At 40.1% G+C, this 122,391-nt stretch overlaps 1 protein-coding gene across 1 annotated transcript; it reads left to right on the forward strand.

The window, feature by feature from the left end:
• Positions 1–53,873: 53,873 nt before the first annotated feature.
• On the forward strand, positions 53,874–120,608 carry ARHGAP5 (Rho GTPase activating protein 5). Its single transcript, XM_075192563.1, has 7 exons — positions 53,874–54,180; positions 79,088–82,960; positions 99,089–99,233; positions 111,685–111,762; positions 113,224–113,355; positions 116,067–116,172; positions 119,649–120,608. The coding sequence occupies exons 2-7, from the start codon at positions 79,253–79,255 to the stop codon at positions 119,980–119,982; spliced, it is 4,503 nt and encodes a 1,500-aa protein (XP_075048664.1). The 5' UTR covers positions 53,874–54,180; positions 79,088–79,252; the 3' UTR covers positions 119,983–120,608.
• The last annotated feature ends 1,783 nt before the right edge of the window (positions 120,609–122,391 follow it).

A 122,391-nucleotide genomic window follows, 5' to 3' on the forward strand; every position in this document is an offset into this window, starting at 1 on the left:
CAATTTCTTTACACCAGGGTTCCTCCACCCTCTCCCTAGCCGCACTCCTTGACTCCGGAGCCACGAGTAATTTCATTTCTGCCAACCTGGTGAAACAACTCTCCATTCCCACGGAAACTTTGGCCTAACCTATTTCCCTCTTGGCCATCGACGGAGGGAGGATCCCTGAAAATTCTATCCGGGTTCGCACGATTCCTCTTCTGCTTCAAATAGGGGCACTCCATCAGGAGAACATCTCCTTCCTGGTCATCCAGAGATCCACTAATCCTGTCACCCTTGGACATCCCTGGCTCCGTTTCCATTCTCCCACATTTGACTGGCAGTCCGGTCATATCCTGTCGTGGGGGCAGTTCTGCTTCTCCCACTGTCTCCGAAAGGTGGTTCCTCAAAATGTTTTCAAACACTCCAAAATATTCCCCTTGACTCTTCTACCTGAGCCCTACCAAGCCTTCTCTGACGTCTTTTGCGAACAAGAGGCCACGAGACTCCCTCCACATAGGATCTGGGACTGCGGTATTGACCTTGGGCCTGGCAAACCCATTCCTCGAGGCCGTGTATACCCACTTTCTGTTCCTGAATCTAAGGCTGTGGAGGAGTATGTCCAAGAGAACTTAAAAAGGGGCTTCATCCATAAATCTACCTCCCCGGCTGGGGCTGGCTTCTTCTTCGTGAAAAAGAAGGATGGGGGCCTTCGTCCTTGCATAGATTACAGAGGTCTAAATGCTATCACCATTAATAATCGGTATCATCTGCCTTTGATTTCTGAGTTGTTCGACCGGATTAAAGGTGCCACCATCTTCTCTAAACTCGATCTCAGAGGATCGTACAATCTCATACGCATAAAGAAAGGGTATGAATGGAAAACAGCGTTTAATACCCGGGATGGCCACTTTGAATATTTAGTCATGCCCTTTGGGTTATGCAATGCCCCGGATATCTTCCAAGGCTTTATGAATGAGCTCTTTCAATACCTTTTGTATCATTCGGTAGTCATCTACTTGGACGACATTTTCATCTTTTCCCAAGATCTAGTATCCCATCGCAAACATGTACTGGAGGTTTTGTCCCGCATCAGAAAAAAATTCTCTATTCTGTAAATTAGAGAAGTGTACCATTGAGCAGAGACAAATTCCTTTCTTGGGATATATTATTTCTGGCACCAGGCTGCAAATGGATCCTACCAAATTGAAGGCCATACTTGTTCTCGTCCCTTTGTCTTGGTGGTGGATACGTCTTCAGTTAGCACAGGAGCTGTACTTTCACAACGGGACTCTTCTGGCAAACTTCGTCCTTGTGGATTCTTTTCCCGTCATCTGTTACCTGCCGAGAGGAATTATGGTACTGGTGATAAGGAGCTCCTGGCCATCAAGTTGGCTCTCTCCGAATGGAGGCATCTCCTAGAAGGGGCACAATTCTCTATTACCATCTATATGGATCACAAGAATATATTATACTTACATACTGCCCGTTGTCTGAATACCTGGCAAGCAAGATGGTCCTTATTCTTCTCGCGCTTTGATTTTAACATCACCTTTAATTCTGGATCAAAGAATACTAAAGTGGACGCTTTATCTCGCTCTTTTGATCCAGCTGATACAGAGCCTTTGGAGGAGAGTAAATTCATTCTGGACCCTTGTCGAGTGTTGGCAGCTACACACCTTAAAAAAGGTTGCCCCCCCAGGCAAGACATTCATCCATCCATCTCTACTTACTCAACTTCTAGGCTGGGCTCATCGTTCTCTTTTCTCTGAACATGCCGGCATTCACAAAACCTGGGACTTGTTGTCCCGAAGTTACTGGTGGCCTTCCTTACTGAGGGATGTAAGGAGATTTGTTTCTGCCTGTTCTGAATGTGCTCGACATAAGACCCCCAGGAGAAAACCTTATGGATGTTTGCTTCCACTACCCATTCCTGAATATCCCTGGTCGCAGATCTCCATTGACTTCATCACGGACCTTCCCCCTTCCAAATCCTGTACGGTGGTGCTAGTGGTCACGGACCGCTTCTCTAAAACAGCCCACTTTATTGCTCTTAAAGGCCTTGCTTCTTCTTCTTCCTTAGCCGATATCTTTGTTAAAGAGATATTTAGCATCCATGGTTGTCCTCAACATATTGTTTCTGATCGAGGATCCCAATTCATTTCCAAGTTTTGGAGGTCTTTTTGCAGAAAGTCCGGAATTAAACTTGATTTTTCCTCCGCATATCATCCCCAGTCCAATCGGTCGATGGAGAGAACTAACCAGGAGTTAGAAATTTTTTTAGGAATATTTATCTCAAGTAATCAAGATAACTGGGTGGATCTTCTCCCATGGGCTGAGTTTGCCCATAACAACCATTTCCATGAGGCTATCTCTAATTCCCCCTTTTTTGTCCTTTATGGCTGTCACCCGAAACTGCCCACCTTCTCGCAAATTGCACCTTCTGAAGTTCCGGCGGTGGACTCTTTGTTTCATGACTTCTCCTCCATCTGGGAACAGACCAAGATAAATCTGAAGAGAGCAACTATTCGTTCCAAGGAATCCTATGATAAAATAAGAAGACCTGGTCCAAAATTGTCGGTTGGTGACAGGGTATGGCTATCCACGCTAAACATTCATTTGAAGGTTCCCAGTAAGAAATTCGCTCCCAAGTTTATTGGTCCATTCACAATTTCTGAGGTCATCAATGCGGTAGCATATAGATTAAGTCTACCTCCCTCCCTACGCATACCAGATGTCTTTCATGTCTCATTGTTGAAACCTATGGTAACCAACGAATTCTCCACTCCGTCCAGAGTTTCTCCTCCTGTGGTACATCAAGGTGGAATATGAGATTAAGACTATTCTGGATTCTCGCAAGGTTCGAGGTGCTGTACAATTCTTGGTGGATTGGAGGGGTTACGGCCCAGAGGAGCGCTCTTGGGTAAGAGCTGTTGATCTGCACGCCCCCCGCCTACTCAGGCTGTTCCACAAGAAGTTTTCTCTGAAACCCTATTAGGTGTCCGGAGTCCACCCTTGGGGCAGAGGTTACTGTTATGAACTTACCTCTCACCGCCGCTGGTCCGGATGCTGCACTTCCGGGTTCGGCAGTCGCATGACCGCAACCCGGAGGCGGGGAATTCAAAGCCCTGTCTGTATAAAATCTTCACTCTGACACTCGCTGAGTGTCAGAGCAACTTCTGTTCCTGGCTCCTGTTTCCTGTGGATTTCTGCTTCCTAGACTCCTGCTGATTCCTGTGTATTGACCTCTGCCTGTTTGACCATTCTTCATCTTCAGTCCCAGTGTACCGACCCGGCTTACTGACTACTCTCCTGTTCTGGTGACCCGTGTACCGACCCGGCCTGATTGACTTCGAGCTTGCCTTCTGATTCTGTCTGCATTGCCTCTCTGTGTACCGACCCAGCCCGTCTTACTACGCTACTCCTGCTCCTACTACTCTGCACTACATCTAAGGGCGAGGCTGAGGACCACGACCTGCGACTCCTGGCAGCAAAGCCCATCCCGCCTGGAAGCGGTTCTTGGTGAACACCGGGGAGATCATTAGACTCCGCACCTCAGGTAAGCCAGCTATATTTAGATTGTAGTATATCCAGTAATCTGTTACATGTATACGTTGAAGAGCTGCCACTGGGAGGAGGAGTTTCTGACCAGAGAAGCTGAAGAAATATAGATCCGGGAGACAGATGGCAGGTCAGTCATTTTCTACAATGTCTTTGTCATAGAAACCGCTGGGGGGGCACTAACTCTACACTGCACACCACACTATTATTAGGGGGAGTACTAACACTACACAATATACTTTAATATTAAGTGGGGGGAGTACTCACACTGTATCACACACTATTATTAGGGGGTGGGGGAGTACTACACACTGCTTTATTATTAGGGCGAAGTACTAACACTACACTATACAATATTATGTGGGGGGGAGTACCAACCCTACATTCTTATTGGGGGGGAGTACTAATAATACAGTACACACTATTATTAGGGAGTTGTTACTAATGCTACACACAATTATTAGGGTGGGGGAGAACTATTGCTACACTATACAATTTTATTAGGGTGGGGGAGTACTAACACTACACACTATTATTAGGGTGAGGAGTACTAACCCTACACTCAGGGGAGGGCTGGCAGACTTTAGGCCGGGGGGCAAGCACACAGCAGTGGCCCATAAGTAGCGCGGCCCAGCCTTAAAGCTGTTTTTCTGTACAATATACAGGGTGATTCAAAAGTCGCAGTACACCCTTTTATTTCAAAAACTACAGGAATTGGGCCGATTTCAAGATGGCGCCCATGCTTGGTACATACCGTAAAAGATAGACCATGTCACCAATACCTTACTGGAGTATTCAGGTTTCCCAATTTTCTGTAGAGTTTTTGAAATAAAAGGGTGTACTGCGACTTTTGAATCACCCTGTATATTTCATAACATAAAAAGAGGCTATTTTAGTGTTACTTAATCAGCGGTACTTTATTATTATAAATTATAAATACTGAAAATAAATAATGTAACCAAAAACATATATATGCATAAACAAACTTTAAAAAAAATGTTGTGAGTGGCAGACCAGTATAAAAATATGGCTCCAAATAACAGATTGTAATAATAGGTTATGGAAATAAGAGTAAACAACATTATACGGCTTCATACTTGCAATCTTTGACAATACAATACACTGCATTGTACTTAAACACACACTCAGAATCAAGATCAGGCCCATATATATGGGGCAAACGCAGGATTTTTAAGGGGGCTTCCAAATGTTTGAAATCAGAACAAAGCCACAAAAAAAAAAATTCCACAATAAACCTTCAACATACATTTTTTAGTCTAGTCAAATTGTTTTTTAAAAAACCATTGATACCGCACATCAAAATAGCATTGATAACGCACATCAAAACTAGCAATGATACTACACATCAAAATAGCAATGATACCGCACATCAAAATAGCATTGATAAGCACATTACAAATACAATTGATACCCTACATTAAAAATAATTTTGATAACGCACATTTAAAATATAATCAATAAAAAAAATAAACAACCAAAAACATTGACACTATGACACCAGTTTTTGATTACATTACATACATGTTTACATGCTTTTGCCTGCTCCTCCGTGAAGGGGGGAGGGGGTTTAGCAATAAATTATATAATAATGTTCGATTACAGTACTGAACCCAGGGGCTGATTTATCAAAGTGCAAGAAGCCATTTTGCTTTAAAAAACTGATGTTTTCCCCAGCAAAATGACTTGGTTTTGCTCCGTAAAATACTAAAGGGGTTATCACTGGCGATAACCCCTGTTGGGGGAACCTATTTATCAAGCACTAGTAATAGATCATCATACAAATAGCACTACACTATTTGTATGATTATCTATTCGCCCACATACACAAAAAAATTGTATTTTTTTACAATAAATATTAAAAAGGTAATATTAAAAAAATGAGCATACACTTACCTGAATAAAAGTGATTGTAATTTATCTCTTTCTTTCTTTCTTTCTTTCTTCGTGCTGTGCCTTTGCTCTTGTCTTCAATAATGGCTGCAGGGGTAGGTGTTTTTCATGCTCTACCTAAATGGGAGCCTCCTACTGTATTGGAAGCTCCCATTGTATTGGTGGGCAAGCCACCAGGATATAAAATATACACATATATATATATATGTATATATATATATATATATATATTTATTATTTTTTAATTTTGATTACAGATTTATTTATTTAAATGTGTGTGTGTATATATATATATATATATATATATATATATATATACACATACACACACATTTATTAATAAATATTTATTTATATATTAACTAATTTTTACCTACTCCATGGGAGCCCCCTAGTGAGATTGAGGCTCCCATGTATTTGATTGATTGGGGCTGCCCCAATCATATTGAGAGTTGGCTGGTATTGGGGAGGAGGAGAGGCGGGGCACAGGGTGTCAATCTGACACCCTGGCCCTCAGTGATTGGCTGCTACAGGGCTCCTGTAGGCTATTGGAGGAGCCCTGTAGCACTTGGCTAATGTTTTTTTTCTGCTGTTTACATGGGTAGTATATACAGAATACTACCCATGTGTGATGCGGCTTTACCCCCCGACCCGTTGAAACCCCCCTCCCCCCCCCCGCCGTGGGTGAATGAGCCATCAGTCACCCTTGCGCTACATCCCCACCCCCTCCCCTCCCCCCGTCAATGGATGGATGGGGCGCCGTCTGCATACACTCAGTATTACCCAGCGCATTGAGTGTGATGTGATGCGAATAGCTGTCTGATCAAACGGCCTGGGGGACCGATGTTTCCCTGCCCCTCGGCCCAGCCCGCCCCTACCTACACTACACACTATTATTAAGGCGGGGGGTTACTGACACTACACACTATTATTAGGGTGGGAGAGAGAGTATTAACACTACACTACACGCTATTATTGGAGTGGGTTAGTACTAATGCTACTCTATACTCTATTATTAGGGTGGGGAGTACTAACACTACGCTATATACTACTGTTAAGGTGGCAGAGTACTAACACTATGCTACACACTATTGGGGGGGCATGGTTGGAAACTAACCCATGAGCCCAGTGCTGCGAGACATGAATGCTAACCACCATGCCAAATGTCAGTGGTAAAATTCTGTTACGATGATGAGAAGAATTGCCTAAATACTTACAGTGAAAGTATTTATAGTTGTGTCCTTTACACTTCATTGCAAGGGAAGGAACTAGAGATGTTCACTGACCCACGTGTTTTGGTTTTGTATCCTAATTAACTTCGTGTTTTGGCAAAAACCGCCCTCGCGTGTTTTGGTTTTGGATCTGTATTTTTTAGAAAAATAGCTGAAATATGATTAAAATCACATAATTTTGCTCTTTTTTTGTTCCTACATTATTATTAACCTCATTAACACTAATTTACAGTCATTTCCAGTCAACTTTGACCACCTCACAGGTCACAATATTATTTTCATACAATATCGGAAAAAGACTGCAGCGACCTGGCTGGATGCTAAGCCACAGAGCAACAACACAAACACACGGCAGTTCATAGCACATCTAGGAAACATCGCCACGCAGTAGTGGCAGAAAAGAAAAGTGGTGCAAGATAGAATTGTGCTTGGGCCCTTCCACCCACTCCTATGCAAGATATTGAAAAGGACTTGTACAGTTTGGTTTGTTTGGGCCCCCACAAAACAAGCTACCATTAGCTTAGCTGCTTTAAGCCTAATAGTGCTCTCAATGAACTCTGCATTATTAAACCATGTCTACTCATGCTACATCTATAATCTACCTCTGCTCTGTTGATACCTCCCTCTCATCCCTGAAGAACTGCCAAGCTTATGTAGACACAGGAATGGATAATACGACTGGAGTGGCATTAGATCTGTTTCAGAAAGACTGTGACACGGAACAAGTGGGCAGCATGGAATCTATCGTATTGGAATGCGATGCATTGAACAGAGATTTAAACCAATATATTGACGCAGTTGAGGAGACCGTACTTAGGTTAAAATGTGACCCACCAGATGAGATCCCGGATTTAAGAGCACTTGAGAGAGATACACGAGAGATACACTGCGCTTCAGAAGAATAATACAGAGGAGGCCCTGAGGCAGGACGTAAATATGTCCAGTTTAAAGAACAGCTAAGAGACCCGAGAAAATAAGTGGTTGTGTCATCGGCCCCTGCAGACGAAGCTTTGGAAGATGAAGACGAGGAGATCGCCGTCACCCAGATCACTCCTATAACCCAGTTGGAGATGGTGAACCCAGTGAAAAACAAAGTATGTGGTCACACATACTTGAGAGAGAAGCAACTGAAAGGCTGATTGAAAACAAACTTCAGAAAGGTAAATCCGCTAGGTGTCCAAAAATTGGCTGTGACCACTCTGACATGAGTATCTCGGATCTTGTTCCAGACAATACACTAAAAAGAGTCATTGAAATTCACAGCAAAAAGCAAGGTCATCACTGAGCTTCGAATCAGCCCCAATTCCCCAAAAAATTAAATACAGTTAGGTACCTTTGACGTAAAGTGCAGATTACAAACACTTTGTGCAATACCGATGAAACAGCAGCAAAGTGGAAGGTTTGAGTAATACATATACACGTCTATTTAGACATAAAGGCTTACATTACTTCTGCAAGAACCGTTGTTCTTTAATAAAACTGTTGTCTTTATGCCGTTCAAAAAAATTGATAATAATCCTTCACCATTCTTTGGATGTTGATAGTTGATAATTGATAGTAGAATCAGGTGGAGTTACAGCAGAGGTGTCATTAATTTTGGTCAATTCTTTTACAGTAGACCAGACCAGATGTCAAAATGTTGTGCTGACTCATCTGCATCATCAAAGGGTGTCTTTGAGTTTTGCAAAGCACACAACAGTATATAGCACATGTAGGTAACATTGGCACACAGTGGTAGCTGAAAGGAAAAGTGGTGCAAGATGGAATTGTCCTTGGGCCCTCCCACCCTTATGTTGTATCTTAAAAAGGACATGCACACTTAAACCAAGCACTTTAGCGACAAGGAGTGTCACTTTTGTGGCTGATGTGCTTGGTTTGTTTGAGCCTCCAAAAAACAAGCTAACAATCAGCTTAAGGCACCTAAGGTAACAGTGCTGTTAATGAACTCTAGTGTGGCAAGATATTGCTGTCATCATCCTCACCCTCATCAGTGTGTACATCATCCTCACACATTATTAATTCATCACAGCTGGAATCCGCCATTACAGAAGTATCTGTATTTTCATGTAATTGGTGGGAAAGGCCTTCCTCGCAGAAATTGTAGTTCATTTTTTTGAATATCATATTTTTCACATTTTGAGGAAGTAGATTTCTATCCCGATCGCTGACAAGGTTCCCAGCTGTGCTGAAAACTCTTTCCGAGTACACACTGGAGGGTGGGCAGCTTAGGCAGTGCAAAGCGAGTTGGTACATGGGTCTCCAAAATCCCTTTTTTTCCTCCCAGTATGTAAAGGAACTGTCTGATGTGTCTATTTCTATGCTGTCATTAAAATAATCCTCCACCATACTTTGGATGTTGATAGTAGGATCAGGTAGAGTTCCGGCAGAGGTGTCCCGCTTTTTGGTCAACTATTTTAGACCAGACCAGGGGGAAAATGTATTTTCTCCATATGTATGAAGCTGAGATTTCATGTAAAATCTCCAGAGTTTTGCTTCTGTCAAAATTGCTATTTGCAAAATCACTAGAGATCAACCTCCCGACTGTTTGCCACTACAGCTATAAAAGTCTCAAATGTATGAAGTCTCAAATGATTAAGCAAACTCAGGAGAGTTTGCTTTAAAACACGCCAGATACAACACGCTGCTTGTATCGACTACCGAGGGCTGAATCTCATTACAATTAAGAACACCTATCCCCTTCCTCTCATCTCCGTACTTTTTGATCAACTAAGAGGGGCAACTATCTTCACAAAAATTGATCTTCGATGTGCATATAACCTCATACGTATAAGAGCAGGTGATGAGTGGAAGACGGCATTCAATACACTCTAGGGCCACTACGAGTATCTGGTCATGCCGTTTGGTCTTAGTAATGCCCCTGCAGTATTCCAGGATCTGATTAATGAGGTGCTACGTGAGTTTCTGGGACATTTCGTTGTTGTCTACTTGGACGACATCCTCATATATTCGGAGTCGTTGTCAGTACACCAGGGTCATGTCAGACAAGTCCTACAAAAATTGTGAGAACACCATCTCTATGCTAAACTCGAAAAGTGCGAGTTTGAGGTTCAGAAGGTATCTAGGTTATATAATCTCCTCAGAAGGATTCTCCATGGACCCAACCAAGGTCTAAGCAATCCTGGACTGGGTACAACCGAATAACCTCAAGGCGGTCCAGAGATTCCTGGGATTCGCCAATTATTACAGAAGATTTATTGACGGCTTTGCTGATATCGTGGCTCCTATCGTCACCTTGACTCGCAAGGGAAGCGATCCAGCTAATTGGTCTCCACAGGCAATAACTGCATTTGAAACCCTGAAGAAAGCCTTCGTGTCTGCTCAGGTCCTTAGACACCCGGATCCTAAGGTACCATTTATTCTTGAAGTTGATGCCTCTGACGTCGGTGCCTGGGCCATCTTGTCACAAAAAGATCCCCATACTCACCGCTTACATCCATGTGCTTATTTTTCCCGTCAGTTCTCTTCAGCGGAAACCAACTATGATGTGGGAAATCGAGAACTGTTTGCAATTAAATGGGCCTTTGAGGAATGGCGACATTGGCTGGAAGGCGCTGCACACCAGATCTCCGTTATAACGGATCATAAGAATCTGCAGTATATACAGTCGGCCAAACGACTGAACCCCTGACAGGCTCGTGGGTCGCTGTTCTTCACCCGTTTTAACTTTATAATCACCTACCGTCCAGGTTTTAAAAATGTCCGGGCAGACGCTCTGTCCAGAAGTTTCCTGGCACACCATGCTCCGGTTACTAGTCCAGAGCCTATTGTTCCCGTGTCTATGATCCATGCTGGGTTAACCCAAGACCTGAGCTTTACCTTACAAAGGTTTCAGAGATTAGCTCCTGATAATACTCCAGTAGGATGCTTGTTTGTCCCAGTTCATCTAAGGAAGGCAGTCCTTGCTGAAGCACACAATATTCAGACTGCTGGACATGCTGGAGTCTTCAAAACGTTGGAAATCCTTTCCCGTACTGTATGGTGGCCATCTTTGTCTGCTGACGTCAAGAGTCACGTCCTGTCTTGTGAGATTTGTGCCAGAAACAAAATTCCCAAGACTCGCCCGGTAGGCCAGTTGGTTCCTTTGGCCATTCCTGCAAAACCATGGACACACTTGTCCATGGACTTTATAGTTGATCTGCCACCCTCTGCAGGACACAATACCATTTGGGTCGTGGTAGACCGGTTCAGCAAAATGTCACATTTCATTCCGTTAACCAGACTTCCTACTGCTCGAGATTTGGCCGTCTTATTCATTCAACATATTTTCCGTCTCCATGGACTCCCTACTGACATCGTCTCCGATCGGGGTTCTCAGTTCATAGCTGTCACTCACCGGACCGTGAGTGCCTCTACGCTGGTGCGTGGCTCCCTAGCCTTCCTGCTGGCACCTATCTTGAACCACGGCCGTCCGCCATCCTGATGGACTGCGCATGCGCAGCACCCAAGAACTCTTGTGACTGTTGCTTTTAATCTAATTGGTTGATCAGGCAACTCTCCCTATTTAAGGCACCTGTGCTCATTACCTCATTGCCTGATCTTGAGTCTCATTACCTGTGAGTCTCTGAAGGTGTCTCCTGTGTTCTACTAGTGTCTTCAGTTTCCTGCTGATTCCTGTTCTACTCATCGCTGGTCTCCATACCCGCTACTGTCTCTTGTGTACTACTAGTTTCTTCAGTTTCTGTGGATTCCCTGTGCTACTCATCGCTGGTTTCCATACCTGCTACAGTCTCCTGTTTCCTGCCTGTGTCCTCAGCTGGACTCTGATTACCGGATCTACTCACCTGTGGTTCCTACACTCGTCTCTGCCGTTCAGCGTCTCTGCAGTCCCTGTATCTTCCTGTGGACAGACTGTTCTACTGAATAGCGGTATGCCTATCTGTTATTGACTTTCTATGTTTACTCTGCATATCCGCTAGGACAAGTTTCCCCTCTCAGCAGCGGTATCCATACCCGCTATAGACTGTTATTGTTACGCTGCATATCTGTTTGGAACAAACCATACTACTCAGTCGTTATATGCACAATTGTGATTGACTATCCTTTATTGGCCTGCATATCTGTGCTGAGCAAGTCTCTACCAAGCAGCGCCACACATACCGTTATAGACTTTGCTGGATACGCTGCATATCTATTGGGATCAAATTCCTCTGTGCTCTCAGTGTCTGCATCCTATTATCCTTTGTATGCCTCCACTCATCGACACCTGTACTCATTCTCACCTATTAAACTTGCTGTACGCAGACCACTGACTTCCCCGCTACCTACCTGCACCTGGACAAGTCTTCTCACCATAAGCAGTGGTACAACTTGCTGTACGCAGACCACTGACTTCCCCGCTACCTACCTGCACCTGGACAAGTCTTCTCACCATAAGCAGTGGTACAACTTGCTGTACGCAGACCACTGACTTCCCTGCTACCTACCTACCTGCACCTGGACAAGTCTTCTCACCATAGCAGTGGTACAACTTGCTGTACGCAGACCACTGACTTCCCTACTACCTCCCCGCATCTGCTCACGTCCATCCTGATCTCCGTGTTCAAATCTGCCTTTCCACAATATCAGCTAGTCGCTGACTCATTGACCAAGATTGCTGCAAGTCACTGACTTTCCTATTATTTATTGGCATTCTCTCTCCATCTGCTGTGATATATGTTCCGCTAGTCACCCTGCTACCAGAGGACCGTTGTGTTAACTTCACCACTCTGGTAAGCCCAGTCATCTGGTGAATTCCTGGGCAAGACTCCTAGTGCCCGTGACAATAGCACAATTCTGGAAATCCTTATGTAACCTTCTCGGAATCAAGGTCAGTTTGTCATCCGCATACCACCCTCAATCAAATGGGCAAACCGAAAGGGTTAACCAGTCCTTAGAGAAGTTTTTACGATGCTACACATCGGAGTTCCATGACAACTGGTCCTCCTTGTTACCCTGGGCGGAATTTGCCTGTAATAATTCCTGTCACTCATCTACCAAAACCTCTCAGTTTTTTTGCAATTATGGTTTTCACCCCAGATCTAACTCTCTGTACTCACTCAAGTCAGTTGGTATCCAGGAGATCCGCTACACTGCCAGGGATCTCAGAGTTATCTGGAGGAAAGTCCAGTCATCATTGAGACAAGCCTCAATTGTTGCAAAAAAAAATTCGGACCGCCATCGTACCATCTGCTCCCTCAAGGTGGGCCAGAAAGTGTGGCTGTCTACGAAAAATATCAGGCTCAGACAGCCTTGCAAGAAGTTGGGCCCTAAGTTCATCGGGCCGTTTTCCATCATCAAGCAGGTTAATTCTGTCGCATTCAGGTTAAAAATTTCGGGCTCGTTGAGAATCCCCAACACATTTCATTGTTCGCTGTTGAAACCGGTACTATATCCTAGTCAAACCCAGTCTTCAAGTGTGCCTGGAAAAACTTCTAACAAACAACAAAGATACGTGATTCAGAGGATCCTTGATTCTAAAAAAGTGCAAGGGCAGGTGCACTTTCTGGTGCAGTGGAGGAACCGCGGGTTAGAAGAGAGGTCTTGGGTTTCGCGGAGACAACTTCATGCCCCTAAACAGTTGAAGGAGTTCTTCAGGAAGTTTCCAAGAAAACCTGGATGTCGGGGTCCCTCGACCCCTCCTCAAGGGGGGGTACTGTTACGAGCCGTGGTGGTGCTCAGCCACCGCGACTCCCCTACCTCCGTCCCGGCCATCGCTATGGCGACCGGGACATCACTTCCGGGGGCTCGTCGGCTGTTGCCGTAGCAACGGCAAGACGCTCTTCTCTCCAGCGCCGCGTCCCGGCATTACAGGGCAGCCGGGCACGTGCGCAACAGCGGGGCAAGCCTGCGGGCTAATTGGGACAGCCTGTGTGCATTTGGAGAGCTGGGCTCTCATTGGTCTGCTTCAGTACTTAAGGTAATGAGGTCTGCTGCCTCATTGCCGGTTATAGCTTCTGCTTCCCAGTCTGCTGACCTGCTCTGTGCCTGTTCCTGTCTATTGAACTTCTGCTGACCTCCCGTGTATGACCCTTGGCTTGGATTTGGACTTTGCTGGTGTATCTCGTGACCCTGACCTCTGGCCTGTTTACCGTTTTTTCCTGTCTGCTTGTGACCCTTGACCCCGGCTTGTTAATTGGAATTGCTATCTGCTGCCGGCCCTTGACCTCTGCGTGGACCTCACTTCGCTTGCATGGGTTCTCCCTAGCCGGAACACACTTCACGACCCTCTGTCAGTCTGTAGCCCAGTCTGTCCCCACCATCAGGGGCTCCAGTGAACACCTGATTGGCAGAGTAGACTCCGGGTTTTGTTGTGCCGGCTGGAGGGATTCCTAACACATAGTTGGGTAAATGCTGCTGCTTTTCCTGCTGGTGAAGGTGAATCACCAACCCAGTGCACTGTCACAGTCATATAATCTTTAGTTTGCCCAGTTCCGCTTATCCACATACCTGTGGTTAAGTGTCCAGTGGGTAGAATGACATTTTGTAGTCCAATAATTACATTTGTACAAACCTTCTGGTAGAGGTGAGGAATAGCTTTACTAGTAAAATGGTGTCCTGATGGAATTTGGTAACGGGGACACAAGACCTCAAGTAACTGACTAAAACCAGCTGCATTAATAGTGGATATTGGATGCAGATCTAATAATAGCATAGTTGCCATGGCGTCTGTGATCCGCTTTGCGACTGAGTGATAGCTTTCATACTTGCTTCCTCTTGCAAAGGATTGTTTAACTGTCAATTGTTGTAAACCACTAGTAGTCTTCTTCTTGATATGCTTCTGGGTTGAAGATCCACCCCCAGCAGCAGCAGCAGGACTAATGCTCAATAATTCTTCTGAGGAATCATGGATTGTGGAGGAGTCATTTAGCCTTAGGAACTTGGATGCAGGACTAACTCCGATAGCTACAGAGGATATTGATGAGGACGGTGTTGTGGTTGTAGATTGCAGGTGTCGTGATCTAGGTGAAAGAAGAGACCTAGCTGACGATGGACTGCTTGTTGTTATTTATTTAGCATAAGTTTCCAATTTTCCCAACAGCTTACTATGAACTCGCTTCAAATGGCGTAACATGGATGCAGTTCCTATATGGTTACGGTCCTTACCTCTACTAACTGTGGCTATACAAACGCTACAAATGGCTAGACAACTGTTGTCAGGATTTGGGTAAAAATAATTCCACACATAAGAGGTGGATTTTTTGGTTTTATGCCAAGTCATGACAATGGCCTTCTTCTTATCACGTGCAAGAACTGCTTTCACTGGTGCATGACTTACACAAACAACATCATCCGCATCAACATCCTCCTTAGCTCCCTCGTCAGCTACAAAAATATCCCCCTCATCCTGTTGCAATTCCAAAGTGGCATCCTCAATTTGTGTATCACAGACTACACTTAGGCTATTCATGCACACATCTGCAGAAATGCTGAAAGGGGCCTTCTTTATGGGTACACTATCAGAAAGGTCAGGATTACACATGGTACTCGTGGATAGACTCTCCTCAGGGATATGTGTCATTTCTGAATCTGAACATACATTTTCCTGTAATGCCTTACTGTTTTCTTCCAGCTCGGCTTTTACACGTAAAAGTATTTGAACACAACTTTTGGAGTCAGAATGACAAGGTCTTGCTTGGTCATGACTGGCCTTACAAGAAGATGCCTCAGTAACAGTTGCAGAACTAGCACTCATAGAGAAAGTCAAAGGCCTCATTCTTTCCTTGCCACTGTTGGCAATTTTATTTTTTTCTGCAGATAACTGTGCCTAGATTACAGGTGTGTTTTTCTTGATCAAGGTAAAAGGTGTTTTTTTCCCTATATTTTTGTTTCCTTGACTTAAAAACACTATGCACTTTAACATAAGCTTTAGCAGATGACGTAGAGGGATTACTATCATCATGACTGGTGCCAGTAGCTTCTTGGTGCACCTTTTCTTCTGTGTACTGCTGTGAATGAATTTTGATAACACAGTACAATATGACTGCAGATTAAGAAAAACACTGCCAGCCCTATTATATCTATTTCAGCAATGACAATTAGCTTTGGAGCAATGGAGCTCTCCTCTTTGTGTTTTACCTATATAACACAGTATCATCATCATCATTTATTTATATAGCACCAGCAAATTCCGTAGCGCTTTACAATTGGGAACAAACATTAATAAAACAATACTGGGTAATACATACAGACAGAGAGGTAAGAGAACCCTGCTCGCAAGCTTACAATCTATGGGACGTTGGGAGTTTGAAACACAAGGACATGTGCTACATCATATTGCACACTGGACCAGCTAGAATGCAAAGGTAAAAGTACTGAGTGGACTGTGTGTGTACCAATGTTGGTCAGAGGGTTGTTCTCTTGTGTTAGCTGTGTAGTACAATGTGACTGCAGAATTAGAAGAAGAACAAGCCTGCCAGCCCTATTATTTATATTTCATCAATGACAATTAGCAATGGAGCAATGGAGCTTTCTTCTTTGTGTGTTATCTATATAACAGTACAATGTGACTGCAGATTTAGAAGACCAAGCCTGCCAGATCTATTATTTCTATTTCAGCAAGTACAATTAGCAATACAGCAATAGAGCTCTCCTCTTTGTGTTTTACCTATATAACACGTGTGACTGCAGATTTAGACAACCAAGCCTCTCAGCCCTATTATTTCTATTTCAGCAATGACAATTAGCAATTGAGCAATGAAGCTCTCCTCTTTGTATGTTAACTATATAACACAGTACAATGTGACTGCAGATTTAGAAGAACAAGCCTGTTAGACCTATTATTTATATTTCAGCAATGACAATTAGCAATGGAGCTCTCCTCTTTGTGTGTTACCTATATAACACAGTACAATGTGACGGCAGATTTAGGAGACCAAGCCTGCCAGACTTATTATTTCTGTTTAAACAATGACAATTAGCAATGGAGCAATGAAGCTCTCCTCTTTGTATGTTACCTATATAACACAGTACAATGTGACTGCAGATTTAGAAGACCAAGCCTGCCAGCCCTTTTATTTCTATTTCAGCAATGACAATTAGCAATGGAGCAATGAAGCTCTCCTCTTTGTATGTTAACTATATAACACAGTACAATGTGACTGCAGATTTAGAAGAACAAGCCTGTTAGACCTATTATTTATATTTCAGCTATGACAATTAGCAATGGAGCTCTCCTCTTTGTGTGTTACCTATATAACACAGTACAATGTGACTGCAGATTTAGAAGACCAAGCCTGCCAGCCCTTTTATTTCTATTTCAGCACTGACAATTAGCAATGGAGCTCTCCTTTGTGTTTTACCTATATAACACAGTACAATGTGACTGCAGATTTAGAAGACCAAGCCTTCCAGACCTATTATATTTATTTCAGCAATGACAATTAGCAATGGAGCAATGGAGCTCTCCTGAATGTCACTGGAGACTTTGAAGAACACTGCTACCCCTCCTCTTTCTTTTCTACCTATGACGCTGCCCAACTGCACTAAAGACTGCCAAGAACTGTGCTACCCTTCCGTGTCCCTCTGTAAAATGGCACTGGATTGCCGTGGAGGGCGGCACTTATAGGGGCATATTCATTTAGGGTTCCGGTTCACAGGATCGCGCCGGAACGGGCCGCGAACTTAATCCACGTTACCGCAATAACGTGGATTTTCGTTCGCAGCCCATAGGGTTGCGTACGAAAATCCGCATTATTGCGGTACCGTAATACCGGCAAGAATGCGCACTTTTCAAGGTAACGCGCGTTACTGCGAACCAGAACCCTAATTGAATATGCCCCATAGAATCCAAAGCTCGCGAGATCCGACAATGTAACAATAACGTTTTGCCTCATTTTCAATTCCGAGGGCGCTCGAAAGGCTCGGTACTTGGATCTCCTAAGTTCGGGTGTGTTCGGTTCTCAATGAACCGAGCCTGAGCATCTCTACAGAAAACAGGGTGTGACAGGATGTTACAGAAAACGGAGGGGAGGGATGTTATAGAAAACGAGGGGAGACCGGATGTTACAAAAACAGGGGGGGGAGGATGCTACAGAAAACGGGGGGGGGGAAGAGAAGGGGGATGCTACAGAGAATGGGTGGGAGGGAGGAGGGGATGCTACAGAAAAGGCGGAGAGTCAGATGCTACAGATAACGGGGGAAGAAGGGGATGCTACAGAGAATGGGGGGGATATGCTACAGAAAACATGGGAGGGAGAAGGGGATGCTACTGAGAATGAGGGGAGAGAAAGGGGATGCTACAGAAAACAAGATACTACAGAGAATGGCGGTCAGAGAATTGGATGCTACAGAGAACAGGGATCAAAGAGGGAATGCTACAGAGAACAAGGGGGGAGAGATGGGTATGCTACAGATAACAGGGGGGGTGCTACAGTGAACAGAGGGGGGAGAGAAGGGGATGCTACAGAAAATGGGGGGAGGAGAAAGGATGCTACAGAAACAGGAGGTGAAGCGAGCTGGAAAAACTGGGGGAGATGTGGCTGGAGCAAATGGTGAGGAGAAATGGGGAGGTGGGGAGATTCCACTCAGAAATCCCCATGAGTTACAGACTATGGGGTCTATGTATTAAAATAGTGCGGTGACAAACCTTATGCATCACTGGAAGTTGCAGCGATGCATAATGAAGCCATGCCAGTACAGCTCTAGGAGAGTTGAGGAACCATTTATGTTTTTTAATATTTGCCCCCTATTTATCTCTCCTCAATTACTTTCTATATGTATAATTAATTTTACATCTACAGAATACAATAACAAATGCAAATAAATATAGAATGGTCTGGATTATCTATGTCATTTAGATTACCTTTCTCTATTTATTTGCATGTGTTAATAAATTTATAATATATATTCCGAATACATTAACAGACAGCAACAGAGGAGAGCCATGTAGTAGGCAAATACTAAAAAAAAATGGTTGCTCAACCATTAAGCATTAGGCTGTTTATTTGTTAAAAGTTTGTGGGCAAGAGGGTATGTGATAAAAAAAAATTGGTTGTCAAGAGGGCATGCGAGAGGAAAGCAGTTTGGTAGGGGAGCATGTTTGGGAAAAGCAGGTGAATGGGGGGGCATTTTAAAGAAAAGCTGGCGGGCAAAAAGCTGGTTAGAGCGCTTAGGGCAATGGTGTATGTGAGAGATAAGCTGGTGGGCAGAGGGGCATGTGAATAAAGCTGGTGTTATGTGGCTAGCATATGTGACAAAAGCTGATGGGCAAGGGGTGACACGTGAAGATATAGATGGGCATATATGAGAAAAGTTGTTGGGCAGCCAGGGACATGTCAGTGTGTAAGACGTGAGTGATGTCAAGGTTTTTTTAGTTTGTTCTGAAATCTAACATTTGGAGCCTTCCTTCTAGATATCCTGTGTTTGGCCCTGGGCAGCAGTGAAGCCTGGACAGCGTTCTGCGTCAGACATCAGTACATCTGGACTGCAGCCTTGCCCTCCAGTCAGCCAGGAGGTGGAAAGAGTTATTATTTTTATATTAGAAATGTCAAGTGTGTTAGGATCTGGGAAGTGAGATATTTGGTTGGAGGAGGGGCAGTAAGCCTAAACTTTGCCTAGGACAAGCCATCCTACAATGGACTACGGTGTCAAAGGGGTTAAAGCATTGGTGCTAGGCACCCCGTGCATCAGTGAATGTTTTAATGTTTTAATTAAAATAAAAAAAAAATTCTTTAAGTGTATGCTGCCTAGGTAGTACCCAGCACCGCAGCATATAAGGGGATAAAATCCGGCGCTAGGCACCGGGGAGTGTAATGAAATTTTTTAAAGTGGTTTAAAGTTTTTTTTAACTACATTAAATAGGTATTTAATGTGAAGGCGCTGCAGCGCCGAGAGGGTTAATTCCCAGTGCTAGTCGCCAGGAGTGTAAGTATATTAAGTGTAAAAATGTGTGTAAAATAAGTATCTAAATGTAAGATGTATATAAAATGTATGTGTATGTGTGTATAATAAATAAAATTACTTACTCGGTCCCTGGTGGTCCATCGGGGGCTGCAGAGGCAGCCCTGGATCTCTTACCCCCCGGCAGCCATCTTCAGTGGCTGCCGGAAGGACTTCCACCCTAGCCTCCTGGATGCAAGTAGGTCCAGGAGGTGCAGCGTCTCCTGGGTGACCCAGAAGGTTAAGTTGCTTGCTGGAGCTCAAATAGCTTCAGCTAGCAACAGGGCAGGGACTGCTGCCCTGGGATCTGGCTGCTCTCCATTGGTACTCTTTTCAGCTAGGGGGGAGAGCCAGACCTCGGTACAGAATCCCTGGAAGTAGTTTTAGATGGAAGATTTAAAAGATAAATCTCCAGTCTCAGACAGTCTGGCACCAGGGAGGAGAGTGGGCTAATCCCCCTCTCCCTGGCCGCTCGTGGACAGAGGGGCAGCACTCTCCCCCCTGCCACTAGGTTCAATGATTAAAGGTGTTAAGGTGTTAACCCTTCTGGGCTGATTCACACTCAGGATGCATCAATCAGTCCATATTGATTAAAAGGGCAGGAGGGTGCCTAAAATAATTAAATCCTTCGCTATATATGCCACACAAGCTTTGTATTACCAATTATGCCACCACCAAGGTTTTTTGTAAAAAGCTGACACTTACTTTGGAAGCTCTCAGTTCTCCCTTAAAACTAATTTATCACAATTTAGTTTAATCAGCGTTACCATAAACCGCAACGTTCTCCCGTTTCAGCTATGCAGCATTTGGACCAAACTGAAGCATGAAGTCGTAAGAACACAGTGACCTGAACTTATTAAGTGTAATTTAATATGGAAAATACATCCACAATGATTAAGATAACACAATTAACAAAATGACATACAAAGGTATAGTGCAGTGGTTTCTTGCAAAATAAAATGGATAAAACACAGAATTGATAAAACTCACGTATGATCAAGGTTCTGATGCTGGGAGAAGCAGACAAAGGGACACTCTTCAATATCAGATTGACTCCCCAAAAGTGAACAATGTCTTAGTTATACTACAGTTTTTAAAACCCTAATTTGTGTAAATGCTAACTAGGGTTTTATGACTCCTGTTGAAAACACCTGCTAAGTCAAGTTTTATTTATCATGGCCTAACTTCTCACCAGAATGGCAAACAAATATGATTTTACCTCCACAGCTTATCAGTTTCTCTTATCTGCATATTATACACAAGTTAACCCGTGCATGATACTCATGCATTCTAGTCAAATCAAGCTACTTAAGGTCTTAAAAAGGTTCTTGTCATGTATTTGGGCCATAGCCCAGGCCTCCTCAGGGGAAGAGCGTTACTTCCCGATGTAAGCGCCCTTTTTTAACGTGGTTTTGTCCACATGTCACCACCTCATCATTCTTCTCCATCACCTCATCCTTCATTTTCATCGACACATCTATCCAGATGTCTATCCAGACACAGGGATCTCTCTCAGCGGTCCTGAGTATCACACTCCTCTCACTCTGTCACCCCCGGCAACCACCAACCACTACGCACTGTCACCCCCGGCAACCACCAACCACTCCCCACTGTCACCCCCAGCAACCACCAACCGCTCCCAACTGTCACTTCTCCTTCAAGAAATAAATATATATTTTTTTAAAATCTTTATAAACACTTTTAACAATTAACTAATTAAAAACATCTTAGTATACCAAATTTCAGCCCTTTCTGATTTTTTTCTTCCACACACACTAAGAATTTAGTAGGTCAGTGTATAACTCCGCCCAGCAGGTGGCGCTGCAGCTTGGTTTCATTTTTTCCACACACACACACACACACAGACAGACTAACACACGCCACTAAGCATTTATATTATATTATACATCCCTCCTGTAAGTATGGTATAGGAGAAAATATGATATGGTAATTTTATATGTCCCTAGTTCACCAGCTTGAACTTGTCATTAACATTTAACCCAGCTGTCTGTCTCAGCAGTCCAAATGTCTGAGACATCCCAGATATGTGTTGCATATTAATGTCCTGAAAGAGATATTTTCAAAGACTTCAACTTTTGCGACCAGTGCCATAAATTGATACAAGGTGTCTGGGAAGAACAGAGGAGTTTAACATAATCAAAAGGACACATTAATTTAGAGACAGTTTTAAGGTAATTAATCTCTGGCTGTACACAGCTCCTCTGAGCCACACCAAGCTATTACTAGGAATTAATTTGCAAACACATATTTGCAGTTTTATACAACTAAAAATTAGATTGCACATGACACTGATCCTCTTTGCTGCCTGGATCAAATTATTGACTGTGACCCAACTATCCTATTTGCTGCCTGGACAAATCATAGGCTGTGACACTGATTATCGGTTTGCTGTCTGGACCAGATTTTGCCTACTGAGCATCTATGCATATGTATCTATGCTCTGCTAGTTATTTCCATTTTCCACACCACATTACTCTGCACACCTTGTGTATTGAATGCTGCTTATCTATCTCAGTGGTTGCTATTTCATGTAGCTGAAAAGCTCACTTCTGCTCTGCCTGAACATTCCTTTACTGATGCTACTGGTTGTCACTCACCGGACTGTTGGTGCCTCTGGGTTGGGACATGGGTCTCTCTCGCTCCTGCCGGTGCCTCTCCTGGCCCGCGGCCGTCCGCCATCTTGACTAAGATTGCGCATGTGCAGAAACCCTGAACTGTTAATACCTCGCCTCTAGTCTCATTGGTTAATTAATCACCTCTCAGTACTTAAGGCACCTGTTGCCCTATTACCTTTGCCTGTTCTTGGTTCTCATTCATTGAGACTCTGAGGTGTTTCCTGTTTCTGCTCGTGTTATCCGTTTGCTCTGGACAAGTCTCCTTTCCACATCGGTAGTAGAACTTACCTGCTGCAGACTACTCTCGCTACCTCCGTTACCTGCCTGCTTCTGGACAAGTCTTCTCTCCACATAGGTAGTAGAACTTACCCGCTGCAGACTACACTCGCTACCTCCGTTACCTGCCTGCTTCTGGACAAGTCTCCTCTCCACATCGGTAGTAGAACTTACCCGCTGCAGACTACTCTCGCTACCTCCGTTACCTGCCTGCTCCTGGACAAGTCTTCTCTACATATCCATGGTGAAACTTACCAGCTGTAGACCATTCATGTTTCCTTGTGATATAGCTACTACTCTATATGGTACCTATTAGCTGGACTAAAGTCTACAAGTGCCTCTGTATTGCAGCTGCAAGTCGCTGACTCTTCTACTATATTGTTGATTGGTCTTTGCCTAACGTTATCCAGTTATCAAGTACTGGCTTGCTATATGCTACCTGCGCGCTAAGGCACTTGGACTCTTTCCTCATTTTATCTTGTTTACTAAACTGCTGTACCATCACAGTTCCACGGTGCCAAGACTCAGCATTTATACTATTGACATTCCTTTCCTCTATTCTACTGTATGGTTTCACTGATTCACCACACTACCCAGAGGTCCGCACTTCTGGTAAGTGTAGCTACACCTGATGAAGATCTGGGTAAAACTCTTAGTGCCCGTGACAGTAAGAACAGGCCATGACAGACCCAGAATCGGAACCAACAGCTAAGGATATGCTGCAGTACCTGGTTACTCGGGTTGAACAACAAGATGCTCGTCAGCAACAATTATTTCAATGTTTGCAGTCTCTAGTCTCTTGGGGAGATCCTGTGCAAAATGAATCTTCTACTAATAATCCCCCGGAGTCTTCTTCTCTTCCAGTGCCATCCCAGGTGTCTGTTGCTTCTACTCTACACCTGCCTACTCCCTCAAAATTTGATGGAGATCCAAAAGCTTGTAGGGGCTTTCTCAATCAGTGCTCTATTCATTTTGAGCTCCAACCTCAAAATTTCCCTACTCATTGCTCTAAAGTGGCCTATTTAATCTCTCTGTTTTCTGGACAGGCTCTGGCATGGGCCTCTCCTTTGTGGGAAAGAAATGACCCCCTGCTGGAGGATAGTGCCATGTTCATTTCAACTTTCCGAAGAATTTTTGATGAACCTGGTCGTGTTATTTCTGCTGCCTCTAGTATTCTTTGATTACGCCAAGGATCCCGTTCAGTAGCACAGTACGTAATTCAATTTCGCACACTTGCCTCTGAACTCCAATGGAATAGTGAGGCATTGATAGCTGCCTTCTGGCAAGGTCTTGCTGACAAGATTAAAGACGTGCTGGCTTCCCAAGAGTTGCCATCTTCTTTGGATGCTTTGATATCTTTGTGCAACAGAGTGGACATGAGATTCCGAGAAAGAAATCCGAAGAGGAGTCTTCACCTAAAGTATTGGGTCGACTGCCTTCTCGATTTCGTCATCCCTCACCTTCAGTGGAACCCATGGAGGTAGGACGTTCTAGATTGACTTCAGAAGAGAGGGGACGACGGTTGAAGAATAAGCTCTGTATTTATTGTGCTGATCCTAATCACTTGCTGAACTCATGTCCTAGAAAGTCGGGAAACGCGAGGCCCTAACCTGTTCTGGAGAGGTAAGGTTGGGGTCCCTGGAATCCTCTCCACACCTTTTGAATTCTAAAGTTTGCTCGTTTGCTGTTACTGTTTCCACTTCTACTAAGTCTTTTACATCGCAAGCACTTCTGGACTCTGGAGCTGCTGGGAGTTTTATTTCAAGTTTCTTAGTGTGTCAGTGGTCGTTACCTGTGACTCCTTTAAAAACAGCTATTGCTGTTACGGCCATAGATGGTTCACGAATTAACAATGGAACTATTACTCAACGTACCATTCCTGTAAACCTTCAAATCGGGGCTTTACATCAAGAGCAAATTTCGTTTTTAGTTCTTCCGGTTACTACGAGTCCTATTGTACTTGGCTTTCCGTGGCTTCAACTCCATTCTCCACAGATTGACTGGAATGTTCCAGAAGTTATTTCCTGGGGTTCGGATTGTCATCACAGATGTTTGACTCAAGTGGTTCCAGTGAAAATAAATAAATCATCTATAACACCTTGTCCACCTGGTCTTCCTCCACAGTACAACTCCTTTGCTGATGTATTTGATAAAGCCCAGTCAGAACGTCTTCCGCCTCATCGGGCTTGGGATTGTCCAATAGATTTACAACCTGGCAAAAATCCTCCTAGGGGTCGTGTTTACCCCCTTGCGTTACCAGAGACCCAGGCGATGTCTGACTATGTTAAGGAAAATCTCCATCGTGGGTTTATTTGACCGTCCATTTCTCCCGCTGGAGCGGGTTTCTTTTTTGTTAAGAAGAAGGACGGGTCTTTGAGACCGTGTATAGATTATCGAGGTCTTAATGCCATAACCATCAAAAATCGTTACCCCATTCCGTTAATTACTGAACTTTTTGATCGCATTAAGGGAGCTCGGATATTCACTAAACTGGATCTTCGTGGTGCTTATAATTTAATTCGGATCAAGGCCGGAGACGAATGGAAGACAGCTTTTAACACCAGGGATGGACATTATGAATATCTTGTCATGCCCTTTGGGTTGTGTAACGCCCCAGCTGTCTTCCAGGGGTTTGTGAATGAGATTTTCCGGGACTTGTTGTATGTTTGTGTCATTGTCTATCTAGACGACATATTGATATTTTCTCAAGATATTTCATCCCATCGATTACATGTGGAAGAGGTCCTTTCTAGACTCCGGGAAAATTCGTTATTCTGTAAACTGGAGAAATGTTCCTTTGAATTATCTCAGATTCCCTTCCTGGGATATATTGTGTCTGGAGTAGGTCTGGAGATGGATCCGGAGAAAGTGAATGCAGTGTTACATTGGCCCCAGCCAACTACTCTCAGAGCTATTCAACGCTTTTTAGGATTTGCTAACTATTATCGACGTTTTATTCAAGGTTTCTCCTCCATTGTCTCTTCTATTGTGGCGCTTACCCGTAAGGGTGCTAATACCAAGCAATGGTCTCCTGAGGCTCTTCAAGCATTTCAGTTCCTCAAGAGGGCCTTTTCAACTGCTCCTATTCTTCGACAACCTGATGTTACCCTTCCTTTTTTCCTTGAGGTAGATGCCTCTAAGGTTGGACTAGGAGCCATTCTATCTCAGAAATCTGAACAAAATAAATTCTATCCTTGTGCTTTCTACTCACGAAGTTTATTATCTGCTGAGTAGAATTATACTATCGGAGATAAGGAGCTATTAGCCATAAAGGGGGCTTTGGAGGAGTGGAGATACCTACTAGAGGGTGCTCGTCACCCTGTGACTATTTTTACTGACCATAAAAATCTTCTCTATCTACAGTCAGCTCAATGTATGAACCCTCGACAAGCAAGATGGTCACTTTTTTTCTCTTGCTTTGACTTAATTATAACCTTCAAACCGGCTTCTAAGAATAAAAAAGCGGATGCATTGTCTCGGGCGGTGGCCTCTTCCTCTGATATTGAAGATTGTTTTGATCGTCCCATACTGGATCCTAAATGTGTCAGTTTAGCTGCTTCTTCCACCAATGTTCTACCGTTTTGGAAAACCATTGTTCCACCACTTCTTCGTAAAAAGATTTTGTCATGGTATAATTCCTCTCGTTTTGCTGGGCATTCTGGAGAACGAAAAACATTAGAGATTCTCTCTTGACGTTACTGGTGGCCCTCTATTAGGAAAGATATCAAGGAGTTTGTGGCAGCTTGTGATGTTTGTTCCCAATTTAAAGTTTCCCGTAGAACACCGGCGGGTCTACTTCAACCACTACCCATTCCTTCTAAACCATGGACCCATATAAGTATGGATTTTGTTACTGATCTTCCTCTCAGCAAGAAATGCAATATCATTTGGGTAGTGGTAGATAGGTTCTCTAAGATGGCTCATTTCGTCCCTTTGATAGGATTACCTTCTTCTTCTACATTGGCTGATCATTTCATCAAGGAAATATTTCAAATTCATGGATGTCCATCTGAAATCGTTTCGGACAGAGGAGTGTAGTTTGTCTCCAGATTTTGGCGAGCCCTTTGCAAAACCTTGGGTATCCAACTGTCACTATCATCGTCATACCATCCTCAATCAGATGGACAGACCGAGAGAGTCAATCAAGATCTAGAGACTTTCATAAGAATTTTTTCTTCAGCCAACCAGGACAATTGGGTAGATTTGCTTCCATGGGCCGAATTCGCCCATAATAATATGTATCATGAGTCATCTTCTAAAACACCATTTTTCGTTGTATACGGTCACCATCCGTCTCTCCCAGAATTTCCTGCCCTCCCTACCACCCAAGTTCCTGCTGTGGAGGGTTTATGTCAAAAGTTTAAATCCATTTGGGCTCAGGTTAAATTCTCTTTGAAAAAGGCATCTTCAAGATATAAATTTTTTGCTGATAAAAAGAGGCGAGCAATTCCAGCACTTAAAATTGGAGATCGTGTATGGCTTTCTACCAAGAATATTCGCCTGAAGGTTCCTTCCATGAAGTTTGCTCCACGTTTTATTGGTCCTTATAAAATCGTTCAAGTGAAAAATCCTGTTTGTTTTAAGCTGTCTTTACCGAAGAACCTTCGTATCTCCAATTCCTTCCACGTTTCATTACTCAAACCTCTCATCATCAACCGATTTTCTGTTCCTTCTTCAGTATCTCGCCCAGTTCAAGCTCAACAAGAGGAGGAGTTTGAGATTACTCATATACTTGATGCTAAAATCTCTAGGGGAGTCCTTTACTTCCTAGTGCATTGGAAAGGTTTTGGTCCAGAGGAGCTCTCTTGGATCCGTGCAGATGATCTTAATGCTCCAGCTCTTCTGAAAAAGTTTTATTCCAAATATCCGGGCAAACCTGGTTCTAAGTGTTCTGAGCCCACCTTTAAAAGGGGGGGTACTGTCACTCACCGGACTGTTGGTGCCTCTGGGTTGGGACATGGGTCTCTCTCGCTCCTGCCGGCGCCTCTCCTGTGCCGCGGCCGTCCGCCATCTTGACTAAGATTGCGCATGTGCAGAAACCCTGAACTGTTAATACCTCGCCTCTAGTCTCATTGGTTAATTAATCACCTCTCAGTACTTACGGCACCTGTTGCCCTATTACCTTTGCCTGTTCTTGGTTCTCATTCATTGAGACTCTGAGGTGTTTCCTGTTTCTGCTCGTGTTATCCGTTTGCTCTGAACAAGTTTTCTCTCCTCATCGGTAGTAGAACTTACCCGCTGCAGACTACTCTCGCTACCTCCGTTACCTGCCTGCTTCTGGACAAGTCTCCTCTCCACATCGGTCGTAGAACTTACCCGCTGCAGACTACTCTCGCTACCTCCGTTACCTGCCTGCTTCTGGACAAATCTCCTCTCCACATCGGTAGTAGAACTTACCCGCTGCAGACTACTCTCGCTACCTCCGTTACCTGCCTGCTCCTGGACAAGTCTCCTCTATACATCAGTGGTACAACTTGCCTATTGCAGACCACTCATGTTGCTCCTTTAAATGCCTGCACCTGGACAAGTCTTCCCTTCACATCAGTGGTACAACTTGCCTATTGCAGACCACTCACGTTACGTCGTTTCACGCCTGCACCTGGACAAGTCTTCCCTTCACATCAGTGGTACAACTTGCCTATTGCAGACCACTCACGTTACTCCGTTCCACGCCTGCACCTGGACAAGTCTTCCCTTCACATCAGTGGTACAACTTGCCTATTGCAGACCACTCACGTTACTCCGTTCCACGCCTGCACCTGGACAAGTCTTCTCTACACATCAGTGGTAAAACTTGCCTATTGCAGACCACTCACGTTACTCCGTTCCACGCCTGCACCTGGACAAGTCTTCTCTACACATCAGTGGTACAACTTGCCAATTGCAGACCACTCACGCTATTCTGTTACACACCTGCGCTGGACAAGTCTTCTCTACATATCCGTGGTGAAACTTACCAGCTGTAGACCATTCATGTTTCCTTGTGATATAGCTACTACTCTGTATGGTACCTATTAGCTGGACTAAAGTCTACAAGTGCCTCTGTATTGCAGCTGCAAGTCGCTGACTCTTCTACTATATTGTTGATTGGTCTTTGCCTAACGTTATCCAGTTATCAAGTACTGGCCTGCTATATGCTACCTGCGTGCTAAGGCACTTGGACTCTTTCCTCATTTTATCCTGTTTACTAAACTGCTGTACCATCACAGTTCCACGGTGCCAAGACTCAGCATTTATACTATTGACATTCCTTTCCTCTATTCTACTGTATGGTTCCACTGATTCACCACACTACCCAGAGGTCCGCACTTCTGGTAAGTGTAGCTACACCTGGTGAATTCTGGGTAAAACTCCTAGTGCCCGTGACACTGGTTTTCCTACAGAACAAAAATAAAGCATACACAGAACATTTTTCCTTTTGGTCGAAGTAAAAACATATTACTCATTTCTCTAAGCTACCTGAAAAGACTACAGAAAGAAACATAATGATTATAAATTATTGCAACAAGTAATAAGAGCGGCGCCTTGAGCCGTCAATCCAGCAAACATTTTAAAAGATTGGGAGCTACCTCCAAAGGATGCCACACGTACCAGTAGTCTGGAGCTACCTATTACGTCCAGGACAGCGATAAACACATGCTACTTCTCATCTCCAGTTTCAGCTTGTGGAAGATGGGATCCATGTCATGTCCATGTCACTTAGAGCAAAGAAGATGACAGTCAGCATTATTCGGACTGCGGTTGGGGCAGTTTTCTGCCTCCAGATACTTACACAGTCTTCTTGGCTGAAAGCTGTTGCATCCCTGCATAGGTTGTTCCAGATGTGCCGATGGTGGTGCCAAGTGGCTAACAGTCCTGCACTGTGACAGTGTGTGTCTGTGGGTCTCTGCTGGGTCACACCCAACAAGAAAGTTCCAGTCACCCAAAATCCAGAAAAAGGTACAAAAGATTGTAGAGATGCTGATACAAAAGAGGTTTCCTCTGGCACAAATGATGTTGTCTTACTGTGCTACTGTGAAGCTGCCAATAACCACTTTCTTATAACACCTGGCAGCCATACAGGATAATCAAATTTCCGGTCACACGGTCACTCAAGAACAGTTTTTACAGGTCAGCATTGCCTCTTGACTTCATCAGGAAGAGAGGTTAAGTGGCATAACTGAGGCCATGCGGACAAGAAAAATTAGAGGAAAGAAGGAAGGGTAAATTTGCCAGTATATCTTTCAAAAGCTTTCTAGAAAAATTACCCAAATATCTGGAAAGTCTTTACACCCCTTCATCCTGTAGCCAGCTAATGGTTCTTAAATGCAATAAGGAATATGGCTGCTCTGCTTTCTCTGCCAAGGTCCTCATTTCTACAACCTACTTGAGTTATTTAAGACTGACACCTATCAAAATCTTAAAAGAAAACTGTCATACATCTGTCAAAGTATTCTTGTGATTTTAATGCTTAATGTATTCTGTCTATAACCAGGTCACAATTGTATATGAAGTATTCAGGAGATACTTGAAAATGAGAAGTGACTCTCAATTTATTGCTTCCTGGTAAAATATAAATACATAAACAATATTTAACTGGGGAGTAATTAATATTTTGTGTTCTCGTGCAGAGAGTAAGTGGTGTGAGGCATCGGAAACCTAAAATACAAGTTGCCTTATATATATAATAGCTATTAATAACATTCACAAATAAATATGAAAAACTTTCCATCATACTTGCCAACTCTCCCGAAAAGTCCGGGAGACTCCCGAAATTCGGGTCAGTCTCCCGGGCTCCCGTGAGAGCTGGCATTTCTCCCACATCCCGGAATTCATGACACATTTGGCCGTGCCCCACCCCCCTCCCGCCCTCCAGTCACGCCCCTCTCCCGGAAACAAGTTTCCGAGAGTAGGCAGGTATGCTTTCCATACTGTGACGGAACTTGAGATGTTTGAAATTCTATTTACATTTTATGTGCAGCTGAGTGCAAACTATTCTTCACTGATTTCCATCCTCCACAACCTTTGCAATTTTGAACTACAAGTTGCAAGAGTAGTACTTAATATTGTTTATTTATACAGTGCCACCAACTTATACAACTCTGCACCCAGAATATTTATCATTCACATCAGTCCCTGCCCCTTTTGAGTTTACAGTCTAAATAACCACTAACACAAAAACATACACACTAGTGTCCATTTTAGGCAGCAACAGATTAACTTGTCAGTATGTTTTTGGACTGTGGGAGGAAACCAGAGCAACCAGAGGAAGCCCATGTAAACAGTGTGGTGAACATAAAAACTCCATAAATATAGGGCCCTGGCCGGAATCAAACAGGTGACCCCAGAATAACACTGTTAGTGTAAGACATTTTTGTGCTTTTTTTTCTAACTTTTTTTCATCAAGACTAATGAGATGAAGGTATTTTTCATTCTGAACTTTAATGAGTTTACCATCAAGAAATATCGCCACAATTACTAGTCAAGTTATAGTAAATATCTTCTGTTTTCTTAAGATTCAGAAACATAATCTTAAGTTTATTATAAAATAAACTCTGGCAACAGTATGTATGTAGATATAGATATACAGTATATATATGTATATATGTATATATATATATATATAGAGAGAGAGAGAGAGAGAGAGAGACGTATACCTATCAGCCACAACATTAAAACCACTAGCAAATTAATAACATTGATTTTCTCATTACAATGGCACTTGTCAAGAGATATATTAGACAGCAGCTCAACAGTAAGATCTTGAAGTTGTTGTGTTGGAAGCAAGAAAAATGGGTAAGAGTAAGGGTCTAAACGACTTTGACAAGCTAAAAAACTTGTTCAGAGCATCATCAAAACGACAGGTCTTGTAGGGTTCCCAGCAGGCAGTGGTTAGTACCTACCAAATGTAGTCCAAGAAAGGACAACTGGTGAACTGACCTCAGGGTCATGGGCACCAAAGGCTCTCTGATGTGAGTAGGGAGCGAAGGCTAGTCCACCTGGTCCATTCCCATGGAAAAACTAATGTAGCACAAATTGTTGAAAAAGTTACTGCTGGCTATGATAGCAAGGTGTCAGAACACACTGTGCATCGCAGCGTGCTGCATGGCAGCTATCCGGCCAGAGTGTCTATGCTGACCCCTTTCCACTGCAGAAAGCACCTACAATGGTCACGTGAGCGCCAGAACTGGACAATGGAGCAATGGCCTGTTTCAGCAGGATAATGTGCCCTGCCACACTGAAAAAAAAATCAGGAATGTTTCAAGGTGTTGACTAAGCCTCCAAATTCCCCAGATCTTAATTCAATAAAGCATCTGTGAGATGTGCTGGAAAAACAGGCCGGAGCCATTTAGGCCACACCTTACAACTTACAGGACTTAAAGGATCTGAAGCTAATATCTTGGTGACAAAAACCACAGGACACCTTCAGAGGTCTTGTGGAGTCCATGCCTTGATGAGTCAGAACTGTTTTAGCGGCACCTACACAATGTTAGGCAGGTGGTTTTAATGTGTGAATGATCAGGGTGTGCGTCTGTGTCTATATATATGTTTTGATTTTGGATCTGGATTAGCTTTGTGTTTTGGTTTTGGATTTTTTGAAAAATTGCTAAAATATGCTAAAATCACATAATTTTGCATTTGTGTTGTTCCTACATTATTATTATCCTCAATAACACTAATTTCCAGTCAATTATGACCAACTCACAGGTCACAATATTATTTTCATACACTTTCGGCCAAAGACTGCAGCGAGCTGGCTGGATGCTAAGCGACAGAGCAATGACACAAACACATGGTAGTTCATAGCACATCTAGGAAACATTTCCACACAGCAGTGGCAGAAAAAAAAGAAAAGTGGTGCAAGATGGAATTTTCCTTGGGCCCTCCCACCTACCCTTATGTAAGATATTGAAAAGGACATGTACAGTTTAACAAACCAAGCACTCCAGTGACAAGGAGTGCCACTTTTTTATTGTTTTGGCCACCACAAAACAAGCTACCAATAGTTTAGCTGCCTTAAGCAAAACAGTGCTGTCAGTGAACTCTACATTATTAAACCAAGTCTGCTTGTGCAGCATCTTTAATCTCCTTTTCCTTTGTGGATACCTCCCTCTTATCCCTGAAGAAATGCCAAACGTATGTAGACACAGGAGTGGATATTGCAACTGGAGTGGCATTAGATCTGCTTCAGACAGACTGTGACACGGAACATGTGGACAGCATGGAATCTGTAATATTGGAATACGCTGCATTGGACAGAGATTTTAAACCAATATATAGATGCAGTTGAGGAGGCCGTGCTTAAATTAAAATGTGACCCAGAGCTTGTATACGAGAAATACAATGCGCTTCAGAAGAATAATACAGAGGAGGCCCTGAGGCAGGACAATAAATATGTCCAGTTTAAAGAACAGCTAAGAGACCTGAGAAAACAAATGGGCATGTCACCGGCCCCTTCAGACTAAGCTTTGGAAGATGAAGACGAGAAGATCGCAGTCACTCAGAGCAGTCCTATAACACAGTTGGAGATGGTGAACCCAGTGAAAAACAAAGAATGTGGTCACACGTATGAGAGAATAGCAATTGAACTGATGACTGAAAACTAACTTCAGAAGGGTAAATCCGCTAGGTGTCCAAAAATTGGCTGTGATCACTCTCACATGAGTATATTGGATCTTGTTTGAGACAATGCACTAAAAAGAGCCATTCCTTGACATTCACAGAAAAAAGTAAGGTCATCACTGAGCTTCGAATCAGCCCCAATCCCCCAAAAATTTAAATATAGCTAGGTACCTTTGACATACAGTGCAGATTACAAACACTTTGTGCAATACTGATGAAACAGCAGCAAAGTGGAAGGTTTGAGTAATACATATACACGTCTAGTTAGACATCCATGCTGCTTACATTACTTCTGCAAGCAACGTTGTTCTTTGTTAATAAAACTGTTGTCTTTATAACGTTAAAAAAAAATAATAATAATCCTCCACCATTCATGGGATGTTGACAGTAGGATTAGATGGAGTTACGGCAGCAGTGTCACGAATTTTGGTCAATTCTTCTAGAGTAGACCAGACAAGATGTCAAAATGTTGTGCTGAGTCATCTGCATCATCAATGGGTGTCTTGGGAAAGCTAAGTTTTGAAAAGCACACAACAGTTTATAGCACATTTATGTAACACTGGCACACAGCGGTAGCTGAAAAGAGAAGTGGTGCAAGATGAAATTGCCCATCTTTCCGAGTACACACTAGAGGGTGGGCAGCTTAGATATTGCAAAGCGAGTTGTTACATGGGGCTCCAATTTCCCTTTTTACCTCCCAGTATGTAAAGGGACTGTCTGACCTGTCTATTTCTATGCTGTCATTAAAACAACCCTTCACCATTCTTTGGATGTTGATAGTAGAATCAGGTGGAGTTACGGCAGAGGTGCCACAGTTTTTGGTCAATTTTTTTAGACCAGATCAGATGTCAAAATGTTGTGCTGAGTCATCTCCATCATCCCTGGATCTTTTGGCAAAGCTGAGTTTTTCCTAGCAACAGTTGACTGAAAAACTGAAGGAGGATACGCCGTCCTGTCACGTAACACTTGAGCTGTCATCTTGCTCACCAGGAGCTCCTTGCATCTCTCTGGGTCAGTTGGAAACAAAGAGAAGACATAGCTCTTAAACCTAGGATCAAGCACAGTCACCAAAATGTCATCCGATTTCAAGATTTTGATAACTTTTGGATCCTGGCGAAGCGAATAAAGCACTTGATCTACAAGTCCGACATACTTAACGGAATGACTTTGTTTCATCTCCACCTTCAGTTTCTCAAGCTGCTTTTCCAAAAGTCTAATTAAGGGAATCACTTGGCTAAAGCTAGCAGTGTCTGAACTCACTTCACAGGTGACTACTTTGAATGTTTTCAGCACCTTGCACAACACGGAAAGTATTCTTCACTGCGCTTCAGTAGAATACATTCCCCCTCCTTTCCCAATGTTATGGCTTGTGGAGTAAGCGTGGATAGCTTTCGCTGTTCCTCCATCCTCAGAAGCATATACAGGGTGGAATTCCATCTTGTTACTACCTCTTGCTTCAGTTGGTGGCAGGGCAAATTAAATCGACACAACATCTGCTTTTTTGAGGTTTGTGGACACCCTACTTGCAGTATCCCATGAAACCTATGATTATACAACAAGAATCTGTAGAAACTCTCAAGGAACATTTTTATATCAAGCTTCCATTGAGACATTTCATCACCATTGACCTCAAGATCAAGTCAGCAGTTTTGATGCATTCAATTCCCCTACTTCAGACTGTTTATTATTAATTTTTGAATTGATTTTTTGACCAGTCAAACACTATTTTATCATTGTGTCCTCATTTTTGTGGATCAAATATAGTATATTGACCATACTTGCCAACTTATGGCAAGTATGATCCGGGAGCCTGCAGGGGAAGGTTTGCGTGCAGGGGGCGGGGCTCCAAAATTAGCGGAATTTTGGCCCCGCACCCATGATGTAATGACGCAAAACGCGTCATTTTACAGCAGGGGCGGGGCCAAACACCGCGATTCACAGTGAATCGCTGCGTTTTGGACCCAATTCTGCACTTCACCCGGGAGTCCGTGAGACTCACGCGAAATGCGGGAGTCTCCCGGACACTCCGGGAGAGTTGGCAAGCATGATATTGACACATTATATGTTAGAGGACCAATTTTGAACCATGTGTTTGTATTAGATCATCGATCCAAGAGGTGTTTCACATACGTTGTTATGACCCACTATTGGATTCATCCTATTTTATTGTCTAAAGATTATTATGAGCGCGGATGGGACATTTCGCATTTGATCAATCAAGGAAGAGATACCTTGGTCCCTTTACTGCTGTAATAAATTTGTGTTGTCTGATCTTAGAGTGCAGTGCAATTATATATTAACGCTTCATCTTATCTCGTGCAAGAGCTGCTTCCACTGGTGCAGGACTTACACAAACAACATCATCCTCATCAACATCCTCATTAGCGCCGTCGTCAGCTACACAAATATCCCCCTCATCCTGTTGCAGTAGCATCCTCAATTTGTGTATCACCAGCTACATTTCAGCTGATCATCCACACACCTGCAGAAATGCTGAAAGGAGGCTTCTTTATGAGTATAGTATCAGAAAGGTCAGGCTTACACCTAGCACTCATGGATAGACTCTCCTCAGCGATTTGTGTCATTTCTGAATGTGAACATAATGTTTCATCTAATGCCTTACTGTTTTCTTCCAGCTCGGCTTTTACATGTAAACTTATTTGGGTACCACTTTTTGAGTCAGAATGACAAGGTCTTGTATCGTCATGACTGACCTTCCAAGAAGATGGCTCACTGACAGATGCAAAAGTAGCAGTCATAGAGAAAGGTGAAGGCCTGATTCTTTCCTTGCCACTGCGTGTGTAGAATGGCATGTTGGCAATTTTAATTTTTCAGCACTAAACTTTGCCTGGATTACAGGTGTTATTTTCTTTACCAAGGTAAAAGGTGCTTTTTTACATTTTTGTTTCCGACTTAAAAATGTGTGTGCAGGGCCGGTCCCTTCCTCTCCACTGAAAGATGCGTCCTTCAAGGATTGTCTTTTGATGAAATCAGCCAGAAGATAAGGAGCATAAAGATCTTCCTTAAACACCCATGACCGCTCTTCATCAATCAACAATTCATCAATCAATTTTCCACACTGATTGCCCCATCACAGCCCTCACCTGAAAATTAGCGAACCCTAGGGTGTGGTCCACCGAGGCCATCTCAGCATTTTCCTCCTTGAAAAAAGCTTTCTCATCTGCCCGTGTCCTGACTCAACCTGACCAAGGGAAACCATTTTTTTCTGGAAGTGGAAGCCTCTTCGGTTGGGGTCGGAGCTGTCCTTTCACAAGAATCTTCTTCTGGTATCCTCCGTCCTTGTGGATACTTTTCTAAAAAATTCTCCACCTCAGAACGCCACTACAGAATCGGTGACAAAGTATTACTTGCCATCAAGTCAGCTTTAGAAGAATGGCGCCACCTTCTTGAAGGAGCCCTTCACCCAGATACGGTCTTCACTGATCACAAAAGTTGAAACTACCTCCAAGACGCTCGCTGCCTGAATCCCCGTCAAACGAGGTGGTTTCTTTTTTTGCTCGGTCATTTGACGAATCTGATGTAGCTCCCTCCTCTGAACCTTCTCACATTCTTGAACCCTCCAGTACTTTTGATCTAACCAGGGCTTCTTCCAGGACACCTCCAGTTGGATGTTCTTATCTGGAACCTCACCTTCGCATCAAAGCCCTCCGCTGGGTCCATGCTACTAAATTTGCTAGTCACGTTTGGTTTAAAAAGACATTCTCTATGTTGTCCTGACGTATTGGTGGTCCACTCTCCGGAATGATCTTAAAGAGTTCATAGCTTCTTATGAAATATGTGCCCAAAACAAAATTCCTAGGCTCCCTCCATCAGGTTTGCTTTTACCTCTACCAGTTCCTGAACGTCCATGGGTGAGTCTTTCCATGGACTTCATCACCGACTTACCTCCTAGTGGTGGTTTCAATAATATTTGGGTAATAGTAGAAAGATTCTCGAAAATGGCCCATTTCTTTCCCTTGAAAGGGCTTCCATCTGCTTCCAAGCCCACTCAAGTCTTTATAAAGGAGGTGTTCTGGCTTCATGGCTGTCCACAGGAGATTATCTCTGAGCGTGGCGTACAATTCATATCACAATTCTGGAGAGCCTTCTGTAAAGATCTAGGAGTTGACCTAAGTTCTCCTTGGGTTATCATCCGCAGACAAATGGCCAGACGGAACGCATAAACCAAGATCTTGAACTATTTCTCCGCTGTTTCTCCTCCGGTAATGAAGATGATTGGTACAACTTACTTCCATGGGCTAAAGTCACCCATAATAATCATATACATGATTCCTCTGGATCCTCCCCCTTCTTTACGGTTTATGGCTCCTACCCCATCATACTTGATTTCTCTCCTCCTTTAGCATGTACCGTTTCTGCCGCCCACTCTCTGGGTCGAGACTTTGCTCATATCTGGACCTCAACTAAAGAAAATTTATTAAAAGCTTCACAACGGTATAAACTGGTTGCTGAACTTTATCGCAAGTTGATCCCCACTCTTCAACTGGGAGATAAAGTGTGGCTCTCCACACGGAATCTTAGCCTCCGGGTACCATCCATGAAATTGGCTCCATGCTTCATAGAACCGTATCCGGTTATACAGATTGTCAAATAGGACTGCAATATTGGGTCTGGGGGGATTTTCACAATTGAAACAGATTGGCGGTTGCTTACTCTGGATCAATTTGAAATATAAGTGAGGGATCGCAAGAGATCCAAAATAGGTTGAACTTGATGGACTGGTGTCTTTTTTCAACCTTATCATCCTCTATGAAAGGGATATGGACCCGAAGAGCGGTCATGGGTGTATAAGGAAGATCTTCATGCTCCTCATCTTCTGGCTGATTTCATTAAAAGATAATCCTTGAAGGACGCATCTTTCAGTGGAGAGGAAGGGGTACTGTCAGGCACCGTCCCTGCACACACATTAGATGCCAGGGACAGCTGCCTTCTCTGCCCCTCACGCGTCCTGTTGCTACTTCGGGTTCTTGGACGGAAGTTCGGGCGCATGGACCCGAACACTGCATCTTCGTTGCTAGGCAACGGAGATGCCATCAGATCTTCCTGTCAGCGGGCAGCTGCTCTGACCGCCGATCCCACATCTACCAACGACAGACAACTATTATCTATTTAAACCTGGCTCTGGCGCAAGTAGGGTGCCAGTGTTTCTAGGTCTCTAATCTCCAGCACCTCGTTTGTCTCCTGCATATACCTGTCTTCTTGGATTCTGACCCGCTTCTGCCTGACTACTTTTTTGGATCTCCCTCTGGACTTACACTGATTTCCTGGTATTGACCTTTGGCATTCTGACTCCTGCTCCTTCAGTACCTGTACTGCCACACGGTTTGACCTTGGACTTCACGGCTACTCTTGTTCACCTGCACTTCGCTGGTAGCTATCTGGGAGGGCCGCGACCTGCACTTCACTGCAGTGAGCCCCAAACTCCCTTGCTGGATTCCCTGGCAAAGACCTGTGGCGTGTTTAGACTCCGCGCCTCCTAGCTTAGCACCGCCAATACCGGCAGGTAAGACCTTCAGAGCAAGCCTGTTCGTGACAGTTTCTTTTTTATGTAATTTTTGCGATTTAAATGTGGTTTGTTCGCAAAGGATACGCCTATATTTCCCTGTATATTTGTCACATGTTTAAACGGTTGTATTAATAGATATTGCTGTTGTATTTTATAGTGAAAATAATTGTTAAAACCTCTAATAAGTTATTATGAACATTTGGGAAAGTATTTTTCTGTACAGAAAACAAAGGTGTATGTGAAATTGTGAATTGTGTGATTGTGAACATATAACTGTGGAGGATAAAGGTTATATAAAGGTAGTATACGGTGAAAACATGTAGTCCCAATTATAATCGTAGAGTGTGCAGATAATTATTACCTATACACACTGTGATCGGACCCCACGTGTTGCATACGCAACTGTGATTGTGCATATTGTGGACAGTGACAGGAAATTCACTGGAAAGGCTGATACTCTTCAATATTCAGTTCTCCCAGTTCTAAAGTACTTGTCAGGCGCTGTCCCCGCACATTCAGGAAGTGCCGGGGACGGGCGCTTTCCTACGCTGAGCAATTGCATCCCGTTGCCTAGCAACGGGATGCTTCTGGATCACTGTCCGGTGGGCTAGGCAACGGGACACTTGTTTCGGCTCCCTGTCGGCAGTCAGTTGACTCTGACCGCCGATCTCCAAGCCAGCAATGAGGAAGCCTCTATATCTATTTAAAGCAGAGGCCCCATTCTGCTGCCAGAGTATCAAGGTTTATTTTTGCTCCAGCACCTTAGTTCTATATCCTGCATCCAGACTTACGTTTGGCTATTGACCCAGATTGTCTGACTCTGCTCCTGGAATTCCCTTTAGTTTGTATTGGATCCCCTGGCTCGACTCCTGCATTCCTGACTCTGCCTCTGTCTGCTCCTTCCTCCTGCATGGTTCTTCTAACCTGGATTGCCAGACCTGTCCATAGCTACCTCTCTGGTGGCTACCTGGGAGGGCCTCGACCTGCGTGTCTCTGCCGCAAAGCCCAAACCTCCTTGCGGGGCTCCCTGACGAAGATCTGGGGCACATTAGATTCCACGCCTCCAAGATTAGCTGTACTAATACCAGTAGGTGGGTCTGTTTCTAGCTTAACAGTACTCAGCAGGAACTTTACTAGTGACTGTGTTAGGGTCCTCTATGTGTACGCTTGGAGTGTGAAATATGGTGCATATGCAACGGCGTACTGTGATAAATGGGTTAAGATGACCGATAAATGTGTGAAACCCTTTCCTAAGGTTGGTAGCTTTGATCCAGAGATATTAAGTACTGCTAGAGATAAAATCTGTTTGATAAAGTCACTATAACGGAGAATTAAACACACTGATTGTTTAAAACTGCGGCAACAGGAAAGGAGTGTGTGACACGAGAGTGCATGAGCAGCGGAAGGTAACGTTGCGAAACAAAAAGAATTGAGCGCAAGAGTGCCCCCTCCGCCATATGCAGATGGGGGGGGGAGTACAACCAATACAAAAAATGATAAAAATAACATGTCATTTATATCCCATATTGAGTGGTATGCAAGGTAATGTTTCTGAAGAAGATGACAAACCCACTGCCACGCAGGCAAGGCAAGGGAGCGGTCCCACCAGCAGGGGCAGTAGCTGAAACCGGTGAGATTGGGGAGAAATCAATATTAGGGGAAACATCCATTGTGCTGAAACAGTGCTTCCAGCAATTAGTCCTGAATGTAGTCATTCAGTGGGGTTACATCCTGTCCGTACAATAGCAGTTCCTAATGGGAAAGCAGACAAAGATGGTGTAGTCCCCATAAAACAGGTAGCAATTCACTGTCCATAGACTAGGTCTAAACTGCATTCAATTATGTCTGATTTCCCAGACATACAATAAAAGAAAAAAAGTTATGACCAAATATGCACTCCAGGTAAATCCAGGTCATAACTTTTTTCTTTTATTGTATAACTATGAACTTTGACCTTAGCACCCCCTCACGATACATATAATATAATTGGGTTATTAGTGAGGAAGGTAATACCTTGTGCGGAGCTCTTTTCCTTTCCCCATTACCCCCTTTTTTTCCCCATCTATATGACTGATTTCCCAGACCCAAGGAAAGATTTGGCCAAATGTCCTAAATTTGTTAAAGATTTAGGTAATGCTCATGTGCCAAATAAGAAAGATTGGTGAGTGGTGCTAAGGACTTGTCTTCCTTCCTTCTTTCTATATTGGAAGAGGATAAGTCCTTAACTGATGAAGATAATCAAACCAATATAAAACACATATGGCTAGATTTACTAAGCTGCGGGTTTGAAAAAGTGGAGATGTTGCCTATAGCAACCAATCAGATTTGAGCTGTCATTTTGTAGAAGGTACTAAATAAATGAAAGCTAGAATCTGATTGGTTGCTATAGGCAACATCCCCACTTTTTCAAACCCGCAGCTTAGTAAATCTAGCCCTAAGTCTTCCAATTGGGTGTATATTTTACAGTAGTAGTGGACTGGACCAAAATTTTTACTATCAAACAAAAGGATAGTGAAATTGCAGCAGACTATTTTACTAGAGCCCTGACAGCAATGACCAAAGTCTGACTCATCTGGGTAAAGAAGGCATGTATAAGCTCATTAAAGCATAGTGGTGTGCACCAGACTTTTCCTCCCAAGCTAGTAAGAAGGCAATGTCTTGTCTTACTTGTTTGAGGAAAAAATTGTCGGAAAGACAATACCAATGGAGCCATCCCATATCCCTCCTACAGATGGACCTTACCAGGTAATACAAAATGATTTTGTACAATTACCACCTTGCAGGAATCTCAAGTATGTATTAGAATGTACCAATGTATTTTCTAATTGGGTAGAGGCATTTCTGGCTGCCACCAATACTGCTGTTTTTACTGCTAAAAAAATTGTTCGGGAATTTGTATGCAGAAATGGTATCCCTAGAATTATAGAAAGTGATAGAGGTACTCGTTTTACTGGTAATATCTTTCAGATCATGTGTAAACTTATGGGAATTGATAGTAAGCTTCATACTCCTTTCCGACCACAGTCAGTGGGAAGGTGGAAAGGGTAAACCGTACTATTAAAAACAAGTGGAGTAAGGTAATAGCTGAAACTGGATTGGTGTGGCCAGAAACTTTGCCACTAGTCCTCCATAGCACCAGAACCATTCCCAGAGCTCCTCTTAATTTGTCTTCCTTTGAGATACTATTTGGCCGATAACTTCTTTTGATCATAAGTCCTCAGGATGATTTAAAATGCAACAATGAAGTGACTGTTCAATACATCATAAAGATGAGCAAGCAGCTAAGACAGCAGCAACAGAAACTCAAAATACTGTCACCTGGTATGCCAGACACTAACTGTCACAATGTTGAACCTGTGGAATATGTCATCATCCACAATTTATTCCACTCAGGTTGTTTAACAGACTGGTGCGAAGGTCCTTACCAAGTGTTGATGGCCAGCACCATATCTCTGAAAGTAGCAGAAAGAGTCAACAATTCGAGAAGGTACAAGATAAAGCTGAAATTTATAATCCAGATCTGTCACTAGCGAATCTGTTTCAGGAGACCTAAAGACTGCAGTTGCTAACACCCGAGCCAAGGCCATTGCAAAGACTATTATCCCAGCATGGAGTGGCAGTTTTTCTATTCTTCCTTTTCCTAGGTTTTTCTTATCTTTATTTTTTCCAGGATATTCTATTCTTGCGATGGTGGTCAGATGATAGACTGGGTCTGATAGAGATACTGATGAGGTAGAGATGGAGGAGAATTTGTTAGAACAATCAGTACAGCCTGTTGCCAAATTCAATTCAGGGCTAATGAAAAGGTCTGCTAAGTCGGGAGCTCGGAGACAGTGTGAGGGGCTATTGTCTAAAGAATATTGTATCTGTAAGGACTGTGACTCCCTAGTTGAAGAGCAGTGCATCCAGCGGTGTCAGTCCAATAGCAGTTTGGATTTGGGCGGGCATCCCTTAGATGATTATCATTCCTTAGTGGGTAAGGTCTTAAACCAAACCGAATGCTGGGTGTGCTCCCATGTGCCTCAGGGACAAAATAATGTAGGATTAGTACCATTCCCACTAAACATCTCTGAGGTCCTTGAATTACGGGGAAGGCGACCCCTAAAAGGGTGATATAATACCACTAGGTCCCCTAGTCTGAAGCTTCGCCAATACTCTGTAAATCAGTCATTGTTATGGTTAAATTTTTCACATATAACGAAACTGGAGAATTGGGAAGCTGAACTAACTGATCAGACAATAGCTCGCCACACCAGTATTGATGGGAGATTTCCTAGAATACCAATAACCAGAAATACTGAAAGACATCATAGGCGAGGGCATGTCAACAAACATAAGAGGGTAATAATTTGGGAAAGTTCCTTTGGGTTATTGCCAGAATGTCATACATGCCGAAACTTACCTTGAACAAATGGAGACACTAGGCATGGGAAGTTTAGTGAAGACTTTATGCAATGTAATTATTAATGGTACTATACCTTATACCCTCCCAGATTATGTGTTTTATGTTTGTGGGAGAAGGGCTTACACATGGTTAATTCTGAGTTCCAAAGGTATATGTTTCCTAAGTAGATTGGTTCCTGAGGTTATGTCTCTAACACATGATGAAATGACGGATATCCATTGAACGACATCACCACCATACGTACACACACAATATGAACACCATGGCAAAATAAATATGATTCCAGGTGAAGAACCTGTAGCTACAAAGTTAATTACTGAAACTACAGGATTCAAAATCATGGTCACATTAGACCCCACCAGGATCGCTCGGGGAACACTAAATTTTAAGTATATGCAAGACCTGGCCAAATTAATTGACAATATCACCGAGATGTATGATGACACCTTCAGATATACGGATAAGGAACTACAGGCTTATAAGAAGGAGTTAGTACAACAAAGGTTGGTATTAAATTACCTTACTTCTATTACTATGGATACTGTGTGACATTAGGTACCCAATTTGGTGTTAAGTGTTGCACTTACATCACCAATAATACAGATGACACTAAAGAAGTAATTCACCGGAAGATGGACGAAATCCTACAGTTAAAATGGAAATTCCGGAAGAACCATAATTCTTCATTGTATGAAATAGGAGAAAAGGTAGCAGGATGGTTCTCGTGGTTGAACCCTGCAAAAATGGTTCTCAGGTCTAGGGGAATGGGTACAAGAAATGATTACTAGTGTAGGTAAGCTACTTATCCTTATATTTGGCATCATTATAGTAATTGGCTTATGTGTCAGGTGTGTTCCTACTGTCACTCACCGGACCGTGAGTGTCTCTGCGCTGGTGCATGGTTCTCTATCCTTCCTGCCGGCGCCTGTCCTGAGCCGCGGCCGTCCGCCATCTTGATGGACTGCGCATGCGCAGCATCCATGAACTCTTATGACCTTGCTTTTAACCTAATTGGTGGATCAATCACCTCTCCCTATTTAAGGCACCTGTGGCCATTGTATCGTGGCCTGATCTTGAGTCTTATTCCCTGTGAGTCTCTGAAGGTGTCTCCTGTGTCCTGCTCGTATCTTCAGTTTCCTGCTGGATTACCTGCTCTGCTCATCGGCGGTTCCCATACTCGCTACTGACTCCTGTGTCCTGCTCGTGTCTTCAGCTGTCTGCTGGATTACCTGCTCTGCTCATCAGCGGTTCCCATACCCGCTACTGACTCCTGTGTCCTGCTCGTATCTTCAGCTGTCTGCTGGATTACCTGCTCTGCTCACCTGCGGTTCCCATACCCACTACAGTCTCTCAGCTCTCCTGCTGTGCCTGCATATCCTCGTTGGACTAGCTTCTCTACTCAGCAGCGGTATGCATACTTGTTATTGACTATCAGCTGTTATCCTGCATATCCGCTTTGGACAAGCTTCTCTACTCAGCAGTGGTATCCATACCCGCTATAGACTATTAGCCGTTATGCTGCATATCTGTTTGAACAAGCTTCTCTACTCAGCAGCGATATGCATACCGCTATAGACTATTAGCTGTGACGCTGCATATCTGTTTGGGACTAGCTCCTCAGCTCTCCAATTTTATTTATACAGTTATAGACTCTTATCACTTCTCCACTTATCCGCACCTGGACAAGTCCTCACCTCATCACAGCAGTGGTACAACTTGCTATACGCAGACCACTGACTCTCCCGCTACCTACCTACACATGGACAAGTCTTCCCTTCACAGCAGTGGTACAACTTGCTATACGCAGACCACTGACTCTCCCGCTACCTACCTGCACCTGGAAAAGTCTTCCCTTCACAGCAGTGGTACAACTTGCTATACGCAGACCACTGACTCTCCCGCTACCTACCTGCACCTGGACAAGTCTTCTCATAACAGCAGTGGTACGACTTGCTATACGCAGACCACTGACTCTCCCGCTACCTACCTGCACCTGGACAAGTCTTCCCTTCACAGCAGTTGTACAACTTGCTATCCGCAGACCACTGACTCTCCCGTTTCCTCCCTTCACCTGTTCACGTCCACTCTACTCTCCTACCAGTACAGCTGCAAGTCGCTGACTCTCCTACCAGTATAGCTGCAAGTCACTGACTCTCATCTATTCCATTGGCATTCTCTCTCCATCTGCTGTTATATACGTTCCTACTATTCACCCTACTGCCAGAGGACCGCTGTGTAAACCCCGCCCCTCTGGTAAGCATTATCAACTGGTGAATCCGGGGCAGAACTCCTAGTGCCCGTGACACCTACTATGTTGAAGTGTGGAATACGTTCTAGCGAGGTGAATACCGAAAATGAGAATGTGAAGATAATGAGATGTACAGGTACCACGGTTAATGAAGAACTGCATTACAATCCTGATAGAAAGTATAATTAGCTGATAGTTTTGTGCACTATCAAAGGGTGGCCTATGGAAGTCAAATAATTGGATGAAGTTGGCTAAAATAATTAATTTTGGTTTCCCTTGCGATTGCGATCAGTACGCCACATGTAATGACGCAATCGCACGGATTAATAAAAAACACACTTACTCTCACATTTTCTAAAAATTCCAATTCACACTCGATCATTTAATAAATTAATTAAATTTTATTTATACAGATAATATTATAGTAAAGGTACTTATGGTTCAGGTCCTCTAAAATGTAAAGCGTTTGATCTCATGTTAAAGCATATTTCACCAACATTAATCCAGTTTTGACAGAGTAGCAATCGCATCTAGCGGTCGCAAGTTATGAACAGTAGGAGATTAATACTCAAAAGCACTCTTCTTATGGGTCACTCTTCTTACTGGTTCTTCAGTGGGAAGACACGTAGGCAACAGTTGTAGTGAGCGGCCCCCTTCTTTGGGAGAAGATCAAATGAACTGACCTATGACCAGCAGTCTACTGGAACATTCTTAACCCTGGATCAGTGAAGACCTCTATTAGTGTTGTCTGTGTATATTTTGTGACATCATCAGTATTTTTCTAAACAACATAAAATCAGGCTCTGATTTAAGAACAGCCTCACTTTTTCCCAACAGATATCAGGATTGACGGACTGTTTCTGGATCCAACGGCTGCGCAGCGAATGTATCGGTTGTACTTTGTATTATCATTGTGTTCTGCTTAATTTTGCTATTAAATCTCGCTTTGGAACCACATTAATTGCATTGGACAATATTTATTGATAGCGACAATACGAGCATTACAGTTGCTAAAGGTGAAACTGTCATCAAATCAGATCCTACACTTTTGCCAATATTTTCTCTAAACAAGCTGCAGATACTCTACCACCACATCGCCCATATGATTGAACTATTGATATTCAGGCTGGTTGTAAATTTCCTAAGACTCGTTTAGATTCTCTTTCTGTGGAAGAGACCAAAGCCATGGAAATAGGCTATGGAAAACTATATTTCAGAGAACCTAAAGAAAGGGTTGTTGATGTATTTTTGTCTAAAAGAAAGATGGAGATTTACGTCCTTGCATTTATTACAGAGGTCTGAATCAGATCAGCATTAAAAACAAAATCCTCTGTCATTGATTTCCCAGTTGTCTGACCAGTTAAGAGGTGCTTCTGTATTTTCTTTATCTAAGATAGATTTACGTGGAGCATATAATATGATATGCATTCAGAAGGGTGATGAATGGAAGACCGCTTTTAATTCTTTTTCCGGACATTACGAGTATTGTGTTATGCCGTTCTGTCTTTCTAAAACAGCAGCCATTCCAGAACTTGATCATTGATGTACTACGTGATTAGCTGAGCAAATTTGTCATGGTGTATCTGGATGACATCTTGATCTACTCTACATCTTTGTCTCAACACCATGAACAAGTATATGCCAAATTGGAGAAGTGTGAGTTTGAAGTCTCCACAGTGGCATTTTTGGGGTAATTAATTTCTGCCAAAGGGTCTTTGATGAATCCAGCTAAAGTCCTAGCAATCACTAATTGGAGTTGTCTCAGTAAACTAAAAGCCATTCAAATGTTCTTGGGTTTGCCAATTATTATTGAAGAGTCATTCGCAATTTTTCAGTTATAGTGCCACCCATTACTCTATTAACTAAGAAAGGAGCTGATCAAGAATCTACTGAAGCATTCGAGACTCTCAAAAATTCCTTTGTTTCTGCTCCCATCCTTAAGCATCCAGATACAGAGCTGCTTTCCATGATTGAAGTGGATGCTTCTGCTGTTGATGTAGAGGCAGTTCTGTCAAAAGTATCTTGGTCTGATGGGAAGTTACACCCCTGTGCATTCTTTCCAAGAAATTCTCAGTGACAGAGATTAATTATGATGCAGGAAATCCTGAGTTGTTGGCATTAAATGGGCATTCGAAGATTAGAGACATTGGTTGGAATGTGCTAAGCATACCATTACAGAATACACAAATCACGAAAATCTCCAATACATTGAGACAGCCAAGAGGTTGAATGCCAGACAGGTGCGCTGGGCTATTTTCTTTTCTCAATTTAGTTTTGTGATCACACTTCGCCCGGGTTCTAAGAATTTGAATACAGATGCTTTATCCAGAAGTTTCTTATGGAAACATGAGGATTCCCTTTATAACAGTTCTATCATTCCTTCTAAAAACATTGTCTCATGACTGACTTAAGATTTTGCATCCTATTTACCCGAAGTTTAGGATCAGGCTCCAGCTTCCATACCCTCCAGTGTCTTGCTTGTGCCAGTTGTACTGAGACAGTCCGTGTTGTCTGCGGTCCATGCCAGCAAAATATCTGGATATCCAAGTATCACTAAGACTATTAAATTGCTCTCTCATTCTGTTTGGTGGCCTTCTGTGAAGAAAGACGTAAGAGACTTTGTTCAGTCCTGTGAAATTTGTTCCAGGTTGAAAATACCCAGAGATTTACCTATGGGACAGATGATTCCTTTACACGTGTCCAGTGTTCCATGGACCCACATTTCAATGGACTTTATCACAGATTTGCCTTTGTCTAAAGGGTGTAATTGCATCTGGGTGATAGTTGATCGCTTTAGTAAGATGGCTCACTTTATTCCAATGCCAAAGCTACCTTCTGCTTAGTCTTTGGCTCCACTGTTCAGTCAACACATTTTCAGAATACATAGCATACCCACTAATATTGTCTCACACAGAGGTACTCAATTTGTGGCCCAGTTCCAGAAATCATTGTGTGCCTGGCTGGACATTCAACTGAGTTTTTCATCAGCCTATCACCAGCAAACTAATGGACAGACGGAAAGAATAAACCAGTCTTTGGAACAACATTTAACATGCTACATCTCTGAATTACATGACAACTGGGTAGAATACCTGCCATGGGCGGAATTTTCTTACAATAATTCACCACACTCTTTCTGTGGTTATGTCCCCTTTTTCTGCATTTATACTAGATATCCCAAGTCAGTTTTATTTTCTATTATCATCAAGAAGTCAGACACATTGCCCGTTCTCTGGAGAGAATATGAAAAAAAAAAAAACTTTTCATTGAAGCAAGCTGAGTCTCAAGCCAAATTGTTTAAGGATCGCTTCAGACGTCCATGTAAGGTCAAGGAAGGGGACAGGGTATAGCTTTCCACTAAGAACATCCAGCTTCGTCAGCCTTCTTTTAAGTTCGGACCCAGATACATTGATCCATTTAAAATCATCAAAAAATTAAACGTGCAACTTTTCAGTTGGAAGTACCCAACCCATTAAGGATACCTCGTACGTTCCATGCATCCTAATTGAAGCCGGCTCATATATCCCTGAGATTTCCGAAGAAGCAGCCTGGTAAACCTGCTCTATTGATAGTGGATGGTCACACGGAATATGTGGTTGAAAAAAATTATTGATTCAAAGGGGTACAATGCCATCTTCACTACTTGGTCCACTGGAAGGGATAGAAAATGGGGAGTGAGGGGGGGGGGGGGGCACCAGAAAATGTGAAGAGAAAGAGGAGGCACCAGAAAATGTGGAGCGAGAGAGGGGGCACCAGCAAATGTGGTGAGAGAGAGGGAGCAACAGAACATGTGGTGAGAGAGAGGAGCACCAGAAATGGGGGGAGAAGGGGCTACAGAAAATGTGTGGAGAGAGGGCTACAGAAAATGGGGGGGTTTACATTCAGAAATCCCCACAAGTTTCATACTATTAATTTAAAGGATATTAGTATTTGCCCACTATTTGGCTCTCCCCTGTTGCTTTCTACTAGTATAATTAATTTACATCCGCAGAATACATTAACACAAAACAAAGGTAATCTAAATTACATACATTATTATTACAATTTATTACTCACTCACATCAGTCCCTGCCCCATTGGGGCTTACAGTCTAAATTCCCTAACATACACAGACAAAGACTGAGACAGACACACAGACTAGGGTCAATTTTATTAGCAGCCAATTAACCTACCAGTATGTTTTTTGGAGTGTGGGAGGAAACCACAATGAGCTGTTTATTCAAGTTTTGTGGCAAGAGGGTATATGTGTCACGGCACTTACCTGTTTCAGCGCCGATCCCCTGCTCCGTACCGCCGCACTTCCGGGTAGGTCCCGGCGTAGGTCAGCTGATCTCTGGGCGAAGAATTCAAATCCTACTTCAGCCCTGCTCTGACACACTGTCTGTGTCAGAGCAACGTGTTACCTGCATCTGGCTGCATTCCCTGTGCTCCTATCTCCCTTGTGCTTTCTCCTTGATACTCCAGACTCCTGTGTACCGACCCGGCTGTATTCCTGACTACTCTTCTGCTTCAACCCTGGTACTGCATATTGGGCAGACTTCTGTGTACCGAACCGGCTGTATCCCAGACTACTCTCCTGCTTCAACCCTGGTACTGCATGTTGGACAGACTTCTGTGTACCGGACCGGCTGTTTCCCAGACTACTCTCCTGCCTCACCCTTGGTACCGCATATTGGACTGACTCCTATGTACCGATCCGGCTGTGTCCCTGGCTACACTTCTGCCTAAATCCTGGTACCGCATATTGGACTGATTCCTGTGTACCGAACCGGCTGTATTCCTGACTACTCTTCTGCCTCACCCCTGGTGCTACACCGTGGATTGATTCCTGCGTACCAACCAGCTTCCACTCCAGGCTGTTACCTTCCAGATATACGGTTAGTGAACCTGGTTATCAGTTCCCTGTAGATCTGTCCGTGCCTCTGCCTGTTCATCTCATAGAACTCTCTTCTTACGTCAGTAGGCTAACCTGGGGGCTGCGACCTGCGGTTCTCCGGCAGCAAAACCCACCCTGCCTTGCGGCGGTTCTTGGAGAAGACCGGGAGGGCCGTTAGACTCCGCGCCCTAGGGAGGCCGGCGTAAATACTGACTAAGGTAAACTAGAAACCTAACAATATGAGTGAAAACACTGGTGGGAAGGGGAGCATGTTTGAGAAAAGCTGGTGGGCAGCGGGACATGAGTGAAAAAAGATGGCCAGGGCACCTAGTGCAGGGGTGGATATGAAAGAAAAGCTAGTGGGCAGGGGTCATGTGAGAAAAGGTGGTGGAATGGAGGTGATATGTGTGACAAGAGCTGATGGGTATGGGTTGCATGTGTGAGAAAAGCTGGTAGGCAGCGGGAAACATGTCAGTGTGCAAAAGGTGAGTCATTTTTTTTTTTGTACTGAAATTTAACATTTGGAGCCTCCTGTCACGACTAGCCTCCTGTAGCTACCTATTGATTAAATATTTTATCATATACTCACACTGTAAAACAATATATCACCTCTAATTTGTTAGGAAACCTCTAACTTCCTTTACCAGTCACAAACCGCACTTTGCGTACTTGTGACTTTGAAGTGTTTACTGTATGGGGTTACACACGATTCCAGCCCTCAATCTTCCTCTCACCTATCGCAGAGGTTACAGATTTAGCTGAATCGCCCCCAAACAGCACTTACACAACCACACCCACTTCGGATTGCCACCACCTTTTGAATAAGGCCAATAAGACCCCAATATACTGTCTCACACTGGCACACAATGAGCATTCCTTGTTATGCACAGTTAGCAAGGCACACACCAGCAACCAAAGGGTTAACTCTTAACCCCTCAATATTCTATGACACAAAATTATAGGCAGGCACACACTTGTCTTATTATACAAATATATTCACAATTCACACCTCAGGTTTAGCATGGTCAAGCAATCTATCTCTTCTAGACAGGCTGTGAACTTGTTTAGAGCCGGCCTGGCCAACCAGTGGCTTTTCAGGTGTTGTGAAAACTACAAGCCTCAGCATACCTTTCCTGGCATTGACTAGTTGTGTACAAGCAAAGAATGTTGGGGCTTGTAGATTCACAACACCTGAAGAGCCACAGGTTGTCCAGGCCTAGTTTAGAGCAATAAGAACATCACTTATTAAGGTTTTGAATTAATATAGAAAAAATACAATGCTTACAGGTTATATAAACAAAAATAAATTAATAAACAATTGACATACAAATAAAAAGTTGCAAAACAGGTAAAATAAAGAGGTAAAATTCAGAGTATAACTTATAGATAAGTGGTATATTGCGAGCCAAGGGAAATTGGCTTGAAGATGAACAGTTTATCAATGATGATTGATTTCCCAAAAGACTGACAATTTCTTGTAACTGGTCTCAGCTTTTTAAAAACACCTTTACACCTTGCTCCACCTCCAGGGGTTGTGGTCTGTGACACTGTTTACAATCACCCTTTGCATGTTGCCTGATTTAGTACCCAATTTAACTGTGACCCAACTTTCCTGTGGAGTGACACACAAACCCAATTTTATTATAAATAGATCCACTATGAATTTGCCAAATTATTAATACCAAACAGGCCTATGTCCAGCATATTCATTGAGCTTATACTCATTTCTTCAACTTCTCTGTAGCAGACTGCTTTATTTGACACATGGGCTGCACTTCATCATGATATTGAGGAGTACATGGTTGATCAATACTGTTATTAATTTTAAGTTGCATTTTGGAAACTGAATTATATTTGTCTATATAAGATTCAGCAGGCCATCATTCTTGTGTAAGGCTTCAAGCTGTGAATGGCTCCCTGCCGGCTGTCCAAAGTTTCATTAGGTGTCAACAAACTCTCCTATGTCAGATGCAGATCACCCCCAGGAGCTTTTGAAGTCACTCAGTTTTCTCTAAAAGTGTTGCTGTTACCTTTTTTACCTTTTAACATAGAGGTGAGCAGAAGCCCCAGGTAAACACACACCAGACCCTCTGACTTCACATTTTACACCTTAGTAGCTCAATTTATCAATGGATTCATTTGATGAAACATAATTACACTGCAGTTATGATTATGCCTTATTCCCCACAATTATGTTATTGGTTAATCCTTATAACTGTACTTCCTCTGTTCACTACACCTTCCCTTTAAATATCCTGTGTTTGCTTCTCAGCAGCAATGAAGTGTGGACAGTATTGTGCATCAGACATCTGTGCACCTGGATTGCAACCTTACCAGCCAGGCGTTAAGAGTTACTATTTTTCTTTTACAAATGTCAAGTGTGTGAGGGGCTAGAGAGTGAGAATTGGGGCAGGAGCAGTAGGCTGAAGCTTTGCCTAGGGCACCAAGAAACCTTGCAGTGGCCCTGAAGACCTATTTATATAGCCCTATACCATAGAAAAACTGATTTTTTTTTCACATGGTTAAAGCATTTTAAGTGGACATTTATGAAAAGCCTAATGCAGGAGATATCAAAGATATCTCCTGCATTAGGCAAATTACCGCATTAAAACAAAGTCCCAATAATACTCAATGGGAACTGCGGTCCGAGCAATTTTATCAAGCTCCAAAAAGCTTTGATTTTCGGAGCTTGACCCTGATGACGTTAGCCATTTAATCCTGGGGAAAGCACAGAATCCCTTTCCAGCAGTGTTGCTGCTCTCCCCTGAGCTCTTTACTGCAAATGGCAACAGCACCAACCCTAGGTCGCATATACAATTAAGACTCCATGGGGTAAATGTATCAAGCTGAGTTTTTTGGCGGGTTTGAAAAGTGGAGATGTTGCCTATAGCAACCAATCAGCTTCTGGCTATCATTTTGTAGAATGTAGTAAATAAATGATAGCTAGAATCTAATTGGCTTTTCAAAACCACAGGAAAACTCTCAGCTAGATATATTTGCCCCCGTGTCAGCCTCCTATGGTATGAGTTGTCCTGACATCACTTGTATAGGAAATTAAGTTGAAAAGTCGTGATAACGAACAAGGCAAATAACCATTATTAAGTAGGCCGATATTTATATATAAAGTATTTCACTTGTTCTTTACATTACAGGAAGTGTGTACGTTTAAGACAGCTCTTAACTATCTATTTGAACCCGAATACCCTTGCCCGGTTTTTTTTTCCGTAACGAGCCCACTATGGGGTAATTTGTTACACTAGTCTGCATAAGCTACTCCACCGGCTCCTATGTTGCATATAACAGAATATTTTATAGCATATAAACAATGTCTTCCTGTGTTCGGCAGCTACGTCTAGATAGCTGTGTCTTACTGTATGCACCAAACGTTTTCCAATATGTGTTTTTGTAACTACAAGAAAAAGCGATTCTTCTACATCGTCATTTTTCTCACAATGACATGACACTGGGAAGTACGTGGTTTAATCCCGGACAATGACATTCCATGAAGACAACCTTCTGTTTTGCGCTAATGACCGCAAGACTACACATCCCAGAACGCTCTGAGCCATGCATAGTGATATGGAGAGATGGGCAGGCGGAGTCGGAAGAGGGATGTGGAATGAAGAGTGGCGGGGTGAGGCCGGGAGAAGGATGTGGAGAGGTGTGACAGGAATAAGGGAGAGGTCGTGGTCCGAGGGAGATAGGGATGCGGAGGGGCGTGGTATGACAGAAGGGCGGGAAGCTGCATGCGATGACGGTAAAGGTTGGGGTGACGTCCACGGACTGGAGGCTTGGCGGAGAGTGCGCGTGAACATGCCCGGGTGCCCGGCTCTTGCATCGGTCTAATGGGTGTCGCGCGCTTGTGCGCGTGTCCTAAGCCGCCGCCATTACTGAATTGAAGAGAAGCTGTGAGTGGAGAGCGGCGGCGGCCGGAGAATAGAAGGAAGGAAGATAGAAAGATAGATTGCCGACCCCCTAGAGCACAAACTGACAGTGAGCAAAAAGGTCGGATGTACGTGTAGAGCTCTGATGAGATGTGGCCGGTAGACAGGTGAGGATAAAGCGGGGCCCCGGGGGAGGGAGGGGGGACGGAAGGAGGCAGGCCGAGGCTGTCAGGACCCTGCCGGGGGGGTGGCGGACATCAGAGGAGTGGGGGTCGCTGGTTACTGGCTGCTCGGCGTCTTTCATTTTACAAGAGCTATATTGAATCTAATAAAGTTAGTGTCGCCCGATCGCTTGTGTGCAATGTGGGGAGATCACCTCTAGAAACCTGCATGTTGGAGCGCTAGACCCTGTTCATCAATATGACTGCTCTGTAATCTCTATAATCCAGGCTGCCCATAATCCTCCACCTAATGTCCTGTGCTGATGCTGGTACCCTTTTAAACGTTACACTGGGGATCCTTCTGTGATTGTTTAATCTTGTATTTGGAGAAGACTATTGATAGTGGAAGTGTGTCCAGAATAGAAACCTAAAGGTGAACATTAAACCGGTTTTGGTGACCAAGCACCTATCTTCTAAAAGCAGGAAAAAAAGGTGTGCACGATGACTGTATAGAAAGTGTATGAGCTCAATACGCCTGCTCAGTACATCTTATATTCGTGTTCCTCAAGGAGGAAATGAGTGCACCTCTATGGTTAAGTGGATACAGCTACTTGATACACTGAAGTATGCGAGAAGATTTGCTCTTCTATGAACCGCTGATACATTGACATCATTACATGTTTTCCGCTGTTAGCTGTAAAATGCATAAAATAGCTGCAGGAAGGACAGAAATAACATGCACCTTGGAGGGCATCAGTTTTAGGGATGAGGCAATGAAAGATTTGCTAATCCCCTTTGCTACCAGATGGCTTCGCAACTCATTGTACTGCAGTTCATTGTGAGGATTTCTGACGGTAAAGGAATTAAGCAGAATTTACCCTTTGTGGGACAGTAATCATTTCATAGCTGTACTTTTGTTAATGTGTACGCTCCTAGGTTTTGAAGTTAGAATGTCTAATATTGTTTTAACCAAAACCGCATTCACATATAATATTGCTAAGTGTCTGTCAGCTCTTTCTGATTTTGTTGTGCTTTGGTCCATAATGCATAGTATATAAATAACCAAACATTCTTTGTGTTTGTGGTTAGAACTACTAATCTGATACTTTATCGAATTTTAAGATGAAAGTAGTGGTGGTACAGACAATGGTACTTTACTGGGTCTTTGTCATGAGCTAATTGTACATAGGTTTAGTATTTTTGTATGTGTGTGTAATTTTTTTCACCTTTTTGACAATGTGAAATGTAAGACCCTTTCAAACATTTTGTAAACTGAATTTATGAGTTGGTCACCAGTGATGTGGCCAGGTGCCTGTCTCGATATCAAATTTAAAAGATGAGATTTTTTTCCCCTTATATTTAAAGATTATATTCAAATATTTTTTTAGACCTGTCATACCTATTTTTTGAAACTTGTCTCTAGGGCTAATGAACTAATTTAGTATGCTTTTGGTGCAGTTATTGACTGTTTTCTTTAACTTCCTTAGTGCAGACAGTAGTCAAAGAGCTGTTTATAATGTAAACTGATTAGCAAATTTGATTTACAAAAATAATTTGCTTTTGCAGCTATGGTTAAATTTTAACAAGTCAAATTGAGGAATTGAAAGAGACTGCATGTGTCACTTTTATTGATGTTCGTGTGCATTTGTAAAGTTCCTACTTTACATTTTAGTGCATGGTTAAATTATAGGTTGCAGATGGAATTTAAAAATACTAAAATAATTAACAGGTGAAAAACTGTCATTGCTACTTGAAATACTCAAAGCATTCACTGTGTTAAAATCATAGCAGAAACGAAAGTAAAGGTGAATACCAGATGCAGGGAAATTTCAGTACAGTATGTCTGATTTATTGTACAGGTAAACTGGTAATTGGGTGGGATGGAGGGGGGGGGGGGGGTAATTCTACAGCAATGGTTCTTAAACTTTAGGTAAGAATTATTTTCTTTTGTAGCACCTTTGTGTGCTATAAGTTAGTAAATTTATTAATATTATATTTTGTAAAATACTGAATATCCATACAATATTTTACTAAAATAATATTTTTTACTTGTCAAGGGTAATCTAAGTGACATTATAATTAAAAAAAATATATATTATGGAATCAGTGCTTGACTCCTATATTTAATTTTGGCATTAAACGTTTAATACATTTTCTAGAGTAAAAATTACTTGTAACTGAAATGCAATTATACAAAATAAGTATTTGAGTAATTAAAATAGCGCTGGTATTGAACTACATAGTAAACAGTGTTCTGTATTTTTTTTTTTCATGATGTTTTAATTTATAAGTTACTGTTGACTCAAACGTGTATACGTGAAAATGGTGTGTGTGTGTTTCTATTAAGAGTTGTCACTTGCTGAAGAAAAAAAATTGCCTGTTGCACTATATAAAGAAGTTCTTCACCTGAAAGTTTTTACCAATCCCAACCTGCTTTTTCTAGACTATCCTATTTTATTATTCGACAGTACTCACATTTATTTTATATCCACCATGCAGTAGTTGTCCTGCTACTGCTCTCAGGTTCTGGATGTAAACTGTTATGTTTGTAGTCTGTGATGAAGTTCCCACTACTTGACTTTCCACTGTTCACTTGTTATCTTTAACCGGGGGTTGAGCAAAAAAATGTGAAAATTAAAAGCCAGCAGCAACTTCTTAAGATGCTAATGTATCCTCTGACATCGGTGAAAATGAGAAAAGTTGGTATATTATAGGTGCATTAGTTACCTGGCTCATAGGATTTGCCTAGCCTTATGTTTTGTGCCGGATAGTTTTTGAGAAATAATTGAGTAACATCTAATATTACAATATGATAGTATAGAAAGGAGCATGTGGCAAGAGGTAGAAAAACAAAGTACCATTTTAAGAGCATGCTAAATAAAAGTAAAGTCATAAAGTATTTTGGTTAGGGTGTTTAAGATGGGCCTGTATCTAGGCAGCATCTGACGTGTGTCTGTAAAAGTAATGTTTGGGGTTTTTTTGGGGAAAAAAATTCTAAAGCTTCTGTCGCATAGCCACATGAGACCTGAAAATGGCAGTTCCCATTGTATGTAATGTACAAAAAAAAGGATTTTGAATGATTTTTTTTGGTTGGAAAAATGTTACATTCTGAATTGCCCATGTAGTACCAGCTTAAGAAAGATCTAGAGCAGGCCTGCCCAACCTGCGGCCCTCCAGATGTTTGTGAAACTACAAGTCCCAGCATGCCCTTTCAGCCATCAACAGGTTGTCTACTGGCAAAGCATGCTGGGGCTTGTAGTTTCACAACACCTGGAGGGCTGCAGGTTGGACAGGCCTGATCTAGAGGATCTCCCAGTAATACATTGGCACCTACTTTCCACCAGATAAAATACTAAAAATGGGTTTTGTAGAGCATCCGGTTGCAGCTGCTGTGAAGAATATAGCACAATTATGTATCAAAAGATGGTACATATTCCTCCATGTTTCTGTGACTGAGATGGAGGGTTTTGCACCCCTGTGTGTTTTGTTTTAAGTCCATTATAATGGAGATGTATCTTTCTGTCCCTTTGAAAAAGTCCCATGCAAATTAATTATTGTGGCTTGTACTTGTGTATTTTAATCTGTGTCTGAAAGGAGGGTAAATGCATCTTGGACAGAAGTTAAAATATGTACTTTATCTTTATGCTAAACATGTCCACCTTTTCTGCTGTAATTTTTGCAAATGGTTAAATCTAAAATCTAATGTCTGTCGTCATCTTTAAATGGTAACGGGTGGAATAACAGTTTGATCTGTCGAGGAGTTGGATCAACACCTGTTCTTCAAAGTGCATCACAATAATTTAACACAATCAAAAGTTACTGAGCAGTGGAATTTTGGGCCAGAGAGTGTGACATGTGTTTGGCTGACAACCACACTAGATGAACACACCGCAGAGTGCTGAACTGTAGATGCAGGTTTGAACATCTGACTACAAGCCCTGAAGCACTTGCAAGCATATTCATGAGTTCAGATGTGCTCTTACGAGAAAATACCAGGTAAAACAATCAAAACTAAGGGGTAGATTTACTAAGCTGCGGGTTTGAAAAAGAGGAGATGTTGCCTGTAGCAACCAATAAGATTCTAGCTGTCATTTTGTAGAATGTACTAAATACATGACAGCTAGAATCTGATTGGTTGTTATAGGCAACATCCCCACTTTTTCAAACCCGCAGCTTAGTAAATCTAGCCCTAAGTGTCCTTCAAAGGCAGTATGCCAAAACTGTAATTTGCTATCTTTGTGTGTTATACTAAATTTAATTGAATATCATGGCAACCAAAGGGAATGTCACTGATGGTGTCAATATTCTGGGTTTTAATACTTTGGACCAGGGTAGTGTATAAGTCCCATTGACATACCAGTGGTACATGCTTTGTTGTTACAATTATCTCAAGCATTATGTAAACCTTTTCAGTGCAGCTAACAGCAACAATGGTATTCATAGTATATTGCTGTTACTTTTTGATGAACTATGATAGATTATATGCTAATTCCATGTAATACTGAAAAAAGAAAGTTATGCATTGTATTACATTACTTAAAATTAAATGCAGGGTGTTATTTAATGGTACTTGGGTCCCCTGATCCATGTAATAGTATTAGTAGAAGATTTTTCTGTATTCTCAGATAGGCATTTTTTGGCATTACCAACACTTGGGCAGCCGGAAAAAGGATCGTCTGAGCAAGAGAGGGAATTTTCTGTTTGGACTGTTGGATGCTTACGTTTTTAGTTAGTTTAGTGTAGTTAAATATATGGCCTGCTAAATATTATTTGTTAAGTTTGGTGGGTGACTTTGCCACCTTATTCCCCTAGTTGTAATCAAGACCTCATTTATTTTTAATAAATGTTTATATGTGAAATGCCATACAGCAAATGCATTGTAGAGATTTATGTGATTTTAGTTTTTTAAAATGTCTCTGTCCCCTGATGTTGCTATACTGATGCAGTGCTTCCTCTATTGCTGAAGGGCCTAGAAAAAGTGTGATATACATACCAAGTGTAAATCAGTAAGACTGAGACAAAAGTAGTGACTGTAGCCTTTAGACCTTAACAAGTTGGCCATGGGGGCCATTAATACCATTTTTTTTGTTTGTTTTGGTTTATAAATCTATGTATAATGGAGTTTGTACAGATGGAAATGTGATTAGAAAGTGATTAAACATTAATGAAAATGAAAGACAAATGGGCTGTTCCAACCTGTGCTGTCTAATGCAGGAGGATTTCCATAGTACAGATTAGAAGTCTTCATGCAATCCATATGACTATGCATTTGTTTTTTGTATAGCATGTGTCATGCATGGAAAAAACTGCAAGCTGAACAAGTTCTTGGTTGTTAGAAATTAATCTAGGTAAGTAATACTTTGTTTTCCAAAAATTTAAAATCTGCCTGCATTAATCTGTAAACATTTGATGCTACTAGTGTTACTACTACTACTCCCCCTACTTAATATTAGATGTGACCTATACAATAGTATGTTTTTTTGTTTTTTTTTGTTTTTTTTTTTGTTAAAGCCTCGTTTACATTACTCATTTTTACTGACCTGTGTGGGTGTTTAGACTCTCTTTCCTTTGGGATCTTGCAGTGATTTACAGCTGCAAAAGTAAAGTAGATCTTAGACCACAGAAAGGGAAGTGGTTGATTTTAACCCATTGTTGCTATGATGATATGATATACTTGAAAAATGTGTATGCATAGCTACAGATGCTTAGGGGGGAGTTCAGTTGTCCGTAGAGTGCCTCTAGAATGGTTGTGGGGGCACTTTGCTGCAATGTAACATTGCGGTTTTCTCTTTGCACCCAATAGTAGTGTGTGTTTTTTTTATTGTTGCCGTAGTATCCGGAAATGTGTGCAGCTGTCATGTTTGTCAGCATATTGTTCACAATTGAATGCATCCCAATACTATGACACCAAATTCTTGTGATATGCCGGCCTTTTTCGGGAAACTGTGTATTCCAACACATTGGGTTAAAGTCAGAGGTAGAGAAAGGGGGAAATATATTTCGCAGTGTTGCATTTTTTTGCTTTAAATCAAAGACTGAATGTGTGTTTGTGTATATGTCTGTGTATATACAGTCATGACCAAAGGTTTTGAGAATGACACAAGTAATGGTTTTCACAAAGTTTGCTGCTTCAGTGTTTTTAGACCTTTTTGTCAGAAGTTGCTATGGTATACTGAAGTAAAATTACAAGCATTTCATAAGTGTCAAAGGCTTTTACATTAAATTTAAGCAAAAATTCAATATTTGCAGTGTTGACCCTTCTTTTTGAAGACCTCTGCAGTTCGCCCTGGCATGCTGTCAATCAACTTCTGGGCCACATAATGACTGATGGCCGCCCATTCTTGCCTAATCAATGCTCGGAGTTTGTCAGAATTTGTGGGTTTTTGTTTGTCCACCCACCTCCTGAGGATTGCCCACTCGTTCTAAATGGGATTAAGGTCTGGGGAGTTTCCTGGCTATGGACCCAGAATTTCGAAGTTTTGTTCCTTAAGCCCCTTAGTTATCCCTTTTGCCTTATGGCAAGGTGCTCCATCATGCTGGAAAAGGCATTGTTCCTCACCAAACTGTTCTTGGATGGTTGGGAGAAGTTGCTCTTGGAGGATGTTTTGCTACCATTCTTTATTCATGGCTGTGTTTTTAGGCAAAATTGTGAGTGAGCCCACTCCCTTGGCTGAGAAGCAACCCTGCACATGAATGGTCTCAGGATGCTTTACTGTTGGCATGTGTCTAAGTTGTATAATTGGATGAACGAAAGTATATTGGTTAATATTGTTTTACCGTGCGATTGCGATCAGTACGCCATATATATATATATGTGTGTATCTATATGTACACTTTAGTGATATTTAAGATTCAGGTTACAGGAAATATGTCATGTTTAGTATCATTTTAATCCCCTATTCGTCAGCAGTTGCCCGGTTCATTCACCAAAGAGATCGCACATTGCATACTCTAGTTAGCGACGTTGGGGAATAAATGTTTAAAGTGATACTGACCGTATAATGCAAATAGACTAGTTGAAACTGGATCCTTGGCTGGAAAATCGGAGTGCATGCCCTGGAGAGCTGACCTTTGGATATTTTGGTTTCAACTGGCCTATGACCTGCAGTACACTGGACCTTCCTGAAGCCTGGACCAATAGAAGCAAGCCACATCATCTGCATTGTTTTCTCTGTAACACTGAGTGTATATAATACAGCTTTGCTGGTACTAGCCCAGTCATATCTGACCACAGTCTTCTGGAGTGAAGTACTGTAGCTGGTACCAGCGGAGCGCTGGAGGGCGCGGCGGTCTGTATGTATTTTTGGTATTGGCTGTACTGTATTATAATTATGTATTGAACTGCTAAATCTCTTGCATCTGCTAAATAAATTGTTTGTGCTCTGGAAGCACAAGAAATCGCTTAGACAATGGTTATTGGAAAACGATAAAATTACTTTAATACATGACACAGGACTGATGGTAGCGCTCAACTTTCCTTCTCCGGACAAGCGTTTTTCCAGATGCGCTAATCAATCTGAAAGGGGATTCATCAGAGAAAATGACTTTAACCCAGTCCTCAGCAGTCCAATTCCTGTACATTTTGCACAATTTCAGTCAGTCCCTGATGTTTTTTTTTGTTTGGAGAGAAGTGGCTGGCCGCCTTGACACCAGGCCATCCTCCAAAAGTCTTCGCCTCGCTGTGCGTGCAGATGCACTCCCACCTGCCTGCTGATGCACTCCCACCTGCCTGCTGATGCACTCCCACCTGCCTGCTGATGCACTCCCACCTGCCTGCTGATGCACTCCCACCTGCCTGCTGATGCACTCCCACCTGCCTGCTGATGCACTCCCACCTGCCTGCTGCCATTCCTGTGCAAGCTCTGCACTGGTGGTGCCCCGATTCCGCAGCTGAATCAACTTTAGGAGACTGTCCTGGCGCTTGTTGGATGTTTTTGGGCACCCTGAAGCCGCCTTCACAACTATTGAACCTCTGTCCTTGAAGTTCTTGATGAGCCGATAAATGGTTGATTTAGGTGCAATCTTACTAGCAGCAATATTCTTGCCTGTGAAGCCATTTTTGTGTCCTTTTCCATCTCCGGAGAAGTATTTTTCCATATGCCCCAAACAATCTGAAAGGGGATTCATCAGAGAAAATGACTCCAGTCCTCAGTAGTCCAGTCCCTGTAACTTTTGCAGAATATCAGTCTGTCCCTGATATTTTTCTTAGAGCAAAGGGGCTTCTTTGCTGACCTTCTTGACACCAGGCCATCCTCCAAAAGTCTTCGCCTCACTGTGCATGCAGATGCACTCACACCTGCCTGCTGCCATTCTTAAGCAAGATCTGCATTGGTGGTGCCCCGATCCCGCAGCTGAATCAACTTTAGGAGACTGTCCTGGCGCTTATTGGACGTTCTTAGGAGCCCTGAAGCTTTCTTCACAACTACTGAACCTCTCTCCTTGATAAATGACCCGATGAATGGTTGATTTGAGTGCAATCTTACTAGCAGCAATACCCTTGCCTATGAAGCCCTCTTTGTGCAAAACAATGATGACTGCACGTGTTTCCTTGCAGGTAACCATGGTTAACAGAGGAAGAACAATGATTTCAATTACCACCCTCCTTTTAAAGCTTCCAGTCTGTTGTTCTAACTCAATCAGCATGACCGAGTGATCTCCAGCCTTGTATTCGTCAACACACTCACCTGTGTTAATGAGACAATCACTGATCTGATGTCAGCTGGTCCTTTTATGGCAGCGCTGAGACGCAGTGGAAATGTTTTTGGGATAAAGTTAATTGTCATGGCAAAAATGGACTTCGAAAGTAATTGCAATTCATCTGATCACTCTTAATGACATTCTGGAATATATGCAAATTGCCATCATAAAAACAGAGGCAACAAACTTAGTGAAAATTAGTGTGTCCTCCTCAAACCTTTTGGCCTTGACTGTATATATGTATATATGTATGTATGTATATATATATATATATATATATATATATATATATATATATATATATATATATTATTAGTGTGTAAATGTATGTTGTTTTTTTTTCTAAATACATACTGTTTTGAGATATTTTAACAAATATTGTCCACAGTAAATTAGAAGCTATGTTGGCTCCATTTAAGTAGCATTTAAGTCTTCGCTGATTTATCTGCTTTAGGGATATATAGGAAGAAATTCCAAAAAATCTTTCTAATCCATTAGATTATGTATTTTTGTTTCTTCTGGTGAAAAAGTTAGATTTGCAGAAACATTACAGCATGCTATCTACTAGTGAGTTTGCACAGTTTGATTTCTCCCTCTCTTCTCACTTCCTTATTGACTACAATAGAACATTGCAGGCTGCCAGAACCATTGCTATTTTGTAGTTGTGCTGCAAAGTAGTTAACCCTTGATATTCAACACATCATTTTCTTGTGGTATCCGTGTCGCAATAATTTCTGTCTATATGTATGAGTGTCATGGCATAAAGAGCCATAGAGTTTTATGTGGAGCCATTTTCTTAACTATTTGCAGTGTTAAGAGAGAAATTGTGTAGATAAGCTGTTTTTGTTTGTTTTTTGTTATTTGTATCCATAATGCAGCAGAAAAATGTGTTTAAAATAAAAAGTTTGCTGACAATTGGGGACCATACTTTTGTTTAGTATACATCTCCTATAAGATATTATGCATTCTGCATTGGATTGGTGTTACGTCTTATTGCAAGTTACTAAAGTATTTGCTTTTGTCTTAGCAAGTTCAATGTCTTGTAGTATAATGTAGAATTGCCAGGTAAACTATGCAGCGCAACTGAAACAGATTAGAAGTGCTTTTGTAAATAAAATGAAATATCTGAAATTTTACTTTAATGTAGTTCTTGTGACATGTGTCATTTTAAAGTACTAGATAACTTATATGTGTCTTTAGCACAATCTTGATAAAATCACATACATCTTATCTGCGTGACCTTTTAGAAGATGTGAAGTTGCTATGATCAACAAATGTATGTATTTTATTATGGTCTTTATAAAAGCACCTATGTTATGTAGCACTTTACAGATATGTAAAAATTCACATCAGTGCCTATCCCAGTGGAGCTTACAATCTATATACAGTACCACACATACCAGTGATGGGCAACAGTGGCACTTAGGCCTGCATGTGGCCTACCGAGCTTCCGCCACGGGCCTAGCTTCTTCCTAATTTATTGTCCGATTTAATAATGCCTGCTGATATGTTATTACAGATAGGTGTATCTTTACTTGAAAACATTTGTTTAAAATGATTAGTGAAACTTGGGGTAATGTGCGGCCCTTTTGAAGGTTAAAGGGCTGCCAATATGACCACTGAAATGTTTCCGGTTGTGTATCTGACATAGATACACACTAGGGTTCGTTTTTGTCACATACCTATCAGTATGTATTTGGAGTGTGTAAACCAGATCACCCAGAGAAAACCCGAGCAAACTATAATGGAGTGTGGGGTCTAGGTTCATATGAAGTAAGGAAAATGATGGTCTGAGCTCTGATCGATCAATACTGCTGCTACAACATCTGATATATACTAACATTGACTTGTCAGTTGCAGGTAATTGTACATCTGTATAGCAATACAGACGGCCACCCCAACAGGAGAGCATACAAACTACACAAATACAGATATAGTGGGCATCAAACCCATGACCCCAGTGCTGTGAGGCAGCAATGCAAACAGCTGTACCAGTGTTTATAATCTTTACAATCCCGCGAGCCATGCCTCAACACATTATTTTCTTATCTTCCAACTACTCCTTTTTGTTTAAAATATGTAGACATTTTTTGTGATTGTTTCAATAAAAAATGCTATGTTGCTTCAAAGAACTTTCAATTGCACAGTGGCTAAGTGGTTAGCACTTCTGCCTCACAGCGCTGGGGTCATAAGTTCAATTCCTGACCGTGGCCTTATCTGTGTGGAGTTTGTATGTTCTCCTCGTGTTTGCGTGGGTTTCCTCCCACACTCCAAAAAACTACTGGTAGGTTAATTGGCTGCTATCAAAATTGACCCTAGTGTGTGTGTGTGTGTGTGTGTGTGTGTGTGTGTGTGTGTTAAGGAATTTAGACTGTAAGCTTCAATGGAGCAGGGACTGATGTGAATAAGTTCTCTATACAGCGCTGCGTAATCAGTGGCGCTAAATAAATGGTGATGATGATGATAACCTAGAAAAGATATGTACAGGAGAGACACTACATCTCAATAAGGTATGTAGAAGAATAAATCATTCCTAGTAAGTATTTTAGAGGTTTAACCTGATCATGTTCTATATGCAGTGTCCACAAATTCAGAGTAGCAGGAAAGACTTCATTTATATCAGTGATTCTATGAATATTACTTAAATCTTCAATAACCTTGACAGACAGAATGTTGTAATAGCTAGGACACTTGCAGCTTGTCTTCTGTACACGATTGTTGTAAACAGTAATACCAAACTTAATATAATATGTTGACCTTAATTTAATGATGCTGCTGGGTAGACAGCTTTAATATCCAGTTTCTTTCAGTTTGCTGACAATTGGTATTACTAGCTGTTAGTAATTAGAACACCTAATCGTAAATTGTCCAACTACAGTAGTCTACGTAGACCTGGTTCTACCAAAATTCATAAGGTGGGATAAAATTCTTATTTTTGGACTTTAATGCTCCAACTGACACCATCCAGGTTTTATGATTGCATTGACAAAACAAGGCTCCCCTTTTGCTTCTAGATTTTCAAGTAATTCCAGAAATTTCAATAGGTGCTGGTTTTAATTACTTGGTTCTCCTTTAAAATGTTTATAATGGGAAGTTTCATTTTGAAGTACCTGAACTTGTAATTCTCATACCATACCCCACCTCGGCCATCCTCTTTTGCATTCAACTTATCCCTAATGAATATATTTTGTTTGGGCAAAAATTAAACCCTTCCAAAATCACTTAAATTTCCAGTTTGCATTTTATCTTATGTCAATTTTGTACATATATTTGTAATCTCTTGTTGTCCTGGTACTTGTTTTTTTACCCACTGATGCTTACTTTCTATGCATGCGTCCTAATGTACCCAAGTGTTTTTTCTAATTGCAATTGTAATCCTATACATATCTGTGAATTATTCAGATGCTAGAATGCCCATGCACATATTTAAAATATACCAGACAGTGGGTGACTGTGACATAAGTGCTCACTAAATTTAGTAACAATATGCACATGATATAACTAACCAGCCCAGCAACCATATCGCCAATATTGCATAGTTCATTTAATCTTGGAGTATATGAAGAAGCAAATATGTATTTAATATTGCATAATTGCATGGCTAGTAACGTTGACTAACATGCCAGTGTTCAATATTTTTTTTTTTATTCATCTAGAGGTGCAAAATACATATCAAGTAAAGTTGCTGCCAATGTGACTTCATTTGGAGGAAAATAATATTTCCTACCTACAGTCTACCATGTATTGTTGATAAAAACTATTTTTCCCAACAATCCTTTTACATTCAAACATTTGATTTATCATTCATAACTATCTCTATACGACCTACAGAGTCCTAGGTTCGTAAGACAAGACAAATATTTGTTTTGCTATTGGATGTATTTATCCATGTTATAATTGGGTTACATCCCTCCTCCTCCTGCCCCTTTATAAATGCAAATTCGCCTCCTTATAGACTGGTGCCTAAAACTGTACTCAGTCCTATTAGTAACTTATACAGTGGCATTGTTATGTTTGCATATTTATGTTTATGCAATTATGGATTTTTCTTTGTAGCAGATGCCTGGCATTGTGCTTACATTAAGGGGCATATTCAATTCTCGGCGGAAACGCCGAAAATATCGGGGCATGCGCACAATTACTGTTACGGTAATCGTGCGTGGGAAAAACAGTTAATACGGTAATTTACTCGCTGGATTTCAGCTCGCAGCTCCCACAGCCTCGAGCTGAAATCCAGCTACATATTACCATATTAACTGTACTAGTTTTTTCGCGGCGCGGAAAACTAACAATTGAATATGCCCCTAAGTGTCTGTATTTTATGTGTAAATGGCATATTTGGTACCACTCCCTAGGTTCATACCCATATCTATGTTGCATCTCTTCTACTGCTTTTTTTTTTTTGCCCAACTTGGGGGTAAATGTATCATACCCCGGTTTTGTCAACTCCCGCGAGTTTGGCGTCTTCGCAGCTTAAATTTAAAGCGGCGCTGCCTTGTAAAGGGAAGTTTACAAGGCAGCGCCGCTTTAAATTTAAGCTGCGAAAACGCCAAACTCGCGAGAGTTGACAAAACCGGGGTATGATACATTTACCCCCTGGTGTTATAATTAGCTAACACTTCTCTAGACTATCTAGTCTAACCTGTGACACTCCAGGGGGTAAATGTATGAATGTCCGATTTCTGCAAGTCGCCGGAAATCAGCGACTTTGCAGTGAAAGTTTAAGGGGCGATGGCTTGTAAAGGCAAACTTGCCTTTGCCGCTTTAAATTTTACCTGCAAAGTCGCTGATTTCCATCGACTTGCAGAAATCGGACATTCATACATTTACCCCAGGTGTTTGTGAAACTACAAGTCCCAGCATGCTTTGCCAATATATAGCAGCTTATTGCTGGAAGGGTATGCTGGGACTTGTAGTTTCACAACACTTGCAGTGTCACAGGTTAGCCAACACTGGTCTAGTGTCATCTACAGATAATTGATGTTTTACTTCATAGGCCATGTACTTATCTTGAAGTTTTAATTTCACACTTCAGTTTATTAACTTCTTTAGGATTTTATAGAATAGATTTACTTGAGCCCCAAATCAAAAGCTATAGAAGGCTGCGAAAGAGGACATGGCACAGAGATTAAACTAGTTCATTATCGGTTAACAAAAAATCATATTGACCTCTAAAGAGACTTTCATGTGCAAAACAATTCTCGGTTCTATAAAATAATTATATAAACCTTTTACAGGTTATAAATTTTTATAAATTATAAATTTTTGTGACTGACAAAAAACATTATGACCTTATATTGGTAGTCAGATAGCTTATAGTGATGTGTTTATAAGCCTTTGGTACTGACTTTGACACTGAATGCCTGTTTTTACATGTCTCTTAAGCATTACACTGTAGAAAACACTGATTTTGGACGTTTTTCTTTAACCTTGCGTTGAGTCGGATAAATAATAAATACTAGAGCATTAATTCAAGGCATTGGCTCATTCTTCTATATTAACTTAACCATCAACAAACTTTAATAAAGCATGTGCTGCAGTTTTTAAAACTACTTAAAAACTTTTCTGCACTGTGTGCCCCATCTTATTTGGTGCTCGAATTAGACTGTAAACACTGTTTAGCCCTGTGTGGAAACAGGACTTACCCATTGTGATTGCTACATAAATTTCCTTCAGGCTGATGGTGCCCATGTCAGAACAGTGTAGAGCCAATCCAGCTCTTAGATCTCTACATAAATAGATAACTGGCTGATTTATTGCTAGCTGACGGAACAGCAATCTAAGGTTAGCTAATATAAGTAATTGCTGCATAGATGTGGGTGTGCATGGATCAGCCACCTTCCCCAGTTCTGACATGTTTTTCCTTCACCCCAATTTTAAAGCTTAAAATACAAAAAATGCTTAAAAATGACAGAGCTTACATGGCCCCTGCTGGCTTTTGTTTTCGTAAGCACCCCTGCCCAGTAAGAAGCATTACCCATTCTGCATACAGTGCACTCTTAATTTCACCCCCCTGCAACTTTTGCTTCCCTCTAGGTATTTTTCCAGAGCAAAAGTGTATTAAAATGCATTTTATCATATGTGATGGTGTACCTTTGTTTCTGGCTACGAGGGAGCATTGTATTAGCATTATATTTCAAAGTGACTTATATTTAAATGATTACAACGTCTTAACAGAAGCTAGCAGTTGCCAAAAGCAATACATGACTTGGCACAAATTATGTGGACCCAAAACTGGTTATCCCAATTACCATCTAATTGGCATCAAGTAGATTTTGATCAAAATATGAAATTCAAGTCCTTTAATGAGATTTATAGATTCTTAATCCAGCAGACTTTTACCTGGAGACTGATATGAAACCAACAATAATTTTGTTTGTCACACACCTTCTAGAGGGTGAATATTAGATCAGTAATAGAAAATGCAAATGTTAAAGAAAAATATTAGTCTGACAGTGTGGTAGTCTGCACACATATTCTTTGGTCAATGATGTTGGTGGCCAAATCTTGTCAAGTTACCAGGCAGCTTAATACACAAGTAGATCCTGCTGTTTGACTTGAATTTTTATATCTTCTTTTATTGACAATTATATACAACCATTTCTTTTCTTTAGCTAAAGATAGCCACTCTGCTCCACCTTCTCCAACTCCTTTTCGTGTCTATAGATACTGCTATTTTCTCCTTTGTGCATACTTTATTATTTTTATTTGCTTATCTAACCTTTTTTCTGATATTGACTGTTCTAAAAGAAAATTGTGTTCAAGCATTACTAAAGATGGAAGTGTCTGCTAATTACATGTTTGTGTATACCTTACTTACCCTGGTTTGCTGCAGCATACATGTGGTTTTCCTGTGGTGTTGAAATGATTTTGATTGTTTTTTAATTGGGTGTGTGTTGGCATAATTTATTATCTGCAAAATCTGGTAATATATTAGTGGAAGTGACTAGGGGCTAGATTTACTAAGCTGCGGGTTTGAAAAAGTGGGGATGTTGCCTATAGCAACCAATCAGATTCTAGCTTTCTTTTATTTAGTACCTTCTACAAAATGACAGCTAGAATCTGATTGGTTGCTATAGGCAACATCCCCACTTTTTCAAACCCGCGGCTTAGTAAATCTAGCCCTTAGTGTAATTTTAATATATTTGTATAGTGGATTGTCTATAGAACGGGAGGTTTCTTTTTATTTCATTAGTGACCAGTGAAAATATTAGAGTTGCTACATGTAACTGAACTTGCTTTGAACAGTAGTGCTACTTTCCCATTTGTATAAAAATATCTTGTGTGATCATAGTACGTCCCTCTTTTTTCTGTCCTCAAACTCTGCCTTCTCATGTTCTTGGCTTTGGAAGATGTATTACTGTGTTGGGCACTTTTATGTATACTCTTTTATACAGTTTCCTTTAACTTTATACTGTTTATTTGGGGTTCCCACACAGTCTCTAAGCTGCTGTTACTGCATACTCCTACTGGTGTTCTTGGACACCAGACACTCACCAACTGTACATAAGTTGTAGGGGAATAGTCGCTGCCACGACCAGGTGCCTTCACCTGCACCTTGAACAATTTTATTTTTGGGTGTAGTATGTAGCTGCTGCAACACCTCTTTTCTGGTGATTGGCAGATTCTTCCTGGCCACTTACTTTGGATTAGGAATGCGGGTAGCACAGGTTCAACAAAGTACAGCTGGGGGAATGGATACAAAATATAAAAAAAAGCTCTTGTGCGTAGGTCACCAGATACAGCAGCAATAAACTACGTGCAGGATTTTGATGCTCTTAAACAGTCAAGGATGTATAAGGACTGTTATATGCCAGTTAGAGGTACTGGTAAGTAATCAGAAGTACAGATGGAATGTACCTTACATGGACATTATCTGATATTTAGTATGGAGTTACTTGCACACATGCTGCAGGAAGTAATTCAGACTCCTGTCCCTTTAACCAATACAGCCTGACTTATGCAGCTACAACATGAATCGGCCTAGATGGTTTTCACACATTTAACACGTTTGCTATGGCAATCTTTAAATACTTCCAGGAGACTTGCTCCGGTGTCTGGCTTTCCCCCTCAATTCGAAATCTACTCCACAGGATAGGTACCCAAATCTCAGGCCATTAGCTGCTGCTGCCACCTAAACTCCAGTGTCTCGTCACCTCCTGGGTCTCTAAGGAAAGGCACTATGTATTCTGGATTTATTTGCATCCAGGAGGTACTATTACAAATCTCTCAGGCAGCCACTGTACCCATTGGACCACCAGGGAAAGCAAGTAACTGTTTCTTTACTATATACATTTTTAAATACACATTTTAAAACTCACCGTATATACTCGAGTATAAGCCGACCCAAATATAAGCCGGGCACCACAGAAAACTGGGGAAACTTATTCACTCGAGTATAAGCCAAGGGGAGGGGCTTTTTCAGCGTAAAAAATGTGCTGAAAAACTCATCTTATACACAAATATATACGGTAATTAGAATTCTTGTATAACACAATTCGACGCACAATGCATGGGATTTAACCCTTTCAGCCCTGCAGTGTCGTGTCTAACTTTCCTGGCACCGCAGTGCCATAACTAACTTTGCAGATTTAGTTTACAAAATATACAAAGTTTTGCACCCTCTGCATATTGCATCTGGTTATAACCCGTTCAGCGCCACATTGCTACACATTATCTATTATGGTGCTGCAACAGCCATCTTAAGCACATGAAAAATCTGGGGGTGGCTGAGCCACACACCTCTAGTGTAATGTACAAGTCATTGAGGAGTACTATGGCTATATAAACATTTAATTTTGTACAGATCATATACCTTGCGAATGTCGTCTTGTGGTACTCTGTATAGGTTATAGTAATGAGCCTCCAAAAGCCATTGAAGAAAGTACTTGGTATCAAGATATCATGTGGTATTATCTTCAGGGAAAAAACAAAAAAGAGTTGATAAGTAGGCCAGGGTTTGTGTAAACAAAAAAATGGGTATTAGTCCTTTTTTATTTAATACTGTCTACAAAGGCAGTGAACTCTATTCAAGCCAGCCAAATATAACTTGACGGTAGACCAAATTGGCACATCTCTCCGAAACTTTTGCTCTTGAAGAATCAAAAATTAAGTTTGATCAAAACGTAGTAAAAATTTCTGTCCGTTGCAGACTATATCAGGATGTGTGTGCAGTCATCATCACACAGGATTACATAGAACTTCATGCAGTCTGTTTGTTTGGCATGTCTATAGGCTGACCGCATATACCCGGTTAGTCATTAATCTATTCATTTGGCAATTGTGCTAAAAGAATATATGGCAACATGTTAGAGGCGTCATCCTGGACATATGTGTCTGCTCCTGAACTTAGCACTGCATTTGTCTGGAGCTAAACTATGTACTGACATTTTCTGAATTAAGCTAGGCAAAGTTAAGGAGCTCACAACTATCTCCTTGATGGAATTAGTCTGGTTGATGGACACATTGGTTCATTGACATGCCTATCTCTTATGTAGCTTGAATAACTTTGAAACACATTGGCCTGATCAGTTTAAATATACACCATATTGAAATAGAAAAAATAGACCTGTTCCAGAAAGATAAAGCAGTAACAGGAGTCAGAATGATAACAGATGGTAATACCTGACTGGTTCTTGATAAAAATGTTGTTAATCATACCTGCATTATTATTTCTTTTCAGTCTTATTTTTCATAGCTCTCCATGTGGACAATGCAAATGGAACAGACTAAGAGGGGGTCTATGCATTAAATTACAATGACCCTTTAAAACTGAGAAAACCGCAGTTTTCTCTGTTAAATGGCTATCGCAAAATGCATGAAGAGCTTATGGCAAGAGAAATCAAAAAGCCCTAACAGGTTAAAAGTTTGTTTTGCCATTTGATGTTTGATAGATTGATGTATTTCTTTAACATATGGAAAGGCATTATGTCACATTACACTGATTATAGCAACAAACAGCTTGTGAAATGTAGTCTGTATGGTCATTGAGTAGTCTGAACTGCCAAGTGGAAAGAATAGTGCCTTTTGTAGTTGCTGTGCAGATTTCTGCTGACTTATGAAGACCAACAGCAGCAAGTGCATTGTTTAAATCTAAGAATGTAGAATTGAAGCCTTAAAGGCACCTTGCAGGCTGGTATGAAAAGTGAACTCCTCGAGCTTTTATTTAAAAAAAACACCAAAAAAACAAACCCATTGGTACTAAAAAAGTTAAAATGCTTAATGACTGCAGCTGGTATGCAAATAAACAGGCTTTTGTTTTTAAGTTATTGAAATGGCGAACTCCCTCAAACAAGAAGTTGGATCTATAAATGAAGATATCTGTCTCCCTAACTTTCTGTGTCTTGGGGAGGAAGAGCGAAACCTGCATTCGTAAATACATTGTAGGAATTCTAAGAACTGGATAAAGAAATGGATGTAGTGTGTGTGTGTAATATATATATATATATATATATATATATATATATATATATATATATATATATATATATATATATATATATATATATATAGTGTTAATTAAAGAGAGAGGGAGTGCAATATATTGAAGTAACTCAATGTAAAATAATGCAAAATGTGTGAATCTGCAGTTTGATAAATATAGGGGTTCTTTGGGCGCATTGCACCGTTTAGTTCTAGAATAAAAATAGAGGAAGTCGAAAGCCACAGATATTGAAGTATGTAAAATTTAATTATGCCTATTGGCATTTTTTTGTTTATATTTTAATGAAAGCCCGGGATGGTGCTCTTGAAAACCCAAAAGTAGTAGTAATAAAATTGACACTTGAAAATAATTGCATTTTATGCTAGTTTGAATGAAGTGCATAATATCCGTACTAAATAATATGGATAGCACAACAAGACATGCTATTTTGAAAACTACACAACCTATGCATAAAGTAAGGGTACCACATTTTTTTGTATTTAAAACAGGATGGAGGAGATCCTACCCCGTACCCCTGGACATAATGATTTCTGTAATGTAGGGTATTGACAGGTGATCACATTGTCTTGGCTAAAAATAAAGGGGATGACTAACCGCATTAACAATTTTTATATGTAATTTCCAATGTATTAAATACAGCTGTAAATGGTACATATATTTCAATAATTAATGTATATAGTCTTGGGTAATGCTAACAATGTAATTATAAATACAATTCAATCAATACTTGTGGCGAGGAGAGATAAAGTAGGGTCATTCCACATCAGATCAACACAATTTTAGAAAACAAATTCTACCTTACATTGTCTAATTTCAATTAAATTTGGTATAATAAATGCTGTCATGGGTTAAAGAAAACCCCCACTGGTTTTGAAGTTATATTCCTTTTAAAGCTCCAATTTTTTAGCAAAAATTTTGATTTTCTCAAGGCCATATTTTTTGATTTTTGAAAAACATCTCAAAAATTGCTCATCCTGTGGTTAATCCCCAAAATTATTTTGAGATTATCTGCTATAACAGCTTTCATTTTGGATTTAGTTCTCATTTTCATTATTTTAACAATTTAGGCCTGTTCATTACTTTTAATTTATCTCAAACAATTCTTTTGATGTATATTCTGTACAAGGACACATTGTTAATATTGAAATATTTGAACTATTTGTGATAATTTTATGTTTTCCAAATATTTTAAAAAAAGCTTACTACATAGCATTACCATTTGGTGCTCTTGATGGATGATGCTACTTGATGGGTTGAAACTGCTTGAAGGCTTCATTTATTTTTAGTATTTCCATTTCCAATACGGTGTACATTCAACCTGTTGGAGTTAACAGATTCACCTTACACTATATCTATCATAGTAATCCTTTATCTGCTGCGAATGTCTTTGTGCCAGATACTACAGGACACCTTCAGAGGTCTTGTGGAGTCCATGCCAAGACGAATCAAAACAATATGAGAACTGCCTGACTGAAGCACTGAAAAGACACATGGTTACAAGTTTAAATGTTATTTTAACCTTTTTTTGGTACGCTTGACCTCCAACAAGGGTTTCTACACTTAACAGTTCATTGTTTAAAATGTATTATATAAGTGTTGAAATGTTCTGGCAACAACATTATTACGACTTGATTGGAGAAAATTCAGCAACAATGATTACACCTCCCATACTCTTTTAAACCTTTAACTAACATAGTGCACATAAGTAACAACACGAAAAATGTGTGCTGTGCTTATCCCCTGCCCTCAGTTATTCATTCTCTCCGTTCTTGAACATCGCCCTAATCTTCATTGGTCAACACTCAGTTACTCCTCCAGTACCTCCTAAATCTCTGGGATTGAATCGCTTCCCTTCCTCTAGGATTTGTCCTTCTCCTGTCACAATCCTCCCTCCTCTCCTCATGTTATCATCTGATTTGAATTTCAAATGATTCATCTGTCTAAAAACGCACCATGAGTTAATAAAAAAAAATAAAATGCAGATATGTTGATGCTCCCACCCAAGTCCAACAAGTAAAACCTACTGTGAAAGGATGTACCGCCTATGCCACCCTGTCTGTTGTTGCTGGGAACCGGCTGGGCTTACTTTGCCACCGTTCCCTTTCGTTATCACGCATACGCCCCTCCTGCCGCAGTGGGAGGGGCCTGCTACCACCACTGAGCTCCTTCTATGGCACTCAGAACCACGTTCCTTCTGGGTCACTGACGCTGCTAGTGTACCTCGTTGCTGATGTACCTGGGCCGGTAACTCCGGACCTCTTACTATGGATCCGGGTTGCTGTGAATGGATCCACCCCTGGCCTATGACATGGTCCAGGGCTGCATGGGTAGCAGGCAGAGCGTTGGTACTGGGAAAGCTTGGGTCCAAACAGCAGTGTCAGCCGGAGAACGGATTAGATTCTAGGGTCTAATCTGTAGATCACAGGAATACAACGATATTGAAGATGTTCCAAGCAGGTCTTTTGAAGCAAGATGGTTTATTTGCTCACACACACTGGTGGAAGATACCAGTGTGATCAGGTCAGATGAAAAATCAGAACGATTACATGCTCACACAGCTTATCTTTTATAAAGTTCAGAATTAGTCTATTTTTAGAAACAGGATATACTCTATTCACACAAACATTGATTTACATGCATTGCAAAACCACTAGTATTAATACTTAGCTACAAAATTCTTACAAACCTTGCTGTGATTTCCTGCATATTTGTTTGAGATGCAGGAAATTTAGCAGCACGTTTTAAAATAAACCTTTCTGTCTCCAAGTTAAACCTCACACATCAAAAGATCTAATTAACACTTGGCCTTTCATCAGACCGTTCGGAATTCATATTCACACCGAACAACAAAAGGACCCACAACAAGCCAATTTCCCAAACCACAATACACCAAAGGCTTGGTAAACACAGGCTCATTGTATCAGATATATGCATCAGAAATAGGCATATCCTATAGCAAGGTTAAACAGAAAAAAACAATATTTTTTTTTTTTCTACCCTGGTCTCAGAGATAACGACTTCCTATCTTACACTAAACAAAAATAGGTGCAAATGCAACTCCATAAATAAGTGCCCTGCGCTATTTGCTTTAAATAAATTTTTACCAAAAGTAATTTTAATAGTGGTCCAGTTACACCTACCCTAAATCTTTCTTTCTCTGGAGCTTGTGATTAATAAAAACAACTGCCAATGTGGTGCTTCACTAGGTATGCAGCCAAATAAATATCCCTGAAGACCCACTAGTGCTTCAAAATTCAACGTATAATAAACAGATGGATACCTACATACGGCGCTGCCTTCACACACAAAAGGTTTATACTGGAGGATGGATATGTGAAACGACAGTTTTCAAACGATTCTGTGTAGCGCTACTTGGATGACAGCGGGACCCAACAGAGCGTGAGAGACGGATGATATTCGTGGCAGTGAGAGGATTCTGATGTAACATACTTACCTTGTTGTACTCGAACTCATTTTCTTTCCCTGGTACGGGTTCAATTTTATGTTTTTACCCTCATTGTTTTAATAAAGGGTAATATGCTAGATTTGCGTCTTTCATTTTTGAGTGAGGAAGATCGTCAGTGTGGAATCTGATGACGAGAGGAGATCAATTCATTGTTTGAAAGCGAGATTACAGCTGTGTTCGAGTAAGCACATACCCGGAGGGGAGGTGTCACGAGTGAAAATCGGGGTTTTGTGTAACACTATTGCACATGGGATTACATATGGACATTTAAGTTATGTCTTTTTGATGTTTTTTGTCAGACAGATTGCACTATCATTTCTTTCTGTTTTTGTGTATGCAAATACCATATATTTCAGAGAATTGCTAAGGACAGTCATTGTGCAAGTTCGTTTATAACCTAGAAGTGTGCGTGAAGGTAGCGCTACACAGAATCGTTTGAAAACTGTCGGTTCACATATCCATCCTCCCGTATAAACCTTTTGTGCGTGAAGGCAGCGCCGTATGTAGGTATCCATCTGTTTATTATAGCTCGTGATTAATGATTCCAAAAATATATGATTAGAACAATTCATCTTTTGTTAAAATACTCATAAAAGTTTTCTCACTCAAAATATGATCACAGAGATGGACTTAAAAATTGATGCTATACTGTCTCAAAAAAATGTTATCTTAAACTTGGTACAAGCATGATAAATTCAATGTCTGTGTTGGTTGCTCCCAGGAGAGAACCACTTGTCTAGGGCAGCTATTGGATACCCACGATCTGCCAAGTTGGTTAGTCCGAATTGACTTGACCTGCTGATTTCAGTAAATGAAAAAGAATCACACAAAAATGGACTACCTCCACCAACCTGTCTCTGTGCCATTAGACAACTTTGTGAGAGTAATTGTGATCCCAAATTATGAATCATGATGTCACTGAGTATATAATTAGACCAATGATGAAATAATTCCTGTCAAAGTTCTGTTAATTAATTTTTTTTTTTATGATTCATGAATTCTCTTCCCAATGAAGATTAAAAACAAAATGCAATACATGCAGTTATCGTTAATAAAGCCATCCCATAGTTAATTGAGCCATTATATGAAGAAATGGATACTTGATCTTTTTTTTTTTTTTTTTTTGTAACTTTTGTCTGAGGCCTTTATCTAATAAGAGCTGCTCACAGAATTCAAGAGTAGTTTCTCCAGTGGTATTGTATAAATATCTTTATCATTTAAGGGTATAAAGCGGTGGTTTCCAAACTGTGCGCCTATGCTCCCTGGGGTGCCTCGGAGACCTCACAGGGGTGCCAGGCCAGTGGTAAGCAAGGCGTGGGACTACTTGGCAGTTATTTTGGCTTAAGGGTGCCTTGAACTGAAAGTTTGGGATCCACGGGTATAAAGTATTAATGCTTATGAATGCTGCACGCAATGTTAAAATTGATGCAAAGCGAGCACTTTCAGAAAGTATGTGTGCGTTCTTGTCCGTTTGATACAGAGTCCACAAAACAATGGAAGCAGAGCATTAAACAGGTTTTACGGAGAGTGTAAAAAGTACACATCTTTGTACGAAGCCCTAAGACCAGTTTAGACATCCTTGATTGCAAATTACTTAGTATATGGAAACGCATACATGATGTAGAGTTAGACATACATCCATTTGCGTAGGGTAAAGTCTGCAAACTTATACTACACATGCCCACAAAAAAAAGCTGTAAGCAAATGTGTGTATGCATTCACATCTGACACGTGTGCCTGATTGTAGCTAAAGAAGCAAAAAAGGGGAGGGAAGCTTCTAACATAATCAGAGTACAGTAACGGTGTATTTGTGTAATTACCAGGTTTACATTTAAACTTGCATATTTTTTCAGGTTTAAATGCAATTCAGACGTGCTTTACGTTTTGGTTTTTTTCCAGTAGACAATTGTGGTTTAAGCATTCATTCAGTAAACCCACCTTACTATGAAAATACTTCTCGCCATGTTGTTGAAACTTGTGAATACTGTGCCACAGCTCGCCTTCCTTTATTGTGTGGTGGTGTTGTGCTGTAGACCTATTTGCAACTTTTCAATGTAAAGAGCTTGAAAGAATGCAAACTCTATATCTCTTATAGCGTGTAACACTGATCTAGTTTTCTAGTTGGACTATGACTCTATTACATTAATTGTGGCATTAAACTCTAGGGACTTATCCTCTGCTGACACAGTTTACTTGTGCTGCAAAATGTGTATATGATGATCTGATATTGTACTATGTATAAATAGTTGATGTGAATCTTGGAATAGTCCCAAAATTTAATCTGTATGTTTGCTTTAATTCTACAGAAACGCAAAGTGATGTCATGTTTGAGGATACAGTGTCGATGGAACGTGTAAAAGCAGAAACACCTTACCTCTGTTTTTAACAAGATCTAAAGACATCACGTGGAGCTTAAGAATGAGAATTATGCCCAGCTCTCTAGATGTGCTCAAAAGGAAGAGAGGGGAGTGATGATGGCAAAAAATAAAGAACTGCGTCCCCCATCATATACCATTAGCGTGGTAGGATTGTCTGGAACTGAGAAGGATAAAGGGAATTGTGGAGTTGGAAAATCGTGCTTATGTAACAGATATGTCCGCCCAAAGGCTGATGAATATTATCAAGAACACACCTCTGTCCTTAGCACAATTGACTTTGGAGGACGTGTTGTCAACAATGACCACTTTTTGTACTGGGGTGACGTAATACAGATAGGGGAAGATGGGGTTGATTGCAAGCATCACATTATTGAACAGACAGAGTTCATAGATGATCAGACTTTCCTTCCACATCGGAGTACAAACCTTCAGCCCTACATAAAAAGAGCAGCAGCTTCAAAAATTCAGTCCGCTGAGAAGTTAATGTATATTTGCACCGACCAGCTTGGCCTGGAGCAGGACTTTGAGCAAAAGCAAATGCCCGAAGGAAAGCTGACCATAGATGGCTTTGTTCTATGCATTGATGTTAGTCAAGGATGTAATCGAAAGTTTGATGATCAGTTAAAGTTTGTTAATAACCTTTATGTGCAAGTAGCAAAAGCAAAGAAGCCCATTATTATCGCAGCAACAAAGTGTGATGAGTGTGTTGACCACTATTTGAGAGAAGTTCAGAGCTTTGCCTCTAATAAGAAAAACTTACTTGTTGTAGAGACCTCAGCCAGAAACAATGTCAACGTTGAGACCTGTTTCACAGCACTAGTTCAAATGTTGGACAAAACTCGAAGTAAACCCAAGATAATCCCTTACCTTGATGCGTTCAAAACACACAGGCAGATTGTTGCATCTGCTACTGATAAATTTGAAAAGCTTATTGTACAAACTGTGCGCGATTACCACGCGACATGGAAAACGATCAGTAATAAATTGAAAAACCATTCCGATTATGAAAATTATATTAACTTAGAGGGAACCATGAAGGCTAGAAATACATTCAATAAGCACATAGAACAGCTCAAACAGGAACACATTAGGAAAAGAAAGGAAGAGTACATTAAAACACTACCAAGGACACTGAATTCATTACTGCCAAAGCTTGAGGAGATAGTAAATCTAAGCTGGGCAGAAGCTCTTCAGCTTCTAGAAAAACGGCCTGACTTCAACCTGTGGTTTGTAGTGCTGGACAAATCTCCATGGGACCAGTCGGATCATATTGACAAAGTGAATGATCGGAGGGTCCCATTTGATCTTCTTTGCACATCAGAAATTGAGAAGATCTATCAAAGCCATGTCCAGCACTTGGTTTCTGAAAAGAGGAGAGTAGAAATGAAAGAAAAGTTTAAAAAGACTCTAGAAAAGATACAGTTCATTTCCCCTGGTCAGCCCTGGGAAGAGGTAACGTGTTTTGTTCTGGAAGACGAAGCCTACAAGTTTATCAATGAGACAGACCGTGTAGAGGTATATCGCAAACATCAGCGGGAAATTATTGAAAAAGCCAAAGAAGAATTTCAAGAGATGCTTTTTGAGCACTCTGAGCTGTTCTATGACCTGGATCTCAATGCCACGCCCAGCACTGATAAAATGACTGAGATTAATGCAGTCCTTGGGGAAGAACCAAGGTACAAAGCTTTACAGAAGCTTGCCACTGACAGAGAATCTCTCCTCCTCAAACACATAGGATTTGTTTATCATCCTACTAAGGAAACCTGTCTTAGTGTCCAAAGTTGCATGGACATTAAAGTGGAACAAATAATTGCCAACAGTCTCCTGCAATCTAACACTGGTCGTCTCACTTTATACCACGATGGTACTAACCTTGAGAAAGTGAACCTCCTCATTCTTGGGAAAGATAGTCTATCTCAAGAGATGACCAATGAAATAAGGACCCAGTCCACAGATGATGAATTTGCATTGGATGGAAAAATATATGAACTAGACTTGAGAGCAGTGGATGCCAACTCCCCATATTTTTTAAGCCAGTTATGGACCTCTGGATTTAAACCACATGGTTGTTTCTGTGTGTTTAGCTCAATTGAATCACTTAATTTTATAGGAGACTGCATTGGCAAGATTAGATGTGAAGCTCAGGCAAGGAGAGAGAAAGATATTGCAAGCCTTCCTTTCACATTAATTTTGGCCAACCAGAGAGAGAGTGCCAGCAAAAACATGCCAATTTTGAGACATCAAGGTCAGCAATTGGCAAATAAGCTCCAGTGTCCCTTTGTTGATATACCTGCTGGCACATACCCACGTAAATTTAGCGAGACTCAAATAAAACAAGCTCTTAGAGGAGTGCTAGAATCTGTCAAACACAACTCTGATATTGCTAGTCCTGTTCCTGCTATTAAAGACCTTTCAGAAGCAGATCTAAGAATTGTGATGTGTGCCATGTGTGGTGATCCTTTCAGTGTGGATCTAATTCTTTCCCCCTTTCTGGAATCCCGCACCTGCAGTGCTGCTCAACCAGGCCAAAATAACTCTCTAATGCTTGATAAAATAATTGGTGAAAAACGAAGAAGGATACAGATAACCATTTTGTCATACCACTCCTCTATTGGAATTAGAAAAGATGAACTGGTTCATGGGTACATTCTTATTTATTCAGCCAGACGAAAAGCGTCTATGGGAATGCTACGTGCTTTTCTTTCTGAAATTCAGGACACTATTCCTGTGCAGTTAGTAGCAGTCACAGACAGCCAAGCAGACTTTTTTGAGAATGATGCAATCAAAGAATTGATGACTGAAGGGGAGCACATTGCTACTGAAATTTTTGCAAAATTCACGGCTTTATACTCCCTATCTCAATACCACCGCCAGACAGAGGTCTTTACACCATTTTTCAGTGATGTTTTGGAGAAGAAAACCTCCATTGAAAACTCCTATTTAACAGAAAGCAGTAGGGAAGCAAGTCAGCCATGTGAAGATGTATTTATTCATTCGCCACGCGGAAACTCGCCAGCGTACAGCTGCTACCCTGATTCAGAGGATGACACAGAAGCGCCACCTCCTTATAGTCCCATTGGAGATGATGTGCAACTGTTGCCAAAGTGTAATTTGGATAATGAAGGGAATGAGTATCCCACACACAGCACTCCATTAAATTGCCATGACCATGAGCGCAACCATAAAGTGCCTCCCCCAATAAGACCTAAGCCAGCTGGACCCAAGTCTAAAGTGAACAGACTAGACCCAAACCTTGTCAGAACCATTGAAGCTGGCATTAGCAAAAATCCAAGGAAGCAAAATACGCGTTTCCCATTGGTACACCCAGAAGATGCAGATTCATCAGATAACTATGCAGAGCCACTTGATATAATATTCAAATCCAAAGAATGTATTAATGACATCTACGCTGTACCAGATGACAGCCAGAACCATAAAATGCGTCACTTGTTCCCCAATGCACAAGCTGATGAAGAGAATGGTATCGCAGATAGAGCTTCAAGGGGACAGGGAGAGAGAAGGCCATCAAAATATAAGTATAGGTCAAAGACTCTATTCAGCAAGGCAAAATCCTACACAATTCGACCAAACCATTCTGATGCCAGTGACGAGGAGGCACTTACTATCAGTGGAAAAGACAGAAAGAGGAAACCCAAGCATAGGCCAAGTGAAGAAGACCCACTTCTTTCGCCAGTTGAAACTTGGAAGGGTGGTATAGACAACCCAGCTATCACTTCTGACCAGGAACAGGAAGAAAGAAAAACAAAGAAAAAGACACCAAAAGTGAAAGAAGAAAAGAAGGTAACTTTCTTTTTAATAGAACTGTGAATCCTGGTAATTATTTCATGCATGGATTTGTTTGCTTGGATTGTAATGCTTTTTGTAAAGGTATGCATTGTTTTCGTACTAAAGAGTACTTTGAATCTGCCAAATAATGTAAAGTTTTGACTGTAATAGTATAGATTAAGTTTACGTACTAGTACTAAGTTTGGGCTGGCTTGTATAAAATATCGTATTTAATTCTCTGACTGGCCAATCGAGAAAAAAAGTAGCAAAAATAAAACCACTTTGTAAGTAAAATGCCCTTCACAAAACACATTTTCTTTTAGGTACACTGAGCATTAAAGAGGACAGTCCTTCTGTGGTTTATTACATGCTACTTGAAGCCTATACAAGTGAAAATTCCTAAGACGTGCCCCCCCCACCTTCCTCCAACAGCCCCCATCCTGGAAGATGCTATGTTTAGCCTGACTATTAATATACTAATCATGCTGTTTGGCATGCTACACAGCTCTTCTGTCTCATTTAACACACCCTCTGCGCCTACCTTCTTTGTCAGCAGTTTAGACCAGTGACTAGCTCTGGTGTAGAGGAGGGGGCTGCTGTAGGAGGGACAGAGCGCGGCTTGATGTGTGCAATTATCCTACTGAGCGCTTGTTTTTCTATCCCTCTGATAGGTGAACGGGAGGAGGGGACATTTTTTCTACAGGCTTTGAATGGCTTGCATTTAACAATTTAGGACAGGTCTTGGAATTTTTAAGTGTTTTTCAAAGTAATTCTTAAATCTATCTATCTCTATGGCTTGTAATTCTAAGTATGTAGATTTATTTATTTTTTAAGATAAATTGTTCTGTCGGGCAACTTAAATTGACATGATTCTGACACAAGCAGTAAGTGTAAATTTATATACAGCTTTAAAATATTCGGTGATCTGTTTTTCAGGTTTCCATTCATAATTGAACACTTAGTTTTTTGGTAAGTGTAACAGATTTACACTTTGGTATTGAATACTTACCTAGAGTCTGGCTTCCTTCAATCACCAACCCACATAACCTAATTGGTGGCTCTTCAATACCTGTAATGGTTCCACTATTTTGTGACTGTTTTGTTCATGCAGCAATGGAATAGCTGTTCATGAACTTGCCATTCATGTAAATAGGAAGTTCACAGGGTAGCAGGGAAGCAGACAACAGAAAACTTATTGTGCTGGACCGTTACAGGCATCTGCAGACATCCATAAAATGCTGGACCCTCCATAGGCTGAATCTGGTGTTGTAATTTGTTCCCATTTATTCCCCAGGTATGGACCACTTCCAGTATAATTGGGATATTTTTATGAGATCTGAAATAACTGCACGCATGCTGATAATCAAACTTTTTGTAAATTGCCTAGAAATTTGAAAATATCTCCGGTTGTTACATGTACCTTTTTAGTACGAAAACCTTTTAAAATGTATCTTCTAAAAGTTTAACAGGTGGGGGATGTCAATTAAAAATATTTTGTTAGGCTAGTGATGGTATTCTATAAAAATGGTTATATAAAAGTAGTCTTTGGTTACATTCAAGTATCGCTACTATAGCATTTAATACATTCAGGATGCTTGTTTTCTGTTTACATTATTATAGTGTCGATATGGACAGAATTCCTGTGTTTTATTTGGACCACTATACATATATTCTGCGTGACACTTATTCATTGTTGCTTGGCTGTGGGACACATCAGTGTCGCACAGAATGGGCTGTTAACAGTGATGCAATTTGTTTTTGTCTTTTCTACTACTGTTCATAAAATAGAGATGGATTTCATTGTTGCCTCACGAAGGTCCTATCTCTCCGGGGGGAAAAAAATGCTTAGGTAGAATGGGGAGAATCTATCACAAGTCTCAATCACTGCCATTTTGGTGATGTACTGCATCTATTTGCCAGCTATATTCCAGAAACGACAGAGACTCTGAAGAAATGGCTGCATAAAGCAGACCCCAGGCCTCGGGGGATGGAAGCATGTTAGTAATTTATTTAGTGCAGCTTTAAGGTGCTTACTACAGAGTTCTTCCTAGAAAATTTTGACAGCCAGGTGGCATTAAGAAGTAGCTGGGTGGGGAAAGTCATAATACTGTGTAATAATTAGGGATGAGCGGGCTCGGATTCCGCTAATCCGAGCCCACCCGAACAGTGCGGATCCGAGCACTGTTCGGATATTTCCGGCGGGCAAAAAAATGAAAACGAGGCTCTGTCGTCCAAGTCTCGTGTCGAATCTCGCGAGGGGTGGGAGGGAGGGCCCAGAACATTTCCATCTTGTACCTCTTTTTTTGGCATTATGTGCTCAAGCTACCTCGGTGCAACCTTTTGGCCTAAAAACAATAGTGTGAGGTGTTCAGAATAGACTGGAAATTAGTGGAAATAATTGTTATTGAATGTTATTGAGGTTAATAATAGCGTAGGAGTGGAAAAAAAAAACCACAACTGGTTTTTAGCACTTTTTATGCTTTTTTTTCAAAATAAATCCGAACCAAAACCTTTCATCAGGTGTTTTGCGAAACAAATCCGAACCTAAAACCTCAAGCAAATCCGAATACAAAACATGAGACACCAAAAGTGGCCGGTGCACATCCCTAGTAATAATATTGAAAAATGTTGGAGGTTATTGCTCACACCTGCTCGGAATGGTGGTCTAACGCAAACTGTAGTGCTCGCATAGTCCCTGTTCTAATAGGAGAAACAATGGTTTAGTCCGGCGGTTCCCAAAGTGCGCGCCGCAGCGCAGTCACAGGGGTGCCACGGGCCAGCCATAGAAAAAGCAAACCACACAAAAACTTACCAATCCGCACGGCGCCGGGACCCAGCATCCTCCTCTCTCACGCAGCTTGTCACTGAATATCGACATTCAGTGACAAGCTGCGTGAGAGAGGTGGATGCTCGCGGCAGAGGAGGGGGGACAGCGGGACTGGGGCAGAGTGTCTGGGACATTTTTGCATACAACTAAAGTATTTCTGTCCTGACCTAAATACTTATTAAAATTTTTGACACTACTTCTAAAGCAGGACCGCTTAGTAATTATTTTGGAGGGGTGCCTTTAAAAAATTATGGAGACTCTAAGGGTGCAAAAGTTTGGGAACCACTGGTTTAGTCTATTTTAACAGGACTCGGCTGGGCTCCAAGAACTGGGTTGCAAGGAAAAACAGCCGGGTGGAGCACTCGGGAAATAGGTGCTGGGGAGAACACTAATACATTCCATTCACGAAGGGGTTAGTCAGATATCTCCGAAACAGAACTGGTAAACATGCAATACAATGAAATCCCTGGCGCAATTTGAATATATGGACCTCGTTTGTGACAAATGTTGGAGTTTGGTGTAGTCACAAATGACAGGGTGCACAGCAAATAATAATAAATAGCAATTATTAATAAATAGCAAATGTCTGTTTGCAAATAACAAAGTCCAAGTGCACTGGATACAATTAAAATACATACAAGATAATGGCTTGAATGGTCTCAATAAGTTCAGACAAGCAGATAATTACATATGATAACACCTTGCTACAAATACTGACCTAGCAGTGTGTTACAAGATGCAACATAGTGAGCAGTCCAGCCGTATAATCTCAAACCTTGTACTGGGTAAAAAAAAAGTCTCAGTTTGTAATGGAGAATGAATGTCCTGAAGCACAGATGTTCTCTCCGGACCATGCAGAAATATCCGGACCATTAATTGTCCCATTCAGGTCATGTGGCATAAAAGACTACATAATTCAATCCTGCTAGGTGGTTGATGCATGAAGCAATGAGAATAAGAGAAAATCCCACTAGTAGGTGATTGGAGTTAAAAGGTATATTAATAAACGAAAGTCCACAGTCAGATCGCCAAATGTAAACTGACATAGATTGTAGGTAGGAGAGAATAGTTCCACTTCTAGGTAGTAGCAGTAATGGCAGGTGGGTAGCAGGACGGGGGTTGTGTTCAAGACTCACCCTTGACATTGGATGATTCCCCGGAGCATCTGGTCCGTTTCCTCGTCCCTCCTTTCCACCGCTGGTTCTCGCAAGTTGTGGCAGCTGCGCGCCTCTATTCTGTGCCTGGTTCTTTGCGCATGAGCCGAAGTCCTGATCCTCCATTGTAACGCAGTGGAAGCGTACATAATGTTTATGAGCTCATGAGTTGAAAAGGGGTTATGTAGATATATAACCTACACATTTCGCCCTTGCAGGCTTCGTCAGGGATTGTTAGAGCACAATTGAGTGTGGAGTGTAGTTTCTTCAATATAAGTAAAAACCTTATTATCATATGGGAGCGAGAATTGGTCCTTGCAGTCGATTCACATAGCAGTGGAACCAATTTAGGCAGTCCTTAGTCTTTCCATCTCGTCTCGGTGTGGGGGACAGAAATACAAAGATGAATTTGTAAGAGTCCATGGTATACATGGTCAAAAGTGGCAGTTCCAATGGGTATTTTAGCAAGCCTTACCATGCACGTGTCAGGCTGGCCATTTTCCACAAAGATTTCCAGATCCAGAAACTCTACCTTATAGTTGCTGATGCTGCTAGTGAATACAATATTTAGATTGTTGTCATTGATGTATTTAATAAACTGTGTAGGCTGTTCTCTCGCCTGTCCAGAAAACACTCTGTCAATCCTTATATGTATACTTTTTAAGGCACTTTATGTATATATTTAGCAATGAATCTCTATATGTATAACTTTAAGGCACTTCATGAACATATTTACAAATAACTTATTCTTTCACCTTCTACATTTAACTGCCAGCTTTTTCCAGTTCAGCATAGTGTGTGTGTGTGTATGTATGTGTGTGTGTATGTATATGTGTGTATATATATATATATATATATGTATATATATATGTATGTGTATATGTATATGTATGTATATATGTATGTATATATGTATGTATGTATGTATGTATGTATATATGTATAATTTTGCTAAAATCACTGCCATAGGTGGTTCAAATATTCAGAACAATGGCTACACACTAAAGGATTTCTGTGTGCCATGAGTAACATCTGACCTGACAGCACCCAATTTGTTGAATATGGTTGTTACACACCCCTGCACTACGTTTATTAATTGACATGTGCATGGTAAGGCTTGCTAAAATACCCATTGGAACTGCCACTTTCTGTTACTTTTTGGGGGCTTGGGACAACTCCCCCAGACCCCTCCCCCCCCCTAAGGCAGCATACACACTAACTCATCACTAAGGAAGCGTGTATTTCTATTTTAGAGTTCTGAAATAGTACTATACTTGATTTGTTCATTACATTGTCTCTAGTGTAGATAAATGTTCTAATAAGGTCATTTTATTTTTGAATTGAAAACTTTGATGTCCTTGGAGGCTTTATGTAGGTAACAAGCTATACATCAAAGTAGTTCTCATGTGCAAGAGTTGCACAGGAAAGTTGGTTGATTGTTCCAGTCTGCATCTGGTTGGTGTTTGGGCTGAGACTTTGGTCTAGATTTACTAAGCTGCGGGTTTGAAAAAGTGGGGATGTTGCCTATAGCAACCAATCGGATTCTAGCTTTCATTTACTTAGTACCGTCTACAAAATGATAGCTAGAATCTGATTGGTTGCTATAGGCAACATCCCTGCTTTTTCAAACCCGCAGCTTAGTAAATCTAGCCCTTTGTGTTATTAGAAACTGACTAGGCAGGCAGTGGCTGTTTAGGTTGTGTAAACTACTTCTTAAATTTAATATTATGAAAATACATTGTACAAACCTATTTTGTATTTTGCCTTGGTGTTTGAGTATGCTAAAGAAAACCTAATGTACAAATCTTGCTATCAGTTGTACAGCCTGAGTAAAAACCTAATTGTTTAGTTATTTGCATAAATGCTATTTGTGAGCAAAGCCACTATAAAATGTACTCTCTGCTATAAATGTATTGAACATTATCTAAATTAACTGTGTGGCATGTCCTGTGAGCTGAAGATCCTGTGACGCTAATCAAACGTGATTATTTTAGAGCCACTGTCCAAAAAGCTATTAGACTTTCAACAGTTTTGTCACAGTTTCTCTGGAGCTCAGTGAGCATGCTCTTGACAGCACATGGGCTATTCACATAACCTTGAATACTTGCCTAGAAGATGGCTAATTTGATGTAGTCACTGAAAAGGATGACAATAGAAATACTATGGCTGTAACACACAGTAAATTTAACATCTTTTAATCTTTTCTGTTAGAAATTATAGCCCCATCACCCTTAGCCTGAGTTTTATTGGATGAAATTGAGTATTCACAAACAAGGGCCTGATTTGCAGCAGAGACCACAGTGAAGCATTATGGTGGGCCCCGCCTTCTGCTGTGATTTTCAAATGTATTTTATGTTGGCAAGTTGAGGCAGTGTTTTGACATGGAGGTGATTAAACAGGAGCAGTGTGAGATTATTACTACAAACAATTGTTAAGATGTGTGATTAGGATTTTTAATGTGTGGTTGTTTGTAGGTGACGAGTCTGCTTTAAGTATTTTTTTCTCAATTTGTTATAGTTTAGAAGATTTAGGTTCTGTTTTTCAAGGTTAACAAAGCGGCTGTTTAGCAAATATTGAGATACTCCACTTGTACTGTGCATGTTGCTGTAGTGCTCGTACTTAACTCCCAGACTGTTATGACATGTTTATGCTTTTGTCTTGCTATCAGTAGGTCTTTGTTTGTAAACAGTGAGAGATGCATCTGTTTTTCTTTTATTTTAAAATAAAACATGCTGTTATCATTGAATACCTATTCTAAAAGAATGGTATTGCAGTATTGATAAACAGTTGATATATTCATTTTGGTAATTTTTCTGTGATCCATGTTAGATTGGCTCATTAAGTGTAGATTATAGTTGTATAAACAATTGAATGATTGGTTCTCCAACCATACACATGTTGGGCTGATATTGAGCAGTTTAATCATTTATATTGTTCTGCCGTCGCGCAACTTGTGGAGATGAGGGGTGTATGGGAGGGGGAAAAAATGGGGGGGGGGGGGGGGGGGGGAAATCTGGAAGCGATCCAGACAATATACTTGAGTGCTGACGGTTGCAGCAGGGTGATAATAGCTTCCTTTGCGGATTTTAAATGCTATAGCTCTTTTGCTTTTTGTCTATAGCTCTGATGCGGTGTATATTGATTGTAGTACTGATATATCGAGCAGTTGTGTTGATTGCCTGTATATATTGGTATATTCCGTGGGGTCCAGTGGAATACGGGGCTTATTTTTCTTAATAAGCCCCGTATTCCACTGAACCGCACAGAATACAACAATATATGGGCAATAAACACAACTGCTCTTATAAGAGCAATTTGACAAAGAGCACTCCATACACTTAATTATATTCAGACACAGGCGCAGAAATACAACACCTACACACCCACACCGCTCACGCAGTCAAAAGCACACATCTAAAACGTAACACATTACACGGCATCCCACACAATAACACATAGTCCCCCACACCACAAACAACTACTATTTATAAACATAAGCTGCCAAACAAAGTTACAAAACCTATTAATAAGAGCTTTAAACTACGAGCTATAACCATCTACTAATAATTCCCTAAGCTATAACTGAGAGCTTATAAAAACATAGTGACATCCAGTACTACAATCAATATACACCGCATCAGAGCTATAGACAAAAAGCAAAAGAGCTATAGCATTTAAAATCCGCAAAGGAAGCTATTATCACCCTGCTGCAACAGTCAGCACTCAAGTATATTGTCTGGATCGTTCCAGATTCCCCCCCCCCCAACCCCTCTTATCTCCTCTCGCAGGCACCACAAGTTGTGCGACGGCAGAACCAACAAGACCCAAGACCAAATTCACTGGAATCAGGACGCCCGTGACGGCAGCAACGACCACCAAGATTAACGAGAAAAGCGCAGACGTCCAAGGTAAACCCGATTAAAAAGGGTCCCTACAACCTCTAACCATTTATATTACCTGTTGACCAAAGTCTGATGCGATAATTGGGCTGACTTGCATTATTTGCTCAAATTGGACCCAATAGTTGGGCATAGCTAATCTGGAGTGCACACACGCAGTTGGGTTTTCCCCGGAGTGCTTGTGACACAGATTGCCTGGAGTGGACATAGAGTGTTTGTACTGTTTCTCTAAAATTGGCATTGTGGCAACAATTTTTTGTGCTGTTTTGGTATGTATTGTGAATTATCTCAATGTTTACGCGTTTTTTTTTCATTAAACACTTTATTTTCTTTTTATGTATTTAGGATATATATTTATATTTCTATAATACATATATACCCCCATTGGATCAGGGCAGTTGTAACTGATCTAGACAATTCCTTATTTGATATTTGAAAGACATTCTTATAGTTTTATGTCTGGAATTGATAGGTTGCAAAAGTTATGTTGCAAACTTAATAGTTTCACTTCTGATAATCAAGAGGAACCTATGGCCACAAATGCCTCTTCTGCTTTTTATTTTTGTTCCCTGTTGTGTCCTTCTGTATGTATTACACTTCCTTACCCCACTCTTTCTGACAGTCAGTACAGCCGTCAAGTGTGTGTCCATGGAAAAATAATAATGTAATATCTGCTGATGATGAAGCAGTGATTATTTTGAGACTCGATTCATTAGATCAAGATTAACTGAATACACACTGGATAGTCTGCTTAATTTATTGAAAACTTTACTTGCATAGATATAGATACAAATCACTAAAGGATCGTAAGTTATTATATTTTAAATAAGTGTAGATAGACTAAAAAGTAGCATAAGTGATACTTTACAGTTCTTACAAAGAATGATATTGCGTATTATAGCTACCATACAGAATGAGAAGCACTATTCTACAGTTCTTTATTATATACAGAATAATAACCAATATTGAGACCCATACCAGCATACAGAATTACTAAAATGGTTGAACACACCACATACGAGTCTATAATTCACAAAAATACACATTAATTCTTCCTAAACAAACACATTCATGTTGCACATTATTTTACAATAAATGTTTTACATAAACACAAATGTACATGTCTAATGAGCTACTTGCATACCCCATACAAAATGTTAGGCAATGGACATAAAATCAACTGAAGATGTAAATTTATACCCTTTCCAGACTCTACTCTCTACTCTGCATGTGCTGTCATCCCTATTTTCAGCTATACAGCTGTGACGGAGCACAAACTAGTCCACTGAAGGACTATGATACGGCATGGCTGTCATAAAAAGTGCAGCTGTTTATATCTCTGCAGTCTTGCTCCCCCATTGCTCTCTTCTAATTTAGAGACCAGTAGCATTTGTGAGGCAAAAGTCTGTAAACAGTGATTGCAGCATTATCACTAGACACATCCGAGGAGCAATGCAGTAATGTTTGGTATTAGTGTTTTAAAAAATTAACTTTCTTTTTTTTTTATTTTTTGTTTTATACTTGTAGCAGTGTATAGTGCATTAATGAGTAAAGCACCGTTTAGCTGACAAAGTATCTGTCACTCAATTGCTAGTGTCTAGTTTGGTGTCATGGGGCACGTACTTTAACAGGTAGTCTGCTAGATGGTGCACACCATGGTTGTAGTGTGTGTTAAATTAGGTTTGTTTTTGTTTTTTAGTCTTAAGTTCTTGATGAACCGCTAATCTGTCTGAGCAGGTTTCCTGCATATCTCTTTCTTTAGCTGGGTACACACTACAGGATTTTTGTCCAATAATCGGCTCAACCACCTGACATGTGACCGCTCGTTCGAAAGTCAGGTCAGTGTGTGTAGTGACACGATGGTCGAAAGTCTGCCCAAATGGACGATTGTCTCCTCATTTGGTTGGTCGTACCGTTCAATATTTTCTTTCAAATCTTCTTTACGTTGTGTAGTGTGTATAAATTTCGGACCGATCCACAACAATCCTCCAATACTTCCTCAACGTGGGGGGGGTGTGTATGTAAATTTGTGATGCTTGTACCAGTCCCACGTGGTGCGGTATCTGCACATCACTGACTTTTTGTTTTGTATACATGTGTATTGCACCTGTCTTGTTGTTGCAGACCATTACACTTGAGTAAAGCACGTGTTATTACCCTTTACATCTATATTGGGAACCTATTCATATTTACCCTTTATAAACTTATACCTTTATAAAGTATTAACCTTATAAAGTCATTTTAACCTTTATTAATTAATGTTTGTAAAATACCCAGAATAAACCACACAGTATTAATGCAACAGTTTTATTGTAGAATATGACAAGTGAAAAAAATAGTATTACACTATAAAGGGGCTTCTGATTTGTGGCAGAACAGTTCCAAACATCATATACATTTCAACAAAAGTATTCTCAAGGTTTTTAATTTTTTCCTTGATGTCAGTTATATTCCCTTTCATTTCTTTAAAATTATCCTGGAGCTTTAGAACGTTTTTTTTTCTCCCTCAGAACTCTCATCAGATATGACGATGGTACCATTGAACTTCTATATCTGTAATGAAGTTAATAAAAGTCTTAATACAACACCAGAAATAGTCTCATTTGCTCACCTTGCACACTGCTCGAAATCAGTTTGTGTTGTGGTCCCTCTGGCACAATCGCAACAATAGCAGGCTTAACCTCCATAGATTCTGGAAAACAGGCGCCATTTTGGTGGTTATAACAGTATAGGTATGTGCCTAAAGCATTGTAGATTAAAAATAGGAATGAATGAAGAGACAGTGTTGCCTTCTCGTTTTATGCAGTTTTGAGTGTTAACTATAGTGAAAGCTCTGCGCCTTTATGCTAATGTCTTTGGTATATCGTTTACATGTCCCGCAAATGTTGCTGCAGTGTGTACGAAATTAAAATCCTTGCTCACGTCAACATGGCTGTAAAAAGTCGCTAACGGGACGGCCGCTCCTCCCTTTATCGTCTAAAATATGGTTAGTGTGTATGCAGTCAATGGACTGAGCGATTGGATGTAAAATCGATCGGCATACAAAATTGGTGGAAAATTCTGTAGTGTGTACCCAGCTTTACTCTGCTGTCTTGTTAAATCATCCAAATAATTTAGTGTATGCGTCCTTTCATCTTCTACCAATATGATTAAATACAGAGGCAACATATAGGACCTAAATTTTATATATTTTTATTTACCTAGCTCTACACCTCTTCTCTAGCACTGTGGGTGTGCTAGAAATTCCTGTAAAATTAAAATGTATTAGAAAGAGAGGTTCACATTCGGAGACCTAGCTTACTTGTTGGTGAATGCCAGGTAGTAAATTTATCAGAAATCTGCAGACTTGGGTATGATGGGAATGGTTTGTAGTCACTAATAAATCCAAAAGGGATGATATTGTCAGGGCACTGGGAGCAACTTTGCTCTTAGGCAGCTAGAGTGTATTGTCCTATAGTACCAGACAGAAGCAGTCCATCCATGTATTGGCAGCAGCCCATTCAGGAAGCGGAGCATTGTGTACTGATGGTGTGGTTTTTCTGACCTGAAACATCAACATGTCAGCTGACTATGCAGTGGTTTCAGAGACTGCCTTTTTTCTATGTAATTCATATGTGTACAGCAATACCTGCAGCTGTCTACTAAGGCTCTATAGAGTAAGCCAACATTCAAAGTAAACTCTAACAAACACAGGGAGAACATACCAACTAGACCAAAATATATGTAATATGCATAAATTTATATTATCAAAATGGCATTATATAACCAATGCAAGGGAGCTTTTTGAAGCAATAATGCAATGGATTTCCTACTATATACCCTCCTCTGATTTTCTGGCTTTCCTACCTAATGAGATAAATTTGATTTATTTTTAAAATTCTTTTTATCGCTGCTTTAATCAATTAGAGTTGGGGTCAAAGTCTGTATGAGATTCAACATCAAAGGAAGATCCAGACTAGATTATATGCGTGAGAATTGCTTCTCTTGTGCACGTTATATAATTTTTTAATTTTTTTTGCCTTAGCATGCACACTAACGCTGGTGTCAGACCAGGAATATTCTCATATACATACACATGTTATTGAGTGAAAGCTTCCCTTCTAGGTTCTCAGCAAATTGTTATTGTAACTTAAGTGCAGTTTTCTTTCAAATTTGTAGTTCTAAAGTGTTTTTTACATCATATTTCCATGGTGTCAACAAAGACTGACTCCAGATTATAATACAGTATACATTTATAGGTCTGTGTACAATTGTATGGCGCCATACTCTGTACACCGCATATTATGGGGTGATGATACATGGATGTGTGGTCATTTTAAACTAAATATAAAATAAAAAAAAAAATGAAGACCCTATGCTTAACCCTTCTTATCCATCGTATAGTGCAGGGTTTCCCAAACCCAGTCCTCAGGGACCCCTAACAGTGCATGTTTTCCATATCTCCTAGCTGGAGCACAGGTGTATTCATTACTGACTGGCACGTTTTGAAAGATCCACAGGGTGGTATATTTAATTCACTTGTTATATGGAAATCCTGCACCGTTAGGGGGCTATGAGGACTGGGTTTGGGAAACCTTGGTATAGTGGGATGTAGCTATGTTCTGTGGAGAAACCTTTCTCCAAACTTCCCATCAGGCTGACAGCCTCCTGTCCAGTAGTGTATCTGGTGCATGATCAGTAAAACACAGAGCAGTAATAGTCCTGTATTTATGATGCAGAGTTCTAAAAGAAGACATAATGTGGATGTTACATCTGAAACTTCATTGGGACTTCAGGGGCTTCTGCCATGAAGGGGTTACCTAATTTTAGGTCATAAGTGATTATTTGTAATATGGTCTAATGGTAGGAATAGATAATTTTTAAAAAAATTGATCAAGTAAACAATAAGCCAAGTAAGAACAGTGAGTGTTCTTTTAAATATTGTATCCCTAATATATATTTAGTTTAAATTACTTGACCGTGTCGCCAATCATGGCATGGCACAGCAAACTACACACAAATCACAACACAAACTGCAAAACGAAAGAAACAGCAATGATGTTAAGTTACAATAGTTGGCAATTGCTTTGCCTGATTTTATTAATCTGAATGAGCCTACACATTAGGTTTATTGAACGCCTTAAAAAAAAAAAAACGCAAGTCTTGCAGCTTTGTCAGTACCCAAGCGATTTCTCAGTTTTGGCTGCACCAAACCAAATGTAGAAATTGGTCTTTCTACTGAAGCTGATGATGCTGCAGCTGTTCGCAATTGCTCTACTGCTACCATGATATTTAAATTACCCGCTACATTTTTTTAAACCAATGTTCATTTTCAACTAGTCTATTGGTGCCACTGTTGACCCAATATTGTGGTCAAGTAAGAGGTCATTAAATATGGTTGCTTTTGCTTGGAACTTGACTAGTGTTGGCAGAAGGCTATTTGAATGTGGATATTTTTCTTTGACAAATTTAAGAGCTTCTAACTTTTCTTCAGCAGTCATAATTAAATTAGGACAGCAAGCAATAGCCTTAAATGCAGACCTTTTATTAGTAGGGCAGCTAGTCAAAGGACTATGGTCCTTATTACACAGTATGCCAATTACCATTAAACGCTTGTTAAAACCCTGTTTGTTTGTTTTTTTTAATGGTGATTTTAAATCAATGATTTAAAAAAACAAAAAAAAAAAAATCATGTGATTTAAATCTGAATTAAAATCAAGTTCATTTAAATCGGCATACCCTGATAAGGGGGATAGTTTTTATTGTTTCAGTCTCTATCCTCCGGCTTTCCTCCATTTACCTTACCTCACCCTATCATGGCACTACCGTTGTAACATGCAACACACAATCAAATTAGTAGATTGATCACGGTCCCCTTCAGCAATAGTCCATGCAACTTTCCTGATTGCAGCAGAATAGTTCCGATTTGCAGACTTCAAATGTATAGACAAGAAAGTAGGTTGGACTTTTTCTTTAAGTGGGTGTGTTCGATTAGAGCGTGTTTTGTTGTGAAATGGGGACTGGTCTTATTTTGCTTCCATTTAGCAAAGGTAAAGTTGAAGTTATGAGTATCCCAGTGCTTTGCTTAGCTACAGATTTTTATAAACGCACCCACTTGAAATCTGGGTGAACACACAGACCAACAAAACACGCCTTTCAAGAATAGTCGAACGGCTTTATCAATGCCATGCCAAACTCCTCTACGCTGTTTGAAACAATCCAAGCAAGCGTTGAGGCCCATCCCCTGTTCTAAAAGATATCAAACACTGACATTTTGTTTTACTGTATTTCTTTTGTAATAGTCATCTGCCTCAAAAGATATAGGTGACAAAGGAATTTGTTTACATTATGCTATACAAATATCAAGATGACTACAGGTGAGCTGATGAGAGAGAGAATAAAGTTCCTTTCCTTTCATAGTCGTCTTAGGTTGAACTATGATATTTTTCTTAAACAATTTTAAAGATCTGTTCTCCTTTTATTAAGAGCCTGCTCTATTCAGCACTAGGGGGTAAATGTATGAACCTCCGGATTCTTCAACTCCGGCGAGTTCAGCGTCTTAAGCGCTTAAATTTAAAGCGGCGCTGCATTGTAAAGGGAATCCGGAGGTTCATACATTTACCTCATGATCTTTGTTTTTGAATTGTTTTTGTTTTTCAAACTGTTTTCACATGCATACAAGCTATGCATCTAGCACAAAATTACAGAAAATAAACATTCATTTGATTTTTGATATTGTTTCCAAGTAAAAACATACAATGAATTCAAAACTGTAGACGTGCTACAGTTCCCATTTACGATTTAGAAATAGGTCTATGTCCATATGGTTTTTTTTGGGTTTTTTTTTTTAGAAACTTCTCAATTCTAGACTTTAGTCCTGGAGAAAGCTATAGGACCAGCATTTTTCACATGGCCTGTTCCTGAATATCTTTGAAAATTCTGTATTACAAAAATGCTTAAAGGAAAGGGAGTAATAAACTCCTTTTTAAAGCCTAAAATCATTGGAGGTTGTTTGCAAACGAATGTTCTCACCATAACTAAAAATGTTAAAAGTTCAGAGTGACAGCTCTATTATATTGCAACCTAGCCTTCATTTGAAGTATTTCCCTTGCATATATTACTATAGTCTTCCAGTGAATGCCCATGCTTAAAACAATGGGTTTCTGATTGAAATTATTCTTGACGTCATTGCTGTACTTTTTCTTCCTGATTTAGAGAAGTATAATTTGACCGAAATTTTCTATTCAGATTTTTTGGTTTTGTTTATTTTAATTCAAACGCAAGTGTTTCTTCTTTTCGATGAAACTGCTGGTATTTGTCAACTACAATGGTGCATTAATGTTTTCTATGTGAGATGTTTTATTTGCTAGAACACTTTCCACATCACAATCACTTTTTAACAGCTTTTTATCAGCTGTCTATGAATATAAGACCAGGTACACATCTTGATGATAATACACATCAATTTCCCAATGTAGCTGTAGAGTTGATATATTTGACGTTTCAGCACGTAGGGCCTAGCTGAAATGTTTTGTGTTTCGGTTTTAAAATTATATTTATCCCCTATGTTGCTGAACTTGTTAATGCAGTGTCATTATTTAGAATACTGTTTAAATAGTTTTGCTGATTGTGTTAATGTTTTTTGCTTACTCTTTTTAAATATACTAGTAAACAATGTTACAGATATGTGGAGATTCAGAAGGCTGAGATACAATATTAAATAGGCTTTTCTGATGAAGACCATATGTCCATGTTTACATATCAGTATAACTATTGCAAACTAGAATCATTTAATTAGAAGCACTGTATGTATGTCAAGTTTTTTTTTTTTTTTTATGTTGGGTAAGGTGATCTAACATTGGACACTAGAAAGAGACTGCTAAAGAATATGTGGACTTCATTGTTTATATTACACATTGAATCTGTTATTACCCCTTTGTCTGATGTCTGAATGTTTCATATTTTGGCTGTTTTTTAGCTGCTTTAAAGTGTCTGTGATGCCTGTAGAAATTTTAGCTTTACTACAGGCTATTGTATTTTGTGGAATGACCCATTTTGCAGGTCCTAAAGTGAGTGAGGATACGTTTACTGGGTTGGTACAGGGAAATTGTTATATAACGATGTCTAAAATGCGCTTTTCCCCTTTATCAAGCACAGTTAAGCAAAGAAAACTTGAGGTTAGAATTCATTTATATACAATATAGTAGCCAGTAACCGTTCAGGTTTATACATTGATTCTTCTATAAAACTGGAAATCTGTAATCTTGACATTTTTCTGTTGTAGAAGAAGAAAAGCAAGCCGTTTAACCCACCAACACGTCGGAACTGGGAAAGCAATTACTTTGGCAAGCCCCTTCATGAGCTGGTGAGCCCAGAGAGGTCTATTCCTGTCTTTGTGAAGAAGTGTGTGGATTACATTGAAGAGTCAGGTATGAGTTCATTAGTGCATGATAGAATACCTGTTAGCCAGTGTTTCCTATTTTGTGGTTCCAAAAATCAATATGGGTATATTTGGGGAGAGTAGTCCAGTTTTATACATTTTGTCATAATTTATATGGCAGAATTGATATTACTACTTCAACACCCTGACTGGCAAGACTGTAAATTTTATTGTGGTGGTAGCATCATACCTGTGATTCCCTGCTCTACCCTCCTAAGTTAGTAAGCAGCAAAAAGGTTACTATGCTTAATCAATGTCAATTTAAATGTCAGTGAGCAGAGAGAATTCAGAGGCAATAAAGAATTCCTCAGGATACACAATTCTTTCAAAACACGGGGGCACTATATAAATAGTCAGGTTTGACAGAAAAGATCACATTGTTTTTCTACAGATGAGAGCTTTAGAAGACTAATATCTCCCACAGCACCCCTAGCGTCAGTCTGTGTTTACATACTCTAACATTGACTTGCATGTTGACCTCAAAAACAATGTTGTTGCATGTTAGGAAATGCTCTAGCAATTAACAATAAAATAACTAACTTGAAAAAAAAGTGTAAACTGATAATTTTTAATACATTCGTCTAAGATTCAGTCTGCGCAATGTAAAGGTTTATATGAGTTGTTTCATATCTGTAGCCTGGAAGCCTTATTTAAAAAAAAAAAAAGTGGGGAAAGAGGATGCTTTGTCTACCGCTTTTCTTTGGCTAGGTTAGTTAAAGGCAAATTTAAATAGAAGATATTTAAGAAAATATAACTGTATTTTGTTGGGTCACTATTTAGTTACTGCTTTACAATTGTTGATACGCAATTTTTCGTTCATGTTATACTTAATGCTTGTATCACATCAGATTGTAGTGTAATATTCAAAATAAATTATTGCCTGCACATGGTTGTCTGCTCATAAATAATAAAGCTCCTGAAAGATATTGAGGGCATATATATTTTGATGTTTTAGTGTGGACTTAACTTATATGAATGGAAAAACATACCAGAATCTAAGAAAAGCATAATCTATTCTGGAAAATGTACTCGTATGATTGTGAAGGTAGCATGGCATCATAGAAGTCAATACGTTATTTACCAATTAACATGTAGTAACCACTCAAATATTTGCTTACGTTTCGATCATACAATAGATCATTTCAAAATAATTGACTGTGGTTATGAATTACTGTATGTTTGCACATTGCTGGTAAATAATATCCTACATGTTTTATTTTCCACAAAAAATACAATGGTGTGCATGAAAGGCTTTAACCTGGAAAGCCGCCTGTGCTCTTAATAAATATAAATATATATATATATATATATATATATATATATATATATATATATATATATATATATATATATATATATATATATATATATATATATATATATATAATGTGTGTGTGTGTGTGTGTATATACACACTCTATATGGACACAAGTATTTGGCCACACTTGTTAATTATTGAATTGAGGTGTATAAAATCAAGCACCTAGCCATGCAGTCTCCATTTGCAAATATTTGTTACAAAATGGTTCAATCTGAAGAGCTGTGACTTCAAGCCTGGTACTGTGATCTCGTGCTACCTTTGCAATAAGACTGTTCATGAAATTTCATCCCTGCTGGATATGCCACGTTCAACTGTAAGTGCAGGCACTTATGAACAACTGCAACTCAGCCACGGAGCGTAAGACCACGTAAAGTCACAGAACGGGGTCAACGACTGCTAAGGCGCATGGTGCGTAAAAGTTGCCAGCGCTCTTCTGATTCCATAGCTGAAGAGTTCCAAACTTCCACTGGCATTGATGTAAGCACAAAAACTTTGCGGCAGGAGCTTAATGGAATGAGTTTCCATAGCCGAGCAGCTGCATGCTAGCCTCACGTCACCAAGACCAATGCCTGGCGTGAGATGGAGTGCTGTACAGCACACTGACACTGGGCTGTGGATCAGTGGAAATGTGATTCGTCACTTGACAGAACACGCTTCTCTGTCTGGCAGCCAGTCTGGGTTTGGTGGATGCCTGGAGAACGTTACCTACCTGACTGCATTATGCCAAGTTTGGAGTAGGGAGGAGGCTGTTTTTCAGGATTTGGGCTAGGCCCCTCATCTCCAGTGAACAGCAATCTTAATTGTTCAACATACCAAGTTGTTTTGGACAATGCCATGCTTCCAACTTTGTGGCAACAGTTTGGGAAAGGCCCTTTTCTATTCAACCATGACTGTGCCCCAGTGCAAAAAGCAAGGACTAGAAAGACATGGCTTGAAGAGCTCTGTGTGGAAGAACTTGACTGGCCAGCACAGAGCCCTGACTTCAACCCCATCGAACACTTTTAGGATGAAGTGGAACTGAGATTGCGAGCCAGGCCTTCTTGTCCAACTTCAGTGTCGGACTTTGTAAATGCTCTGCAGAATGAATGGGCACAAATTCCCATAGAAACACTTCAACATCTTGTGGAAAGCTTTCCAAGAAGAGTGGAAGCTGTTATTGCTGCAAAAGGGGGACCAACTCCATATTAACGTATGTGTATTTGAATACAATGTCATTACTGTCCCTGTTGGTGTAATGGTCAAGCATCTGAGTACTTTTGTCCATAATGAGTGCATGCGTGCAGATAGATATTATACACTGTTATATGGTATATCTATTTATACACATGGACTGACACAATTTTTATTTTAGCTGTTTATCAAAACATTCAGGTTACAGTTTTATTTAATGAGTATCGACAAGTGGGTGTTCTTATTTACAATTGGAGAAAGGGTTTAGGATCCGCGGCCAATTGAAAGGTGGCCGGTCCCGGGGGAGGGGCCAGCCACCGAGTACAAACATGGCGGCCCGAAGTAATGTTTTTATGTCCGGCCCGGGAGACATCTGCCCCCCGGGCCAGCCCGCCCCTGATGTCATTCCAATGTAGATATATATTTAGATATAGATATATATCTAATTTTATAGAGGACAGGAGCTGCTAATATAATTTGAAATGTCCATTTTAAAGTTTTTGAAAGCCAGTGGCTAAAGAATCATTAGAATTGGCTGACTAGTTGGTTGACTTTACAAAGCAATAACTTTCATTCAGCAAGAAGAGCCCTGCAAAACGTTTATAAAATAAGACAGTAAATGGCTATTGATTTAAAATATTAAAGAAAAAAACATACTGAATGGCCTGACTCAATTAGCTTTTTGGCTAAATACACTAAACAAAGGGTTACAATATAACATCAAGGAATAACACTTCACGCTTACATGAAACAATAAGACATTTGACACATTGTATATGCAACAGTATACAATTCGAGTCTGATACATTTTGATACAATGACATTTATGTTGATACATGTTAATACATTTCTCAATGCTATTTCAGCCAGTATATTAATGTGGAGAAGTTCTAACCTAGTTACCTCTTAGCTACCTCACGTTAATTAGCTAGGTCAACAAATAATCTATGTCAAGTCATTCAGACATTGTTCTGATTACAAACCAGATCTAAGCCACACCTCATAACAATGGACATTTGAATTACCTTCGCTAACACAAGCAAAATGACCTCTGCTGACCTGTTATTTTCACACAGTATGACAATATTCTTTCTATTTCTAATACATACAATATTGCAGGTAATAGCAAGGACAAAATGTACCTAATAACATGAAATACAACAATGCTCTGGTGTATATGCTTAGACTGGGTCAAGGGTTAAAAAGTACATTAAACTGTGAGAAATGGGTGATGAATAAAGTTTTCAGTCCGGTAGCACCCTGTTTTGTCACAATATACAAATGATTCTTGTTTCAATGCAGTGATATTTAACCTCCATTTTTTTTTTAATCCTACCTACTTATCTCAGACACACCCCTAGAATCTTGTGCTAAAAGCAGACCATCTGTCATTGGCGCGCTTTGGATATAATATGGCAATACGATCAGCCGAGGAGGTGTTAATCAGTTGTTGGTTTACTGTATGCTAGAGACCATTTCAATCTGCTCTTATATACCTTGCTGTTATACCAACAGTGAGTAAAGCGTTAAGGAGCTGTTTGTTCTCTGTGAAGTGACTGGTAGGCAACACAAGCTGTGTGATTAGAGCCCAGCCACACTCTGCTCCAAAAAAGCAAGAAAGGAAGCAGATGCTGTCACAATCGCCCAAATTAAATAACCAGAAGGTTCAACTGTAACAAATATTTCATGCCGAAGGCTACTGCCTGAGAATGTTGCTTGGTATTTGTTGCTGAAATCATTCCATGCACTTCTCAGAGTTTTGTTTAGAATATTTAAACAGGGTTAAGGCTAATGTGTGTCTAATGCTCAACAATGTTGACTCTCAGTTTCTTATTCTCAGTTACTGAACTCATTTTCAAGCACAATCGTAATTGGTGTTTTCTGCTGCTTAGCCATAATTCTCTTAGGTAGATTGCTTTTGCTTTAGCAATCAAATGGGAAGCTACTATGCTAGTAACTTCCGAAATGTCCTGACCAATTTTAATTTTTAAAACTTATCTGCACATAAACGGCATTGGTTTATTTAGAACATGATACTAATGAGAGAGAGGAGAAATAATCAAATGTATTACTGATAGAATAGTGATGTAATTAAAAATTCAGTATGTCTGGATGAAATGTGTTTAATGATGTAGGTGAATGTGCTTTACTGTAAATAATAAGAATATTAGAAGACAAAATACTGTTAATATTGTCATTATATTCTTTGTAAGCCATTGAGCATAAACACACCCTTTTTTTTTATTTATTTTTGTTAATTTATTTTGTTTGTGCTTAACCACACACAGTTCCTTTTGCTGTACATGTACTTTAGTAGCTGTTACTACCAATCCTGGTTAGTAGTAGCAGCTCGTTCAGAAGAAATGTTAAAGTTCAGGTGTCTACACACAGTGGGTCAAATCACAGATAGTATCAGCTACTAATGTACGCTTAATGAACATCTGGGACATTCATTAAGATGTATCGTTGGTGTGATGTGACGTATGAACGCGCTGGTTAAGCATATGTACAAAAGTAACATAGTAACATAGTTGATGAGGTTGAAAAAAGACACCAGTCCATCAAGTTCAACCTATTTTGGATCTCCTGCGATCCTGCACTTATATTTGAAATTAATCCAGAGTAGGTAACCGCCCATCTGTTTCAATTTTGAAAATCCTCCCCAGACTCAATATTGCAGTCCTATTTTTACCCTATATCCACTATCCTTTATTTTAAATTAACGGTCGTATCCCTGGATACACCTTTCCGCTAAAAATTTGTCTAACCCTTTCTTAAACATATCTATTGAATCTGCCATCACAACCTTCCCTGGCAATGAATTCCATATCTTGACTGCCCTTACTGTAAAGAACCCCTTCCTTTGCTGGTTGTGAAATTTCCTCTCCTCTAACCTTAGGGGATGACCACGTGTCCTGTGTATGGTCCTTGGGGTAAAAAGTTCCCAAAAAGTTCTCCGTATTGACCCCTAATGTATTTGTACATAGTAATCATATCTCCCCTTAGACGCCTCTTTTCTAAAGTAAACATGCCTAAACTGGCTAACCTTTCCTCATAACTTAATGACTCCATACCCTTTATCAATTTTGTCGCCCTTCTCTGAACCCTTTCTAGTTCCAAATTATCTTTTTTATAGAGTGGTGCCCAGAACTGTACTGCATATTCAAGATGAGGTCTTACCAACGATTTATACAGTGGCAAAATGACACTGTCTTCCCTTGCATCTATGCCCCTTTTAAGCATGCCAATACTTTGTTTGCCCTTGCAGCTGCTGCTTGACATTGAGCACTATTGCTAAGTCTACTGTCTATGAGCACTCCCAAATCCTTTTCCATTATAGATTCTCCTAAATTAATTCCATTTAATTTATAGATTGCGTTCTTGTTTTTGATCCCTGAATGCATAAACTTACATTTATCTGTGTTAAACCTCATATTCCATTTAGCCGCCCAATCCTCCAGTTTATTTAAGTCCCTCTGTAGAGAAGCTACATCTTGCTCTGATTTTATTACCTGTTGACATTTATTAAAGTTGGGTACCCAATAAAATATTTTAATGTTTCAAGAAATTCAAACTTAAGTACCCTAAGGGGTCAATTCAGCTCCCTGCTATGTGCCTCCAGGATGCACTCCGTGTTAATGTAACCTCACAGATATTTCTTTGCACCACATAGAGGTGCGCAAGAAAATTTGTGATGATCAGATACTGTAGTACCCTCAAATGACTGCAGCGTTGATGTCCTATGGCTTATCAGGGGTAATTGCACATAAACATGATTCTGCACCTCTCCTTATGCATTAGATCAGTATTCAGTTAAACATTATTCTGTAAATGTTAGACAACTGGTTCACTGTGAGTAGGGCTAATGGAAATTAGTGATTTTTATAATAATCTATAGTCGCAGTGCACAGCAGTGTTGGTAATCAGAAGTTCTAGCCTTAGTCTACATATTACTAAATAGTTGTTTTTTAGGGTGACCTAAAATAAAACACAGTTTTACATAGTGATGCTCTGTAGATCTTGTGATCCATGTGAATGAAAAGTTCATTAGGTAGGAGTATTGGCCAGTCTAGACTTGTCAGAACAGGAGAGAGGATCTCTGAGTGTTGGAAGCCTTAGGGGACCTGCTGGATCCAACTAGATCCAGTAAGTACAACTTTGTGTTTTATAAATTACTGCCGAAGTCTGATGGGATTTCTTTAGTTTTTATAAATGCGAATAGCCAAAATAATTATACACATTTGAAAAGTATACATGAAACTTGCCTAACGTGTCTTCTACATTACATAGAGCTCATGGTGTGCCTGTCTGCAATCTTACCATGGTTTGGGATTTATTTATTTTTTTTCTCTCTCTCTCTCTGGGTTGGTTAGATGCTCACAGAAAGAAATACTTTTATTTACTTTTTATTATTGAGCTTTGCTCTTATTGTTGGATGCAATTCTTGTATTTAGGTACACAACTAGATATAACAAACATTTGTTGTTCAAGTGTGCTTCTCATGACTTCCAACGGAGCGTATAAAGTAGCACATGTACCCTTCCAATCTCTTTTTAATGGTGTGTAGCTATACCATAGCCTCCAGTCAAGTGATAATACGTGGTTTCACAAACATTGCTTTATAAAAAGGAGGCAGGCATAAAATGTAATTGTAATTGAGTAATACATACTTTATTCTTAACCTTACATTTGTTGTGATTCCTATCTCTAATCTTAAAAAGTGTCCATTACATTGCTAGTATTACTTACTGTGTTGCAGCAAACATGAGCTAAGTGATTGCACCCTGCATGTTGCTAATGAACCCTTATCGCGTTTGTTTCTCCACAATTCTCAAGCATACTGTGTAATTGGTGTGCTTTAGAATGAAATGCAGATTCTTTATGGCATAGAATAATGTACCACACTGCCCTTATTTTATAAAGAGACACTAACGTCAAAACAAATGTTTCCTTATTTGTCTCTATGGTAGACAGTGTTATGAAGAGTAAAATTTGATGTACTCTGACTTTTATAGACCTAGCCGTGCCCCTATGATGTCAGACAGCCCTAACCAATAGGCCCTGGGGGGGGGGGTCATCATTTCATTTTAGATGCTTTCCAATCTAAATTGTGATTGACTCTCAAATTCTTTATAGTATGTTTAGAGAAATTGCAAGTTGATGTGATTTACAATCCAATATTGTAATTGTTTTGTATAAGATTGTAATGTGTAAAGCGGTATTCCCAGTTACTTGTTAATATTCACTTTCCTGCTCCCTTCCCTGTAGTAAAGACCCAGGAACTCCATGCTGAAACAGTTTTCCCGGGACTTACCCTTTTTCTGTGGTATTGTCCAGAAAGCGACATTCGTTCGCCATGTTTAAAATGGCAATACATATTCCTATCCATGTCCTACCTTATGACCGCATGTGTGATTTTCATACCAGTTAATGTCGAATTCTCCTTAAAGGCTCTTACCCACTGGCGTTTATTACGTGTTATACTAGCATTTTTAACTTGATAAGCACATGTAAACAAGTCTACACTATAAACAATGGTTTCTAGTGTCAGTCTTACCCACTTCTGGCTTTACTAGCGATGTGGTAGCTTTCCATTTTTCGCAAGACATCACCTTCTAATTTTTACATTTACTGTCGGTTAATGCATTAGAGAAGCCTACAGTTGGCTCCAAATACTATATAAAAAGATTTGGTAGTTTTAAATATCTGGGGTTCCTTTGAACATTGGTAACCTCCCGTTACTGACCACTCCTACTGCTCTTATTGCCACCAGATACTCGCCCATCGTAAGTGATGGCTACACACCAGTTGTGGAAGAGTAGTCTCTGCCACTGCCAGCCTCCATAACAGCTCCTGCAACCGCTTACTTCACTTCTTCCCTACACTTTTTGATGTGTAGCTGCTGCAGCATGTCTTTGCTGGTGACTGTGGGCAATTGTTTGCTTGCTACCCTGCAGTCCTGACCCAAAGTAGAGTGTTGACTGGGTTCAGCAGAGGGGACAGATAAGAGTGGTAGGCAATCTCGTAGAGGAGCAGGGCTATGCGTTACAGCATTTCAGCAGACATTGGCATTGTACACGAGCAAAGCAGGATCTTTCTGAATATGAAATAAGTTACCATTGGGTAGCAAACATTAAGAGCTGTGTGGCTGGAGGGAGTAGACCTTTTCTGTCTGTCCTTGCATTGTGAGGGGCACTGCAAGTCTGGGATTTTTCATTTTTAAATCTCCAGCCCAAATTACGTCCAGAAAGCCGGCTTCAAGATCTAGCGTCTCTTCCAAGCTGAAATCCTGTCCTCCATCCATGTGTCCATCCACAAATTCTGTGTGACATGGATGCATCTTGCATGGGCGTTACTGATAAATGTCACGCAGAATGTACGTTACCCCAGACCATAACAAAATAAAAAATCCATTACATTTTTTTTCCTGATCTCATCCCCAGCCCTCTCTACCCTTACACCCATCTAAAACTGTGGCATAACTTGCTTTTTTGGTCTTGGACTATATAACTACATTATGTCATACAAATGAAATACACATATTTTGCATAAGGGAAGTATCTATATAGTATTGCAAATAGAGTGATATTTCTGCATGCTACTTTTACACCTACTCATTTTCTCTGGTTATTTCTCTTCTGCTGCTAATGAAAAGAATGAAGCTAATTTTGTGCAGTCTGTATGGGGAGTATATACAACCCCGGAGCTGGTAGTGTTACACCAGCTATGCACTTCCCCCTTCCCATTATAAAACTCCGCATCTCTAAGAAGAAGCCTGCGGATAATAGTTCACTTAGTCCCAAGATTTGAAACCTATTGTTCATCTCTTGCTTTTAGAGCCCCAGATTTGCACACCACACAATTTGGACATTTTAGCTTAGTGGCTTGTGAAAACACTGTTAACAGAGCATGTTTTCGAAGACTGGTACAGGTTGCTTTTATTTTAATGGGTTATATAATATTTCATTATAAATAATGCTTCAAATGTTTGACAGCCTCAGGAACTATATCCAAGCAGTGCCTCTTGCTGTGCCTTGTATGATTTTACTTTAGTAAGACAAGTATAAAATGGCTGTCATTGCTAAGCTGTTTGCTGGAAAGTAAAGGCGGCATTTTTTATGTTTTACGTTTAAGTGTTTCTTCTCACTGGTTTTTAGTAAACGTATGAATATATTTTATTGCATGGAGAGACTTCTCTTAATTAATGAAGTATGAATGGGATCCACCACTTTGTTTCACTTCTGACATGAAATAGTTTTAGTACCAGCTAAATGTTCAGAACTGAAAAATTGCTTCAAACATTTTGTAAATGGCAAATTATTCCTTAGCAATAACTTTGGAATCTGTATTTTATATCTCATGTGAGTGTTTAGTTTTATGTAGTTTAAGCTGATCCAAACTATAAGAGTTAATGTTTTAGTAGCAGCATGGCCTTACAGCTTAATACCTCAAATATCTGCTATTGCAACTGCTGTAGGTGACAAAGTAAAGTGGCAGAGTGAAATACAAATTGGTTGCTATTTACATGTCTCATTATCTCTGCATGCTCATTAACAGCTTTTATGCTTGAGGCAATCTCGTAGAGGAGCAGGGCTATGGGTTAATAAGCATTGACTGTGGTGGTTGTGCATTGCTTTACTGTATTTTGTCTTAACAGATATGCTTACAATTTCACTATACTGTTTGAATTATAAATTTCCTTAATGTTTGTGAAGCAGTAATATTCCAAATGCATATTTGTTTTTTGTTAGATGTTTGGCATGGTGTCGTCGACCATTTGGTTTTAGCTGCAGAACACGAAGTGCGTCTGAGATAAAAAAAAGAAGCTTTGCTCTGTTCTGTTATCCAGCAATGTTCTATGGATCCCCAGAGTCCAATTAGTTCAACACATTTGTCCAATAAAAAAAAAACAAAAAAAAAAACAGTTTTCCATTCTTAGTGCGTGTGCCATGATTGTTTCAGTCTGCCATCAATGTCCTCATTTAAATTCTCATCTGATTTAGAGGTTTGGGTATTCTCTTTACTTTGCTGTTGAACAGTTTATCGAAATACTATTTAGCAGAAGAAATAACTTATGTCTTACTACAAACCAGATAAGCTTAAAACGGATGTGTAAAATTGGCATTGCAGTGTTGTACTGTATGTGTCCATAAAGCCAGCAGCTTTTTCTGCTGTAATAATTCAAAGAAAAATTAGTGTAGTATGTTTTTATTTACCATCTCTTTTATATAATGTTAATCACCAGGAAATAACTCATCTGCCTATTGAAAAAGCAGAGTACGTGAGTACCATTTGGTATCTCATCTCTGACAAATTTGTAGTCTTGAAGAATAAGTCCAGTTTCCAAAAACAGAAAAAAAATGATAAAAATTTATACAATCAGACACGTAATTTTTAGCCGGTATACATAATAAAATCGATTTAAAATATAGTTATGTAGAGATATATATATATATATATATATATATATATATATATATATATATATATATATATATATATATATATATATATATATATATATATATATATATATATATATATATTGAATGAATGTGTGGACCCCAGTTCTGTTCTAGTAGAAGAAAATCCAGAAACTCACAGGACCTAGAAATATACTGTTGTTTTTTTTTTTTAGTACTATAGGTGTTGCAGTGGGTGCACGTTTTCCCTGAAGACATGAAGCTGGCTTCTAGACTTGTGTGACATACAGTACTACATTCTTTTGGGTTTTATTCCCAATTTTGTACGTTAACAGTAACGGTGCAAGTACTTATGTGAAACTACCACTTTACTATCAACCAGTCAAGGCTCTTTTTCATTTCACAAATATTTCTTGTTCTAGCAATATATAAAATATTCACACGCCTATAAATCTGTCATGGTCAGTTTCTGGCCAATAATCATTTCTTATTGTTTCATGCTGCAGCTGAAATTAATAGTAACTGTAATCATCACAATTTTATTGGCTCCATACTCTACATTTCAGCAGTTCTAATCTTTCTTCTTCTTTTTTAAAAATTCAGCCATGTGCTAATAAAACTGTTAAACCAGAGCTGACATTCTGTCAGGTGTCTGACAGGGTTTGCAGGCCCCCTCCTGTCCTCCTGAACTAGCCCGGAACGCCGCCCCCCATATTCCTTTTTTTTTTTTTTTTTTTTTCAAAGCACTGAAATCTGTGTTCGCTTAGTTGGCCATCTGCAGTGAAAAGCCCTGGATGTGATCCCTGGTGGATCAACATATACTCATCCAGTGAAAGTAAAATCCTCCCTGTGACATCTGGTCTGAGGCAGGAAATAACTGTATGATGATCTATACCAACCAAAGAATGACTGCATCTGACCTGCATTAGATTGGTTGCATGTGTTTATCATTGTCTTTTACCATTCCAGAAATTAAATATTCTGAGTACCACCAGATTCAGCCCATAAAATAGCATAAATAAAAAATAAATTGTAGATGTTGTCACTTTATTTCCTTGCAAACACCCACAAAAAATTGCCATATGTTGCCTTTCTCCAAATGTTGTTGTTGCCTTCACATGGAGGCAGCCATTTTGAGTGTCAATCTTTATAAGGCACAATAATCTTTCTACTGATTAATTATGAAACAATAATGAAATTTATTATTATGCCACATTAGTCCCCAGTGGTGCACCTTGCTGGTTTGAACAATGTAGTACCGTACTTGGTTCTGTCACAAAGGGTTTGGCATTCACTTTTTTTATATGCTGCTTTACCTGGTATAAATGTGCTTATTTGCATTGCCATCATACCCACTGTGTCTCTAACATCATTGATATTGGTGCTTACTAAATTTGATGCCAAGTTACAAAGATATTTTTGATGGTTACATGCATAAATCTTATCTACTTTAGACATGCAAAATGCTTTTCATTGCAAGTTAATAAGTTTGGTTTTTTTTTTTGTTTTTTTTAATTTAATTTCAGGACTGGGCACTGAAGGTCTGTATCGTGTCAGTGGATACAAAACGGACCAAGATAATATTCAGAAGCAATTTGACCAGGGTGAGCAGTCACTGCATCATTATTATTCTATAAAACATTGCACAGTTTGGCTCTGCCTTAGTTGTGCATTTCTGAGATACTGCTGGAAAACAGTCCTTTTTGGACACTGTTCAATAACATATTTGCTTCTCTGTATACAGACTGTATTGTTTGTTTCTGGAGCTGGACCAAACCAATTGCTCCCTGTGCTAGAATTATCAAAACTTGTTTTCTCATTCATAACATTTGTTGCAGTAAGTTAACTATAATGTTCTGCAGGATGTTTACTTTAGATGAGATGCGATCTTTGTTCCACATATTCAGAAAACCCATGAAGTTATGATCCATCTGGTGTCATTTGTGTTTACAAGCTAGGTATGCAAAAGTAGTTTGATATCAGAAAACATGGGATTGGTGTAACCTACAGGAAAGAAGAATATGTGCATCATTTTACAGTGATTGTGAATTAAACAATTTAATGGGAAATTGCAGCATGCTCACTCTCCTACTATACTTGGTGAACCTATGCCTCAGGATTTCTTGGCTCACCTGCCCTGATTTCACATTATTATCACATTCCTCATGAACCTATTAACCCATAGAGTACGTGCCAGTTTCGGCTAAAAAAAGTTAATGTACCTTTGAGTTGAGATTAAGCATTTTGTATAAAGCACATTTTTTTTTACAATTTTCTTTTCTTATTCTTTTGAAAGGGGTTGCATGTTACATGAAATCATCATCATTCGTTTTATATAGCGCCACTTATTCTGCAGTGCTGTGCAGACAACTCATATTAGTCCCTGCCCCATTGGGGCTTACATTCTAAATTCTCTTATACACACAGACTAGGGTTAATTTGTTAGCAACCAGTTAACCTACTAGTATGTTTTCTGCGTGTGGGAGGAAACCGGAGCACCCGGAGGAAACCCACGCAAACATGGGGGGAACATACAAACTCCTCACAGAAATTAAATGGAAACCACAATCGTTACAATAGTTGTAGACTACATTAACTTTTTTTTTTTCTATATTGGTATTTCAACACTTAAAAGCTTTATAGGTCTGTGTGTCAATATATCCGAAAAGCCATTTTGTGGTTTGATGCAATATTTGCCTGTTTGCCTCCACTGTGTGTAGACGTCAATTTAATTATACTTTGTCTCTTGATTGGTTTTGAGAATCCTTGTTTGAATTTATAAAATGTTTTGTATGACCTTTTATGTCTTACATTGTATTGTTGTGGAGCCCAATTAATGGCAGCATTTAATCCTATAGGCTGCTACCGCTAATGGATAAAATTATATGTATTTAATGTATCAATCCAGTCTTTTAAATTTATTATTTTTTGTAAATAAAGGTTGGTAATGACTTTCATATATAGACGTAGTGTGATTTTCTAAATTCTGCAGTTAAATGTTATTGCAGATACAAAGTATTTTATCTGAAAAAACTAATTGAAAGACTATATGGATCGTCTTGCAGATAACAATTTGAACTTGGCTTCGATGGAGGTTAATGTAAATGCCGTTGCTGGTGCTCTGAAGGCATTCTTTGCAGACCTTCCCGCTCCTCTAATACCATATGTTCATCACCCAGACCTTTTAGAAGCTTCAAGTAAGTGTAATTGCTCACCATTTATGTCTGTTTTCAGGTATGACCGTTTCAACCAAATTTCTATTTAGAGCCAAAATAACAAAGGAGGTTGAGTGGATTGAATGTTTGCATGGCTGCTACCTATATGGTCACCAGATGATCACACTGATTTGACATGTGATCCAGTCTCTGTGGCCTTTTAAAGAGCACTTTTCTCTTATACACAGTCGCAATAGTCCTTTTTATGAGCTGAATTAATATTTGAGAATTGAGACTGTTAAATCGGATCAAAAATATAATGGAGTTATGTTCTGAATAATATTAACAAGGCACTGCTTCCTAGTGAATTGATAGTTTGCATTGTCATAAATATCTGTAAAATCACACAACCTGAACTCATTGGGGCTCTTTGTGAGGTGGATGCTTTTGCACTCTGAGCGTACATAGAAAGACGCACACAAAAATAAAAGCACTCATATGTTGAATTGATGCATCTAAAGATGTGTCCAGTGCAAAAACAGTAGAATTTGCACCAGGCGTAACAAATGTGTGTGTGTGTATCGTGGCCAAAAGTTTTGAGAATGACACAATTATTATTTTTCACAAAGTCTGTTGCCTCAGTTTTTATGACGGCGATTTGCATATACTCCAGAATGTCATGAAGAGTGATCAGGTGAATTGCAATTAATTTCAAAGTCCTTCTTTGCCATGACAATGAACTCTATCCTAAAAACATTTCCACTGCATTTCAGCCCTGCCCCAAAAGGACCAGCTGACATCAGGTAAGTGAGTCTCTCGTTAACACAGGTGAGTGTGTTGACGACAAGGCTGGAAATCACTGTCATGCTGATAGAATTAGAATAACAGACTGTAAGCTTTAAATCATTGTTGTTACTCTGTTATCCATGGTTATCTGCAATCAAACACGTGCAGTCATCATTGGTTTGCACAAAGAGGGCTTCATAGGCAAGGGTATTGCTGCTAGTAAGATTGCACTCAAAGCAACCATTCATCGGCTCATTTATCAAGGAGAGAGGTTCAGTAGTTGTGAAGAAAGCTTCAGGGCTCCCAAGAACCTCCAATAAGCACCAGAACAGTCTCCTAAAGTTGATTCAGCTGCGGGATCGGGGCACCACCAATGCAGAGCTTGCTTAAGAATGGCAGCAGGCAGGTGTGAGTGCAAAGACTTTTGGAGGATGGCCTGGTGTCAAGAAGGTCAACAAAGAAGCCCATTCGCTCTAGGAAAAATATCAGGGACAGACTGATATTCTGCAAAAGTTACAGGGATTGGACTACTGAGGACTGGAGTCATTTTCTCTGATAAATCCCCTTTCAGATTGTTTGGGGCATCTGGAAAAATACTTGTCCGTAGATGGAAAAGGTGAGCGTTACCATCAGTCCTGTGTCATGCCAACAGTAAAGCATCCTGAGACCATTCATGTGTGGGGTTGCTTCTCAGTCAAGGGATTGGGCTCACTCACAATTTTGCCTAAGAACACAGAATAAAGAATGGTACCAAAACATCATCCTCCAAGAGCAACTTCTCCCAACCATCCAAGAACAGTTTGGTGACGAACAATGCCTTTTCCAGCATGATAGTGCACATTGCCTTAAGGCAAAAGGGATAACTAAGCGGCCCGCAGATCAAAACATGAAATTTCGGGTCCATGACCAGGAAACTCCCCAGACTTTAATCTCATTGAGAACCTGTTGTCTATCCTCAAGAGGCAGGTAGACAAACAAAAACTCACAAATTCTGACAAACTCCAAGCATTGATTAGGGAAGAATGGGCGGCCATCAGTCAGTATGTGGCCCAGAGGTTGATTGACAGCATGCCAGGGCGAATTGCAGAGGTCTTCAAAAAGAAGGGTCAACACTGCAAATATTGACTTGTTGCATACATTTAGTGTAATTGTCAATAAAAGCCTTTGACACTTATGAAATGCTTGTCATTTTACTTCAGTATACCATAGCAACTTCTGACAAAAAGGTCTAAAAACACTGAAGCAGCAAACTTTGTGAAAACCATTACTTGTGTCATTCTCAAAACTTCTGGCTATGACTGTATACATGGCAAAGGATGGTTGATCATATAACTTTCCTCCACATCTCAGAAGTCCATTGCTTGTGCTGTTTGCAGGTTGTGATGAGCTGTTTATGCACTACAACCTAACTATATCTATCTTAGAATGTTTGTGAGAAATTCATGTGAGTTGATGTGCTGTTTAATTTTAGGGTTTTTTTTTTTTTTTTTTTTTTTTTTTTTTAAAGAATAAATCAAATAAAACCCGTTTTGCCTTGCACTTAAAATGAATGCAGAGATGCACTTCCAACCACTGTTGCCCCTTGCTAATTATGTTTTTCCCTTGAAATTCCACCTTTAACTTGTTTTTGTTTTACAAGCAATAGTGTTTAACTGTCTTTATAAAATCACCCCTCATTAAGGGTCCCTGAGATCTTTTTTTTTTTTTTGTGTGGTAGCCATGCTTGCTATAAATCTAGATAACCAGGACAATCATTTTATACATGACACACTGCATTCTGAGAGGTTATTCGATTAAGTCATGAGCCACACATCTGTTGAATCCTTTCTGTCAATGTACATTGTTTCTCTCGTTGACATAAGTGCTTCCACTTTTTTTGTACACTACCTGTGTTTTAGTAAAACTAGGCTACAAGAGGGAAACCAAAACCTAGTTAATAAACTGAACACTTCTTTCCGCATTTACAGAAGTCCAGGATAAGATGGAGAGGCTACGTGACTTGAAGGAGATTTTGCGCAATTTCCCTCCTGTCAACTATGAAGTCTTCAAATTCATTATATCTCATTTGAACAGGTGATTATACAATGATTAATTTGCATAACTTTGAATTTGTCAGAACAGAATTGTAATATTGCAATGAATGCTAATTTTAAAATTTAAAAGCACTTATTTAGAAGCTTTAAATCTCCCAGAAGTTGGATATATAATTTCATTAGTTGCCACCCTTCAGGGAACTTTTTTTATTCACGCTCCCTGAATTCAATTAATGGGCAATAAACCACTGCCGTGGTACCTTAACTACAGTCAGTGAAGGAGCTGGCACACAGACGTCCGCCATCAGAACAGTCAGAAGAAACTAGCAGGCAAATACGAGCCACTCAAAAATGCTGCTTGTCCCAGAAATGGACAGCATTCTCTTATTCTGTATTTTCAACACCTTAAAATTTAATTGAAAGGGAGATACTGCTACCAATATGGAGGGGTTTCTATAGTGTGGTCTACAATTGCAGACCAATAGCCAATGAACAATTACAAAAATGTGTATCGAAAATAGAGAAAACATGAATAAGTAAATTATTGCTAAGAGACTCGTCCAATATAATGAAAATTAATAATGGTGCTTTATTGACTGAAACCACTTAATTATTGGTTAAGTGTGGAAATAAGAACTAACTATAATATATATATATATATATATATATATATATATATATATATATATATATATATATATATATATATAATCTGTGTGTGTACAGAGTATACCAACAAAGAGTGGAAATCGGTGTATGCTGTGAAAAATTATGTTTAAATGCTGGATCTAAAATGCCCGGGTCACTTCTATATTAATGTGAGACAGCGCAACACTTTCTCTTCAGGCGCAATCAAGGTTCCTCTACATTGGTTTATTTGATGAGCAATTATCCAGTGCCTTATCTAGTACATGGTTTAACTGTATTTTATTTCAACTCGCCATAGGGCGTCTCGTGTACTTTGAAAGTGCTAATTTTGAGAACACACGGATGTGCAATTGGTCGCTTGTGTTTGTTGGTGGAAAATCAACTAAAGTAACATTTTTTTAGCGTATAACATAGTAACATAGTTGATGAGGTTAAAAAAAAAAAGGCACCAGTCCATCAAGTTCAACCTATTTTGGATCTCCTGCGATCCTGCACTTATATTTTTGAAATTGATCCAAAGTAAGCAGCCGCCAATCCGTTACAATTGTGAAATAAGGAACTGCTTTCGTCTTTCCAGAGAGGAGGCTCACTTTCCAAACCGTGTAACACTGTTTACCTAGTGCTACGATACTGTTCTCACAAAGCTATGCACTCCTTATGAAACAATATTGATATTTCCTAACAAGTTCTATTTGTAAACAAAATGGGGGATGCTGTCGCACTAATCATGGAAGCTATAACCCAATATATTTTTAATTTTATAGTTGAATATATAATCAATGTAAACGGGGTGCTACCTTAAACTGATAATGTATATCAAGAAAAGTAAGGAAGTTTGTTGTAGGTGCACATAGCTTCTTTATTATTAAAATATAATTTTTATTCAAAGATTGTTTAAAATAAGCAAAATATAAAACAATTTAAAATCAAATGCTGTCTGCACAAATTATCATCTTTATTAAATATAGGACTTATGCTGTTGGCAGATATAATGGTGACCAATAAGCAGGTTATTAACTGAATGAGTATTCAAGTATATAAATCATGTAAGCATTGATTTTTATATATGCATAGATGAGCTCCGTATCAGTGTAGCCCTATACTTGTTCTAGCAATGAAAAACACTATCTGTATAGTGCCTTAGTAGGCGATTGCCCGCATGTAATTTTGAAGTGCATAAATGAGCTCCGTGTCAGGATATCCCTGTATTATTCTAATAACATGAACGCTGTCTGTAAAGTGTCTTACTCTGTTAAGTTTGTACACATTTTTCAATCAATAAAGATCTTAATCTACTAAAAAAAATCAGATTAGTTATACACTCTTTTTCTCTCCAAATATCTGAATAACTTTCTAAGACAATATAGGTCATTCTTTCAACTTAACAACAAGACAATAGTTAGAAAACCTTAGAATGTTCATTACATGGATTATTATCACAAGTTAAACTATTCCTAAATCAAAATTATCTACCATATAATGATATAGGAAATATATCACTGCCGTGTACTCCCTAAAAATGGACTTTATATAATACATATTAACTTAGGTCAATTGACCGGAGAGATGGGTTAGATAACATATTTAGGCAATAGATACAACTATCAATGTAACAATTTAAAATACAATCAATTTGCCACAATTTTATATATAATATGGTCATCCGATCATCTGGTCATCCTCCATATATAAATATTAGAACTGTCCATTAGAAAATTAATTAAGGCAGATATGTCTCTGTGTGCTCTTTATATAAATCGCACTGTGCAGTTACGATAATAGCACTCAGATCGTGATCTTATGTATAAAATAATCCAGAGGGCGGAACTATCATAACTAACAATGATATCCAATAAAATGGTATCACCGTCATTCAATTTAATTCAAATGAATGATGATTGGTCCAGGTCGCGATCATGTGACTATGAAGGGGTGTCCCTTCAGGGTACTTAAGAAGTGTCAATTCAGTGTCTCGGCTTGTCTGAGAGAAAGCAGACTTAAGCGAAACGCGCGTCGGCGTCCTCGCTGTCTGCACTATTTGTATGTTGTTGAAACTGGCAGCTTATTTCTACTGATGATACTCCGATATAACCAGATTTAGTTCGGAAGTATCATCTAGGCAGATAGCAATACATCCTCCATATTAGAAGCAGAAATGGTCATTTAGACAGTTTACAGACAGCGTTCATGTTATTAGAATAATACAGGGATATCCTGACACGGAGCTCATTTATGCACTTCAAAATTACATATGGGCAATTGCCTACTAAGGCACTATACAGATAGTGTTTTTCATTGCTAGAACAAGTATAGGGCTACCCTGATACGGAGCTCATCTATGCATATATAAAAATCAATGCTTACATGATTTATATACTTGAATGCTCATTCAGTTAATAACCTGCTTATTGGTTACCATTATATCTGCCAACAGCATAAGTCCTATATTTAATAAAGAAGATAATTTGTGCAGACAGCATTTGATTTTAAATTGTTTTATATTGCTTATTTTAAACAATCTTTGAATAAAAGTTATATTAAGTTCCATTTGTAACAATGTAATTTGCAGACAAGATTCTCAATATAGCCTTTCAAGTTTGTGTCAATATTAGATCAAGATTTTAACTAATCTCCAAAGAACGTCGCAGTTTAGAGGCTACAGTGAATGGGTAGCAGTGTTAGAATTTTTGAATGTCAGATGTGGAAAGCTTTCGCTAAGTAACTTGAACGCATCTTTATATGAACAGAGATTACTGTCAAATACTAGATTATACTGCCTAACATGTTATATTTTTGTTAAAAATTATTTGACATAAAACAATATTTAATTTGGTGACCACCACAGCTAAAATATTTGTCCTTTTCTAGGGTTAGTCAACACAACAAGACTAACCTGATGACTGCAGACAACCTTTCCATCTGCTTTTGGCCTACTCTTATGCGTCCGGACTTTGAAAACAAAGAGTTTTTCTCCACCACGAAGAACCACCAATCTGTCATAGAAACCTTCATTCAGCAGTGCCAGTTTTTCTTTTATGATGGTGAAGTTGTCGATTCTCCCAGTGTCACCAGTTCCCCATCAGCACAGCACAGCAGTCCGGGTCAGCTAGCACCACCTTTAGTCCCTCTGCAGTTACCACCTCCTCTTCAGCCGCAGCTACTTCAGCCCACACTGCAGGCTGACGCCCTGGGCATCATATAAGTGGGCACGACTTTGTACTGTTTTATTTCATAATCCCAGATTCCTACTGGCTGACAGTCATATAGGAGAGAGACTTTTCACCTGTAGTAATATCTTACTGACACAGATGGATCTGATTTATTTTTTTAGTTACCGTTATATTTCTTTCTTTCTTTTTTTTTTTTTTTAAAATACTTTGGAACGTTTAGAAAGAGATTGATCTGTGGCAGGCCTTGTTTGTGAATTTTGCTGCTGCATGGAACTTCTATATAAATACTATACGCTTCTCCAAGTGTCATGAAGATACTTATCAGAAGAGAGGATAAAACACACAGAATAAACAAAAATGGTTGTTTTCTATAGAAAATCTAATTAAATTTACAGAAATAAATCCTTTATGAAGCGTTAATGCTTTCCCAGCCCGTCTAAAGGCTGAGATTTATTTTGGTGTCAAAGCATCCGTGGTGTGCAGACGTGGGCATGTGTGGGTGTGTATGGGAGCCTGGCAAGTGGGGTGGGTCATGGATTCCTTGTTGGCGATGCTTGGATTGGAGCTTATCTTGTAAATGATACAAAGTAATAATTGTATGTACATATATATAAATGTTTACATATTTCAGGAATAAACATCCATCCATTGAATCAAATTTTTTGTTCTACATGAGGGAGCGAGTCGGAAAGTTCATAGTGTTCATCAAATAGATATGACTAACATAGAAACCATTTTGACTGTGCTACTAACGTACAAATTTTCTGGTTCCAGTGCTGTTAACTAAATTTAACCCTTTTGTCGCAGATTTAAGGCATTTAACTTTGTTCTGGATTATTTTGGAGAAAGATCAACGGTACTGCAATTCAGTTTTGTGATGTCATACTTGAGGAAATGATTAACTGATACCTTGTAGCACAATAAAATTAAAATATAATTGTACACCTTCTGAGATTATATAACTAACCAAATACAGTCTACATGTGTTTTACAGGAGAAGAATATAATTTTGTGGGACATACAGCATTTAGTGCTAAAGACATTTACACATTTTTACAGGAGTTGTAACTTGTTTGTGCAATTGTTTTTTCACATTTTATGTGTTTGTCATGGGACACAAGGGACATCAGTACTCGCCAAATAGGATATACATGTTTGTCATACAGTGGATATATAAAGTCTACACACTTATTTAAATTGCAGGTGTTTGTCTTGTGAAGCCTGAAATCAAGATAAATCGTGCAGACCCTTTTCCTCTTTTAACGTTGGCTTGCAGCCAATACATTTTTTTTTTTTTGCAAAACAAAGAAATTTTTTAGCAAAAATAGATGAAAATCTACAAAACCCTGGTTGCGCCACTAAACTGTCTCATTGTGGATGCACCTTTTGAATAGGTATATCAACTTTGCACACCTGCACTTAGCAATTCTTCCCTGCAAACACGTTCCATGTTCAAATTGGGAGTAGATCTCCTGTGCACTGCCCTCTTTAGGGCATTTCAAAGATTTTCAATGGGGATTGAGGCGGTCACTGGGCCATTCCAAGACTTTGATCTTCTTTTTCTGAAGACATTCCTTGCTTGACTTGGATGTGTTATTTTGTTCATTATCATATTGGAAGGTGAAATTTAACTTTAGCTTTCTAATAGTCCGACCGGTTTAATGCCAAGATATTTTTATATTTGGAGCAATTCATTATGCCCTCTATCCTAACTAGAATCCCTGTCCCAGCTGAAGAGAAGTGGTCCCAATGCATGATGCTGCAACAACCATGCTTAACAGTTGGTATTATTTGGATGCTGAGCTGTGTTGTCCTTGAGCCAAATATATCTTAGAATTGAGGCTAAAAAGTTCAACCTTGGTCTCATCAGACCAGAAGTCATCTTCCTACACGGTTTGAAATGAATGAAGGTACTTTTTTTTTTTTTTTTTAAATGAATTTAGACAGGCTTGGATGTTCTTTTTAGTGTAGAAATGGTTTCTGTCTTAACCCTACTATAGTCCAGACATGTACAGAATGGCAGAATTTAACATACAGTTCCCGGGGCTCCTGTAGTGTTGCAGTAGGCATGTTGGTAGCATTTCTAATGAGTTTTCACCTTGTCCTGTCATCATCTTTGGAGGGATACCCAGATCTCCTCATTAATCCTGTTGTGCCGTATTTTCTCCACTTACTGATGATAGTCTTCATAGTGTACATATAATGCCTTTGAAAATTCTATTATACCCCTCTCGTGATGGGTACCTTTCAACAATGAGGTGCTGTAGAGGTTTTAAAAGCAACTTTGGGGCCATGGCTATCCCCAATATGATGCAACCAAGAAAACTGTAAGGAATTCCTACAGGGACAGCTGGTCTCTATTTGGGGTTCATTACAATCGCTTTCATTGCAGGTAGGTGGTGTATGCTAAGCAACCCTTAACATGATTTTTGAATGGGGTT

The sequence above is a fragment of the Mixophyes fleayi genome, chromosome 12, assembly GCF_038048845.1.
Source record: "Mixophyes fleayi isolate aMixFle1 chromosome 12, aMixFle1.hap1, whole genome shotgun sequence".
Taxonomy (NCBI): Eukaryota; Metazoa; Chordata; class Amphibia; order Anura; family Limnodynastidae; genus Mixophyes; species Mixophyes fleayi.

Bases quoted from the DNA above. Each gene is read 5' to 3' on its own strand.
- ARHGAP5 (XM_075192563.1), top strand. From the start codon at position 79,253: ATGATGGCAAAAAATAAAGAACTGCGTCCCCCATCATATACCATTAGC. The intron at 99,234-111,684 runs GTATGAGTTCAT...ATTTAATTTCAG, and splicing joins GGATTACATTGAAGAGTCAG to GACTGGGCACTGAAGGTCTG. The intron at 113,356-116,066 runs GTAAGTGTAATT...CCGCATTTACAG, and splicing joins AGACCTTTTAGAAGCTTCAA to AAGTCCAGGATAAGATGGAG.